The sequence below is a fragment of the Python bivittatus genome, unplaced genomic scaffold, assembly GCF_059951505.1.
Source record: "Python bivittatus isolate LINGU-HERP-01145 unplaced genomic scaffold, Pbiv_v1 ctg000850_np1212, whole genome shotgun sequence".
Classification (NCBI taxonomy): Eukaryota; Metazoa; Chordata; class Lepidosauria; order Squamata; family Pythonidae; genus Python; species Python bivittatus.
In genome coordinates, this window is record NW_028277112.1 from 14,355,888 (window position 1) to 14,500,066 (window position 144,179).

Here is a 144,179-nt window from a genome sequence, read left to right on the forward strand (position 1 = left end):
TGATCTGGACCATAACACTGAGGAAATATATGGGACTCAACTTACAGGAGAAACATTTGCTTTCAGAGCTTGAAGCAAAGCCAAGAAGCCTTTTAAAGAAGGGATTAAAGGGGGAGAGAGGGAACACATTTGCAGGGATTAAAGAGGAAACTGTAAATAAAAGGTGAAATTACAGAAAGAGATCAAGAAGAGTCACGTATTTGTGGACAGCTATATAAATTGAAATGATAGAAAGAGGAACTCACCCAGGGAGATTAGCAGTAAAGTGATTGCCCAAATGACAATAAAAGAAACAAGTATGCTTTTTTGATCCATTCTGGTCATCTGTGCTTTATTATCAGTCATACTAAAAAGGTGTCAAAGGGGATTAAAGCTGTGTCTTAGAAGCCAGAGAGTAACCAAAACTATTTTTTATTGCCTTTCAGAAATACACAATAGGTGGAGACAAGAGGAGGCAGGCAACTAATCGAATCCAAAATCCTGTGGGTGCAGCTTAAGGGTAGTTCCAGTCTATAGTTATCGTTGCTCTGAAAGTTAAAGAAAATAAGTTAAAGATTTTCCACGTAAAGGAAAATGAGCAAATAAAATAAATTTGAGCTGGATTTTAAAAGAAAGCTTTGTTTTAAGAATTACTGATACACACTCAACTGTTATTATACTGTTTTTTGCTCTTGCATTAAAGATTGCCAAAGCAGTTTAGAGCTTAATGAAGACAAGGTAATCCTTGCCTTCTAGTTTACAGTCTGAAAAGTCACAACATCAAAGGAAAAAAGGATGGAGAGGAGAAAGGAGAAAAGGCAAGTGCTTAATATCTCAGTATACTTATTATAAACAGCTGAGATATGAGTGACTCATAGATCAAAGTTTTTCCTTAATTTCTAATATTTTGTAAATCTGTCAGGTTTTGTTAACTGAACTTGATAATGTTGTATGCACGGTGCCAATTTCACCAAATATGTCTTTTTGTCTGCAATTTTGCCTAATGTCCCTAATTTTGCTGACATTTTCCCTTATAATAGATTTTTAACCCAATAATACAAGATTATCAACAAAAATGCCTATATTTAGTTGACAAACTACATTGTGAAATGTGGAAAATGGCAATTACTCAGTTTCAGTATTGATTTGAAAATGCAAAATTAGGCATTTTCCACATTCTGCATTCAAATGTGAACAATAATTTCTCAACCCTAATTCAGAGGTTCTTGTTTGGTTTCAAGAAACAATCTGGCAATATGATTGTTCTTCCTGCTCTAACTCTCCTCTTGGCTGTACTTGATCTTTGTCTGCTTCCTGTAACTCTCACCAGGAATTATAAGTCTCAGGGGAGGGAATAAGTCAAAGCTGGAGCAAAGGTCCACCAACATTTATCTCAGGGCCACACCTTCTCTTTGATAATACTAGAAAGTTGCCACTAATTCAAGCACATTTAATCTTTTAAAGGCTTGGGACATTCACTACACATCTTAAAATCTCTGAACCTCACTATGAGTTAGGCCAATGCTTCCAATTGCTGTAGTGATTTAGGAGACAAAATAGGTACCTCAGCTTCTGCAAGAGTTAAAGCTCCCATGTTGCCACCTTAATCCAAGCCTCTCCCAAATGGGGGGGGGGGGGAGAGAGAGCTGAAAATGTCAACCTTGCCCAGTTCAGTGATGTTATGGCATTACTGACCATGGCTTCTACAGGATGTAAGGAGGAACAGTGGCCTCTTGGCTGAAAAAGGTTGCACAGCCCTGCTCTACAGAAAGCCAAGGAACTACATACTTCTGGGGAGTACTCAAAGTTAGTATTGTTAGCCAACTGCCATCTTAATGTTCTCCATAAGTCCTATCAGCTGGGGTAATGGGAGTAATAGGCTAACATATCTGGAGGGTATTGCACTGAAACCAATTGAAGAAGGAACCAAGAAAGGGCAAAAGTAGATAAGCAGCCCACTATAGATAGTATTAAAAAAGTATCTATGCTAGTCAGGGACTAGTCATGTTTTTATAGCGAGGTATGTGCTAATAAAGGCAATTCAGACTACATGCAATTGCTTGGGTGGAGTTCTGTCCACTAAGCTATCTGCAAGACAGCAACTAACACGGTGCTTATTTGTATATGGGGACTTTCCAAGTTCTTATATGTAAAAAACCTCTCTTAGACATTAATTTTCTTGAAGGGAATCTTGATTTCCCCTATCCCACTATACTAATTGGAAGCACACCTAGATGCTTACCTTCAAAGTGCCCCAATTGTCTTGAACATGAAGAAAAGTTCTCCACTTCTGTTTAGAGCATCTAGATCTGTAAAACCACCAATACACGTTTCTCCAATAAAAATTCGAGGAACCTAGAAATCAAACATAACTTATTACTCAGCAGAGAAAATCTCTTTAGACCTGCTGTTTCCTCATGAAACAAGAACTTTAAGTATTGCTGCTAGAGCAACAAATAAGGTAAGGAAAAGGAACAGGCTATAGCTACGACATTAGCTATGAGTAGAAGTCATATCAGTAAGATAAAGCCTGAAGACTTTATTATTTATTTAAATGTGTTATGGCCACCCACTCCAGTAGATTCTGGGCAGCTTACAAAATCTAAAAAAAAACAACAGTAAAAACATTAAGAACATAAAACAACAAACAGCCCAGGCTAAAACAGCCATAATAATAAGTAAATTGCTCATCACTTGGAGTGTGAATGTCCCAGTCTCCAATCCATTCCCTGGCCAATTATTTTCACTCTTCCTATAGTTGTGAAGAACATTCAGGCCATTCTTTCTTTCTTGTGTTCCTTTAGACAGAGTTGCACTTCAAGCACTCAAGCTGGAAGATCTGCTAGCATAGCTCTGGCTGGAGGTGACAAAAGTTTTACAAGGCTCTGAGCGCCAGATGGACTGAATAGATTAGGTCTGCTGGTTTCCCATCTCTAATATATGCCAGAAAACGTTCAATGTAATGATGGAATGGGAAGAGGATATGGAGAACCCAAGGCAACGTAATTCTGTTTGCCAAGAACTCTTAGAATTATGTTTAGATATGCCTGTATCAACTTCATGTTTTTCAATCTAGTAATTCTCTAGAAATGTCAGACAATTCCTGTAATCCCCAGGCAACATTACATTGTTGGGATTATAGGGACTGTAGAACAACATATTTAGAAGGGCTTCCGTTAAAGAGAGGTCTATATATTTTGTTTCAGTAGTATGTTTTAAGTTGGGTTGAAAAACTCTAAAATAAACTTTAGTTTTACAATGGAGGTAAAAGGCAGGCACAAGTTCAGCCACTACCACTACAGTTCTTGTAGCATAAGTCTCAAGATTCAAAATTCAAAATTTGTGCCAAAGAAAAAATTCCCACCCACTGTGAAACATTTGTGTTGCCCTACTAGAATAACTACCCAAGATATCAAGACATTGTGAAATCAGTTTACTAGGGAAAGCTATTCAAGCAAAAAGCAAGGACTAGAGTGGGAAGGAAATGATACATGCTTGTGGAAGGTATTGATTTTGGGGCTCAGCAAGTGCTCCAGGACATTTAACCAGCATCCATTCTTTACTGCTCTCCAGCTTAGCTGGAGATTCATGACATTCTATTTTGTAATACAAATTGTTGATGTTAAACAAACTTGTGTTCTTAGAAATATATGGGTCCCCCACAATAAACACAGACCAATATAAAGTTCAGAGCTACCATAGTTTGGCAAAGATACTTCCATTTCTACATAGAAGCTCATTCACTCTGCTTCTATGCCTTTTACATGCATTTATTAGGTAAAACTAGCCTCTTTCACTCTACTTCCTTCTTAGAACCAGCAAAAGGAAGAGATACTACAACCATTAAGAGACAGAGCAAAAAGTGGTATCAAGTTGGCATCACATTCATTGCTTGGGACCATTCTCAGGAGGGCCCCAAATGCCCCAGGTCTATTTCTCATGTATTGTGTTCAGAAGGCTGTGAAATTTGTTTGGTTCCTTGCTTTCTTTGTACAATAAAGAAGCATTTTAGTTACACAGTTAAAAACAGAAGCTTGGTTTTCTGTTTTCTCCACTGCAATATGAATTTATATGAAACATCATCCTGATAGAAATAATACAGAACTTATCTGTAATGCAGCTAGTCCAGAACACCTATGCAGTACTTTCCTTTAAAGTATGTTTATTGTGTGGGAGTATTTCAAATTCTCTATTTTGCTGCATACTGGTCATGATCCAGATTGTAGAACTTCCAAGATGCAGAATGAACACACTATATTTTCCACAAAGAAACAAACCCCTCTTTTATAGAAGACTTCTCAAAACTGTTCTAGAAGTTGTGCACCATGAGTAGGAAAAAGCAATACAATTTATCCCTCCCCAAGTGATACCTGCACTCATTCAATGATTTGTGGGTGTACCTCAATCTTCATCAGTGTAGCATCCACCAGACAACTCCCAGAATGACACTGAGAAAGTTGGAGTATGTCTTGCAAGAGTTCAAAAGCAAAATATGAACATTTCATATCCCCATAACTTCAAAAGGATATAGCACCATTTAGGGGCTAGAATGCAGTTTCCAATGGCAGACCCAGGAATTCAAAGCCTACCCCTCCCAGCCTAAGATACCAGGTAAGGATGTTACAAGGGCAGAAGGGAGCACTGCCCTGAGCAATCTACATTCTGAGCAGGAGCCAAATGTGGAAAACAAGCTATATTGAGGGACAGAGAGCATATAACTCATCTCACTCATTTTTTCTGAGCTTCATAGCACAGGTTAGGCTAAAAGATGATGGACCCAAGTTACTGTTTTATAACTAAGAATTGGAGCTTATTATCACTTCCCTCTGCCATCCCAAATTCTATTTCAGGACTTGGTTCACACCTCACTAAACCCAAGCCATGGTTTACAAACCACAAAAGCTGGGTTGACTCATAACACTGAACTAGCCCCAAACAAACCCCATTTATATGTGGGAGTGGAGCCCAAAGGTCATCATATCCACCAATGTAATGTGACCCAGACGCAAGTCGTACAGCTGGTGACTTTGTTACAGATAATTACTCATCTATTTCCTCACCCACATATCAATTTTCTGGAAAAGCAATACCAGCAACTTTGTTCAACTGTTAAAAGAGCATATTACATTAGTTACATTATTGGAAAACAGCCACATGAAAACACAGATCTGTTCCTTATACACTCAGAAGGGTAACGCATGATCTCATTCTTAGACATAACATTTTCTCTTTCGTTCTGTTTTTAAAGGAAACTCACCGTTCGAGTGCCTGTTAACTGCATAAGATAGTCTTGAATGGCATCCATATCCCTTTGGCTCGTGAGATCAATATATTCCAAATGCCCAGGCTTGAAATTAAAATTTTCCAGAAGATCTAGAGCATGGTGACAGAAAGGGCAGTTGTTCTTTCCAAACACAACCACTTTATTAGATGCAATATGACTAACTACAAATTGCTGAGCCATCTTAAAAAACTTAGTAGCTCCCAGCCACAAGCACCCAATTCTAAGACTGACGGGAGTAAAAACAGAAGAAGGCAAAAACTTCAGTTGCTCTTCAGAAGTCAGGTTTTATGAGTCCCAAGCCTCCTTCTTCCTTTCTAAGACAACTTCCTGTAGGAGGAGTTGTTTCTTCTGTTTCTTGTTGTTAAAGAGATATGTATAGTGATTACTTTGACTTTGAAGTATTGCTTAGTAGAAGTATGTAGGCACTTCTTACTCAGGGTGTGAAATGATTTGCTCGCTGAGTGTTAACAAATTCTGCAGTAAAACTACTGCTGTGTTGTGTTTGGATTTGCCTCCTTTATTATTGTTAAGAGAGACTCTGTTATGGCAACCTGCAGTTGGCTCACCAGGATGAAAGTTTGACAGGGTGATCTAATTGCAGGTAACCACGCATAGATGCACAGGGAAGGGTGGGCTATCAGTTTGTCCAATAAATGCAGCTGAAGACATACAATGAAATCAGTAAGTCCTGCCTCTTTCCCCTAATGCATTTGCACTCTGTTTATTTTACCAACTGCAGTATTTCTGGGCTTATCTAATTTTAGGATATTTGCTGCTGAAGCAAGCATAGTATTTCCAAGCTTGTCAGTGGAATGAAATAGCCTCTGGATTAGAACCAATAGTTAGGATTGTTTCCTAACTAAGAAATTGTATTCAAAGGCATAAGCTTTTGTGAGTTGCAGGCCTTCTAATAACATTCATTGGTCAGAAAAGGAGCCACCAGACTTCTTCTGATTTTTGGCTACCACAAACTAACATGGCTCTCCTATAATGCACACTGTGGTAACTCAATGGGTTACACTGTAAAGTAGGGGTGAGCAATTTTGATGGCCAGGCTTTACCCTTAATATTTGGGGAAGTGAGTAATGATCACAGTGGGCAGGGCACTGATGATAAATGAGTGGGCCAATTAGGATGATGTATTTTGATTTTTGAGGGTAGAATTTTTGTTTTTAATCTGTGAGATTTATATTGCAGTTTTCATGGTGGGAAGTTTTTAGCAATTACACCACAGACATTGAGTGGTGTGGCCAGAGGAGTTCCAGAGGTTTAGGGGGGGGAAAAGGCCTTGAGACTTTTACCAACCCCTATCCTAAGCACATCCTCTGAGCAATAAGCCATATTGAATATTCTGTAATGGGTCTTCTGAATAAACATGGGCTAGATTTTAAAGGATTCATTTTGTGAGATGCTGAAGTTCAAGTCCTGGAAAGAGATACAGGTAGTCCTCGGGTTATAAACACACGGTTTAAGTACAAGCCATAGTTAAGAACAGAGCCTATTGTAGCAACATTCAAGTTAAATACACAAAGATTCGTGTTAAATATACAATGGTACGAGTTAATTACACAATACTACTTATAAAGTATTATAGAATAATACTGTTCCGGCTTACATTCAAATTCGACTTAAGGACAGAACTTGGGAACAGAACTTGTTCTTAAATTGGGGACTACCTGTATAATCTATCTTTGCCCATAGTGACATGGATTTATGACATTTACCTGTGGTTCTATCCTCCTCTAGAAAGCTCAAGGCGGAATTGCTTACATGGGAGAATACAATAGGTTGGTTGGCTACAGTCCCACAGTAGTTGCTGTATTGGCACAACATGCTGAACCATAAATAACCAGTTCCATTTTAGCCTAGAATGTTGTGTAAACCCAGGCATTATAGAATTGTGTTTAGTTATGACTGAATATATTGTATGAACTGAAACCATTGGGGTAATTGAGAAAAACATGATTAATTTAATGTTATGCAAACACGATCATAGAAAATTTTCAGACGGTAACCTCAATTTTATTATAATTTATTAAGGAGAATTTCTTTGTTGTTTTTCAGAGATGAAGAGTTGGCAATTTTGTTTTTCTCCTAGTGTCCTTAGATGTTATTTTGTGTGGTCTTCATCTGGTTGAACATGATGAATACAACCTGATATATTGCAGATTGTGAAAGTACCTCTATGTTGGGTCTCTTTGACTGATCAAACAAATTACAACAGGCAGCCCAAAGTAATTGAGGAATAATATATGATCACAGGATTGCTTATAACAGGAAGAACCAACAGGAAGAACACTACAATCTTCATTCAAAACATGTTATATATTATTATTATTTCCAGTATTTGTATACTGCAAAATTCTAGAAGTTCTAGGCAGTTCACAGCAAAACAAACATAATAAAAATCCGTTAATAATCACAATAAAAAGAAGATAAAATGCAAGTTAAAATACAGCACCCCATAATGTTAAAGTGAAATGGGAAATGCTAGCTTAGCCTGCAAATAGTGACAGATCAAGATGGGTGTACATCATACATAAAATACATTCCCCAACAATAAGCCATCACTAGATCCCACCATAATGGACAACTTTCGTCTAGTATCTAACCTCCTGTTTTTGGGTAAGGTGATCGAGAAGGTGATTGCACAACAGCTTCAGAGGACCTTGGATGAATTGGATTGTCTGGATTCTTTTCAATCAGGATTCAGACCCAGGTATGGGACAGAAACAGCATTGGATGCACTTTTAGATGATCTCTGGCATGGGCGAGATGGAGGCTGTGCATCCATCCTTGACCTCTTGGTGGCTTTCGATACCATTGACCATGGTATCCTTCTGGATCGGCTCAGGGGACTGGGGGTGGGCGGCATAGTGCTGTGCTAGTTTGCTTCCTTTCCCCAGCATTGATTCCAGATGTTTGGGGAGGTGAGGTCCTGCCATTGGCCCCTATTATGTGGGGTGCCACAGGGTTCAGTGCTCTCCCCTCTCCTATTTAATATCTACACGAGGGCGCTGGGTGAGTTCATCCATCACCACAGGGTGAGGTATCATCAGTATGCTGATGATACTCAACTATACATCTGTGCTCCTGGTGAATTAAGTGATGCTGTGGGTGCCTTGTCCCAGTGTCTGGAGGCTGTGAGCGTCTGGATGGGGAACAACAAGCTTTAACTGAACCCTGGCAAGACTGAGTGGATTTGGGTTTGGGGCCCTGTCAGTTCTGGGACTATGCCATCTTTGGTGCTGGATGGGGTGGCACTGCCCTGGACAGACCCAGTGCACAATTTGGGGGTTCTCCTAGACTCACGACTCCTGCTCTTCAAGCAGGTGACTCCTGCTTGAAGAGCAGGAGGTGGCAGTCATGGCTAGGAGGGCCTTTGCACAGCTTTGTGTTGTGTACCAATTGTGCCCCTTCCTGGATCAGGAGGCTCTGCTCATAGTCACTCATGCCCTAGTCATCTTCAGATTGGACTACTGTAATGCATTATACATGGGGCTGCCCTTGAAGAGTATGTGGAAACTTTAACTGGTGCAGAATGCGGTGGCGCAGACAGTTATGTGTGCTCCTAGAAGAGTACATATTACACCTCTGCTTCACGAGCTGCATTGACTGACAGTTTGCTTGTGGGTCCAATTCAAGGTGCTGGTTTTGACCTTTAAAGCCCTTCATGGCATGGGTCAGGTTATCTGAGGGACTCTCTCCCTGGTCACATCAGCCCGTCCCATTAGATCTGGCAGGAAGGGAATGCTATGTGTTCCAACAGCCAGGGACTTGCATTTGGTGGGTCCCAGGAAGTGGGCCTTTTCTGCTGTGGCACCCTCCTTGTGGAACATTTTCCCCACCGAAGTTAGGCTTGCCCCTTCCCTGCTGTCATTTAGGAAGTCCCTCAAGACATGGTTATGTCATCAGGTCTGGGGGTCTTTGGGAACTGGAGACATTCTTAGATGGCTCCACTGTAATTGATATTCTGCTCTCTTCGTGGGGTTTGTATATTTTAAAATTTAAAATTTTTAACCTTTTTGATTGTGTTGCATTTTAATAATCAATTTTTTATCTTTTATAAAGTTTGTTTTTATTTATTTGTTATTTTATTCAATTGTTGTACGCTGCCCAGAGTTGCCTTGTGTGAGATGGGCAGCTATGTAAATGTGATAAATACATAAATAAATAAAACAGTTGGAAGTGGAGGAAAAAATAGATGGAGCTTAATAAAGGAAATCTTCTTTCATCATACCAGAATTGGTAGTAGAATTAAGTTGCAATACATTTTTTTTAAAAAAAGAAGATAATTTTTTTCATGTTGAATATAGCTGATGTGAAACTCTTCGCGAGCAGAAGTAGTAGCCTGATTTAGAAAATATACACTTCTATGAATAAATCCATGACTAATTAGATTATAAATTAGGGAGGTTGCTCATCCACCAAAATTACAATTGCAATTTATTACCTTTCCAGGCAGCCACCTACAGTACTGTTTAAAGTTATCTGGTTCCTGTTGGGAAAATCCAGGTCACAAGAGAGGCCTTTGGACTGTTACAAAGACTTTGCTCAGCATCTGGAGAATCAAATCTCTTGCATTCACTCAGAAGGAAAGACTAGCTGGTTAAGATGACAGAGGCCTCATCTTGGGTATTTATTGGGGTTCTATCTGAGTCTTTGGATCCTGAGAAAATGGACAGGGTTCTCTATGCTGTCAGTTCTGCTACCTGTGGATTAGATCCTTGTACTACCTGGCCAGTGAAAACTGCCAGGGAGTTAATGGGAGGCTGGGCGCTGTTAATGGTGAATGTGGCCTTGAGTAAGAGGTTATTGCCTTCCACCTTGAAAAAGGCAATGGTACATCTCTTCCTCAAGAAGCCATCATTTGACCCACCTATCTTGTATAATTTTGACTGGTTTCCAATCTTCCAATTTTAGGGAAGGTTGTTGAGCAGGTGGGGGGGGATCTTGTTACAAAGAACTCTGGATGAAACAGATTATCCAGACCCTTTTCACTTCAGATTTAGTTCTTGTTTTGGATGGAAGGTGTTATAGACCCCTCAGAGGCTGAAGGGTCTGATCTGATGATCTGGCAGCCTTGGGAGCCAGCAGGGCAATCACCCAAAGAGACAGTGAGCAGGGACAGATGAGAACAGACCCAGATGATGAGGGTCCAGATCCTGGCAGAACAGCTAGCCCAAGACATGCTGGTAACTTCAAAGAACAGAACAAAGATGGTCTGTTCTTCTACTTGGGAAGCAAGATTAACAGTGCCCCTAGCTGAACCATGCCTGAAACTGGGGCTACTTAGGAGCAGTGGCCAGGACTGTGCTCTCTATTAGAAACTACTGCCCAACATCAGACCTGCCTTCCTATATCTTTGCTTTGCTGTTGGACTTTACAACTCAGACTGGCTTGTGGAACTCTCTGATGTTTGAATCCTGAAGTGATTCAGACCATTCTTGTTTCTCTGTCCCTGCCTTGCCCTGCTTTCCCAAACATGTGTGCCATTGGCTGGGTGCTTTCTAGCCCATCTCTTGTTTCTGAATCTTAAGAAAATTAGCAGCACATGTAGACAGGGCAAAAGGCAATGGCACTATTTTAAATTCTGGAATTAGGATAAATATAAGTACCTCTTTCTTTACCTTGTTATACCCTCACCACTTTATGGCATTTTGATTCTTTAAATACATTCTTATATGTAGGTAGGTTTTAAAGTTGCCTTCCTTGTATTTCTCATGGAACCTGTGTATTACTGTTCATCTGGGCATTGTACATGCTATTGTAGTTGTTTGAAGTACAAGCTTATCATTAAACCATTTGCAACTTGTGACGGTGTGATTGCTCAATTTAGAACAGGACAATGGTATTGGTCACTCTTGTTGATGATCTTTGATAGGATTGGGATAAGGGAATATTCCAACTTTCCTCACCCTGCTTGATCTTTTGGTTATCTTCAGTACCATCAACCATGGTATCCTCCTGGGCTGGCCGTAAGGGCTGAGTGGGGACACTGTTCTGCAGTGGTTGACTGCAGTTCTGTTTTATATTTTTCATCTTATACTATGTTAGCTTGCTGTAAAACTGCTCAGTGCTTTTGGGAATTTGGTGTATAGAGAAGGAAGGAAGTCTACCACTTAGAGAGTTTGCTTTTTCCATACCTCAACATGCAAGGGCACCAGCATCAAAGCCTCTGAAGATTCTTGTTTAGCCTCCTTGGGCCTGTCAGCATTCCTCAGTATCTTGCAGGATTGTTTGTTTGTTCATTATTGCATTTATATCTAAATTCAAGTTGCTTAACATAGGGATCTCCCCTTATTTTTTCCACATATCAATCAACATTTGAGGTAGGTTAGACTGTGAGGGAATGACTAGCCCAAAGTCACTCAATTTGCCCCATGGTCAAGTAGGGGCATGAAGTAATCTCAGTCTAACACTTTAACCACTATAGTACAGTGAGTACTTTGTTTAATGCTGAACATTCCCCAGTCAACAGGGCAATTACTAAGAATTTTAGAATCTGAATTTCACACATCTGGAGGGTATTAGGGTATCTACGGCAAATAGTACTTTCAATATGTCCTCATACAGTGTTCAAGTTATTCCAAGATAAAATGCCTTTTAATCTGAATAAAGGATAATACTTTAGTTGACACTGAAATTGAATAATCCTGTAACTTTTGTCTGACATAAAATACTGTACCATAACAACAGTTGTAATATTACATTTATTTTTCAGCATTTAAATGCTTTCATAATATAATCTTGACAGTTCTTTGATGTGACATTTCACCATGACTTGCATAAACTTATAATAAAAGTTTAATCTACTGTGACCAATAGTAAGGAATTATGAGGTCAAGGAGACCTATTTCAAATTTCTGCTGAGCTCTGAAGCTTTCTGATTCACATGGGGTTAATTCTCATTCTCTCAGTGGTAATCTACCTCAGAGGGTTCTTGTTATGGAAGGCACTGAGGAAGGACCTCACATCTATCAGCATTTCACATCTGGGAGAGGCAGACAGCTGGGGGCTACAGAGAGCCTTCTTTGTTGCCATATCCTATCTTTGGATTTCCCCTTTGTCAAAAGCTAGGGTAGTCTTTATCTGATTTCAGTACTGTGCAAATACCTAGTCTTATTTCTGCATTTGGGCCTACAACTCATCCTCATGTCCTGCTAACAAAGAAAGAAAGATTCCTTATTATTTAGGACTTTGCCTATGTTTGTTAGTATATTTCTTTTCTCCTGACACATCTTGTTGTAAGAATGATCTACAAAGCTTCACTGACAATGTAACTGATGATGCAGTGAGAAGTAGAATCTACCTAGCTTCCATTAATTACTTTAAGCTAGTATGGACATGCTTCCTCCCATCTAGTCACTGGGCATTGCCCTCCATTGCCATTTTGATTTGGACTGCTTGGAGAGGCTGACACCTGGTTTCTGCAGAGAATTGCTTGCTCGGTGCCTGACCTTTGCTTGTTGAAGCATCTGTCAGGTGGTATGTAGACTTCTTGTAAACACAGGCTTACCTCTATTTTGAAACAGTGGAAACAGTTAAAAAAAAGAAAAAACAGGAATACCGTAGAGCTTTCTTAAGCCTAAGTCCTTAAAAGTGTATATGCTCATGTGAGTACTATTGGTCCTTTCCCTAACTCCATCTGTATGCTGGCTGAATAGGGTTATGGAAATTCTGGTTTTCATAAATCCAAAATGGTGGCTGCTCTAGATTCAGTTGGTATGGACAGCCAAAACATTGGTTTAAGAGTTGCAGGTGTCAGGAGAGGGAAACTTTAAAAGGCAATGTGCACCAACATCTTGCCAACCTCTTTTTAATCTGTCAGGAGAATATAGTCTCAATATTAAATATAGCTTTATATTTACATGCTTGTAAATGTAACACTGAATCTATATACCTTAATGCGCTTATGCTTTAGGTATAACTGTTTTTGTTTTTTAGATTTTTTTTATCCTGCCTTTATTATTTTTATAAATAACTCAAGGTGGTGAACATACCCAATATTCTTTCCTCCTCCTCTTTTCCTCACAACAGCAACCCTGTGAGGTGAGTTGGGCTGAGAAAGAGGGACTGGCCCAAAGTCACCCAGCCGGCTCTCATGTCTAAGGCAGGACTAGAACTCAGTCTCCTGCTTTCCAGCCTGGTGCTTTAATCGCTTAGTACCATTTTATAGTTTACATATTTATAATTATTCTTTCCTTTTGTTTTGAAGGCTACCATGGAAGTTTTTTATAACGAGAAAGCTAGACCATCACTAGCTTTAATGAATGAATAACTAGCTAGCTGTTACTGGAAGTTTCTTCTCAGATTGATTCAAGGGTGGGAGGAAATGGAACACTGTCCCTTGGTAGCCTAAGCGTTGTTTGCATACTTGGCTGCTGGTGAGAAATTATTTAAGGCAAATGTCATGGTCTCAGTTTTCAATGCTAGACATACGCATTTTCCTTTTTCAGACTTCAGTTGTTCCTCTATCACAGGATTAGAATCAAATGAGGCAGAAAACAACAGAGAGTCCGTTGGTCCAATCTCCTTCTCTTGGCAGCTGCAAAGCTTTGCTAGTGATAGAAGGATATCTTCTGCAGTGGAAAATGTGATTTATTCATGAGGTTTCTCCACTTAATTTAGATCTGAAAAATCATGTTTCAGCTGCAACTGAAATGCGAGCTTAGCAGAGTTGGACAATCAAGGTACAGGATAGCAAATCGTTTTCAAAAGCTTGGTGCAAATTCCAGAGAGTTCCAAAAGTTGTTGTAATTGTAATATGTGATTTGTAAATTGTATTTTGTAATAAGACAGATGAGGGAAATTATTAAAGACATATAATTGCATTAGCCATATTTAATTTGATTAACTAGAAATAAGAATGGAATCACTGTTAATTTTTCTCTTTGCCCTGCTTTTTGATGGTGGTCTCAGACATCTGGCTCAAGCTAATGTAGAAATCAAGCAAGCAAGCAAGTAAGCACTGCCTTGCCTTTTGAGAAAGAAATATGCAAATTTAAACAGTATGTGTATTATATTTCAGGCCATGTAGCAGTTTTCTAAAATTTTTAATAACTGATAGGATGGGTAGGACCCTTAGATAATATAATATGAATAAACGAAGCTTGCGTTGTAAAAATATACATAAATATTTATTGCTGCAACTGAAAGTTTGTTGTCCCCCAAATCAAAGTTTAAAGAGGTAACAGAATTCTCCCACCACAATATCTGGTCTTGTTCCTTACAAGAATACTAACCTGTGTCAGAAAGTAAAAATATTATGCTCCAAGTATTTTTTAGGGGTAAAGAATAATTAATTTTTAGACTTTACTAGTAATTAGTGCAATTTTGCTTTTTACTATCTTCCCCGTTGATAAGAATAAACTTTGGACTTTTCTAGTAATCTCTGCTATTAGTTTCTTTAGAGATTAATGAGAATTCATGATGGGTAAAACTGGAGATGTTGCAAAACATGTTGGTCTTGTCCAGCGAGAACATGAGTAAACACGAGAACATCAGCATTTGCTTGAACACAAGTAAAATCTTCATGACTGCAGAATTTTGAGGACTAGAATGTCTTGAATTATATGGCTAGAAAATTTAACCTTTGCCTAAGGAGCCTTTCGAGGTAGAGATTTACACATGTCCAGTGTTCAGGTTTTAAACACTATTAGGAGAGCTTGGCTTGTATGTGCCTTTTGAGAAGGACCATTTTCTTAGCCTTTTTGTTTGCCTTGAAATTGACAAGTTTTTTTTCTTTACAATTATATTTAATTAGTAAAGCAAATACCTTGCAGGAGGGGAGAAATGGATCAGGTACCACTTCCTTTTCCCCTCAGAAAGCTTTGTGTAACGTTAAATACGTCTGAGAATTGAAGGAGGCTTGTGAAAATATAAAATCACAGTGTGTTGTTCCACCCAATTATATTTTTCAGCCTGAACTATTAGAAAACATAATGTTTACATCTGAATTTCTTTTTTTTAAATAAGAATTTAAAAATAAAATTTAAAACATGTTTGAATCAGAAGTCAACCCAAATATCTAAAAGGCATACCATCCTGTAGTTGTTGTGTGAGATCAGGAAACACCAGTTGATGGGAGGAGAAAGATTGTGCCTGTGGCCCCTCCCATTTAACATCTATGTGAAACCATTGGGTGAGGTCGTATGTCAGTTCGGGCTTCGGTATCATCACTACACAGATGATACCAACTGTACATCTCAATCCTGAGCTTTGCAGGTGAAGCTGTTAATGTATTGATCCAAGGATTGGAGGCTGTTTGGGTCCGGATGGGGAGGAACAGACTTTGGCTCAATCCTGACAAGACTGCCTGGTTGTGGCTGTTCGGTCCCCCCATGTTCTGGATAGTATAATTGTTGATCTTGGATATGATTGTACTTCCCCACTTGAGATTGGTATGCAACTTGGGGGTCCTGTTGGACTTTTGGGAGGGCCTTTGGATAGGTTCACCTTGTACACCAGTTGTGCCTGTTCTTTGACTGGAAGGCCTTTGAGATGGCCACTCAAGCCCTGGTCACCTCATGACTGGACTATTGCAATGCGTTCTACATGAGGCTGCCCTTGAAGACCATTTGGAATCTACATCTGGTCCAAGCCCCTATTTTGTGTTTGTGTGTGTGAACTGTATGTATGGTTTTGTTTTAATTGTTATGGCTGTTTTTGTCCAGGTTATTATGCTTTAGGGTTAGTTTTTTAATTTTTTCTATATTGGATAGTGTAAGCTGCCCAGAATCTTTTGCAGTAGGGTGGCTATAACAAATCAGATAAATAATAAATAATAATTCAGTTTTACATGTCTAACATGAAAATATTCCATTGACTTCCACGAAACTTCAGGCCTTGCTCTACTGCTGAACAGAAGTGCTAACTATCTTTGAGTTGGCACAAAACTACACTGGCATGAAGTTCCCCATTGTTGATTCCAGCTTGTTTCTTCTTAAGTCTTTCTTCACATAAAATAGATGATAAAGATAAGGACATCTTACACACCTTGTTGGAATAAGGGAAAAACCTCTAAGGATGACCTAAATCTGTCTTAGTCATTGGCTGAAGAAGAGATGAACACAACTTCATAGGGACATGGCAGAAAAAAGATGTTGCCAGGGCACCTTTGTACCAACTTAGGTACAAATGTGGAAAGGCCTGGACACCCAGACAAATGTGCGCTGAATCAAAGGTGGGTGAGAAGCCATTTCATACAACCTTTTCTCCTTGAACTATAGAGTCAGTATTATCACTTATTGAACAGCACACAGTTTCTTTCTATATCTAATACATTCTATTTTTTAAAATGATTTTTTAGCACATCAGAATTAATCTACTAATTCTGATTTCAAAGTGACTAAGTGAAAAATTAATGAACCTGATGTCTTTATTTAAATTGAGATAGTTATATTTGGCTTTATTTTATTATATGATCATGACAAAAACATTACCCTAGATAAATTTTAATGACTGTTAATTTCCCTTGTTTGTAGCCAGGATATCTGAAGGATTACTTACACCCATGTTTATTTCCCTAAACCTAGGGATGTCTTCAGGGGGATTTTAAAAATCAGGGTGGTAGCCTTTTTCTCTCTTCTTCAGTTTTTCACAGTGCATTTGGGTCTTTTGATTTATTTATTCATTTTTTGTAATACAAAAGTATTGATTGATAATAATGCTCAGAATTTGTTTGCTTACACTGCAAACAAAAGAGGATGCTCTTTTGTTAGATATTTTTAGAAAGTATCAGAATATTCCTAATTTATTTTCACAATTCCTATTGGGATTATGTAACATTATATATAAGTTTTACATAACCTTAACCCTTTCGGAAATGAGCTGCTAAATTTAGCTAACTTTTCCAAGTATGTTTCTAAAACTGGGAGTTATTCCCAGTTGATAATACAACCTAGTTAATCTTTAGTATATCTTCATTAACCTAGTTAATCTAGTAATCTCCCATAATACATAGGAGACAACCATTCTTTAGTCTATTCACTAATATTTATTTAATACATTTTAATATTTTCCCTTTTTATTGTCTTGCTGTTTTACCACTCATTTTGCAAGTCTTTTCTCTAAAAAGCTGGGTAGCAATCTTTAAAATAAATAAAATAAAATTCACAGTATTTAGGCCACAATGCTTTTCAAATGAATTTTAAGATAAAAGGCATAATGTGCATCAACTGTTATTAAAGATTAGTTGGACAACAGTGAATATAAAAAAAAATCCGTTTTCCCCAACACATCCAGGCCTGCTGCTGAGCTTCATTTTGGAGGAATAGATATTCTGGAGACAGAATGGGAAGGGTGGAGCATCTCGGTGAATGTGGACAATGGAGCAAGATGCCCATCTATCAATGTAGCAATTTTATTTGCCATAATTCCCATGACTAAAATGCTGCAAGGAATTGCAGCAGCTATAAATAACTTACTGTTGTATGTCAGTGTAGTTATTGTAACCACTTATTGCTGACACAAAACACATAATAAGTACATTGAAACAGTCTAAAGCTCAGTTCTTATTCAGTTCTTTTGGTGTGTGTCTTTCCATTTTGCTTTCTGTGGGCTTGGTTCCCTAAATACAGTACATTTTGTGTTTTTGCAATCCTCAAGGGATCCATGGTAATACCTCCCTCTGGTTTCTCAGTTGCCTTGTTGTGGTTACAGTCCTGTTGGCATTTATCAAGTTACTCTGATGCTACAGTGAGTGATAATGGACAGAACAGAAAATAATTTGTATGTAACACAAACTTTATTTTATGAATTTTTGATGGAATTAGAAAATAGGCAGAAGGCAATGGAGAAACAGAACCCCAAGAGAAAAAGCATGTTTCATATCAATAATCTTTTTCTAAATATATTTTCATTCCTACATGTTTTGATAAAATTAATTTAGATGATATACAGTAATTTATTTTTGTCTCATATAGATCATCAGTTAGAGCAAGGAATAAAAGAGGAAGAAAGCTTTCAGGCAAGCCAGGGTTCCTACAATTTTTTTCTTTTCCTTTTATTTAAGTTTTTATTAAATGCGAATAATGACCTGAAAAATTCCTCTATACCTGAAATTCAAAGTCTACCGAACAGTCACCACACCAATATCAATGTACGGAATGGAAAGCTAGCAATGAAGAAACGTGAACAGGCTCTCCAAACTATGTAGTACGTTACAGTGGTTACCTGGCACAACAAGACAATCCAGACAAATGAAGACATGTGGAATATCCTTGGCATTACCCTCATGATCCATTACTGAGAAAATGCAAGAATTGCCTCTGCAATTCTCTACTACCTAGCAAAAACAAGTCCATAACAAGAACAGCTCTAGAGTTAAATGTGGAAGGTTGCTAGCAAGAAGGATGACTCAAAATATACAGGCTTGGCTGACTGAAAGATGATACATGCCCTGTGAAGCTCAGCTGGGGACATTCCACAGACATACAGAATGGAGATCCCAGTGCAAACAAGCAGTCTCTGAAACCAAGTAAGAGAAAACAGCCCTGTACAACTAGGTTGCTCATGATTTATCTTGATTATCCAGATAGGAAGTCCATGAAACAGTAAAGAGGAGAATAAACAGATGCAAACCATCCAAGCTGATGGCTTGTAGAAGTGCAATCCACAGTTTCTTATGCAAATCCACAGTTTCTTATGCAAAGAACATGGTGCATAATGTATGAAATTTCTAATGGAGTCATCTTCTGTATTACTTAATTATACCTGATATATCCATGACATTGTCCAGCTTTTTCTTGAGCACCACCAAGAATAATTTCCCTTCATACCTTTTGCCACAACTGAACTATTCTTTAAATTCAGGGCTTTGATTCAGAAAAAAAATGCAACCATTTGAGATTACCTCTACATACTCCTTCCTACAGCACTGGGTCATAAGGTGATTAACATGTTGTATGCTCAGAAAAACCAAATAAGATGGTTATATTCTTATTTTAGGAATATCTAATATTCCTAAAGGGATACATTTAACTCCAAACAGCCCTGAATCTGCTTGGGGTTAAATTAACTCTCTCCAGCCAACTATGTCATCTGAACAGTTGATTGGGAATTATAGCTATCTCTTCCTCATCCATTGGAGAAACAACACTCTTAAGAAGCTTGTGAGACCAAGATCTCTCATGGTTCTGTCTCAGTGGCTGCTTGGGTTTTTATTCCTGCACCTGGTAGTCAGAGGGCATGTCAAATGGAAAGAAGCAGATGGGGGTGGGGGTGGGGGGAAACAGGACAGTTCCTTCTTTGCTTGCAATTGACCATCTCCTGATACCACTTCTGGCTGAAGGACAATCTACCTCGCTATGAATCGGTTAGACTCAGATCAGTAGGAGAGGGCCTCTTAAAAATGTATTTGTTAGGCATACATGGGAGGACCTCTTCTATGTTGCTCCCAAGCTATAGAATGTATTCCTTTGGGGGTTGTCCTAAGTTCCCACTTTTTATGGCTTTAGGAAAAGGTTGAAGAAATTCTCCTTTAGCTGCTTCTTTGATCTAGTTTACAGTAACTTGTTTATAGTAATTTGAGTTAGTTTAGAGTGATTTAAAGTTTTATAATATTTTGTGCGCTATATTTGTTGTTAACTTTAGGTGCCTTATGGGTTGAAAGGCATGATGATGATGATGATGATGATGATGATGATGAAGAAGAAGAAGGAGGAGGAGGAGGAGGAGGAGGAAGAGGAGGTGGAGGTGGTTGTGGGAGAGGATGATACAAAAAAGTCTCACTTATGGGTTGATCACAAAGGGTTAAAAAGGTTTGGCTTTCCTTTGAGATCGCAATTCAAACAAAGTAAGGACACTGAAGGTGAAACAAATATTTCTTTAGAATTAAGCAGAATTCAGGAAATGTGTGTATTTTTAAATCAATGTATAAAATGCAGTTGACATATACAAATTCCCTCAGGACTTACTGAAAGTGTAGAGATCTGTGGATGTTATACAACAAAATCAGCAATGTCATATGCTTATAACCCAAATCTTTTTGGAAGTTGTGTCTATATATAGACCAGGAAATGTGAATAATTTCCTCTCTTTATGCATGCTGTCCACGAGGCATGATGAATATACACAATAGATGATTGTTACACATAATTATTAATGAAATTATATGCTGGTTTAGTTCATCCATTTATGCTACGTAATGCCGCCCTGCCCTGTAGATGGCAGCATTGTTCCATTGTGTTACATTTTCTAATTTCATCAAGATAGTGAGAAAAATACTGCAATTGATCAAAGTGCTAATACTCACCAGTCACTAATAAAAGCTATGGCAAAGTTTAATTAAGAGTTTTAGTCTGACAAGTTTTCACTCGGTTTTACCCAGCAGAATATTAGAATAGAAATAAAAGAAAAATAAAAGAAACAAAAGAAACAAATTTTATCAATCAGAAAATAGTGATCCATGTTGCAATCATGTTTCCTATAATATAATGCTTAGGGCCTCTGATCTAACACTGGTAATCCTTGGTACGTTCCATTAATGGCCCTGGACAGACATTCACATACATTAGTATCCATTGATCTCAGGGGAACCTGTGAGCATGGAAGCATCTGCAAGGACAGTCCCATCAAATGTTTGCATAGTTTTCCGTTACCACTACAAAGACAGGGGCTGTTAGATTGTTTTTGGGGAGAAATAATAGAAGAAAAAACATCCAGTAGACTCCAGTCAAATTAAGCAGGGATGAAGAGTTTATGTGGTATATATAAACCATGGGATCTATTTAATTTGGGTGTAGGCAACTGTAACACTTGAGATGTAGTTGGCCACCAGCCCCTGAGAGTCAAAGCCAGTCTGGTCACTGATTAAGGAAAAGATGAGCTGGTGCTGAATAATAGTTGGAGGGTCATAGGGTATCCACTGTTCATTTAACTGGTAGTTGCATAGCTAATTTCTGTATGGTATTTGAGCATTTCCTAAAAGCACTGCAGTAAATGTATTTATTTAAAGGATGTACGTCATGAGTTAGCAAAACAGTGCCTTTCCTGCCCTTCCAAAAAGAATATATCTTCCCCCAAATTAATTGTTTTACTTTTAAGATCAAACTGCAAAGTCTGTGAGTGATGCACCAAGGCTGGATTTTCTACACCCAGGATAGGATTCTCTTTCTGCTCTTGGCAGGAGAAAACTGAAAATTGCTATACCTCCAGGAAGATCCTCACAGAAAACAACATTTCAGCCTGTTAGGTCAGTTAACTTTTTGCACATACATATACATGGAAAGTTAGTCAAATGTAATTGGCTCTTTTTCTTCTTTGCAACCCAACAGAATGTTGGTAAGAAATCATGGAAAGGAAGTCATGACCCCTGTCTGTTCATCCATCAGCATAAAACTGAATAGAATAGGACCAGATTTGATGGCTGTTTGTGTGTTGGGGGGAGCAGTAAAAGAAAGACCAAGTTTTAAAAATGGTCTGGGTCAGATGGGGGGCTGGGGCAATTTTCCCCTCAGATTCTTTCAGTGCATATCTATGGGAGAGGCAGCTGGCAGGAAGCTCAAAATATTGTTACCTACTCCTTTCTAAGCCCCCTTCCACCTGGTCAAATGATCCAGAGAGAAGAATGTGCAGCCTGCCCTGTGCTTCCCAGCGCACACATATGCACAAATGTCTGGTCAATGCTGATAAAGGGCTTGGGAAAAATGTCAGAAGTCATACTCTACGTGCTTTCCCTGCCTTATTTGTATTCTCCCTGTTCTACTTTTTACAATAGTTCTGTGAGATTAAATATGTTGAGAGAGTTTGGCCCCAGGCAACACATAATGAACTTCATGGTCGAATTACTGAGATACTTAAACCTCATTTGCTGCATACAGTTCCTCCTCCTCCTCCTCCTCCTCCTCCTCCTCCCCCATTCCCCTCTCCTGAGATTTCTGTTTCCATTTGTTTCCATATGTTTTAGAAAACAGGAGGTGTCTCACACATACAGGTTGAAATCCTCAGGATACAGAACTTAATATTAACCAGCATCCATCTGTAGTTTCAGTCATTTCTGCATAAATGGAAATGTGTTCCTAACAGACATAAATAGTAATTTACAAATTACATTTGAATAAAACAACAACAGGCTGGCATTCTGAAAAAAGACACTGCCTTAGATTATCAGCCCAGCGTTTTAGCTCACTTTAGCCAGGTACTCCTCAACCATCATGTTTCTGTACTTCCCATTGGACCAGGAGACTACAGTTCTCTTCGACGGTGAAAGCCTATGTAATTCTTTAAAAAGGCAGATTATATTTTCCTCCAGCTCCAGCATTCCCCCTAGCAGATCCCCAAGTGCAGCAGATATTGCCATCAAAAAGCTCATTAAGACCATTAAGCCCAAAGTTTAAAATCATATTGTGAATATTTGTTTTGCGGAATAAATAAATTAGGTAATAAATGCCAGAGTGGGATGTGTTGCTAAAATCCTAACTCTCTTTTTTATGAGTTACTAAACAAAACTTTGCTACCTTCTTAGATTATTGGCTGCTCTTTGAAGTAGTGCCCTCTAATTAGATATGAAGCAAAATTTTATTACCATGGAGGAAATTAAGTGCCCCTAATTGACATTATAGCCCCAGGAACAACACTGCTTTAATTTAGACCATTTTATATGTTCTCTTTAAATACTTATATATTGAAGCTGAGATGATTATATGCTTTAAACTGTCTTCACAGAACTCTGGTTCATACACATGTGATCCTGTTGCCAATGTATCAGCAGCCAGTAAACAGATCTGTACATCAATGGAATAATCAATATAGAAGAAATTATTTCAGTTGTTAATGAACAATGACACAAGCCATCAGTGTAGAAAGGAAAGTACTACTGTTTTCTTCTGTTTATATGCAGTATACTGTGTATTATAAGCAAATAGAATCAGAATGTAGAGACAAACACTGGAAAAAGCCATGACTCATGGATCATTAGTGGAACAACCAGTAAGTTATAAATAAATAATGTTTATTTTTGAGTTATACCAAGGTCAAACATTTTAGGAGCCCTCTTATATCTTACTATTCCATTCCTGGAAAATAAACTTTCAAACAAACTGTCATCCAATAAGCTTGCTTTGATAATTGATTCCTGAAGGTTTGTGCTTTGACTGGACAAGGATTGTCCCCCCCCCCCATATGTTTATGTCTGTTTGTCTATTTTATCATCTATCTCTGTGTCCTATATGAATATGAAATGCTACATTAACAAAGTGTCTTCTGGTCTAAAGAATCCACAAAAAATAAAATAAATAAAATAAAATAAAATACAAAATTCTAGTATTCACATGGCAGACCAATAATAGAAAGAATGTTTATTTTTTTTTATACAACTTCTAGTCTCAATTCCATAACTTCTGCTCTGCTACCATAATTCCTGATCTCCAAATTCTATGTCCTGTCTTCTCTCTTCTTATTCTCTATGGATATTTTAGAAGAACCCTAAAATTTATCATAACTGGCAAGTTATTCAATGTATAATTAAATAAAGGAAATGAAGTGTGGAACTAGTCCCAGGATGATTCATCTTCAAATCACTCAGAGATTAAACTTACTTGGTGATAGCAGGCAACACACTGTATCTAAAGGTAGTTTACTCAGAGAGAGTACTTGGGAGCATAAAAAGAATGGGTAGGAAGACTACCACATATGCCCTTTTGAATTCCTTTAATGAAGAACAGAATGAAAAATAAAACCAAATTAAAAAGTGTATGAGTGTTTGTGTGTGTGTGAGTATGTATATACATACACACACAGAGTTATATAATAAAGTGTTCTTAATGCACATTACTATATAAGAATCTGGGCTTCTTTGGCATAGAAATGAATGCTAGTTTATAATAAATAAAATACAACTCAAATTGGTTTAGTGCATCCTTCAAGAATATATACTTTCCTGAATGACCAGGCATTATTTCCCTCCACGACAGCATATTGTGGACACAACAGCATATTGTGGATATTAAAAAGTCCCTTCACAAAAACAGTTGCTGCTGTAGAAAAAATTCTAATGCTATTCTTTCAGACCAAGACCAGAGTGATTCCCCAGGCCTTATAGCCCTCAAAATTTCTAGTTCTGTGGTATATGTGGAATACAGAGAGGAAGAGAAACAGAAAATATCCATAATACTGTGGATTTCAGTCTCAACCTCTCTTTGTTTCAGTCTCAAACAATTGCAAAATGTCTTTATGTTTAATTTTAGCCACTGAACTTTTGCTTTTCACAGTATGTGCAATATTTGCTTTTGAAAAAGAGCATTTTTTTCAGAGAGTTTATTCATGATGATGCAATAGGATGCCCTTCGAGGGACAGCCAAATAGGGCAAAGCAGCTTGGAAAGGATTGGGGAAAATGTGACATGTATATATAGGGTGTATATTGATGGAGCAATTGTGATTCCAAGTTCTTATTCTTTGTGATAGTGGGGATCATTTTTTTAAATTAACTCTTTTAGAAATAATGAGTTCAGTGCTAGCGAGAAACAGAAGACAGTTACAATATACTTAATACTTTTATTTTTGCTTCATTATGGGAGTCTGAGAAATCTTACTAATTTTACCAATTTTTACTGATTTATTTGCATTGTAAGTCTGTGGATTTAACTATTGCAGTCAACCATGGTCACTGATATTACTGTAACATAACTGTGGGTTTACTCTGGAGGGTGGATGGGTAGGGGATAGTGATTAGTGCTTTTTCAAATATATTTGAAATGTTTTTAAGTTTAAAAGGTCTTTCTTCTCAGGCATCAGTTCCTGATTTTATCTACTGTCGCCTCATGTTGCACTTGAAAGGTTGCCTCCCCCTACTACATGGGAAGGATCGAGCAGAGCGGAGTGGAGCTGTGTGTTTGTCAAAGCTTACAAAGGTTACAATCCATAGGACTGGAAAGGAGAGAGTTACTGTAATTCAAGAGCTTTAAAACAACAACAACAATATTTGCAGTCTAACAATATTTGAGATCAAGCGTCATCTACAATGATAACACTATTAAAAAAAAAAAGAATCATAATTGTGGCAGGCTTGTCCATAGTCCAGGATGATGTAGACGATATGCAATCCAGTAGCTAATTACAAACAGGCTTCGCAATCCTTGGTCCTCCTACTCATTCAGTGAAATTTCCTGATGTACCAAGTCTGAATACCAAGCTGAGGCTGGGCTTTCATAAGGTATGTGCTCAACTGTTAGTCATTAGCTTCCTTGCTTTTATAGTGATGCCCTGTTTTTAATGAGCTGACGCTCACTCCTAATGACTGGTCTCCTCCCTGGGAGATGAACAGCAGCACGGAAAATAAGATATGAAGCTGGGTTTGCTGAGGAAGGGAATTCACTCATATGATCTAGGAATGATGCTCTTCTGGATTTCAAAGACATTTTTGAACCTTCAGAATTTGCTGGACTAGCCAGTTGGACTAGCATCAGGCACTCTGGCCAGTAATGAGGAATGATGAGAATTGTAGTACAGCCACAATTTTTCATCTCCAGTCTGCGTTGTACAATTCATCACAATCACAATCCAGATAGGACATTCAACTTAAAAACACACATATACACAAACATGTATTTTATGGAGAACGATTTTTTTAGAGAAGAGAGACAGTTTGGTGTAGTAGTTAAGGCACTAGACTAGAAACTGGGATAATGTGAGTTCTAGTCCCACTTTAGGCACAAAGCCAGCTGGGTGAACTTGAGCAAGTCATTCTGTCTCACCCTTAGGAAGAACACTTCCGAAAAATCTTTCCAAGAAAACTGCAGGGACTAGTCCAGGCAGTCCAGCAAGAGTCAACACTGGCTCTAAGGGAGAGAGAGGGAGAGAGAGAGAGAGACCCCTTAATTAAGAACTAAGTGTGATGAATGCATGGTTGCCATCAAGCAATATCTAATGTTTAGTATAGGTTTCTTTAAGCTGATGCTCTTCAGTTGTGTTGTGCTGCAACTTTCATTCATAAGATGACCAACGAATGCACTGATTGAGAATGATGAGAATTTAACTATTTGAGAAGGAACCAAATTAGGAAGAATGGCCTAACTGAACAAATTGTATGTAACCTGAAGTCATGGCATTCCACAGGGATGCATAGGGGGGACCAGCAGGGAAAGTGATGTCACATGAATCATGCTACAAATTATATAATTTGCATTAGTTGCATCGGCCTGTGACATCATTGTGACTTCTACTCATTATTTTCATGGCATGTAGGATTCCTATGTCCCCCACAAGAAGCAGTCAATGAAATTGGTGCTGACTAGGCCTCACTGAACACATAACGTGAGTGCACATATTGACTTAAGTCATGGTTTATTGAATAGGCCACTATTGGCTAACTTCACACATTGTACTAACCTATAGATCATGGCTTAGTATGATTTGCAAACTCAGCCATGGGGTATGTCATATTACTTTTTAAAAGGGAAATTAATGTGGGAAGGATATAGACCTGCTTTCTGTAGGTCTTGGCCAATAGGCAAAACAGCACAAGTTTACATCCCAGTCCTCTACCACATGATCCTTTGTCCTACTGCTTGTTTTGGCCATTTAGGGGCCAGCTATGGAAACAGATTCCATGTGGTAACAGCACTTGCCCTCTTGCAGTAACAGGCCTCCAAGGAGCTCGTCAGTGTATCCTGGTTTCTGCATCCATACCCAACCTTGACCAGAAGCCCCTTAGTCATGGACTGCGCCTCTGTTGTGTTTGGCATATCTTCTAGTATATGAGCTTTAAAACAACAGTAAATGCAAGCAGGTTGTAAGGTTGTTGGGAGAGGCAAGGAACTTTTTTTTTTTATTCCTTGTATTACTTTGTGGAGTGCTGCATAACATAATGAGCAGTGAGTGTATAAATCATAATAGATGATCCATGTGGGTGATATATAAAAGAGTTCCCTTGAAGTTATGCTGGTCCTATTCAGTAAGCTTATTTGGACTTCCTATAATTGTCCAACTACTATGTTTAAATGGTCCTAAAATGTGCAGCTGAATCTTCTAACACTTGGTGTCGTAGTTAAAACACTTCCTATTAGCTACATCATGATCAAACTTGCTTGGCACCAAGGCTTTCAATTGACTGCAGGAAATAGTACTGTTCATGAGTCAGCAGCCTTCAGGATTCCCTCCCACTTAGAAGATGAACAAAAAATAAGGCTGGCTTATATGACCCAGGATTTAGAAACTATCTAATTAAAAGGGCTTGTGATGCTGCTGCCTTGATTCATTTCTTATTGGTAAGTTTAACATTCTGCCAACCTGTTTTTCACCCTTATATGTGTGACCCAGGAACACAGGAAAACAGCAAAAGAAAATCAATAAAACATGCAGTTCTTGCCACAACTTGTTGCAGTGCAGAGTGTGCACTATCTGCTCAATCAGTCTTGTTTTATTCCTGGAGACCCCTCCCATTTTGCCCCCCCTCCGGTTTTAATTCCTTTCTAACCAATATTGCTTATCCAGTAAGCATGGGGTCTTCCTTTTGACATGATTCATTCCTTAGGGATTCCCCCCCCACACACACACACACCTTCTTTGAGAAAGGGTGAACAGTCCAGCTGCTGTCCATATCCCATAGGTTGCCCTTGAAGGCCACCCCACTTAAAGGTCCTCAAACTTTTTTTTTTTTAATATTTGATTGTCTATTCTTGTTCTGTGGTGAAGCTCAATTCTTATAGGGTTATTTTGTTACTTTGAAGGATCCACAACTCCTTGGAATTGTTTGGATTCCCACATTTTTCCAAGCCTGTCAATATTTTCCTTTTGTTTGGATGGGACAGTTTCAAGTACATAAGAATGCATGGATGGAAAATGAACTTGATTTTAGTTTGTAGCAGGTTCAAACCCAGCCATGAAATTCACCAAGTAACTTTGAGCCAGTCTCTACCTAGTCTATCTCTCAGAGTTTGTTGTGAAGTTAAGAGGAGAAGTAGAGAACCAAGAAGGATGCCTTTACCTTCTCAAACAAAGGCAGGATCAAACCATAAAACATATATAAAATTGCAAATTGGTGTTGATAAGAAGCCAAAGTGGGGGGGGGGGGAACCTCACAAATCCTGGCCAGCAAGTCAACCTATAGTTCTACTACACTGGTAAGCATTATTGCAGGATTGAAGTCACCATGAGCTGCTGTGCTTAATCCATTAGGGAAAGGAGAAAGGTGATCAGCTTTGGACGGAGATATTGGTTTGGGGAGGAACTACCATGACAGCCAGCACAGCACATGGTTGGCAGCCAGAGCAATGATACAATCACCTAGCCAAGCAGGGATATCGTATCTCACAAAATCCTGGCATTTTCACTCTCCTGGGGCTCCAGAGAAGATCCAGGAAATGGTAGCTACCAATAACATTGTCATAGACCTAAGCACATCCAACAGAACTGAAAGCACAATAGATGTAGATGCCAAAGCACCATATTTTCTCTAGATGCTGTGGTGGCAATAGCAGCTAAGTGCCTTTACCAGCTTCAAACCTTAATTCAACCACAATATTACTGAGCTGGGTGGACTTAGGGTCTTCAGTGCTTTCACATGAGATTATTCTAATCTATTCTAGGACGGGGTTCATGCTTTGCACTAAACCATAAAGTGGTCTATGTGGTTTTGGTTTAATATGTTAATCCAGCCATTGTGATTTTAAAATGATGTTTTAGAGCAGGGATAATCAGGTTTTTCTAAGCCAAGGGCTGCAAAATTATTTCCCCCCCCCTCCTTTTTCTTAATCTGATCAGTCACATCTGACTTTCAGAAGCATTATGCATAAGTTCTCTCCATTCTTTCCAATGTTTTAGAACTTTATTTTCAATTTCTAGCACCTCCAATCATTCCTAGCATATCCTTCTTCACATGGTTCATGCTTCATACATTTAATGTGCCAATCTTTTTTATTTTCTTCCAGTGCAGACAGTTTCTTCCTCATAGGCGTCATCAACATCCCAGCATTCCAACAATGTTTCCCCTTGTGTGCCGTTATTTCTTAGACTATTCGTAGCATGTTGTACATTCTGTCACATAGGAAAAAATATTTTCCCTATGGTGTTGTCCAGTTACATTTAATGGAGAAACACAGAGGTTTCAGATTTCTTGAGCCTAAACTGAAATTTGGGGCTTTAAATTGGCCCCCCCTCAATTTAATCAGGATCCAAATTACTAATAATACACTCTTTGATAAAAATGTATTGGGTTGGAAATTTTTATTATTTGCCTATAAATCATTTGGGAGCATGAATAAACTATTGGCCTAAAATCCAATTGAACACACTATGTTTACCATATAAATATATGCAGTGTGATCTTGGCCACATCTCACTAATGACTAACTTCATATTTATTTTATAAAAAAAGATCTGTTTACAATAAGTTTGAAGTGAAAGCCAGCATTATTTACAAATGAAGAATAATGGAGCAAAAATGCCCTTGGTCCATCAAATATATCATAGTGGAGTTGTGTTGGGTAAAGTCCCTCATGGTTAAAGATGGTTATGTGGATTTTTTAAAGAAAGCCACATAAAAAGAAATAAAAAAGCGAAGAGTTGCTTTTTAAAAATTGCCAGCTTGAACCCTGGCAGACCCAGAGAAAACAGAATTGCATCTTTAGCGAACTGAATTAAACTCTGGAGAACTTGAGAGCCATGTACCTCTCGCATGGTGAGGACTACCTCCACCCCAAAAAATGAAGCATCACTCCCTGCCTATTTTAGAGGGTGTAACAAGTGAGGTGAGAGCAAAGTAGAATGACAGAGACAAGGAGGGAGAGAAAAGAGGGCACTGCCCCACTTGTGGCTCACAGCAATTGAAATTATCTTACTTCCACACACGGCAGCAGGAAAGTAGGGCAGCAGCTTGCTGAACTTGCCAGGCACTACATGTCCTCGGTTAAACTGAGAAGAAACAGCTCTGAGTCCAGGGAGGGATGGCACTTCAGTGCAGGCCAATGGGTGCAGCCGCCCCTCAGCTGCCCAGCACAGAGCCATTTCTGCTCCGCCTGAGGGCTGAGTGCCTGGCAAGATTGGCAAGTGGCTGCCCTACTTCTGGCAGTTGGCTCCAAATGAAGAAACCAGTCTATGTTCGTCTTTGCTGCCAGTTTAATTGGTTTCCTATTTCTTTTGGCTTCAGTTCAGAGTGAGTGCTGGACTTGGCCTCTTGAGCCCCAAATAGCTTAGGACCAATTTTTGAAGGAACAACCTGTAAATAATCTGAGGAATTATGAGTCAATATGCAAGGATGGATATAAAGGAAATGCAGGAACCCCTCATAAAACAATTAGGGTCAAAAAAAGGTGGTCAGGAAAGTTAAAAAGAGAGCTAAGTATATTAAACAACAAAATGACTCTGAACAAGACTGCAAGATTTCTGCTCCCTTTTTTGGCAAAAAGAATGAAGGGATACCAAACTCTGGTTAAAGAGTCCTTCATCTGTCCCATCTGTGTAATTAGCTGAGCTATTTTTCAGGCACATAGTCTTTGTTATACTGTTGGGGGTCTCCATTATGGTCTCCATCCATTTTTCTCTATAGTTTGGGGCTCCCCAGAATCATTGCCCTCTTTGTGGCTTACTTATTCAGTTATTACCCACATGGGGCTGTTATTAGGAAGAACTATGATAGCAAAATTAAGTCTAATTTGTGCTTAGACTGTAGCACTTCAAATTATTAGTGGTTATTTATATAACTAAATACATTTCCTGCATTCCTGGTCACAAGGATTGTAATCATTTTCAGCTGAATGTATATGGAGTCTCCCTTCAGCTCTTCCCACTCAGTGTTGAAAACCTGGGTGGACTTGGGGGAGTGGAGGGAGGGAAGGAGAGGGGAAGGTTTGACACAGGTATCCCAACAGCTTCCTCATACTTAGAGTTAAAATCTTCTGGCCCAGTTAACTTCTCTTTCCCTATCAATTTTTGTGTGTGTGTGTGTGTGTTTAAACCGCAATCCTACAGGTCAACACTATCTTGATTTTAACATATGTATAGCACTTGGTACGATGTTGGTACTTTGCTATAGTGGCTATTATTATTACAGACAATGAAATTATTTGCATCATGAAGGTTAAAGAGAAAATATATAAACCTGAAATTCTCCTTCCTTTGCTTTATTTCTATCAACACATCCATCTCTGATGCTCATTTTGAAAGACAGAAATTTATCAGTGCAACACTATTAAAGCAATTAATGTGACTGTGAAATGCAAATAGGGGAAGTTCAGGAGGATGTCTGAGTTTGTGCCTGGTCTCTAGTCAACCAACCACACTGTCCCCCTCCAAGAGCTTCTGCCCTATTCCATACACTCTTGTAGCTTTGTGAAAAAACATTGGCGTACAGTGTATTGCAGGAAAGCACTGAGTAATGGAATAAAACACTGGTTTTGGAGAAGACTTTCTATGAATACAGTTTCTTGTAGCAAAAGCCCTTCTGATCATAGAGATGACCCTTCTCAAATAGACAAACCTGTTTTTATAAGGTGGGATAAGAGATTACGTATGGCCAGTGTGCTTGTCTGCACGAGACCAGTACTTCATTAATCGGTAAGCAGTATGCACCATGTTCTGAGACCTGATTGTCAGGCTTTATGAAAAGACAATAAGTCTCCTATACTTTTTCCAGTGGCAATCCTAGAGCTAATCAGGCACCAGTAGATCTCTGATTTGCATAGCCTAAAGCAAACTAGACACGAGTATATATGCACGAAGAAAGCTACGGAAAACTTCACCAAACAAAGAGCAGATTGTGAAACAGCACTGCTGCTATGCAGTAGGTAAAATCTCTCTGGAATCTATGCTCCACAAATACTACTGAGTGGAATCTTTTATGACTCTGCTTTACAAATCACTAATATTGTGGATGGACACAATCAATCTAAGATTTACTCTATATAAGACTGAATTGGAAGCAGGCAATATAAGAATCCAGCTATGGGATAGCAATTACAGGGGGAAAATTTGGGTACTTTTATAAAGGAAGCAAACTTTATGTATCACTCTGATTTTATATTAATGAAGAGTGTGGTTTTTTTAATGGTTGTATTTATTAGCAAATTATTTGTACCATGAATGTGTTATTCCTAGTAAACTGACGAGTGTGACAGTCTAAAAATCAAATCAATCAATCAATGCAACAAATAACATGAAATGCATTTGGAGTTTTCAACATATTTCACTTCAATTTGCTGGAAGTTCAGCATCTTCCAGCTTGGACTGGAATTCTCAGTAGCAAAATTTTACACTGTGCCTTTGATTAAAAAATCATAGAATTCTGCAAGTGTATGTGTGTGCTTGGGCGTGCATGTTTTCTGGAGGGAGAAAGGCTGTGTCAGTAATCTGAACACAGAGACTAATGTTCACTTTCAGTGCTGTGCTGTGAGTATTAAAAATGATAAGCCTAAGAATCTGTGTAACCCAATTCATTATAGGCAGCATCACTGCAGCAGCATTTTAAAATTGCCTTGCAATAGATAACTTGCAGGGTCACAATGTTTCACCACTGCCTAATGAGCAGCAATCCTGAGACTCCTAGAACAGCATCCCTGAAGCCATAGGATTCCTTGCATTCCTTTCTCTAATTTTGTAGGAAAATCCTATGGTTGGGAAGGCAAATAAAAGGAAATAGGGCTACAAGGAGGGACTGTGGTGCTAAAGCTCCTCAATTGCCTCACTGGCCCTCTGCCACACCTCAAAATATAGGCCAGTTCTAGACCTGACTTAAATTCATTGGTAGAAATTGTACAGAGAAAAAAAATCACCAGTAAGGCGTGGGAGAGATGAGTCTGTCTACTTTCTCACTTCTCTCCTGGCAATGCTAGACTTGGAGAGTGCTGAATAGAGAGAAAATTCTGAAGTCAGAGTCCTTTGTGTTTGATCTTCAGATTGTTTTATTCAGACTATTTAAATTTACATCACTAAAAAAGAACTAAATCCAGCCTGGAAAAATGTATGGTCATGACGAATCTCAATTATTGTTGGGATTATCAGCAAAGTAGTCTTAGGTAGATCCAGTCAAGACTTTTACTGTGCTGTTAACTGCACCATTGTCCTGGGCCCAGGTGGGTTCTTTTCTGAGAGGGAGATGGAGAACAAGAGCAGAAGCTGGAGAGAAGGCCTGGCACAAAAATCTTGATAGAACCAATTTCCTTGGTCTCTCACTCTACAGCCCTGGCAATGACATACTGTAGCCACCACAACTGAGGAAGCAATGGGGCTGCTGGGTTCAGAGCAAAGGGCAGGTAGGTAGAGAAGTGTCAGGTCACATTGCTTGGAAAAGTACATTGGGAATAGTCCTCTGCTCAGGTAAAATAGTCTCCTCAGGAGAAGACTGTCATTCCTGGATAGCCCTGTTTCTGCAGCCAGCCCTAGTCAACATTAGCTATATGTGGGTAAAAGCCAGGACTTTATACATTTCTGACAGAATTCAAATGCTGGTGCAATTTCTGTGGCATTTTGACCTTAAATGTTTTGTTCCTGAGGCCTAACTAACCTTGCTTTAAGACCCAAAGTTCACTGAATTCTGTTAAATCTTTGATAATGCTTTGTAATAATGTAGAACACTTTATAATTGATTCTAAAAAAGTATTTTGGAGTGTGTGGTGATATAAATATAGCTCTTGCCTGCAATTCTCTAAAACAGTGTTTCTCAGCTTTGACATCTTTAAGATGGGTGGACCTCAACTCCCAGAATTCCCCAGCCAGCCATGTAAGACTCTGGAGATTCAAGGTGTTGCAGAATATAGTGTAAGGCCATGTTAACAGCATCATTTACTGACCTATTTCCTCGATAAGCAAACTGCAATGGATCTAACAGGGGATCCGTGATGGTTCTTAGATGAGCCAGCACTAACCTCTCAAAGGTCTTCATAACTACAGATGTCAGTGCAACAGGTCTGTAGTTGTTCAGCTTGCTGATGGAGGATTTCTTAGGAACTGGAATGACTGTAGAGCTTTTAAAGCAAGAAGGGACATAATACATCTCCAGTGATTTATTAAAAATATGTGTAAAAATGGGGGCCAGTTGTTCCGCACAAGCTTTCAGACAGGAGGTGGTCACACCATCTGGGCCTGGAGCTTTTCCAATCTTTTGTTTTTGAAATAGACCTCGCACTTCTTTTTTTAGGATAACCAGGTAAGGGACCTAGGGAATTGGGAATAGCTGTAGAGAAGTTTGATGCCAATGATGTATCTGAAATACAATTAGTAGCAGCAGATAGCAGTTGTTTCTTCTCAAACCTACAGTAAAACATATTGAGGTCATCTGCCAATTGATGACTCTCTTCAGTCAAGAGAGGAGGGTTGTTGTAGCCAACAGTTCTTCAGGTTTTTCCACACAGTTGCAGGATCATTTGCCGAAAGCTGATTTTTCAGCTTTTCTGAGTAATTTCTCTTTGCTGCCTTAATCTCTCTCGTAAGTACATCTCTGGCCTGATTATACATAATCCTGTCCCCATTCCTGTAGTCCTCCTCCTTGTCATGACACAACTGTTTGAGCTTTGCTGTGAACCACAGCTTATTGTTATATATACGTATGTTTTTGGTGGGCACACCATGCCCTCACAAAAACTAATATATGATGTCACAGCATCGGTATACTCATCCAGATCTGCCAAGGCAGCTTCAAAAACATTCCAGACTGTGCATTCTAAGCAGGCCTGTAGGTTTAACTTAGCATTATCCGACCATATCTTCGCTGGTTTAATCACAGGCTTCGCAGTTTTAAGTCTCTGCCTGTAGGTGGGAATAAGATGGATCATACAATGATCAAACAATCCAGTTGCTGCACTTGGTATAGAGCGGTAGGCTCCTTTTAATGTAGTGTAACAATGATCCAATGTATTCTTGCCTCTAGTAGGACTGACATGTTGTATATATCTGGGCAACTCATAAGTAAGATTAGTACTGTTAAAGTCTCCTAAAATAATAAGAGTCTGTATATTTCTGTTCTATACCAACTATCTGGTCTGCTAAAGTCTGTATTGCGCTATTTGAGGAAGCAGGAGGTATATGAACTGCAACCAGGATGAATGAGAATTCATGTGGAGTATAATATGGCTCACCCACACATGTGATTTGTACCCATCCAGCTTGTGGCTCTCAGTCCCTCAAAAACTCTAAGAATATCTCTTGGCTACAAAAGGTTACTCATCCCTGGGCTTAGGGAGACATAGACATAATTTTGTCCAGACAAAATATTCCTTTCTCTTAGCCACTAATTTCCAGAATATTTTGGCTGGCTGATTTCTCCTCTGAAGTCCAGATAGCTAGCTTGCACCCAGCTAGCCTTGACTGATCACAAAAAGGTAAGCATTCTAGGACCTGGGTGGTATTTCAGTGGGAATCCACCAGGAAATCCCAAGGCTATAGACCACACTGAGAAGCCACAAAAAATCCCACAAGAAGGCAATGGCAAACCACTTCCATATTGTAGCCAAGAAAATTATGTGGACCTGTCTATGTGATCATAAAAGGTCACACTCAACTGGAGGGACACTTTATCATTTTTTTCTTTCCAATCTTTTGGATCCAAAATCCAAGATCCAAAAAACCTTTCTTTTGTCCTTTAATATCAGATGCTGGTTGCCAAATTTCCTTTTCCAAGGTTCTATAGATGCAGCCAATTCCAAACTGAAAATTGGCCCCATTATTTGTTTTACTGTCTATTATATTCATCTGTATGAGAAAAATCCTTAGCAAAGTGCTAGGCTCCTAATACTATAGTTATGTTCTCCCATTAAATTACAGCAGAATATCCATCCAGATGATTCATTAAAAACTGTAGCTTCCTTGCTGTTCCAGTGAGTCCTGATAGGGTATTTGTAGGACATGAGGATGAGATTCTGTCCTAATCTCTGGAGGCTGTGAAGATCTGAATAGCAATGAACAGGCTCAGTCCAAGCGAACTGGAGTAGTTTTGTGTGTGGAAGTCTTCTGATTCCAGAGATGTTCCATCTTTGGCTTTGGATGGGGTTTTGGTTCCCTATGCAGAGATCATTTGTAATCTGGGGTTTCTCCTGCACTCAAGTTCTTGCTTGAGGGGTAGATAGCAGCTGTGGCTAGGAGAGCCTTTGCAGAGATCTATCTTGTGTACCAATTACACCCTTTCTTGGACCTGGAGGCTTTGCTTCTGCCACTCCTGCTTTGCAGTGTGCTCTACCTGGAGCTGCTCTTGAAAAGCACTCAGAAACTGCATCTAGTCTCAAATGCAGCAACTTGATATGTTATAGGCATTATCTGATTTGCCCATTAACACCTCTGTTTCAAGAGCTTCACTGGTTGCCAGTTTGTTTCCAGGTGCAATTCCAGGTGCAGGTGGTCATTTTTAAAGCCCTTAATGGCTTAGGACCTGGAGATTTATTTGACTGCCATCGCCCAGTGTTCCCTGCCTGTCCGTTGAGATCTGTAAGCCTACTACAATAAATAAACAAATGTTTTTATTCTACAGAGAAGGAAATTTCTTTCATCAGCTTGCAGTGACTAACACCATATCAATATGTACAATTCAGAAACTTTGTTTTATTCTTGTCCAACAGGACATGGAGAAGGTGAGAACAATTGTTGCTATTAGCTGTCATAAATAATCAGACCAAGTTCATTTCTCATATTAAAGGAAGCTGCCCGATGCTATCTCAGTGCTGGTTGAAGGGTGTCAAATTTATGGACCTTACATGCTATGGAAATATCCTTTAAGCACAGAATGAACAGAGACTATTCGCTGTATGTGCTACTCCTGGAAGTCCTAAAATAGAATTCAATATTATATATGTGAATGTCTAGACTTAGTTCAGGCTAACACAGATCTGTGGATACACATTTTTGTTTCTAAGCTCAACAGCTCAGATTAAAATGTTTACCAGCTAATAGTTCTGTTACCAAGAGCTGACATATAATTTAGGTCAAAGCAAATTAACAGAAAAAGCATATGAAAATATTAAACAATTGTCCTAAAATTAATGTATCTAAGTGATTAGTGTCTTTACTTTCAGCCAGAGAAGAAATCACACAGGCTTTGCAGTCAAATAAATTGATGATTTCATCATAGGTAACCAATAGTAGCCTTCTTCATACCAGCGTCCTCCAGATAAGCTGGACTATAACTCATTGACAACAGTTGGCTGGCTAAGGATGACAGAAATTTTAATTCAACATATCCAGGTTTCACCAAGTTGAAAGCTGCTCTAAAGCATCATTTTAGATGCTATTCAATCTTGGTATGGTTATGCCATTCTTCCAATCATGGGAACCTAACTCACCTAATTATATAATACAGGGATCGCAGTTATTGTGATAGAAAAAAACCCTATTTATTTTATTTCAATTTAGAAGGCTGAAATGGCCAATAGTGCTAACAGTGTTGTTCTTATGTCAACAAATTGTTGTTGTGAGTTTAGATGTCCCTATGCATACTATGGCAATGTAACCAAGTGTCCACAAGGTTAAAGGTGATCATTTTAGTGCAATCATGGAAGATCGAAAAGTTTGAAATAGGCTGGAATGGCAGAATGAGGCTGGGAAAAGGCTGAAAGCTTACACAAAAGAATGGTCAAGAACCAAGAGATGGGAAAACAATGGTTGAAATGTTTATACCCTATAAGGACTCCTGAGACAAGACCATGTTCCTGAAAAAAATGCCAACCAGCTTGCGGACAAGCAAAAGGAACCGCTCAGAAGCAAGATTATGTCTGCAGCATAATCTCCATATTGCTGATATGAACATATGGAATGTGCAAGATACTGCTAGGTGCGAAACTAAGAACTACCTTTGAATGTTCAATAAAGGGGACAGTAGAAACAAGGGGTGGCAAAGTATTTAAAAGAATTTGTTTGAATTTTCTGAGCCAAAAAGCCCCTATCCTCTCAGATATGAATTAATAAGGACAGAATAGGATTTATTTTCAAGTATAAAAGCATATTAAAAAGGATAGATATCAAACATTTGGGAGCTGACAGACAAGAAGATTGCCTCTAACAGCAGACGCCTACTGGGACATCTTGCCTCCTTTTTTCCCCAAAGCATTTTAGGTGTATGTGGGTGAGTATTTCTCCTGAAAAGATTGTGTAGAGCAAACTCAATCACTCTGTTTGCTTTTGAATAAAATCAGTTAACAATGTCATGTACCTCTTCACTGAGTTCATAATGTGTTTTTCTATTCTGCTGAGTTGTTCTGAAGGGGCATCTAGCTGACAGGGACAGCACAGGTAAGTTGCCTTGTTATGAAATTTCTTTTGCTTTCTGTTGTGAGATACCATTTCCACAATCAAAGCTGATTGTATAAATGAATTAGGATGGTGGTGCTAATTCAACTGGAGTCTTAAAATTCTTTCCCTGCTTAGAGTAGACCACTGAAATGAGTAATTACATTACTGATCTTTTCCATATGGTAAGTACCAAGTATGGTACTTTCATTATGAAGCAGACAGATAATATTATCATGATATTAACATAACAGTATACACAAAACATCACAAGTTGTATGTGCAACATTTAGGATTTGGGGACCTGAGATGGAAATAGCAAGAGGCAAAGGTAACATCTGACAAATAAGACCAAGTGATAGCCATCGCATTCTCCTTCCTGTATAAATATTAGGACTGTGCCATGCTTTAGATTTAAATTGGAAGGTAAGTTTTGAAAGGTGCAGGTGAACAAACACAGCTTGTGTCAGCAAGTCATTAAAGCACCATGCATTTTTTCAGGACAACGCGGCTGTGGTAGGGAGGCTTCAATAGCAATCATGCAATCCTAGAAGCAAATGCAGCAGCCGTAATGCATACCACTGTTAAAAATTAGTGACCCTCTTACCCAATTAATAGTTGTATGGAGTTTTAAACCTCTAGCCAGGCACCACATAGCTGTACTGACATCTGGTCATTTATGCAAATTAAAGCATAAATGAAATAAAATGGTATGCCTCAAGCATATATAATGAATTCCTGCTTGATTGCCATTTTCAATTCTGGCTCCATTGGCTCAGGATACTTTGACTACTGCTCTAGAAAGGTCTAGAGTGGCATTTTAGGACAGTGGATATAAAGCACTGTTCCAGAGGGTGGGGTAGTCCTTTGGATCAGGGCCTTCTTTTGCTAAAGTTTTCTGAGTGAGCTCACTTCCAAGTTTTTGATATATATTGTGTAGCAGTGTCTGCATATTCATTCATTCATTCATTCATTCATTCATTCATTCATTCATTCATTCATACATATACTGCTGAATCAATAAAGATTCATGGCAATTATAGTCATACAGCTAAACAACCATATGTTCATGAAAAAAAAAATGAAAAAAATATAAATAGCCAATAGATAAAATTATAAAACCAAGATTCAAAACATAACATATTTAAAAATAAAAACATGGTAAGATGGTGACACTTCAAGCACTCTGTGGGAAAGTTGAGCCACTTGTGAATATCATCCATTTCCTTCGCTTGGGCTAAAGGGCCTACAAGAACATTGAAGGATCTCCGCCTCAAAATTATCCAGATCCATGAAACCCAAGTGTGTTTTAAAGTGGAATATGCAGGTGGTGTACATTTGCCTGGTTATAGGAAGAGGAGGAGGAGGAGGAGGAGGAGGAGGAGGAGTAATAATAATAATAATAATAATAAAAATAATAATAATTTGCTGTGATTGTACAGTTGTTAGGCTAAGTTTTCCCTTTAATGGCATCAGAATGGGATCACCACAGGTCAAGCCAAGGGTTGGAGTGAGGAAAAAATACCTACCAATGGGGAAACAGATTATTCATAAACAACAACACTGTTGCAAAAGAAAATACAACTTTTTTCAATTCTGGATATTGTGAAGCTGAGCCAGAAATAAATCTGCTATCATCCAAATGTGAGAATGGTATAAGAACATAAGCTAGAACCAATTTGAGAGGGGTGCCAAAATTCCCAAGTGAGTTATAAGTCAAGGTTTTAAACCATTCAGTATGATGTCTACCAACTTAAAGCAAGCAACTGCACCAAGGTTCAAATGGTACTACAAAAACTGACCAGTTACAAAGAAAATTTAACTCAGATAAAACATTAGTTTGAGGTTTCTGACGTGGTTTGTGTTCAACAAAAATTCTGTCAAATGCCATGTAACATAATTTGGTTCTACATTGATACAGGAAGACTTTCAAGTTGATAATCAGAAATAAGAGGTACTATTATTCTACCAACTTCAGTATCCTATACCCATCATAATTCTATAGACTTATGTGTTTCTCAATTGTATCAATTGTAAGTCAGTTCAATCACCCAGATAATTCTAGGTGGCTTACATGTGAAGGTTCTTTTTAAAACCCAACCAAACCCAACCCAACCCAAATATAAAAACAAGCATACCACGCATCAGAGAAGGATACCCAAATCAAACATATTCCCCAAAATCAAACACTGTCAGGGCAACGGTACTGGTAGAACAAGGGGAGATAATATTTTGTATTCTCTACTGTAAATAAGTGATGTGAAAATTGCAGTATCTTAACAAGGTGTTTACTAGGGAGAAATGCAATTCTTGCTTGCAACAATGGGCTACAAGTTTCCCCTCACGTTACTTTCTTGCCAGTGAAACATACCAGAGATTTAATCTTCAATCCTCATCTCACCCGGAAGGGAGGCCTTAGGAAATGGCACAAGTGAAGAGATGCCAGCAGAACAATTCTCCACTGAAAATCTCCTGATATATCTATCTAAATCTCCATTGGTACTAGTGTTCTCTTGGCAGAGCCAGGTGTTTGGATGGCTGTGTGGGTGTGCCACTTCTTGAGTTCTTCTGCTCATCCACACATCCACAAATCCTGAGATTTGGCACAAACCTAGAGCCAGCATAGTACAAAATGTTGCTATCTTCCTCTCAAATTTGAGCCACTATAATGGCTGGAATTGTGCTGCCCCTCCTATAATCTGAACCTTTCTCTAAATTATTTAGGAATAATACACTAACTTAAATTTTATCATAAGTTATGTTCTACTGAGCAATACATGACAACAAAGTTGATGCTGAAGACAAGTTTATTAAAGATACTACCAAAATGTTGGCAAACATTAAAAAAATTAGATTTGTAAACATAATGCTTCCCTTTTCAATTGGCAGCACTTTGAAAGAAATATATTAAGACAAAAAGAAAAGACAAATATAAGTCTATGTTTTGACCAAATAACTTATGTTCCCACATGATAAAGTGATGGTTTAATTAAATTAAACCAATTAACACCATGAAATGAAAGTTTGTGCTGTTTGATGATCACAGTATTTTATAGTTAAATACATCTTTGTTATATTCCTGACCCACAGGAAAAAAATCTTTAAATATAGATTTCATGTAGGCAATAGCTTCATTGCATATTTCTCTTCAAAAAATACTTTTATAGCAGTATATAAATAGGTCACCTACATGTTTAATTTTATAATTTTGCTCCAAACTATAGAATTGTTTTTAAAGTATCAATTTATCTCTGGTAAGAAAGCTGACAAATTTGTCCTGCACTAACACTTGTTAGTTATATCAACCTGAACATTTGGCCTATGTACCATTCCTGCCTCCATATTGTGTACGCATGCAACTCTCTCTCTCTCTCTCTCTCACACACACACACACACACACACACCTATTTCAGCCATAGTAGGCCACAGAATGCTCCCCATTTTTACACAGCGGGAAGCAGTGTATTTATGGAAAAATGGATTAAGTACATTTCAGGTACATAAGAAAACACCGTAAGGCAACCACTGTAGTGGGGGTTGAAATCACAGGAATAAGTGTTTCTTGTTGATAGGTAGGTATATAAAAGTTATATACTACCTTTTAACCCTCCCCAGTGTTTCATTTTTTTTATTTTGTGCAAATTTTAAAACTCTGTACCACTTAAGGCAAATAGTTTTGCATTCAGAAGAAAAAAATTCAGAAAATAGGCTTGTAGTCATTGAAAAGTTTTTTTTAACTACAATTTTTCATTTGAAAAATGTGCACAACCTCAGAACTATAGAGTCTGGATCCCCAATACCCAATGGTAAAATGATTTCCATGGATAAACAAGTAAGAATTAAGGAAAAAGGGACCCGAAAAAAGCAGCTTCAACTATGCAGAGAAGCAACATCCTCACCATCAACAAAACAGCAATTCAGACTGCCAACGCTGAAACTCCTGTCCTAGAGAACTTTCACTTATTTTTAAATCTTAGAATAAGCTGTATGGAATTTTAAATAAATAATCTTTAGTTTATTCACATCTTCTGGTCCAGAGCCCTAATGCCATGACCCTGCTTGCCGTTGGTCAAATTCACCTATAAGTCTTTTGATATGAGCCAACTTGTTGTGAAGATATTCACATCTGTACTTTTCTTCATGGTAGTTGGGACTAGACTGTAACAGCAAATAAAAATAAAGTAAGTTTTTGACAAAACATAATTCTTTTTAGCGAATCCATATAACTTCATTTTTAATAAACACTTCCAAGACAGCTAAAATATCATTATATTTCACACATCAAAAAAGAAATACAGAAATAGGATACATTAATTTCAAAATGGCAGAAGTCCTTCAGTACTACCTTTTCCTGAAATTTACTTTCAAGAAAGGGATAACCAGTGTATCCAAAACTTCTTTGTGCTGAAATCTGGTATGAAGGTCATCAGAAACAACAGGACCTTTCCTTGTGTCTAGCTCAGTTTAGATTATCCATTAGGGAAGCCTTCCCTGGATAGCTTTCTCCAGGTGTTTTAGGATTTCAATTCCCAACTTCCCTAGTCACCATGGCTAAAAGCAAAGGCACCACCCATCAATCTGAAGAGCTGGCACTGGGGAAGGCTGCATGAGGGCAACCAGGCAAGTTTAAATTACAAAGCAGAGCCAGAAAACAAATAGAAGATTACACAATTAAGTTCCATCCAGGAAAGCTTTAATGGTTTCAAATCCATGATTTGTCTGATCTAATGTATCCACAGATGAAGTTGCACCTTTCCAGAAATATTTTTGACTTGGATTTCTAAAAAAATGATTCACTGTGCTTATGCTGACTGGTATAGAAGTAATGGCTAAATCTATGGGTGAAGAAGATCATACAGTACTACTTCCATATTGCTATGTACATTCATGGGGAGAGTCAATAAATATGAATTGATTGAGATATATATATTATGTAAAATTCCAAAAACATGAAGCATGATACAAAGAATGTTAAATACTTCCAAATACCATTGGAGAAAAAAAAAAGGTTTAACAAAATTAAATGCTTAAATTAAATTCTTTAACTTAGCATGTGATTTGAATATGGCTATTTCTGGAGTCTTCCCACGGGAAGCAGCATTTTATTTGGCAATATATCTTAGCAGGCGTTACTTTGTTTAGATTCATATTCCTTGTGTCAAAGATCTACTTGTGGCCACTTGCATAAAAGTGGGGAGGCTTTCCAATTTTTCTCACTCTCTTCTCTGTTTCTATGACATACACATACATGCTCTAACTGAAACATTTCATACTTAGGACAATTGGGTTTATACAACTTCATTGACCTCATTCTCAGTCCACATTTCCTCCAAATGTTTTGGTTTGATTCCTTTCAGACATTAACATATACTTTAGTTAGCTTCACACAATTTTGTTCTTTCAAAATTTCTATGACAACCATATCCTTCCCCAGTCCTGCCCAATACTGTGCCCAGGACTAGGAAAATGATGGCAATATCAAGAGTACCAATGTTAAGTAGAATACTGTTCCTTTAATTTTAAATAGTTTATCAGAGATGGGACATATGGCCATATGGTCAAACATACTATTAAAACAAATAAAAATGCTCAATTTTAAGTTCTTTATTATTAATTTCAGATTAATACCAAATCTAATATTACATGACTAAAAATATAATCTGCTATAGAACTTCTGAAAAGTACTCAGATTGGAACAAACATTCCGAAAATAAACATGCGTATAATGAAGTAAATAAGGAATTAGCCAAGAACAGTTTGCAATGAGCACAGAACTCTATTATAATATACAAGTGTATATGTGTGCATGTATGCAATGGAAAATGATGGCCCTAAATGCTGGTGCAAGAAAGAGAATGAAAAATTCATTCATTCAGTGTACTTTATGTTCTAATGACTCTTTTTCCAGAGAATATACAAAACCTAAAATATACTAGCAATGTGAATGTATCACTAGCTCAACTTTCTCTATGCTTTTTACACCCCCCATCCAAATAATCTCTACTGAAGCTCAGCAACAAGTCACAGAAACAGCACTGCAATGAAGTACCCAGAAGCTGCCATAGGTTTGTATCTGTGTGTCTTCATATTTCCCACAAATATAGGCAACAAAAAAAGTTTACCCAGATTAAGAAACAATATAATATGAAGCCGCCACCTGAAAGGGTAAAATGGCTTCAAGTTACACTGAGCATACTTCTCAGTCTGGATAAACTTTCCTAGCTGCCTATTTTTAATATATTACCAGTTAAATATTTCCCAGTGCTCTTTTATATTTTTCAAAGTAGATTTAAAAACAGATCAAACAAAAATGAAACTTATACAGGTATAAAAATTAGATTATAATGATGCTAACTAGGTTCTTGAAAATCCATATGGTATATCATTTTTAAGTATACAAACCTGTTTAATCTTTCGATATTCTTGTAAGACTTCCTCATGAAGGATCTAGAAATTTAAAACAAGAATAATTCAATGGCTACTAAGATCAGCTACATGTGGAACACTTTGAGTTTGATTCCATAAAAGTACTTTAGTGTACATGGGAGAATAAACTCTGACTCTTTTCCTGGGATTTCACAGCTATCACATGATCCTGGGGAAAGATGCAGTTGCTTAAAGACCTGTAGGCAGATGCTATATTTACACCTTGTGTGCACCAAAGCATTTTTTGGGAATTGAATCAATACTGTTGCAAACTTTTAATTAACAGTTTCTCTGAACTAATTAAACATACACTGTATAAAACATGTGCAGTGAGAAGACCCAAGACTATGTGTGCCAAACATTACCCTTCTTTCTACAAACATTGTCACTTCTCTTCCCAAAGTTAGAGTGTTTTACATCTAGAGTCTGGAAGTCCAAAGGAGAGACCTCTCATCTCTTTCTTTTTCTGTCATGATGTAATAGCAGGGAAAAATCTTACAAGCACAGAAAGATGTATCACTGATAAAAAGTACTGCCTTTCTGTAACAAAGCGCTTTTATCAGAAACTTTGATAAAACAAGTATCTTTCTCTGATACTCATGCTAAACAGAACTAGACAGGGCAGTTTCCTCTTAACTGTATCTCACCACGAACTTTCTCTGCTACTTAGTTCTTTGCTATTAATAAATAAATTATGCCATAATAATAACTGTCCAGTTTAAAGAAAATGGAAGTAAAAAACTGATTTGCACCTATTCCTAAGCACTAAATTATTTCTGTTCTCTGTTTCTACATCAACACTCAGCACTGCAATTCAATTTTTTTTACTATTGTCTAAGAATACTGTCAGAAAAATAACAGATAAATAAGCAATCCAATCTAATTAGCCCATCTGTGCAATAGTCTTAAAGAAAAAAACTTGCAAGATTACAGCCTCACAACAGATAAATCAAATCTATACAGCAGGAATCACTAATAATGGAACATTCTCCAATAATTATTTTTTTTATAAAGGTTTCGTTGTAGGAATCATCCATCCATCCATCCCCTGGATTCTTTTCATTCTAAAAATGATTAGACTATTGGACATTTGTATAATCCAGTATTACCTTACCTACAAGGCAGGCTTCCATGAAAAGAGTTGTAATAATTGAAAAAGCAAGCTTTACCTGATATTCCTTAGTTCCTGGAGAAAGCCGTTTACGCTGTGCATCTAGTTTCATAAATCTCCTAGTTACACTCTCCATCCTTGCATGCAAGTTTCTGTACTCATCATATTCTGCATTGAAGTCATCTTTGTAACTTTGACGTTGCTCATATGAGACAACTGCTATGTATTTGCTGTTGCAAATAAAAACAGAATGTTGTTATAGTATTGCCATGTCCTAAGTATTGCAGTAATTCTTCAAAACCTTATCCAATACATCTATATTCCTTAATCCCTGCCACTGATTACATAATCATTGTTAACTAGTCTAAATTCTCTTTTCTGCACTTTAGTTATTTCTCATTCTGTCCAAAGCTTCATACAGTTCCACCTAATAAAACTAATAGTTAAGATGACTCAAATAAGTCCCAAGAATATTTAAAGAGAATTGTTTAATCTCTCTGTGAATATATGATCAAATTTTATATTTCCTAGAATTAATATAACTAAATCACTTGAACTTCTGAAAAACAGTTCTTATGAATACGCTCGGTCAACAAAGTTAATAAAAAGCCCAACTCATTTAAAGCAAAGGAAATAATTATCCAACTGTATCAGGTCTTCCTTTATCTGGAAACCTCATAATAATTGAGCCAATACTTTTCAGTCCATGTGCTCTACTGTCCTTAAATGCTTGTAGGGTGTTTTTATTGGGCCAGTCCCTCTCTCTCAGCCCAACCCACCTCATCTCACATGATTGTTGCCGTGGGGAAATTAGGAGACAGGAGCATTATGCGTGCTGCCTTGAGTTGTACAAAAACAAAGGCAGGATATAAATCTAATCATCACCCTGTTTATCATCTCCTTGCTTTTGCACCCTAAATTCCTCTGATTTGGCATTATGACTTGATGTTATACCTCTGCATATTCAACTCTATCACCCTCAGCTATGAAAATGTTTCTTACTGAAATAGCTCAACCTTTTTCTGTTTTGTTTCCTTCTTGTATTTTAAATTGATAAACATAACACTATAAAGATGTACCTGTTCCTTAAAAGCCCTCCTCAAAACTGACTTTTTCCATGTAACAATTTTCTAGACCCAATGACTTATTCTAAACCTAAGTATGTGTGAAGTCCTAAGTAATGTTCCTGTTTACTGCTTCCTTTGCTTCTGTCCATTTCATCTATTGTTTTTTCTTGTAGTAAACCTGTTGATATAAGGACCTTCAATCTTTGTGAAGAGCCACACAAGATCAGTACAACCAATGTAGCAAAGGCAACAAGCAAAAAATTGTTCCAGGTCTATTTTCAAAAAATAAATATACTTTCCTTGCATAATGTTACAAGGATGAAAAGCTTTTTGAGAGGGTAGGAAATAAAAAAGCAACTTCTAACAATCTGTCGGATAACAGCATACTTCTAGTGATTTTAAGCTCCTTATTCACCTCTTCTGTTCTTGCTATTAATGTTACTTTTATTAGAATTATCCAAGTTTTAAAAAATGTTATATAAATGCAAGATGAAGTTTTTTCCTGAATTAAAAAAAAAAGAACATGCAGGGGCCAAGCAGTAAAAAAAAAATCCATGGCTCAGTGCAAGCAGCAGCTGATATGTTAGACATGTACAAGCAGGGTCATTATTGGTAAAAGAGTCCTGTAGAGATGGCTCAAGTAGCATTACCACTGCTGTGCTGGACTAGAGCACATTAAAATTACTAGTAAGGTTATGCCAGCCTGCCAACTCAAGCTATATAAAAACACAATTCACTGGGAGCGGGGAGCAGAAAAGGACACCCCAAGTTTGTTGGCAAAGATTTTATTTGGTTTTCCATTTTGAAAGCTCATTCCATAAAAAAAATCCGCAGTCAGAAATTTTAAAGTAGTTACTGATCTGCAATAATATTGAAAAAATTATTAAATTATTAGATTAAAAATACCTACACCTAATTAGATCTGTAGCTGCATCAGACTAGATATTTTACATTAAAATATCAATGTTACTAGCAAAAAATTATTTTTAAAGTTATATCTCATCTAGGGAACTTAATATCTATTAGCAAAACTTCAACGCTTTTGAAGTTACAGGCTACATTTCTTGAAACCACAATAAAGCAGGAAAAAAAAACTGTGGGAACAACTGAATTTTGGAAATTATTAAAACAATGAAAACAAGTCCATAACTAATGGCAGAGAAAAAAGAATTTTTCAACCTAAAATTAAAGATACAAACTTGAAAAAGTTTCGTAGTAGTCTTGTAATTCCTCAGAGTATAAAAAAAGCAACAGTCAAATAACATAAATAAATTAGGCAGAACTTTTGCTGCTAGTCATTTTCACAGCAGGTACAGAAACCATAATGGAGGTATAAGAAAGGGAATGACTGAACCAAAGTCATGGCTGGAAATGATGAGCTGTTTCAACATCAAAAATTAGAGACTGCAAATCAACCATAACTTAGGAGCTCAAGCATAATTATTACCATTAATTATCCAGTAAATTGCAAGAAAAAGCAATTTACTGCAAATATCTGGACACAAATTGGAAGGAAAAATGACAGAATCTCTGTATAATCAGTCAAGGTGGTAGCATCAGAAGCCAACTTTTTTTTGCTAGGCTAGCCATCCAAAGGACTTAGTGAATACTTATTCTGAAAAGGCCAGTGGTAACACAAGCATACACTTCAGTTTGGAGTAGTACGTGAGGTAGGTGGCATATATACTTAGAAGCTTTTCTATATAACATGAATCACATAATTGTGCAACATTTTTATGCGGCTCTAAAAAAACCTCTTGGTAATTCTTATATTTCTAATGCTTCATCACTCTAGGCAATACTGCATAAAAACGTTTTTTGCTGCCCCACTCCTTTCTCCAATATTATTCACTTACACAAAGTAGTCTGGTAGTTCACTTGTTGACAAAGGATCTGTAGTGGCAGTGCATGTCTCTTTAACACCTATAAAAACAGAAGTTTTACACTTTGATAATGCTCCAAGTCAAACTTGATTTTTCTTTGAAGTGCTTATTAAGCTAGTCTTTTCTATGGATTAGATTTAAATGAGAATTAAGAGTAGCTCTCCCTACTAAACTATTTATACAAGTTGTATGACAAATTTTAAATAGCCAAGGGCAGGAATACAAAATGCAGAAACAATTTCAGCCTGTATACAATACAAGTATTCTAGTCTACTAGACAAGCCTCTCATAAATTGCAGCATTTGCCCAGCTATTAAAAAATGTGGCATATGTTGGAATTTTACATGAACATCCAGTAGGACTGCAATAAAAAAGAGTGGAAAGCTTAGAGCTTTGCTTTTCATGGATTCGTCTCCACCATCAAATCACATAAAATTATGATCATGCAAGATTGTCATACAATTTACCAGAGAATAAGTGATATAGAGAGACAAGAGTACATAAAGTAAGGTGAATCCATTACAGTAATCTTCAAAGTGGCAGGGTTAAAATAATAGTTTAGGTTCTAAAGAACCTCTTGCATGAATGACGCATGTAACACTTTCTGTTTTACTGCAATATAGTGACATATTAAATACTGGAAAAACACCAATTCTGTTAAGTTATACAAAGCAGATGTGTTTTTTTTCTTAAAAACTGTATGTTTGTAGTTATCTATGAAAAGGAAAAAAAACCTATATTATCATCTTGTGTTATTAAAGAACAGAATATCAAAGCATCCCTAACCTTATCTAAGACAACCATATTAGGAGCTCCAGTTAATAAAAGACTCATTATATCCATTCAGGGATAAGCCTGTAGCAATTCGTTATAACTTTTCACTTAATACCAAAGACTTTTTAAAAAAGTCTCATAACTAAAGATCTTTAGTCACTGAAAATTGAAAGGTGTTCAATAACTTTTATTTTTGACAAGCAAGTACTACCTCTGTTGTTTTTTTCTTGCCATTGCATCTTTCTGAAAAAGCAGGAGATAACCTTCAGCAAAAACATTATAATGTGACCAGAAAGCTGACATTATAACTATCAGTAGAAGAATGCTGTATTGAAGTTCTATCTTGAGATATCAATTCTAGCTGCTAAGAAATCAACCACATGGAATGCAGGGCTGGTTCCAGGTATTACCTATTATTATTACCTATTTATGAATTTTATTGGTTAAATTTATATCCCACCTTTCCCTTATGAGCTCCGAATGGCATATATAGCATTTCTTCCCCCAATTTTTCCCAACAACAATCCTGTGAGGTAGGTTAGGCTGGAAGAGACTGACTGGCCAAAAGTCATCCCATGACGTCTCATGGCTGCATCTTAAACTTGGATCTCTCCAGACCTAGTCCTGCACCTTAATTATTCCACAATGAGTATAGCTGCATGCACGTGCCTTTCTAGAGTGTGACCCAAACACAGTCACCCATATTATCATCATGTGTATCACTACAAGTGTATCTGACCAAAGGCTTATTAGAAATGATTAGAAGCAATTTTAAACTATTCTTCAAATGTGGTCATAGCCATGCCATAGCAATTCAAGTTAGTGAAAACAAACTTTTGCCTTCAAGATGCATCAGGTCTCCAGTTTGCATTAGAGAAATCAGTTTCCAATTTGGATTTTGCTGAGCTACATAGAAATATCTCAAAAACACAAACCAAGCCATCCCAATGCCTCTTCTCTAATTAGGACCTATAACAGACAAGGAACTTATTTTGTGCTATGATTCCAAAGCTCCTCCCATGTTCTCTTGGGATTCTCTTGAATGCTTATTTTTAGATTAGCACCAAAACTAAACAAAATTTGTAGACCACTGCATAGGGGATGTATTTACGGTAATGACCTCAATATTATTTCTATCCTTTCCTCTGCTGAGAAATAAGAGGATCTTAGAATTAGAAGGGCACCATCTGGGGTTCGGATGGCATGGTTTTCTGTGGTACAATAAAGTTAAGGTTAATGTAGATTTTAAGAATCATTATATTAGAAGGGCCATATTGAGAATATGGAACAGATATAAACCCAGACTATGCCCGAGAATGCCTTTATGGGTCTCAGCATGAGAGGCATTTTATAGGAAAGAAACAGTAGGTAAAGAAAAATGGTTAACTTATCAAGAGTTGTTAGAACACGAACATGGAGAATATAAGATGAAATCAAGAGAGCAACTGATTGCAGAGGGATTTAGTTTTCAATGGTTTCCATATGCACAGTTAAGAGAAAGATTTAAGGTAGATAATAGGATATTTAGAATTGAGCAGCAGAAGACAGAGTATGAAGTTGAACTATGTACAAATAATAAACATGTAACTGCTAAAATGTATAAACTTTTATTGAAATTTGAAATGGAAGAAGAACAAGTGAAAGACTATGATAAAATGGGCTAAGAACGTTGGTTCTTAGTTCCATCAGTTATACAATATACTGATGGAAGAGTGGGAAAATATGTGGTTAAAAGGATTGAAATTTACATTATGTTATAACTTAAAAGAGAATTTTTATAAAATGATGTACCATTGGTTTATGACTCCAGAAAAATTGTCTAGAATGTATAAAGATACTTCAAATTTATGTTGGAAATGTGGACAACATGAAGGGTCATTTTATCATGCTTGGTGCACTTGTAAAAAAGGCAGAAATTTCTGGGTTCAAATATATACAATGATACAAAGAATTTTAAAGATCAATATTCAACTGAAACCAGAACTTTTCTTGCTGGGATTAATGGACAGTCAATTAGAAAAGAGCCATGGAAGATTGTTTTTATTTATGATTACTGCTGTGAAACTATTATATGAGCAAAAATGGAAAGATTCTGAAATACCCACAATGGAGGAATGGTTGGTGAAGATGACAGAACTAGCAGAGATGGCAAAACTAACTTTTTTGATTAGAGAAAGATCAACAACTACATTTATCTGTGATTGGAAACCCCTTATCGACTTTTTGCTGAAAAAAAAGAAAACTGAACTTGTGATTTATGGGTTTGAAGATTAGAAAGGGTAGCTTATGGAAAGAAGGAAATTATGATGTAACCTGAGAGAGGGTAAAATATAAATGTATCTGTAACTGCTGTCAAAAAGATTAGAAGCTGCTTCTTTATCATCTTTTCTTTTTTCTTTTTCTTTCTTGTTCTGTTTTCTTTCTTACTTATTCATTACTTTTCCTTATTATCTTTTTAATCTAAAATTTGTATTGCTTTTATTTTGTTAAAATTTTCTTCATTAAAATTATATTAAAAATTATTCCTATCCTTTCCCATGAAATGTCAAATAAACAAACATGAATTATGTTTGTGGAGTGAAAGGATTAAATTCAAAAGATGGTTGTAGTTATTCCCACCATTATTTGCAGCTGTTACTTCACTAGTCAAATAATCTAATGCAACTACTTAAAATAATTAAGATTAAAATGATTTTAAACAGTATTTTATAAAATGTAATTAAGCTGACAAAAAAAGGGTAACTTTTGCTCAAATATGATATTTCCATTCATGTCAATTTGCACAGGAATTTGTTCTGGATAGCTTCTCAAATTCAGGAATCAATAGGTACACAAAATAGATTCCCATAACATTACAGCAGCATGAGAGATACCTTCATGTGTACTGTTACCCCGCTGACAGTAAGAATGGTTGCATTCTGGAGACACATGGGATCAGAGGTATCAACAACCTATCCTTAACCTTTCCTGAATACAGATATATGCAAATAGCTCCCATCTAGCAATGCTAAAGTAATAATCTGGCCTAGCTCCCTTGCAATTCAAAGTGAGATGTAATAACAATACCTTCACTCATTTTCTGACTGGAATTCTTCAATTTGGTAATTTCTTGGCTTTCACAGTCTCTCATTTTCTCATCTGCATTCCCAGTGTTATGGTCTTTCATTTGGTCCTTCTCCTTATGCTTCTTTGATTTCTTTTTGGACTTTTTGTATAATAATGAATGTTTTTCATCTGTAGACTTTGGGCACACTGACAGATTTTCAGAAGGTGCTGGGATTTCCAGTGGAGTCCTGGAAGTATATTTTTGATGCTGGTCCTCATAAATATTGCCATTCTGACTTAAGGTGTCAACAGGCAGGTCTTGGGTACCCCGACCTTCGGGAGTGCTTGGGGAATTAGAGTTAGAATTTACAGTCTGGGGAGGATTTGAAACAGGGAGACAAGTTGAAACAAATGGTGGAGCAGTTGGTGCTGCAGCAACTGCAGGAGGTGGTGGTGGTTGAGAAGTTTCAGCACTTTTTTCACCAGAAGTAGGCAAATGGCTACTTAGTGTTGGTTGAACTCTACTGGTAAGATGAGATATCCTTGGTTTTTTATTCATTAACGGATCAATAAAGTCAGAATCCAAAAGCCGTTTCTGCAATAAAATATGGTATGTGTGATTGTTAGTTTTCTCTTTATTAAAAATTAAACATAGCTTGTAGAACCTGCAATTATTGTTTCATCCTGGTGATGAATAAACAAAATGCAGAAGTACAAAAATCAAGTGTAAGTGGAAAGGATATTAGTTAAAGAGGGGACATTCATAGTTGATTGATAGGGAGTGATATAGTTGATTATAGTTGATTGATAGGGCGGGTCATAGATAAGTACAAGTCCTCTGGCTGGCTATTTCACTATTATACATAGTCCTTGGCAGTTCAGCAATATATACTATATTAGTAATATAAATTTGTTTGTTGCACTGAAATATGTATGCTATTTCAGGCTTAAGAAAAAAAAAGGTTTTACATTTATAATGCTATGAGAAATTTCCACTAGATAAAGAACTCGTCTTAAAGGAAACCAGAATAATTAATAGTCCATGTAATTCAGGGATAGGTAACAGGTTTTACTACCAAATTTCTAGGCTAAAAGAACATATATAATTTTCTGTCACTTTTAGCACTAATGTGTTCAGCCCCACAAAGTTTAACACACTTAGTTTTTACTTAATCCGTGTCCCTCTTAAAACAATTTTTTTAGAGTCAAACAGCTGATTTTCCAGCCTCTGATTAGGTTAACACATCACTGTGGCCCTCAGAGGCTGGGGAAAAAAAAACATGCAACCCTTAACTTGGAAATCACTAGTGGCCCCTGATATAATGGAATGAATAAATAATGTTTCTATTAACATTATTTTTGCTAATGTGCTAAACTTTTGGAATTACAGTACACGTTCTTGCCTTAATTTATCATATTCATATAACAATGCTGGCCCTTGGTATCTTCTTGATACACAGCCCAAATCTCAGTCCTTCTTCATACCATGCATAAAGTCATCTCACCTGACTGCGGAGCTGATCACATTTTAAAAACAAAGATTGACTCTGTGCCCAAGAAGATAAGTATACACACTCAGGCTGTGTGCTATTTATTAACTCAGTAGCTACTTGATGCTACTTCAAAGCTTATGGTACTTGGTGAGGGATTGCTAACCTAGAAAAACAACTAATGGCAAGTGCATGGCAATGCTGTAGCCCCCGCCCTTTGGAATATCTTGCCCCTGGAGGTGAGATTGGTCCCCTCACTCCTGGCCTTTCGGACGGATCTGAAGACCTGGCTCTGCCATCTGGCCTGGGGCAAGGAGGGGGATCATCAAGTGTGGGGTTGGCTTGTCCCTTAGTGGCCTGGTGTGTCGCTGCCTTGAACCATCAGCCTCCTGGATTTTTTTCCCTTTTATTTTTGTGAATGTGAATTGTTGTAGGTTTTAATTGTATATTTATTGTTTTAACATGTTGTGAGCTGCCCAGAGTCCCCCATTGGGGGGAGATGGGCGGGGAACAAATTTAATAAACAAACAAATAAATAAATAAATAAACTTAAGTAAACTGGTTGGCCTTAGATCTGACTCATATCAGCAAGCACAAGGATTATTTCAGGATAATGCAGAAGCTTCTTCCAGATTTATACTTCAGAATTAAGTCCTATTTTTCAAGGAAGGCTCAGAAGCTACTGAAGCCAGCAGACCAAAGAGACAAAAAAACAATTCTCTCAAAGTATAAAACTGTTTCTGATATATACCAGTATGCTCCTTCAGAAACAGCTGATATAGATGCTTCCTGAAGCTTTATGAAAATCACATTTAAATTTTCAGCATACATTTCACACATATCCAAATGTTCTCATAAACTCATGTGGGAATGCAAAAGCGTTAAATTTCTATAAAACTTTATTGAGTATTCCTCGCTAATTGTAAGAAAAATTTCAAATAAAAAGAGAGAGAATGCTATGCTTTTAAAATTAAAATTCTTATTTTTTACATCAAGGATCATTATAATATAATAACATTTAGGAAATTATTATCTGAAAGTAAGAAATTTAATATTTGTGGACAAATCAGAAGCAGAAATGCATGTACAGTTCATTTTGTGGCTTGTGTGTTGACACAAAAAATGGAATGCTGTGAGAGCTAACTATCATTTTATGCAATATTGATGTGGCAATAGCTATGTTGCAAAACATGTTCCTGATGCTGTAGAGGATGGGACGGTTCCTGATGCTCCATATACAGGATGCAAAGAGCTTTGGACTGCATCTCTAAATAATTCAGTTTTAAAGAAAAAAAGTGAAATATATAATATAAAAACCATATCAAATAAAATATTACAAAAATCAAATAAACAAAAATGTATTTGGAAAGCACAGTAATAGAAATTGGGGACTTAGTTAACTTAATTAATCTCATTTGTAACTCTAATTATACAATTTCCATTCCAACTGAAACAGTACTGTCTGTAAAACAGTTTTTACCACAAATATGTAAGGGTGAACATGAGATTTAGCCAAATTATGTACTAACTGGACTGGAAGACTGAAAGGTAGTTCTTCCAAAACAGAATCTGAAGCTTCCCAAGGTTTCATTAGTGATTGGAAGAAACACAGAGACTCTGACTGCAAAAATGAATTTCTCCCCAAGTTCCTCAGAAAAAAATATCAAGTATAATTTGTGACTGACATTTCTAGTTCCTAATCAGTTTTTTTTTTTAAATGAAAAGATCTGCAATCATAGTGTTTTGGGAAAGTATATTGAATTAACATGTAATATAACTGTTCCAGTGCTCTTTGCTAATTTTCTCTCTCTAGGAGCAAGAATTTTAGGAGAGATTTGGTGGAATCTGTAGGACCTGGGGAGTGTGTTCTTGTGTGGAAATAACTGGATGTTCAAGCCCCTTTTTCTTTCCATTGCCAACTTCATATCCATTATCCACTCTCAGTCTTATGTACCTTCTGTGGCTTAGTTGTCATATGAGCATAAAAAAAGTTTTAAACTCTTTTTTCATTTATCTAAATTCCCAAGTCCTGGAACCTATCCTTCCAAAATTTGCTATGTTTCTTGCTTAGGGGTAATTACTGTTGCACTGATTTGGATGAGCTTTGATAGGTTTCCTTCATCATATGCTGCTACAAAACCAATAATTTTCATCATTATATCAAAAAGAGAGTTAGCTGTGGATATCCAGTGAAACTGATTTACTGCCGTAACATCTTAATACTTTGAAAACATAACACACAGTCTTCTGTGCAGTTAAACTATTTGTGCTTCTTCTGCAGTACTGTCTATATTAGCTAGCAGCATTTTTTTCAGCCCAACCTGTACGTGCTACAGGACTATATACAAAAGATCCTAGGTTCAGAGCAAGTGTCCCATCACTCTCACATAGATCTTCTCCAATTGATGCTTCCTCCACACCTCAACTTTTGTCATATGTTATCTTATTACATGATACGGAATTCAAAGTGACAAGGAAAATACCTGAGAAGGGGAAGCAGATGCAGCATCTTTGACAGTACTCAGAGGAGACCCCAAGTGACTGGTGCTGGTGGCATTCTGAGATGAATGTATTTTTCTGTAAAGATTATCCACATTCAGTATTACAAAGAAAATCAAACTAAAAATGCCCTAAACTAAATCAAGATAGTAAAGTTATTTTATTTTTTTGGATGTCTACACAGGGTGCGAAAGGGCTTGAACCTACCGAGAAAGTATTAATTCCAGCGACTGTCTATCTATTTCATTATATCCAGGCCAATCTTTTTGAACTTCCTTATAAACATATTCTTTCAAAGTATAAGAGTTGTCCTTTGGATTCAGATTGGCTACCTACAGATTAGAGATGAAAAATGCAAACACTGAAAATTAACTGCAAGATGAAGTATCTGAAAGTATCATACTTAGTATTTTGATGTTTAATAAATTAATTCTTATGGGTATTATGGTCCGTAATTAAATATTTAATTATGGTTAATTATTAAACCCATGTTCATCAGAAACAGCCAGATTTCTAAAACAAAAACAAAAATAGAAGAAACGTACAATCCACCACCACAGTTTTAATATACTTCTCACTAGAAAACCAATACTGATAAAATAATAGAAATAAGCCACTCAATTAATTGTGGATCTACTGCAGGATTAACGACACATTTCTAGAACAATACCTAACCTGTGAGGGTTATTGAAATCTTTCCTAAGAATGCTGGATTTTGATCTGAGCGAGTAAGGCACTTCTTAAGATTTTAAACAAAAGGCACACTCAACATGAAGTCTGCCATAAGAGTTAAGTGAGCCCAAACATGTACTCTTGTTTTGAAAATGTGATGTAAAGTATAGAAGCACAGAACTTCAAAAGAATTATAGACTATGTAAGACCAATGGTAGGTGACATAAAAACCATAGAAGATTTATCTCAAGAGCTGCTGATAAAAGAATGTGCATGCCATGTTAATATCACTGAATGCATGCATATACAATAAATAAACAAATGAATAAATATCATCATTTTAATAATGGAAAATGGCTGTTCAGTGAAATGCTAATTATATATAGTATATATACAATCTCTCTCTCTCTCTCTCTCTCTCTCTCCATGAATATATTCCCTGTATGTTTTATATTTCTTTTTTTAAATTTTCTTTATAATTTTGTGTATTGTTTATTTTCGTTTTTCATATTCTACAAATAAAAATATTTGCTTAAAAAGATTTTAATGTAAATCTCTTACATACCAGATGGATGATTACTGAATAAAAAAATGATCTTAAATATATTGTTCTTTTAATTTTTAAAAATCTTTACATAGCATTTTCTCCAGTAAAGCCTTAGTTATAGCATTGTATCTTACCTGATGTGTACTCAATTTATCTCTTAATGCAATGTATTCACTCTCCTTTGAATCAGTGTAGTATAAAAAGTAAGTGAGTAAAAAAGGAAGAATAGCGGATATATTGAGGGTTGATCAAAATAGCAAAAACAAATGCTTCTTCTAGCATCAAGATATTTCAAGATTTAGGCATAATTTGCGTGCAATGTCAGATCTTAATTCAGTGCTACATGGATGAATCTCAATATGCCCAATTCAAAAAGCTGCATGTACGAGCTCATTTTGATCTCAGCAAAATATAGTTCTCTGAACCAGTCCACCATAACTGGAATAGGATATAATAAAAGAAGTGTAAATAAAAATTTACCTGCTGAAGAATAGCAGCAAGAGAATTCCTATCTTTTTGACTAACACCATCTTTTAATAAGCGGGCAAGAAGTTCTGGTTTCTTGTAGGTCTTCAGTGCTAATAAGTGAATTATTCTATCTTTATAAGGCCGCTGTGAAATACTGTTGTTCGTATGGGTCTTCCGTATTGTACTTGCAGGATTGATGGGGGTGGACCTTTTCCTTTCAGGAACTGCATCTGGAATACTTTGTGGTGCTTTTCGAATTTGTACTCTCTTACCTACAAGCAAGACAAACAAAATTATTTTTACTTTGGTCCACCTCAGACAAACCCAAAATTTATTTTCCAACAAAAACTGAAAAAGAAATATAACTCAAATGCAAGTCATCTCAGGAATTATTTAAAAAAAATTAAATCAGGAATATAGAGTTATTACTATATTTAGAAATTATGAATGTTATTGCTTAATGTATATAAATATTCATAAATTCACTTCATGACTCTTATTATCCAAGACTAAACACAAATAATCATTTCTGATCATTACAAACACTATAATGCTTAACAATAAACAAACAGAACTATGAAACTATATTCTTCAGTGACAACAACATGTAATTGAATGCAATGATCAAAAGCTATTTTTAGTGGCCAAAACCTATAGCCCCCTAATAGTTCAGTAGTGCTTCAGGAAATGGTAATTTAAGAATGCATGAGCTAATAGATGGCTAGCAACAATGGGACAGCATTTCTATTCCCTAATCTCTCAAAAGTTCTTTAAGACAATCCACAATTGTCTTCTACCATTCTCAAAACACTGAGAGCCAGAACAAAGAATGCCATTCAACCCCCTACCCTGACAGTGTTACTGCAAGTCTTGGAATAATAATAGTAAAAAAAAGAAAAGAAAAGAAAAGAAAAGAAAAATATAATTCCCATTCCACCCAAAAGAGCGAGAGACAAAAAAACTGTGTCCCCTTCTCTAATCCATGTCCTTACTTCATATTTGGTGTATTTGTCTGCTTATATGCCAAAAGAAAGAGAGAGAGTAATAGAGAGCATTCATAGTTCCTCTTATGGGAGCTGAAAACTTGTCAAACCACCTTTCTCTTATTACAGAAGAACAGTAAGGCAAAGTTATGTGATGGGAAAGATGAATCACCAAAAACTCAGTTTTTCAGAGAAAATATTAGATTACTGTGGCTTCAAACAGTGATTTAGAGGACGCTTTGAATTGGTACAGAATCCTTGTTGGAACTGTCCTCAGTTGGATTCAGAATCTTTCCCTGCCCAAATGGAAAATACTTTTCCTCCTTACAACTGGAGGAAACCGATCAGCTTAAGTGGGATCCCCACTGGAAGGATGGAATGGAGTGCTGATTTTCTCTTCTTCTTGTTACTCCTAGCACCATTTTGTGCACTGTTCTAAATGATCCTCAAATCTCAAGAGCAGATACTGAGCTCTTGAGTATCTTAAAAGTTTTTAAGAGGGAGGAAAAAAATGGGCAAAAATCACCTCCCACATTTCTATTTAACTTTCAGTGTGTTTAGTTCTGCTCTATGCTCTTGTTTCTAGTACTGAGTTATACTAGAAAGCCCACTGCTATGGAAAGGAATGGAAGGCACTGATTAGCCAAATAAGTTTCCTTGACTCTAGTAACTGTCTCATTTCCAAAAACCACAATACACATTGTTCTGTAGGCTCTTCCTGCTGTAAATTCTTCTTCTTCTAAAATATTTGTTATAACTCCTGTTCCAATATTATGCCAGCAGAACCTTTGGTTTTCTGTTAAACTGGAGTCAATTTGAAGTCATTATAGCTCTATTTCTAGTTAGGACCAAACAGCAGAATGGTACTGTAAAAAACAAATAGTGGAAGTGTCAAATTCCCAAGGCAGATACAACAAATATATAATCTATTTTAATGACAGCTAAAATTGTCCACATAAACAATGTACAAAGTACAAAATAGTATCAGAAATTATGACAAAGACAGAGATGAGAAAGCACTACAGTAAATAATAAAACAAAGTAGCACAAATAAATAGTTGTATGGTGATGTCATAAATTTCAATTTCGTGCACTTCATGATGCATCTGATCTTATATACTAGTAAATCTTGTTGATTACAATAATTACCATGCAAATTAAAATATTTGTACTGATACTTCAAATATTATGCATATAATAAAAAAAACCTTAAAAAAATAAATGTCTTCTTCAAAAATTAGTAGAAAGGGAAACTGAAATTTCAATTTTGTGCACTTCATGATGCATCTGATCTTATATACTAGTAAATCTTGTTAATTACAATAATTACCATGCAAATTAAAATATTTGTACTGATACTTCAAATATTATGCATATAATAAAAAAAACCTTAAAAAAATAAATTTCTTCTTCAAAAATTAGTAGAAAGGGAGATTGAAGAAAAGGTGGGATTACATAAAGTGATAGACAAAAAACTGACAACAAATTTCATGCACAGCCCTAGGATTAGGTATTGTTAGAAAACAGCTTTTGGATTTTCTGAGAAAAGGCCAACTTTATAGAAGCCGCAATATTTTATGTATTAAATGATGCAATAGTTAGAATTTAAGCAATTACAGAAAGGGAAAAAAACATAGTCATACCTACATATGGTCCACCAGGTTTTATGACTTTTGTACTTCGATTACGAGACTCTTCTTCTGCCTGGGTCATACGTTCTCTAGTCATTTGGTAAGAATCATTTGTTGCACATACAGTAATTTTATCCTGTATAAATCCCAGGCAACTAAGCTGTGATGATCCAGTACTAAGCAATAAAGGAAGAAAACAAATTTATTTGCAACGAATATGCAAAATGAATTGTCCCAATGATTTTCAATGTCTTTCTAGAGTCTAGACATTTAATGGTATGTAGTTATCAACTGTAAGATACTGTTCAGCTTTTTGCCAGTATTATAGGAAAATCTGTAAAATTCAGCAAAGTTTAAAAATGTTTATATAGCTATAAGTAGAAAGTAGTTAACTATTAAATCAAATGCAATATAAAACTGCTAGAGCAAATCAATATTAGTGGTCAACCAGATTTCACTTGAATAAGGCTTTAAAAAAAGGCATTCTTGTTGTTGCCATCAGGCAACTGGTATTCCTTTCTGAATCTGGAGGAACCATACAATGATCATGAATAATTGCCATAACAGATCCTCTTTAATTTAGTTATCTAATACTAAGTAATCATCACAATATCTTATGGAAAAAAATCAAGACTATGCTCTGGAAAGTATTTTATTTTGTTTGTCCTTAAAAATAATGTAGACTAAATTGAACTCAACTACTGGTGACTACTTGGGCTTATCTATGCTGTTTTCTTCCTACTGCCGCCTTCTGGGATTTTTTTTGGTAACTTCCTAGTCTACTTGCAACTGTTTTTTCATCTCAAGCATTTGGAAAGGAGATATACAATAAGAATGGTTAAATAAATAAACAAGCCTTTTTCACAAATGCTGTTAACAGACATTTATTTTGACTGACCTTTCCACCATGAGCAGAGCTCAGGTAAAATTTCAGAATTATTTTGGCTTTGGGTTAAAGAATAGTAAGATTTCATATTCCTAAATTCTTATACCTAATTCTACATTTCAGTCTCAGAAATACTTGCTCCCCTGAAAGATGCTTAGGAAGTACTGATTTACATCCTCCATACTCTACCAGATAATAACATTTATACTGCTTCACGGTCAAGCAATTATCATACAAAATAACAGTTAAAAGAGAGATACAGGTAGTCCTCAACTTATGATTATTTGTTTAGCGACTGTTCAAAGTTACAATGGCATTGAAAAAAGTGACTTACAATGGTCCTTGCACTTTCAACAGTTGCAGTGGCCCCATGATCATGTGATCAAAATTCAGGTGCTTAGCAACTGGCATGTATTTATGATTGCAGTGTCCTGGGGTCACATGATTGCCATTTGTGATCTTCCCAGCTGGCTTCTGACAAGCAAAATCAATGGGGAACTGTGAGAGTCACTTAATGACTGCGGTGATTTGCTTAACAACTGCTGCAAAATTGTTGCAAAATTGGGTGCAGTCACATGATGCCTCACTTAATGACTTAACAACGAATTTTCCCATCCCTATTGTGGTCCTAAGTTGAAGACTACCTGTACACAGGGCTGAAGCTTAGAAAGTGATTTAGTTCAAAGGAGATTAAGAAAATTAGCTTTTTGAATATAACAAAATCTTCAAATTACAGTGGTACCTCGGGTCACGAATGCTTCTGTTCACGACCAATTCGGGTCACGAACAGCACCTTTCACAAAATTTTGCTTCCATCCGCGAACTCCGCATCGGGTGACAAACAGGATCCGCGGCCATTCCTTGCTGTGACACGTGGTCATGGCTTCCTGTAGGGAGGGGGACTCTCCCTCCAAGCAATAACCGCCTCCCCACCTGCCTTCCTGTCCTCCACGCCAGAAGTCGCCTCGAGCAAGGTTAGCATTCTCTCTCTTCGTACTGCACTGTACTGTATTTTGTTTCATATTTTTGTGGTTTTAAAAAAAATACATATGGTTCAGAACGGATTAACCGTAATTACATTGAACTTTATGGGAAAATTTGATTCGGGACGCGACCAGAATCACGGAACGAATTAAGTTCGTGACCCGAGGTACCACTGTACAGTGAGGCATTAAATGAAATCAAAAGCCTAAGAATTGCTTTGGAAAGACTGGAAAGTGATTTGAAGATTCGATAGACTTTCTTGTGCTTTCTACTTTTGCAGCCTCAAACGCTATTGCAGCTTTCCTTATCAATGTGGAAGAGGAAGTTTCAGTGATACAAGAGGCTCTCTTGTGGGCTGTTTCATTTTTCCAAAACTCCTCCTATCAATGAGCTTAGAGGAGAGCTGCTCTGCTGTTTATATCTCACATTTCTGCTTGAGTGCCTTATAGATGGCAGCAGCTTGCTGATCATGAAAAACTAAGGAAGGTGAGACTTGTTTAGTCCTCGGATGCAAGACCACCAAGAAATACCAGTGTGGATTGGAAGCTGAAAAAAAAACCCCTGGTAATGGCAAACCATTTCTATACTGTTGCCAATAAAACTACATGGGTATGTGCATGAGGTCACCAAGAGTTGAATTTGATTCAGAAAAGACCATCTTGCCTTCTGCTAGGATTAATTTAGGCAAGTGAGGGAGAGAGGAAAGAAGTAGGGAAAAAAATGACTCAACTTTATTCTTCTGCTCTTTTCTGGATTGGATTTGTGCTTTCCTGTGCGATTCTCTACCTTCCCTAAATCTATATCTTTTATCCTTATCTTTCATTAACTCTCAAATCTATTATTTGACCTACACTAGGCCCTGTGACTACTCTGCAGTTCTTCGGCTCTTTCATTTCCAACTGTCATTCCTTCATAGACTATTTCTTTATGCATACATTGAATTATATATACAGTAGTGATAGCACAAACAATTCTCATTAGTTTTTTTCAGACTTAATTTCATCATTATCCCATAATGCATTATTCCTGCCAATGAGCTTTGGCCAGAAGGTACCAACTTAGAATAGTAAGTGGTCAGAAGACGGCAGGCATTTCAATCTTTAATAAGAGTTTATTTTTAAGCAGTATTTGGGAAAGAAAAGAGTAGGTCATTTTCTGATTTGTTTCAACATTTCTCTATGGACAATTTGGAAGCGATTAGGATGTCCTTTCCTCATCCTGCTATTTTTAAGTTAAAAGAGATGCAGAAGAAATATTTCAAAAATTATTACTGTGAAATTCTTGAAGTGATCTGGCAGGATATAAAGATCTACCATTCTCTACTCTCATCCCATTCTGCCCCTACCCCCCAAATTTTTTACTGATTCCAGTCTCAAGTTGGTTTAGATTTAATCATGTTGCCTTCAAATCTCCTATTCAAATTGAATCTCACAGTCTGGAATCTTAGATTTTGCACCTTGTGTACATGTAATAACTATCTTTTCACTTTCCTTCCTGCATCAAATTAAGTAGTCTGGTACCATCAAAATTAAGAGCCACAGCATTTTCCTTGAATTTCCAGTGTTTTAAAATACACATTTAATGTATGTAATACAAACACATACCACATATGCACACATCTTCCATTAGTTTGATCATATAACTAATAAAAGAGTGCTCTATTGTATCCTGGATACATCCTCCATTTCTAGAGAGCTGAGAAATAAAATAGTTCTTTCTCATTGTGAATTTTGTGGAGTATCTCGCAGCCATATATGTACTGTTACAAAATGAATGGAATTCTATGATATAAAGTAGACAACATAATTTGTCATATGTACAGGACAAAGGGGGAGCAGAAATAGAACTGGCATCTTCTGCAGACAAACATAATGAGATCTAAACAAGATGATTTCTCTAACTGCATTCTGCAGGAGACCATGACAATTTTAGAAGTAGGGTTTAAAGCTGGTATTTGCTGAGCTGAATTATTTTACAACTGTTCATTGCAACAATGCTGCAGATACCAGCAACAATTTAAAAAAAGCAATTTCAGTTTTATTTCCATCAGTAAATACTTTACCTTGAAACAGTTTGCTGGACACAGTCAAAGCTTCCCTGAGGATTATCTTTGCCAACATTTGACAGATAGAAATCAAAGGTATGGACTTCATTTGGGACATCAGTTTTGGGAATCTTGACAAGCTGAAACACCAAGATAAACAAATACAAATATTTATCTGTAATGATATAATTATAGAACTAAGCAGATACTTTTTCGTATCTACAGCTAATTTATAGTGTAGGACTCTGATTTTTCATGCAACAAATGGCACTTCAGTTTGCCACTGCCACTGACTGAGCGCAGGAAAGAACTGGAATTTAATCCAAATGTTTAATATTTAAATTCAACAAATTGTCTTTTGGGACATAAAACTTCTAACAGTATGGTTTTTACATTTAGAGATGCTGCAAAAATGCTGCCTCTTCCACTGGGAAGACTTAGAACAAACAGGAAATAATTTAAGCAGTTTTGTTGACCCTCATCCCTGATTCTGGAGATACCAAACAATGCAGTAGTCCTATATCCTGCTTTTCATAAGGATGTGTTTGCAGCATATTTCCTTCTCTTCTGTTGTTGGACTAAAGGAAGCAGCTAGCATTCTGAGATTATTGGCTGTGAAGCATAGCAGTAGAGATGCTAGGCAGATGGCACTGTGCATTTGGGCCTAAGTGTCCATTCTGTCAAGCTTGAAAATAAAATTGGTATGGACTTGCTTCTGAAAACCTGCACCATTTTATTTTCAAGGTTTGCTCTGATGCACAATTCTGATAAGTATCTGATAATTAAATAGTGAGGACTTTTAATGTACTGGAATCTTTTCCTTTTGTACCATAGCTGTTTCTGTACTATCAGAGATAAAAAGTTAGAGCAAAAAACTATTTCAGATTATAAGTACTAGCATTTATTATAGTTTCCAAATTCAATTTTTCCAGAATTTGAAACAAGTGTTTTATTTATATGGTCAACCTAAACATAATGGAGCCACATAATGTGTTATGCCATTCTATTACTTGCTACTAATACTGTATTCTACTACTGTATCTGCTGTCTGTATACATAGCTAATGTATACAGAAGGCAGGCATGGTGTGGGTTGGAAACTCTGTCACATGTCCACTGTAAAAGACATCCTCACTTAGTGACTGCCTTATTTAGTGACTGTTTGCAGCTATGACAGTGATGAAAAAGTAACTTTGCAACCAATCCTTGCATTTAAGACTTTTGCAGGTCTGTAAAGCAAAGGAAAGCTGATGTAAGATCATAACCATAGTTGTGGTTTCACTTTGTGACCATTTTGCTTAATGACCAAGTTGCCAGTCCCAACTGTGGTCACTAAACGAGGGCTACCTGTACTGTAGTACAGATAGTCCTCGCTTACCAAAGACCTGTTCAGTGATCATTCGAAGTTATGATGGCGCTGAAAAAAGAGACTTATTTTTATTTATATTTCAAATTTGTCACTGCCCATCTCACTGCAGAGCGACTTATGACCAGTCCTCGAAGTTGTGGCTGTTGCATTGTCCCCACAGTCATGTGATTGCGATTCGGGTGCCTGGCAACTGGCATGCACTTATGACAGTTGCAGCATTCTGTGATTGCCACTTGCAACCTTCACAGCTGGCTTTGGACAAGCAAAGTCAATGGGGAAGACACAGTCATTGATGTTGTGCTTAACAACCTGCAGTGATTCACTAAATTACTGCAGCTGGAACTAATGTTGTAAGTCAGCGTGGTCATGTGACATTTTACTTAAAAACTGCATCACTTAGTGATGGAGTTGCCAGTTCCAACTGCGGTTGGTAAGTGAGGACTACCTATATAGTGCAGGTATTTTAGGACTGTCAAGTAATACTCAAAAAAAGTGTAAATAAACACTGAAAATTTCTTCCATGTGTGAGAATACCATGCCACAGGAAGAAACAAGCTGCTAAGACAAAAGATAACAATATCTCAAATCAGTCTACCTAATAATAGCTTTGTGGGAAATCTGTGCAAAATCCTGGCTTCTAGCAGTAAAATAAGGCAAGACCTGAGAAAAGGAAGCCTAGAGTCCCTATAGGTGCTGTTTTGTGTAACAGGGAAAACTATTTTATTCAGACCCACCTCAGTTATATTTTTGCCTCAAATATCACATGTACACCTGAAATATGGGTTCTAAAGGGCTATATGTATAATATGCCAACATCAAAAGCTGTTTCTAACATTTAGAGCATCTTTGCAACAGCTTATGAAATTACTGAAACCAAAGGAGAAAGGAAGTTATATATAAAAATAACATTACAAATGATAGAATTTAGTGTTACACTAACTCAATAGCAGAGAGAGTAATAAAATAAATAAAAAAATAATTTCACTAGTGTTCAAAACTCCAAAGTGAATGATTCAAAGGCATGGGAAAATAAAAAGATTTGGCAAAATAACAGAAATCACCAAGCAAGTTTGGGAAAGGCATTTTGCAACCAGGTGCTACCAGTAAGAAGGCCCTCTTCATGGTACCAACTTGCAAAAACTTATCAGTATGATTTTGGAAGTAGGTACGTGATCTTTGATGTAACCTAGTCTTACCCAACTGTTAAGATTTTAATGATATTAAAAAAAAAACATTTTGAATTGGATCTGGACATCTACTGACATTCAGTGAAGTTGATAAAGCACTTGTTTGATGTGACCAATCTGTATGTATGCATGTGTGTGTGTGTGTGTGTGTGTGTGTATATTCATTCATTCATTCATTCATTCTATCTTACTTGCATTAAAAGGAATGCAATGGTCTTTATAATGACATGATTATTATTTGTGTGAACCATCCATCAACAGAATCTTTCTTCTAGGCTGAGATTCAATTTATTTATTTAGAAATAATCATAGCATTTACACTTAAAAAACAAACAATTATCAGACAATACTGGCAACTATAACATAATTAATAAGGAATACATTAATAACCATAAAATTGGTATTACAGTAAAAACTATGATCAAGAAAAATATTATTAGGCCTCCCAAAGAAGAACTTAATTCCCCAAATCCTTTCCAAATAGCTCCATTTTTACAGCTTCCCTAACGCTAAGAATCAAAGGTGCCATCTGGATCTCTAGTGAAAGGCTATTCCAAAGGGCTGGTGCCACAGCTGAAAAGCAGAGGTGTCTCCCCCATAAGGGAGGAACCCTGAACATTCCTACTTAGGATGTTGTACTGAATGGAAAGAAACATTTTGAAAGAGACCATTCTATTGGTACAAATATGTCAAACCATATACAGCTTTATAGGTTAAAACCAGCATTGTGATTTATATCCAGAAGCCTACTGGCAACCAGTGCAGAGCCCAAAGCATCAGTGTTATTTTTGAGCAGCATTTCTCACCTGCCAAAAAGAGGACTACTGCATTTTGTATTAACTGCAACTTCTGAGTACTATAGTCTTCAAAGGCAGCCCATTTGCAATTTATTGGTGAAATCCGAGAGAGGATGAGAATGTGAGGCACTGTTGCCAGGGCCTCTTATTACTTCTCATCCAGACATTATTATGCTTAAGTACTGGCACTCATACCCACAGAAGAAATTAAGTTGGTTGATAACCTAATATGGTATCTTATATCAGATCTCTAGATAAATTCAAGTCACACAGAGAATCCAAGCCAAAGCTGTTACTCCTACACCACCCTCCATAACCCATCCTTTCAAATATGTGGATAAGTACCACTAAGCAATGCCCCCAATACCCAGCTCGAAAAGTCCATCCAGAAGGATATCATGATTTTTTAAAAAAAATATCAAATGTGTTGCTCCTCTGTTCAGTATAAATTATTCCACAAGGAGGCCAACACATTTTTCTAATCTAAAACCACTCCTATAGTCAAAGTAAGAGTCAACCAAGAGTAATTGGCAGCCATCACCCAAGTATATTGCTGAGAGACAAGAACATGCCCTGTATGTTACTTCATAGTTTATTTAACAAGAATTGAATGGGTGTAAGATAGCATTGTTCATGAAACCCATATGAAATAGTTGTCTCAGAGAAGGCAAATGATAAGGAGTAGGCTGAGGTAAGCAATTTCACAAGCCTGATCTGCACCCTTAAGCTAGCCTACCACATTCAGTGTACTGAACGTTTTGTCCAACTGCCAGAGTTCAAGTAAGAAATGACTGCCAGTCTATGTAGTTGGCTTCTATACATAGAACTGGGAGGGGGAGATAATCTATTTATATGGGGACAGGCTTTTCCTCAGTAATATAGAACATGCTTTATATACATAAAAGAAAAACTCCCATCTTTAGTATTTCCAGGTAACATCGAGAAAAGCCTACCTGAGAAACTGTTACTGCTGCTCCTAAGATAAGCAGCTATCATGAGTGGTGTGTGTGTGTGTGTGTGTGTGTGTGTGAATGTTTGCACACACAAAGAAGGAAATAGCCTGGTATAAATATATTCTCCAAAAGTTTCCGTACAGAAATGTTCTCAGGACAGCATTATGTGCAGTTATAGATATCACCCTTTATTATTCTATTAGACACAAGAAAAAGAATAGCTACAGTTGAAATAGCAGTAAAAACTAAATATATTCCCATATGATTATCACTGACAGCACAGTATGGTTCCAGATTTGATACATGGATATCAACAGACCAATCCAGCACTAACAAACCATTTAGCAAGAACAGAGTAGCTGCAGTTTGAACTTATTTATAAAAATAAGGCACTGAAATTTAACATGTGAATAGATAAAATTCTAAAAGTCCTTAGACTAACAAGATGCTAAAGATTAAATAACTGTTACTTTACAACCTAATCTTTGCAAACAAATTATTGGTGAATCTATTGGTAATAGGGAAGACAGGACTAATATGATCTGCTCACTTAATGACTGATCAATGTACAACTGTGGTTAAACAATAACTTGGATTCACAAATAGGAATGAAAGTACAGCGCTTCATTTTTAGGCTCAATAAATAAATAGGAGCAAAAAAAGATTCCCCCTCCCACAATGCTCTAAAAAGTGGCTAACAAAAAAGCCAAGTTTTAACAAATTATCAATATGGATTACAATTCTATATTGCCTTTCTCAGTATCCATTATATACCGTATTTTTCCGACAATAAGACGCCCCCATGTACAAGACGACCCCCACTTTTCCAACCCAAAATTAAGAAATCAATATTTTAAAGATAGTGCAGAACACATTTTTATTTAGTAATTAGTTAACATTTACCTGATACACTCGGTGGGAGGAGGTCCAAACCGTCTATCTGCAGCTCTATTTCCAGGCTCTTTTGCATAACTGATTACATTCAAGCACGAGTGAAACTGCCGATAGCTTGTCTCTGCAAACAGCCTTCTTCTAATTGGTTTGTTCAGCATCAGCTGACGTCAGTTACATCAGGCTCGTGATTGGAGGAAGTCTGTTTGGGAGACAAGCTATTTCACTCGTGATTGGAGGCTAGCAATAGGAGGAAGCCTCTCTGCAGAAACAAAGTATGGGCAGTTTTGCAACCGCGCGATTCTCGGCTGACTTCCTTGAATAAGATGCCCTTCAATTTTTAGGGTAAGGATTTTAGAAAAAAGTATCATCTTATAGTCGGAAAAATACGATAAATAACATCTGAACATCCTATAGCAGACCTTAAATTATGAACCATATGATTCCAACTGTAGTAGCAGCTTTGGAAATCAGAGAAAACCACTTAGCTATTGAAAACTCATTAACCGAAAAGATGCTTTGCAGATTAGAACTTACATTACAATGTCTTGAATTTTAATAAGCATGCCCATTAAATATTTCTCACATCTTATCCTGGTATTTGATTTCATTTTGCTCTTTCCCATCACTTAACAGTGGTACTAGTTTGGAATAAGAATTATGATCATGCTCTTTTTTTGGGTGAATCCCAAACCATGGAAACTTGTGATCATGTATACTGAGAGCCAGTTTGGTGTAGTGATTAGGGCACCAGGCTAGAAACCAGGAGACTGTGAGTTCTAGTCCCACCTTAGACATGAAAGCCAGCTGGGTGACTTTGGGCCAGTCACTCTCTCTCAACCTACAGTGGGGCAAAAAAGTATTTAGTCAGCCACCAATTGTGCAAGTTCTCCCACTTAAAAAGATGAGAAAGGCCTGTAATTTTCATCATAGGTATACCTCAACTATGAGAGACAAAATGGGGGGGAATCCAGAAAATCACATTGTCTGATTTTTAAAGAATTTATTTGCAAATCAAGGTGGAAAATAAGTATTTGGTCAATATCAAAAGTTCATCTCAATACTTTGTTATATATCCTTTGTTGGCAATGCCAGAGGTCAAATGTTTTCTGTAAGTCTTCACAAGGTTTTCACACACTGTTGCTGGTATTTTGGCCCATTCCTCCATGCAGATCTCCTCTAGAGCAGTGATGTTTTGGGGCTGTTGCTGGGCAACATGGACTTTCAACTCCCTCCAAAGGTTTTCCATGGGGTTGAGATCTGGAGACTGGCTAGGCCACTCCAGGACCTTGAAATGCTTCTTACGAAGCCACTCCTTCGTTGCCCGGGCGATGTGTTTGGGATCATTGTCATGCTGAAAGACCCAGCCAATGTTTCATCTTCAATGCCCTTGCTGATGGAAGGAGGTGTTCACTCAAAATCTCACGATACATGGCCCCATTCATTCTTTCCTTTACACGGATCAGTCGTCCTGGTCCCTTTGCAGTAAACAGCCCCGAAGCATGATGTTTCCACCCCCATGCTTCACAGTAGGTATGGTGTTCTTTGGATGCAACTCAGCATTCTCTCTCCTCCAAACACAACGAGTTTAGACCAAAACGTTCTACTTTGGTTTCATCTGACCATATGACATTCTCCCAATCCTCTTCTGGATCATCCAAATGCTCTCTAGCAAACTTCAGACGGGCCCGGACGCGTACTGGCTTAAGCAGGGGGACACGTCTGGCACTGCAGGATTTGAGTCCCTGGCGGCATAGTGTGTTACTGATGGTAGCCTTTGTTACTTTGGTCCCAGCTCTCTGCAGGTCATTCACTAGGTCCCCCCGTGTGGTTCTGGGATTTTTGCTCACTGTTTTTGTGATCATTTTGACCCCACAGGGTGAGATCTTGCGTGGAGCCCCAGATCGAGGGAGATTATCAGTGGTCTTATATGTCTTCCATTTTCTAATTATTGCTCCCACAGTTGATTTCTTCACACCAACCTGCTTGCCTATTGCAGATTCAGTCTTCCCAGCCTGGTGCAGGTCTACAATTTTGTTTCTGGTGTCCTTCGACAGCTCTTTGGTCTTGGCCATAGTGGAGTTTGGAGTGTGACTGTTTGAGGTTGGGGACAGGTATCTTTTATACTGATAACAAGGTCAAACAGGTGCCATTACTACAGGTAACGAGTGGAGGACAGAGGAGCCTCTTAAAGAAGTAGTTACAGGTCTGTGAGAGCCAGACATCTTGCTTGTTTGTAGGTGACCAAATACTTATTTTCCACCATGATTTGCAAATAAATTCTTTAAAAATCAGACAATGTGATTTTCTGGATTCCCCCCCCCCCCCATTTTGTCTCTCATAGTTGAGGTATACCTATGATGAAAATTACAGGCCTCTCTCATCTTTTTAAGTGGGAGAACTTGCACAATTGGTGGCTGACTAAATACTTTTTTGCCCCACTGTAACTCACTACACAGGGTTGTTGTGGGGAAAAGGGGAGGAGGAAGGAGTACTAGGAATGTTCACCTCTTTGAGTTATTTATAAAAATAATAAAGGCAAGATAAAAAATCTAAACAAAAACAAAAAAACAGACAAACTTTTGACAAATTTGGGGCAGAAAGATCCAGCAACCTACTTTGTTCTAATTCAAAGGACTTTCCAGAGCTTGGAATATATTGATTCCCCAATATATTGATTTGGGTGACACTGAAAAGATTTTTTTTAATTAAAACAATGAAACTTGATTGTGAAAGGACTTGATAGGATGGGGGAAATAATGGATTCATAGCTCATACTGAAAACTCTGATCAATCCACCACTGATTACATCTATTGCAGCCTTTTGGACAAGTGATGAGGAGAAGGGGGGGAGGGATTTTCCACTTTATTCTCACACTCTAGCCCCACTGAAATAATGAATTATTTTAACTAGTTTTTCTATATGAAAGACATCTTTTTACATGCCTATTTTCGTCATATCATTTATTTTCGTAAGGGGAAGCCCCATTCAATTTTGGTTCTACTGAATGGTATATAGTTTAGTATACTAGTGCAGGGTTACCTCTTTCCCTTTTGGCCCACTTATTTATATTCTGCTGCATCATGTTATATGTTTGACTTTTGTCATGCACAAGACTTGATCTATTCTGCTCTAAAATTAAGCAGCTAATATTTGGTACTGGTAAGAGCCACCTTGGTTGCAATTTTTTGGGCCAGGCAGATCAAGGATGGGCAGGGTAGGGCTGAAAATCAAATTATGGGTGCAAAGGATTAGAGGGATATGAATATTGAAGAAGTGGTCTGAACAAGAGTTTCTATGGTCAAAAGGGTGTGTAACTCAACCCTTCCTCACATTGATTTCTATGAAACATGGCAAACTTCATCTCCTCATAAACATCTAGTTATCTTGAGAATTTCATCACATACAAAACACTTTAACAATTTAATCAATTGTATTTTAAATACATATATCATACACACAATAAAACAGTCTATGCTGATTTCCATGAATTTTGGCACTGTCTATCCCCACATAATAGTTTTGGGATTTTTTTTTCCTAGTTCACTGAAAAAGTCAAAAAGAGATAGATACTTTATCACTTTCTCATGTTAGACGATGGGAGAATGTTTCCCCAAATCACACTCTGGAACCAGGAACTACTAGAATGAGCTATCACCAGACCAATCTGGGGCATGAAAAGCTATTTCTGCAATATTAAATCTAGTCCTTGAAACAGATTAATCGGTCTCTAACAGATCTAATAAGAATACTAACTATGAGGGTATTTAGACAATACGCTTATTAATTATACAGTCCAGGTCAACAGAGCTGTGTAGCTACTTAGAAATAATTTGGAGATGTTTCAGAAGAAATAGAAGAATAATCATAAGAGTTGTCTATAATTCTTTAAAACATCTGCATCCTTTCCCAGAACCATAAAAGTGCCCTCTTTAATTACCACATGATATTGGGAAACAACACAGCTACTTTAAAGTGTTGCAGACAGGTGTTACGCTCACACCCCTCTGCCTTTTAAATCATCTTTTTGAAATCTAATATAAAGCACTGTACAGCTCTAAAAGCCAGTACATGAAAACTCCCAAAATGCTTTGATAGTATAATTCCATGCAGGCATTAAATAACTCGGATCTGTTTTGGGAATAAAATACATGTGAAATTTAGTTATTGGTATTAAAAGCAAATTCATGAATAAAGGATATTTTGCATATGTGTGTGCTGTATGTATTTTGCTTTTGACTTTATTTATTTTTCTCCTTCAAAATGTCTTGCCCTGATAGAAAAAAGCTATTCATCTTCTATTCCATATTTCCAAAAAGATTTAAGAAAATTCAGGTAGTTAAGAGGTAGATAGATAGCAAATGGATAACCAGGTAGGCATTATATGTATACACCTGATATTTATAGACACCTATACATAACATGAATATCCTTACATGTTGTATTTTATGATATTTTACTCATGAGTACTAGTTTTTAAAAAAGTGACAAAAAGAAAAGAATGAGAAGGACCTCTTAAAATCCCCATACATTATACAATATGCAAGTACAACTGTCCTCACATAATTTTGGTCACAGTCTATATTCTATTTTGAGTATTACTTCAGTTCATATTTGGGAGGGAGGCAGGGAGGGAGTCAGGGAGAAGTGTACAGGAAGAAAACTTCCAATGATCCCACAAGATAAGATTTCCCAGCAATACAACAGAAACAAACAAGTACTGGGGGAGATGGGTGGCATACAAATTTAATAAATAAATAAAGAATAAATACAAAAAGAATTTGGTCACATATATATCTAGAGTACATGCTGCTGGAAAATTTATGTCAAATATTGAGGAAAACTAATTTAATGACTGGCTTCTTTCTCCTAAATATCTAAATATTTGCCAAAAAATAAGTAATCTGACTGATAAAAATGTTCATACACGTAATAGCACGAGAAACATGACATGTATTTTTTTTTAACACAGTCCAACTGACTAATATTTCAAGTGACACCCTACTATAACTACTCTTTAAAAGAAGTAGCATAAGCAGGTGTAAACAGTAAATGTTAAAAGTCAGTATTAAATGATATATCCAGCAATTATCAGAAATAATTACATAGTGAAACTTCCAGAAAATTTTGCTGAATTTATTTTAAAATTTTCAATGTCACTCTGCCTCCAGATTATTAAAATAACTTACGAACTATTTTCATTCAAAATCAATTAAAAATTGCCAAGATAACAAGAACAAGAAATTGCCAAGGTAACAAAATATTCACTTGAAACTAGATGGTAATAAATAAAGTGAGCATCTCTAACAGAATAAAAAGCCATTTTATTTCTCCAGTGTTAGAAAAGGTGCTGGATTAGAAACCAGGTGTCTGTGAGTTTTAGTTTAACTTTGGGCCAGTCACACTGTCTTAACCCAACCCACCTCACAGGGTTCTTGGGGGAAAAAGAGGAGAAGGGAGCATTATGTACACTGCCTTGAGTTGGATAAAATTCAGATGTAAATCAAATAAATAAATAAATAAATAAATAAATAAATAAAAAATGATGTACTTATCAATTGATCACAATAAGATTATACAACAGGAAATATATTCAAATGTACAATGTGTATGCATAGCTTATTCAATGCATAAAATAATTTAAAACAGATATAGCTCCTCATTACTTAGTATAATCTGCTCTAATTATAGCTAGGTAACTTTTTAAAAAAAAGATACATACCCCTTGGAGCCCCTGAAATTGTATTGAAGGTCGAGAAGGAATTAAATTCTAAAGGAAAAAAAAAAGATAATTACAAAACTTAATGTAAAAAGTATTTTAACAAAACGTTGTAAAGGATTGTATAACTATATACATCTAGAAGTATGCTGTTAAAGAGGCTGCATAAGAAATTATACTAAAATAATTTGTAATATTACTAGAATTTAGCAGATACTGAACTAATCTCTGAAATACCATTACCTGTATTTCTAGTTAAAATAGAAATACAGTACTGTACTGATGCAAAACAAATAAAATTTAATTCATTCGGTTTGAATGTAAAAGGTTTAGACCTCATTAAAAGACAAGAAGAACCTTACCTGATTTGCTATTAATATTAACTAATTCAGAATCTATTTGAATAGCTGCTAGACACACAATATATCATTAATTTTGTAATACACAATGAATAGCATTTAAAATAGTAAAGATAGTAAGATAGTAAATGGTTTGTTAAACTGTTCTAGATACCTGTCTCTCTTTCTAATTACCTACCTAGATATACAGTATCCGTTACCTAAATTGTTGTAAAAGGAAACCGATAACTGTGAACTGAACCCCTAGAAATTATATGAATATAATAAAATTTAATGAATGGCTTTATTATGAAAATGCTAAAAGTCATGCTCTGCACGCAATGCAGAAAACGACAAAACAGTGATGTCTAATTGTTAAATAATTTATTTGTCCCTCCTAAACCATAATTTTTGTTAACAGAAAGCTTAGCCAAAAGAGCAAATAATTTCCACATACTATACCTCTGTTCAAAATTGTTTTTTTCTGCTGCCTTTTATATTAATGAAATATATTAAAGACAAAGAAACATACTTATTTTAACTGGGTTTTGACAACAATTATGGCAATGCAAATCTTTCAAAAGATGCTTAGAAACACTTGGGAGGGTGTACGAAGCACCTCTTCTCAAAATGTTAAGGCAGCTGTATCTTTTTCCAGGTTCCCGCAGCAGTTTTAAAAGCTACTCCTGGCTGTCTCCACGTGCATAGTTGCTTTGCTAGGCAAAATGTTAGCTGTGTGAATCTGGAAAAAAAATACAGCTTAACAGTTTAAAAAAATGCTTTGCATGTACTGCTATGCATTCTGAACACCTCTTCTGAAGGATTTATATAGCCCTAATAACTAAAACCGATTTACCAATTTAGCTATTCCTTTTAAAAAAGTACTCCACAGCACCTCAATAAATAATAATTCAACAGCTGTAAAAAATGAAGTATTTTATGTTCTGGTTTGATAAACTAATTTATTAGAAAGGTCAATTATAAGAAGTTTACTTTAAAAAGATAGTATCAGTGTTCATATTTGTACCTCCTCTCCTCAACTGCAAACTTACAAGCTATCTGCTGCTCTTCAACCCCTCCTCCACACAAAAAGGACAATTTCTAGAATTTAACTCAAGCAACTTAAATCTCTGACACAGATAAGCAATGGATATTAAGGGCTTCATTACTTAAATGTTGACTTTATACTGTATATAATGCTAAATCATAGTTCAGTGCTGAATATATGAGCCAAAACTTACTTTCATCTGGCTTGGCTTCAAGGGCAACACTAGAAAATGTTGGTTTGATTTTCAATTACAGCAAACTATTAAAACTCTAACCTTTAACTAGTTTATTATAGAAAACTAACTTCATAAAATGTATTTGAATCCTTCCAACTTCTTTCTGTAACTGTGTCAGTAGAGAGTTGAATTGGGATAACAAAACAGGGGTGGGCAACCTGTGACTGCACACAGCCCTCAGCCTCATTTCTGCAGCTCCAAAATTCCCAGGATTGTGTGGCTGAAATTTGATGACAAAATCAAATCATTGATATAATGTGTGTATATATGTTTGTGAACATTTGTTAAGCTTAACACCGCAATTACAGTATGCATTTAAACCTTCTCTACCTTACTGGGCAGAAAATGTCAGTTCTACTGCTAATGGCATCACAGCCATACCTTCTGCATTTTAAAAGGGTGCTCCTGGCCATAAAAATGTTCCCAGTACCCACACTAAAGACTCGGTTCTCTTGCTATATCAGAAAAAGGCTAATTCCACATATATTTAGCAATAACCCGAAACAATGCAGACTCACTTTCATAAATAGCTAAAATATCAAGATGTGTGAACTCATATGAAAGAGATACTGTATTACCTATATCTTAATCTTATTCTACACAACTTTAATTTCAATGTAAAAAAGAAATACTGCTTATACAACAAATTTTAATAAATTAACAATTCAATTTCATACATATTTAAGAACATAACAGGCCTACTAGATCAGGCAAAGGCCCATAAAACTTAGCATTTTTTTTACTCAGAGCAGCCAACCAGATGAGAAATATCTATCTCCTGTTATTGTTCTCCCTGAACTGGTATTTAGAGCATACTGCCCCCAATCTCAAGACAAATAGCCTTTTTACAGTAAGTACTAGGTTTGTACAGTTACCAACAAAAGTGTTGTCTGTATGTGGACACCCATGTGTAGACAATCACAGTCAGTCTTTGAAGTAACCATATCAAAGCAGTTTTTTTAACCCTCTGAGGAAGGATATTTCAATCAGACTAATACACTATGCAAAGGAGCGTTTTCAAACACACTTTCCTCAGCTCTATTTAGTACTACATTTTAAACTGTTTGATTGTGCTATTTTAAACCACTCTGAAAATACTGAAAGGAAATATGAAAATGAACAAAAAGAAGTCCAGGCTGATGGGAATATCTAGCTGATCTCGACTAGTCTTGATGAAATAAGTACTATACAGTCAGGCCTATTTCATACTTGGACAGGAGGCCACCAGGAAATACCAAGAATGCAGGCTAGATTGGGAAGTTGAAAAAATACCCAGAAAGAAACCATCAGCAAATGATTTCTGTATTTTGGCCAACTAAGCTACATGGACGTGTCCACCAAGTCACCAGGAGTTCAGCCCCATCCATTAAGACAGAGAAAAGAGAACTTGCAGTCTTGCTTAACTGTATGTCTGTGTACAGACAGAGGCAGACAGACACCCCCCCCTTTGAGTCCCTGATAAACTGCACTGTTACTTCAATCAATTTCAATTCTGCCTAACTACATTTCACTAAAATGCACACAGACACGTATACACACAAACAGTAGGAAACTGTTTAACAGCATTGCAGTAGATTGCAGTGCTGTCATACATTATTCTTCTCTCCAAGAATGGCATAATAATATTGAATTATGTGCAGAACTGCCATAACTCAGTTTTTCAGGCACCATCCAGCTTTTGGCAATGTCTATAAAATAATGCTAACTTATTTGCATGCATTTGTAGTATACTTTTATTAAATCCTTAGAAGCCCAGAAAAAGCATCATTTTAAAAAAGATATGAGTTAGAAATATTTGCCTTTTTTCCTAGATTTTGTTTTTGGATAGAAAATCTAATGCTCAATCACAAGTCTATATAATTCTATTTAATAAATAAAACAAAAATCCAGATTTCTAAATTGTTTTTCATAGGCAGCAAACCATTCCCGCAAGGGAAGTTTAAAAAAAAAAGTTAACTGTGAACTTCCTTCTCCAGCCAGTGTATGTCAATCATTAATAGAACAGGCTTTTCTGTTGGAAAATGATTGAATGGTGATTATGCATTTTGCCTTGTAAACTGACTTCCAGAAGAGCTAGAGATTAATTTTAAAAAAAAAACCCTGGGAATATGGATACTGTGATTCATCTGGGGGGATAGTTCCTCCCCCCCCCTTTGTGGACATCTAAGCTTCCCTTCAATCTCCCTTAATCTCTAGGCCTCAGCCAACTTGACTAGGGGCAACTGAACACCTATCCTGTTCCTTGCAAGCTTCTGAGTTCTGACTAGCTCTGGGATAATGATCATGGCCATATGTGGAAATTGAGCAGAGTTGCCTTAGCCAGCGATAAGAGCAGCCACTTGCATACGTACTTGAAATCAAAAGTAAACACAATCTTGCCCCTGCCACAGCCAGCAACATTAATAGAAGGCTGCAGAGGAAAGAACGGATACACAGTAAGTGAATAGCTTGCCCTACACTGGAAAAACAGAAATAATGTTGGAAGGCATACCTGTTGCCTTTAATGACAATTTCATCCTTATTTTAAAAAGTAGGATGTTGATGCCATGCATATTCAGTGGGAAAGTGATTCCCTTCCCCTAATAAGCCAATCAAATTTACACATAGGACATTTAAAGCAATCCTGAATACCTGGGTAAAGACCTACATGAAGTGGTTTTTCAGATAACTTGGTCTCTGACTGCTTAGGGATCCTAGATCAAAAACAAAATTCTGAAATTGGCTCCAGAAATCTGTGTGGAATCCAGATCAGTGCCAATATAAAAGATAGAAAATCAGACTCTTAGTAGAATTATAAATGCTATGTATTTTGTTCTGACCACAATAATTCTACCAGATAATTATGAGAAGATAAAAAGTTAGCCTTGACATTCATCAAATTCTGGCAGTATTCATTTTGAGGCTTATCTTCAAGAGAATGATCACATTTAGAATAATGCTAATGTCTGCTTGGATGCTAATATAGCAAGACTGATCCCAGATTAGCAGCAGGAAAAGGTTTGATCACAGAGGTACTCCCCTCACCATTATTCTCAAATGAAATTAAAAACTTTTTTTTTAATTGAGAAAAGATACAGAGTCAAATATAAGACAGATTGCCATGGATATAAAATAAACTTTATAAAATAAAGTAGTAAAACAATATTAATTTGTTTTACTACTCATTGCAAACATCACATTTCAACATAGTTTAAAAGTTTGACAGCTTCTATAAATGATACATGCATTTCACAGCTAATGCTTTCCACTTGTAAGACAATAATAATGTGAAAGTTGCAATTTCTATACTGTTTATGATATAACTATAAAGCATACTAAAGGTGACTGGATTTATTTTGAATGTTACCCTTTCAGTTAACATCTCAAACCTCTTCAATATATAATATGCCATATTAATAACAGGCACTAAGGCCTATTAAACTAAGGAACACATTAAGCTTTAACATTCTTTTAAATAATCATTAAATTTATTTATTAGGGTATGGCTATATATGTATGTCTGGTTACAATAGTATTAAGAGTCTTTTGGAGTGGGCGGTCATAATAAATGTAATAAAATAAATAAATAAAATTAGTTTATATTTATTCCTACTATATAGAGCATTTAACCATAGGAATGATTTTTTCCCATTCTTTCTGTTATTCAGTTAGAAATATTTTGCTGCTGAATTAGTTCAATCAATGGAAAAATGTAGAATACCTTTTCAACACAAGCAAGACTAAATCTGACAATTGCTCACAAATTGGTCTTTTTAATAGCTAGTTGATAGTTCTATAAGTAGCTGTCCAAACAGAGTGCAAGTTCCCTTCCATCACAAGTTCTCTGAATATTACATCTTGCAAAACTCACTTTTTAATGCCATCTTATGAAACAAGGTAGCAGAAACTAGATTGGTCATTTTATGTTTCTCAACTAGTTAAGGCTCCTGATTATTACAATTAGAAATAAACATTTTATTGTGTAGCATAGGCTTATATATGTAATCTCAGAAATATGTTTTAGAACTGAAATATGATTAAGTTTGTTCCCCAATATAGAAAAGACTGTACACCTAGTATAATTTATAATACTTTAGATTCCATATAATCCATATCAGTTTGTTTTTAAGTTAATTATTTGACTTTTACTAGGCAACTGCACTTATCTTTCCGTATGATGCAAAAAGCTGAGATTAGCACACATTTTATATCGTCATGTTACAATGTGCACCAATGTCACTGCTTCAGATAAAATAAATTATTTTCCTGCTTTAGGATATATTTTTGATAATTAAAACAGGGTTAATTTTTAAAAAATAGATAAACAATGTAGTTCAGAACATACATAGTTGTATATGGGACTCCAAAATATTGTTTAAAATTTAATTTTTACTTTTACATAGATTTAGTATTTCACATGAAAAGTTTTTGTCAACATTATTTTCTATAAAATAAACTGTTTCAAAAAAAGCTTCTTGTGTATGACAGTGCAGAATATCTTAGATTATAGAAATGTTAAAAGGCATTTTGAGGGGGCAATCATTTTTAATCCCAGATGAAGTGATAGTCATTTTAAAGCTAACCAAATGCTCAATACTGTAATAGTAAGATTAGATTTTTCCTGATACAAATATTAACTGCTTTGTTCCAAGTCAGAGGAAGAAAGGTCTTTTATGTTCTACATTTCATTTAGCTGAAATAGAAAAAACTAAAAACATCTGTAATGGTGTAAACTTTAGGGGTTAATTTTCCTCTTTAAACATTTGGTTCAAAAATCTAACTAAGCTGCCTTAGTTCCAAAAAATAAAAAATAAAGGGAGGGGAATGTGGTGGTTACATTAACAACAAGCAGCACTTTCTGAAACTGTATTGTTCTTGAATACAAGCTTCATGGTAAAATAAGACAGAATAACTTGCAGTTTCAATTCTTCAACAAACATGCTATGGTTAAAGCTGCAATCTGAAGTTGATTTGTAAGGACTGTTTGGCAGAAGAAATCATTTCCACTCAGACTTAACAAGGGAAAGAGCTGATGTACTAAGTAATTATGCCATGCATACCCCAGCGTGCCTATAGTTTGCTGAATGGGGATAGAAAGAAAGTTGAGCCAGTCACGCAACTACAGAAGAGTCAGAGTCATTGAAGGAGGCTTATTTTGTTCACTATTTTAGATTTATCCTGCTTATTATGAAAAACAACCATTAGTCATACGAAAAGGCACAATTTAGAGGTCAATTCTCAGAAAACCATGTCTGAGTCATCTTTCTGCAAGAAGAAGGGCTCAGAGAAAACAGGGCGGAGAATGGGAGAATAGTCTGCCATCTGTCAAGAACCTGTTATTTAAATTCTGTCTGGTTTGGGTATGTTCTCAGCTTATCTATTGGTCTTAGAAGGGTTTAAAGGGAAAGCCCTTTGGAGAAAAGCCTGCTGGCACTACAAAATGACTAGAGTATTTAAGAATAAAAAGAAGAATAAAGTTCGATCAGCACCTTCTCTTCTTCCTGGAATCTCTGCAATTCAACAATCCCCCAAGATTTCTCTGAACACTCAGAGAAAGCCAGTAACAAAAGGAGCTTAGGCAAAAAGAAAAGGAAGCAAATTTAATTTGAAATTCCATGTTAAAATACCAGATAAGAGCTTAATCCTCCTTGCTGGGGCAGAGGGTAACACACAGCAACTTTAATGTGCCTTGAACAAATACAAATGAGGGCTCAAGTTTCCACTGGAAAGCTGCAGCAAGATAAGAAAAAAGATCAGCAACTTTCCTGTCTTCTACTTTTGCAAAAGAAGATTAACACAGATCTTACAGGTCACTTTTTGCTGATCTCATCTCTAATTTTTTTTAAAATGTGGAGAGCTCCACAGATACTCGTATAAGAAGCTATTGCATCTGTATACATAATCTATTTTTCAAATTAACACTGAAAACTGAATAGCTGCTAATGCCACTTCAAATGAACTACACAGTTTGGCCCCATTATGATTTCTCACAGCTGCTAATGGGGACAGGGAGAGAGGGCAAGAAAAAAGCCTATGGGGGGGAGGGAGTTTGGGATGGCAGGAAGATTTAATATTTCTGACAGCATTATAATTATGTGCAATAAATCTGTCACAGTTACTATTGTAATTTAAAAACTCAGCCACCTCACACGCTTCAGAAAAACAAAAAGAAAATTTAGTCCCAAAATGTATCCACAATCTATTTTCTCTTTCACACATTTAATGGCAGCGACAGGCAAGAGGGAGAAGAGCAAAGCCCATAAATAAATGACAGCTCAGCAGAATCGGTTTCATCTGGGAACGGCCGGCACTGGTCACGGCCAGCTCCAGAGGTACAAGCTGGCACCGACACCCAGAAAGGCGACTTTCTTGGGTAAATGCCATTTTTAAAAGATTGGCATCAACCACAGGCAGCGCCACCCTCATATCCTTCTGCCTGAAAGCAGCTGCGGCTCGGGAAATTCTGTATCCCGCAAAACTTTTCTTTTTAAAAGAGATCGAAGGAAAAATAGAAGCACAGAGGAAACAGACTGGGTGCCATCTGCTTTAGGAAAAGTGAGGTTCTGGAGGTATCGGGCACCCGAAAAAGAAAAGCGGAGGGAATCATTCCCTTCAACAGAATCGAAAGTGGCTCCCTGAGTTGCTTCCCCCCAACCATTTCTTCCCTCCAGCCCCATCAGGTGAGGCAAGACAGACGTCGCCTCTGGAGGAATATTATCGCCGCTTTACATTAGCTAGTTCTCGATTTTAAAAAAGGCCCTCAATCTCCGCGCTGCTCTAGGAGACATTCAGGGAGACCCCCGAGGGTCACCGACCCCCGTCCAGCCGGAGCGTCGCCCCCTCCGGTGGCTGAAGGCCAGGGCGGCCGGGGCGCTCCTCACCTTGCTCCCCTGGTAGTTCTCCAGTGCTCGAAAGGCGGTCTCGGTCAGCTTGACATGCAGCACCGTGATATTGTCCTGGGTGACTCTGCCGCAGGACACGCCATACCTGCCCCCTTCCCGCAGCGCCGCCATCTTACGCCACCTCCCGCCCCACAGCCACCGCTGGGGCCGCGAAGCCGCCACCGGAGGCTGCTGCTGCTGCTGCTGCTGCTGCTGCTACAGCCACTTCGGCAGCAACAGCCATCCTGCCGCTGACGTACCAGGCAACGCGCAGCCGCCGCCGCCGCCGCCGCCACCGCGGCACCCCGCCCACTCAGCCCAGCAGCAGCCTCGCCAGCCCCTTCCCCGACACCCCAGTAGCCCCGCCCCCTTTCCCCACGCGCTCGGCCCGCAGCCAGGCCGCGGCACGCACGACCCGCCCCACGCGCAGGCGCCAGACCCACCGCTCTTTCCGATTCCGCGCGAAGGGGCTTACTCGAGGTCAGCGGGGGGAGGTGGGGCTACCTGGTGACGTCAGTTCATACGGTATTTAATCACGTTTATATCATTATTGACGCTTGGGATTGAGTCACCTGTAGACTCATTATGTACGCTTGGTCTGAGTAGCCCTGCGTTATGTGGGCTCCCTCCTGCTTGCGACTCCTCTGCCGGGATCAATTGTTCTAAGTCTTTTGCAGCCTTCCCCATCCTGGACTGCAACTTTTGCAGCAATACAGGTTATGCGATTAGGAATACTGTATATAAAATTGAATCCCTGAAGAATGACTTCTGTGTGGTGTTTTTTCCTTTCTGGAGTTCAGGGCCACGATCCCGTCTGCGGTAGCTGCACACACATGCGTAGAACTCGATGTCGGTTGAGCTCCTGACTAGGCAAGCTAAGTGCGTCCAGCCTTCCCTTGCCTAATGAAAAAATCTTGTGACACCTTAAAATCTAACAATTGTATCATTGCATAAACTTTTGTGAATTGATAATAAAAGTGTTCTTAAAGTTTCACAAAACTGTCTTTGCTGCAAAAAGATAAGAGCTCTCCCTCGTGCACATGCTTCGCATGGGTGAAAGTAGGTAGGGGGCAAGGCAAAAGTGCCATGACTAAACTAGGAGTGCACTTTCACTCTGGCTTTTTCAGTAGGTACAACCCTTTCCCTCGGTGCATGCATGTATCATATTTATATGCATGTTGGGTGGGGGGGCGGTTAAGTGTTAAGACATTACAGTTGTGTGGCAATCTCCCCTCTGCTCTTAACTGGATTACTTTGGCACTACTAAACTTGTTTATTCTGAAGTAACCTCAGTCTTCCTGGTGGACTTGTGATAGTGCCCAGTGTCTGTCTTTGTACCTGATTAAAAGAACCTTCGGCAAACTTGTCATATAAGTGCTTATTCCATCATCTTTACACTGTTTATTCCTTTTTGTCATTTCTGTTGTTTTATTTGTTGTTTTGTTATAGTTAACTTCCTGGAGATACCTATTTTGGATAAAAAGTAGGGAAGCAAGTATTTAATAAATAAATGATAGGTCTGAGTTCTGTGGGGTAGTACAGAAAGTATGTTTAGAATTACAGCCTAAATGAACACCAGTAGTACCTCTTTCCAGTTTCTATTGCTAAAGTCCCTAAATTACATCATTTCAATGTCACTTTTTAAAACGCCTATGCATTTTTACTTTCTGCCTTGATATCTTGTGTCTTGCTAATTCATGTAGAAACTCATACTTAACTTACAAATAATAGATTTCTTGCTATCTTCCTCAAAACAAAAGCAAAAAGTGTACCTTTCTCTGCTTAGTTTAAAGCCAGAATGGATTATGGTTCTAATATATTGCATGATTTTCTTCCACTTGCCACACACTGAAACAGCATCTCAAATAAACTCTGTGTTTCTTGTGACAATGATTGAACACAGCCAGTGAATGAAAACAACACCACCATTTAAAGATCCTTAACAGTTGAATGCCCACAGAGATGTGCTTATTCTGCCTTAAAAACTCTTATTTGGAATAAGGTTCAAATGGTGTAAAAAAGTTACTATTATGCCCTTTAAAAATATTTTTGGAAGCTTAGTTTCCAAAGTTATGTATTCATACCTATAAAATGGCACATATTTCTACACAATTTTTAGTTTCAAAACTGAAAATCTACTGGCTAAAGAATGTAATCTGATATGAAAGTCCTTACTGCTGTTCGGAGATTGGCTACTATATTGGGCACAAATTTAGAACATGGCAGCCTTTGATACATATACTGAGAAAGGGAGGTGGTGGTGATCTGCTTGGTGGTTGATTGCAACAGATTGATTGCATAATCCTGTTTTCCAGGATTAAGTACTGCTTCTCTATGCATTGGGGTTTTAATACTGGATAAGTTGTTTTCCAGAAGTTGGATAAGAAATACATTATAACTGCAGTTCCCCAGATTCCCAGGCAGCATGGCTATTGTTAAAAAATATCTGGAGGACTTAGGTTTGGGGAAGACTGGTGTAGGATAATTAAAAATAAACACACTTGCATGTAATTTTACTGTTTGCGTAGTATTATTGTGCATCCACCAATTTTGAGGAGAGTCAAGAAATGATTGCAGAGGATTAAAGGCTAGCTTTCTGGCTTCCAAGGGGCAAATTTAACAAGAAATAAAAGCTGTTTGGGTGCCCAATTAGGATAAAGCACATGGGTAAGATTTTAAATTCCCTTGTTTCTGCCTAAACTCTTTCACAAGCTTTTGCTTGACACAGAATAGTAGCTCCCCTTCCATTGAAAGTACATAATAAAGATGAGAGACATTTTCACTTACACCATGAAAACATAATGAAAAGAATTATGAATACAGTATTTACATATGCCATGGTCTAGACCAGTGATAGCAAACCTTTTGGGCTTGGTGTATCAAAAAATCAGAAAATGCCTAACTTGACTCTGCTGGCATGCCACCCCTCCTCTGAACAAAAGAGAAACTATTCTTTACATATTTATTTAAAAAAAAATACAGTCCAATAATGTGTGGTGCTATGTATTATATAAAGAAATGTCAAATGATTACAAAAATGAAATACAAGTAAAACAAACTCAAGTTTTTTTGGTAACTCAAACAGGAAGAATAGTTGTTGGGTATTGGTAAACACTGGTGTGTCACCCAAAATGTTGCGGCATCTCACCTTTGACATGCATGTCATAGGTTCGCCATCAGTGGTCTAGACTATGATCAAGCCCATCAAATGTACAGTTTAAAAAAGATATTTGCAACATATTTCAATATCATTTGACATTGGTCCTGTGATTTTAGCCCCTGATGCCTCCGCATTTTTGAAACCATTTTTCTAAGTTCAACCACTAGAAAATTAACATTATTTAATGAATATGAGGAGGGAGATACATTCTGACTACATCAAGTATTGAGAATCCAGTCCACCTTGGTAGTTGTCTGAACCCATTTGTGAAGCATCCTGTGTGGTACTGGGCCATTCAGTCTCAAAATCCCTGGCAGGACTTTTGCAAGGATAAAACTGGAGAAAAACATACTGCCACAAGCTCCTTGTAGGAAGGGCCATGGGAAGCAGAGGTAGTAAGTAATGGCTTTAGAAAATAACATCTCTTGTTTTTTTAGTGTCCTTACAGAATGGCAGCAGAAGTGTCTTCCTAGTGGCCTCATAAAAGCTAGAAGTGTGCTGTGAGTCAGTAACACACCCCATACCTCTTGAGAAGGTTCAGGTAGCTTTACTGCAATTAGATTCAGCCATTTGAAATAATAATTACCTGGTCATTATTCATTACCTTCATTTTTAATAGTATCTGTGTTCCAGAGCTTCAGCTTGGGGGGAAAAAACAGCCTCTAATTGAATTTACAACAAAATCAGAACAGGAACTGAAAGGAAGGAAGAGAAAGAGTGAAATTGCTGCTAATTTTGCCATTTTTAAAATATGTAAGTGCTGAATATTCACTAGGGTGGTTGAACAGTATTCTCAACTCAGACACAAAAGAGAATTAAAAATAAAACTTGTTTTGAATGGCATGGTGAGAGAAGAATTGTTATCTATACAGTAGTTGTATATTTGGTTGATTATAAATATTTATTAAATGATATTTATCTATATAGATATTTTTCAGCTCTCAGTAGAGGGCAAGTTATTCGTGCCATGTTTCTCTAAAAAGATGACTCTGTATTTAAGGCCACACACCTCACAAAAGGAAAAGGAGGCAGAATGAATGAATGAACAAATGAATTAAAGAACAAATAGACAAAAATCCTGTGGAATACCCCAGCTTTCCCATCTTGTCAACCTAGGGTTGCCAATTCAGCTGAACAAATTCCACAGGGTCAGGATAAAAATAGTAATTGAATTAATAAATATTGATTAAAATTAATTGCCTGTAAAATAAGATCCTTTATGTATAACGTTAATTATTCTTCCTCTGCATATACCAAACATTTCTCTCACACATAACCTCACAAATATATGTGTTTGTATGGGTGTATGTATATTTCTATTTGCTTATATGTACAAATACCTGCCAACATTTACACATACGCACACACACACACAAACACGTTTTTCCTTCCCTCTGGGAGAAACTGAAGGATGAAAGCAGTCTCCTGCTCAATAAAGCATGTTTAAAATCCATTGAAATCAATATAATAAATTAAATCTATGAGGCACAGCATGCAAAGCTGCATGCTAGATTACTTTGTGATTTATTTCTCTTTCTGTATCTTCTTAATTCCTATCACTACTGTATGGCAGGGAGTGCAGTTTTCTGAAATTAGAACTGCCTGTGAGTTTGAGAGAATAAAAGTTTAGTGAACAAGCAGTGATGGCCATTGCAATACACTTCTGCGACATTTATTTGTTCTTTGGGATGTTGCTGGGTTGCTGGCTTTAGGTCACTGAAACGGGCTGTATTTGCCTCACCCCCCCCATCCCCCTCCTCCACTGCAGTTCAGGAATACTTTGTTCAGGACAGGACAAAAGGCTTAGAATCCTGCTTTAGAAAGTGTTTTGTCTATGGAAAGAGATTTCCTAAAGTACTTTAGCTTCTGATTTAGAGAATTCCCATCTGGAGGGGAGTATTGTTAAAGTCATACTGGTGCCAGGAGAGAACAGTGATAAGGGCTACAAAAGAGATCAGGGAAAACCTTCAAAAAGTCAGACAAAGAACACAAAGAACTTTTACAATGGAAACCCATTTGATGGAAGCTTTCTCTCCCAAGGTCAGTGACACAGTGTGCACATACATCATTGGCAGCAGACATAACTCTGAGGCTTAGATTTGCTAGATTAAGTATGTTTTATGTAAGCTTTTCACCTGCTAAGCAAAGTGCAGTACTGTGGTTCAGTGATTTTTTTTTGTTTGTGTTGAATCTTTGGGTGCCAGATTCACACAAAGTAAGATAAGGGTAAAGAAGCTTTCCATTAAGTAACTTCCACATGTTGATAATAAGATGATAAACTGCTGCTGGACTACATCCAGCAATTTACTCTTATGGTAAGGTAAGCTGCCACAGTCTTGGGTGCTGTTAAGGGCAGGAGAAATATCGATGTGCAGTCAGGTCGAACAGGAGTGTCAAAACACTCTGTCACTCTTTGGTCTGATTCCAAATTAAAGCAAGTTTAATTAGCAAACTAGATTGAGAGTACAAAGAGAATGAGATGAAATCAGCAGACAGTGCAAAGAGAATGAAATGAAATAGGCAGACAGTATGAGAACAGTTTATATCTGCAGTTTATTTGATGTACAATTATCTTTATTATATTGAATGTTAAGTCTCTATATGGAATTCGTTCTTAGGTTGTAACAACACAATTGTGCACAGGTCAGTTAAGTTGAAACACCATAATTGTACACATGTCTGCTCAGAAATCAGTCCCACTATATTGAAGAAGCCTTTCTCCCAGATAAGTATGCAAAGGAATGCAGTCTTACACAAAATGTGTATTCTTCTACATCATAAATGCGTATTTCCTCCTTTTAGTACAAGATGTGCCTTATAACCCTACATTTCAACAGAAAATAATTGACCCAATGGAGGGAAAGCAATTAAAAAACCCACCAAACTGCAATTGCTTTATTTTGGGCAGCCTGTAGCACATAGGTAATTTAGAATGAAACAAGACATTTGGTTTTCTATTCTATTTAAAAATACATATTTGTGCCAAATGTTGCGATATAGTTCCTTAAATGGGACCTGCTGTCCTGTTTTTGTATTTAAAAGTCTCTTCCTCTCCTAGAAAAAAAAAATTGCAGTCACCACTTATATCTACATTAGTTCTGTCAAAACACTCTGACTGCTATCATATTTTCTAAGAGGTCTAAACTTCATCTTTGCCCGTATTTATGCAACTGAAGCTTGTAAAAGAGGTTCTTGCGTGGCTTTCATAAATACTGTACTAAAGAACCAACAAAATGGAGTTGTTGAAAATAAAGTGTAGATCTTCTTTTGCGTGGATCTTTTATTACAATTATACAGTATGAAGTTGAGACTGAAGTCTTAGGAAACATAATTTGGGAGTAAGACCATCTCAGTGAGCACAAACCCACTCACTCTTGATCTATTTTCTATGCTTTGTGGCAGAACTTTTTTATGACTTTGGGGCCTGGGACAGTATGCTTATTTAAGCATTCTTCCCCCCTTTCTTCTCCCTATATAGTACTTCAGTACATTGGGGTTTTCTGCCATTGAAGTCATAGCCTAGTAATCCAGACATATTGAAATAATTCTTACATTTTAACATATTAGATTTTCTTTCCTGAATGCAAAAAAACAAACATCCAACCACCACCAAAACAAAATCAACCCCTGCAAAATAAAAAAAGCATTTTATAATTCCAAATAAATTGAATTATACTTCACATGGGCCCCCTTCATGCTTGAAAGAGATGGCATTTGTTATTCCTCTCTTTTGAAAAGACCCTGCTTCACAGTATCAAGTGTGCTGGAAATCAGTTGCTCTACATCTTGAATACTGCACAGCTTGTTTGATTTTTATTGAAACCCATTTTTGGGGTGCCCTAGGGCCCAAATTTAAGTCAAACTGAGTATTAAATATTGATAAATCTATTATTTCATTCTAGCTAAGATTTCTAAACTTTTCAGCCACTGGAAATCTTAAGAATGACTAAACACATTTACTCACTGTATTGCAGGTGATAGCAGACAAATAGACAACTAGCAGAACTGTGAACAGCTTTAATGGGTGAGGATGTTTAGAATGGAGTCTTGGAATTAGGTTATGAGGCCTCAACACTAACTGAACACATCATTTTAATTTCTCACAGAGATGCTTCTTTTCTTTGGTTTCTGGGATTTAATGTATTTATTTTTATATATTGAATATGTGAAATTAAATAATATACATATAAAATGAACCTCCCCTACCCCTTCCCCATTACCCAGTTTGAAGAATTGCATACAATGTCCAAATGCCTCTGACATAGTTAAAGACTGTCAGATAAATTACAAATGTGTAGTTCTAGTGAAGTTGTATGTTTGGAAATAGCCAATGGGTAAATTGGAGAAATTGTGCAAATAATAGGCGCATGGAGTCTAGATCACAGGAAATAATTGTTCTACTCTACTCTGCCTTGGTCAGACCTCAATTGGAATACTCTGTCCAATGTTTTGGAATTGAGGGCCATAACAAATTCATGATGTTTCTAGATTATTAATGCTAGCTGCATCCGGTCCATTGGAATGAGGTGGGTGATACTGCACTTGAAAGTAATGGAGGTACTGTGGCTCTTAGCACTGTAGTACTATAAGTGTCACAGTAGTCTATAAGGGATAATGACGTTGTTGGCATCATGCTGCTTGTGGTTCCACCATTTCCTCTCTAGTAACTATGTCTGGGTTTTGGTTCTGGTTTGTCCCCTCAAGTCAGTGTTGACTCCTGGCGGCTGCCTGGACAAGTCCCTGCAGTTTTCTTGGCAAGATTTCAGAAGTTGTTTGTCCTTGTCTGGTTCCTAGGACTGAGAGAGAGTGACTGGCCCAAGGTCACCCAATTGGCTTTGTGCCTAAGGCAGAACTAGAACTCATGGTCTCACAGTTTCTAGCCTGATGCCTTAACTACTACACCAAACTGGCTCTATGTCTGTTACATTCTCCTCAAACTGTGAAGCTAATTTTTATATCAGGCTTTTTCAACCTGATGACCTCCAGATGTATTGGATTTCAGTTCCCATAATTCCCTAGCCAATTAGCCATACTAGATGGGGGATTATAGGTGTTCTTATAAAACACATTTAGAGAGCGCTAGGTTGGAAAGAATCTTTACATCATGATCCTTTGCTTCTCTGTGGCTGAATCACGTTAAGCCAACATTAAATAAATAATTTTTGTAAGATAAGTTATGCAAACTCAGCCACTGTGGTGGTAACTCATGGTTTGTAGCAGTATGATATATGAACCCAACCAGTTGTGGCTTATTCAGCAAACAATGTTAAAGAAACCATCTCTTAGTATGATGTGAGAACCAGGGTATATAGAAATAAATGCCACTGAGTTCCAAGAAATTATTCCCAGTAAATATGGACAGATTACAGTATTAGATACACATCATATTAAGGCAGGGCTTTGTTAACCATGTTTTTTTAATAAGCTGCATTTAGCTGGGTTTACATATCACACTAAGGCTTAAGCCATGATTGTGAAAACACAATGTATTTACACATTGCACTAAACTATAAATAAGCAGATCATATTGTACCTTAGCGTAATGTCTGAATCTAGCTTTAGACTTTCATAGATCCTTCAGTGCTAGTACTGAATAATTATAGGAAAAAGGGATTTATGAACCGGATCCGTGGCCATTTTCCCTGCTGCCACGCGGTCGCGGCTTCCTGTGGGCGAGATCGCGGTAGCAAGGAGACGTTCGGTGAGGCTTGTGGTGTGTTTTGTGGCGTTTGGAAGGTTTTTGAGGTTTAAAAATAAAATGCATATGTTTCAGAACTGTTTAGCCGTATTTACATTGAACCTTATGGGGGAAATTTACCTCGGGGTGCGACCAAATTCGGAGGGCGGATTAGCCGTATTTACACTGAACCTTATGGGGAAATTTGCCTCGTGGTGTGACCAAATTCGGAGGGCGTAACGGATTAACTGTATTTACATTGAACCTTATGGGAAAATTTACCTCGAGTTGCAACCAACTCGAGTTGTAACCAGAGTCATGGAACGGATTAAGTTCGTAACTAGAGGTACCACTGTATTATTTTTTTTGGTGGGGGTGGGGTTGCACACCTCTACTTGCAGCCTCTCAGGTACACCAGAACTGCAACAGTTTTGTGTAGGGTATTTTTGTAATGAATTGCAGAGCTTCCCTTGGAAAATGCAAACCAGAAGTGGTTTATGAGGTTCTTCCTAAGTTTGTAAGCAGATCCTAAAGTAACTTTATACAGGATTTTAATAACTCAGAGATAACATTAATTAATGTTAATTAGGAGGGACTGTTAGACCTGCTTCAACCAGGAAGTTTACTAAATTACCTTGTTTATTCAAATACAGTTGATATTCCAATAACCCAACAAGCTGACTATGTACATTTCCACTTTCTTGATTTTGCCTGGTATTTTAGCACTCTTTATAGTATATTGTAGCTTTAAAAGATAAAGCTACAGGTTTGGGGATCAAGTATTTTACTGGCTATTGTAATCTTGCTGAATTCCGTAGCTCTTAAGATTTTGGGGCAACAACCTGTTTAATATAAAACATGTATAAAGTTTTCAGTATCTTTCTTGATTTGCTCTCTCCCATTATTGTTAAAAGCTCTATTATACTCTGTTCTTACAATTTTTGTTTTGCATTCCTAAATCTTTTGGGGCAACACTGACCATTGGTGTTACTCAAGAGAGCAGTCTCAATGTTTTATATTCATGGCATTCCTGAAGGATCACTTTTTCAATGCCACTTTTACTCTAATTTTTAATTTCTCTTTTCCACTTTACAAAGGAAAATGAGAGATTTGGTATCAGCAATTCTTTAACAAAGGGAGGGGAGATGCTAATCAGCAAAAGCTTGCATATATTGAATGATTTCTTTACATTAATCTTGTTCATGTACTAGTTAAAGCATGAGTCTGGAAAAAAAAGATCAAAAGTGAAATAGGACTTATTCCTAGAGAAGTGACATAGAATTGATGTGTACATGTAGATATCTCTTTAGATAAAGATAACAAAGTGATTTTTTTAAAAAGGTGCATCTCACCTCTTATTTTTTAAAAATGTAAATATAGTTTGTGACATACTTAATGTTATCATATAAACTGCCATTACAAGGCTTCAAACTTAATTCTTATGAATGGGGAAAATACATATATTCTACACCATTGTTTTATTTGAACCAGAACCAGATCAAAATGACAGCATTAATTCACTTTACATCATGTTACCAGGACCACAATTAAGTCAACAGAAGGCCCTAATACTGTACAATTCTGAGAGGTTTTTAATATATATTTTTTTAGAAGGGAAATCACTATGGTTTGATTTGTACAATAGATTAATCCAAGGCTAAATGATCCATAGTTCACTAATTAAACCAACTGCTAGTCTTTGCACAACCCACTGAGGTATGAAATAAATATACTTGCTAAATTCACACAACAGGTTAAACAGCAAATCAATCAATCACATTTTAACTTACAGCAAGGCATCAGGATGCTGTTTACAATATATACACGTGAATAGTCATGGAGTAGAGATTCTGATTCTTGGAGGCTTGATTAGATAGCTCATTATTTTTCTCACAATTACTTTGCTGTTTCCTCAGAACCAAAGTCCTGGAATACGTAGTACAGAAAGATGTACTACCAGAAGTTCTATGGTGCTGAGGTTTACAGTGAGCAACTTTTGTATGTCATATGGAATTCTGATGAAATAGATCTCTCTTTGCAAGAAAGCTGCAAAAGATATGGGTTAAATAACAGAACTTTTCATGAGGCAGCATAACTTCAGCTGACAATATTTTCAGGCTTCTAATACCAAGAAAAAAATACAACACTGAAGATTACCTCCAGTTCCATTATATCATTTGCCTGTCCAAATAGGATGTCTGTTAAACAAAGATTTACTGTAGGAACTGAGAAAGCTTTACTTTGAATCTTGCTATTTCCCACTTACCAGATGGGTGTCCAAAGTGCCATTACTATTTGTATCCTACATTCATGTGCTGATAGAGCTTGAAGTGCCCAGGTACCTGATATATTTTGCTTGGTAGCAAACCTGGAAATGAAAAATATTTATGATGCTGGATGGGATTTGAAGTTTCATTTGGGTAATTGATAAGCTATGAACCTGAGGTCCTTCAAGACCAGGCTAATGTGGTCTCTCCTTGAAGTGCTTTTGGGGTTCTGTTTGTATGAGTTGTACCTGCAGCAAATTCCAAGATATCTCCCGTCTCCAGTATTGGCTCATCTTAAAGAAACATTTTTTTTACTGCTTAGAGAAGTTGGCAGCATTATGCTGGGACACATGTGTGTCTGTTACCTCAAGGACAAACCTCATTATAAATTTATATTGCGCAGATGTTGCAATGTCTAACTGGTTAGGAAGCTGAGGCCGCATAATTATTCCCTTCCTAGGTTTCAGGCCTCTGATTTTTCCTGACTTGAAAGAAACATGACTTTTGTGATGTTACACAAAGGAGTTTTGCTCAAGTTGTTTCTATATTATTTTACCATCAAAGCCTTTGTATTCCAGCCTTTCAATCTAGCAAGCACAATAATTGGCAATGCTGCCTAGGAATTCTTGGAGCTGCAGTCCAACACATCTAGAATGTTCTATGTTGGGTAAGGCTGGGGCCACAGGCTATAGATAAGTCAATTTTTCCATGGCTTACGGCACTACATTTTTAAAAATGCAGATATTATTTTTCTTTTGCATGTCAGGAGTGACATATCCCATCCAGAACAAAACAGCTTTAGCATCTTGGCTACGTTCTCCAAGTCACTGCTTGTTACGTTGCTGCATCGCCATCTTAGTCATCACAATCTTTGAAGTTGTGTTGTTCCCAGGCAGGTTTGTGGGGAAAGTTTATTTACACATATATAAGCCAGTGAGATAGATTAAAAAAATAATAAGCAGACTGCAGCTTTGGTGGTGGAGACAGGTCCATTCATGTTCAGTATTGTTTCAAGTTGGCCTTGGGTCAATCCCTCTGAGGTGACTGCATGCTTGTGGTTAGCTTTTGCTCATCAACATGATTCAGCACGGTTTTATACTAAGGCATTTTTCAAAGGAAGTCAGTGCCTGTAGGGAAAAACATTTATACAATTTCTACAGATAGCATTTCACGCACACATGCACCATGCACACATATTATGCTATTCTTTACATGTTGCCACAAATGCCTCATCTGACAGAATTTGGTCACCTCCTTTTATATCATGTCTTTCAATATCTGATTAAATTATTACCAAGAGTTGTGATTCGGACAAAGTTGCTCCTGTGAAGTTTTTCTCTTCTTCAGTGCTATTTTGGAGAAGGTAGTCTTTCCAATAACCATGCTATCTCCTCTCTGTCAGGAGGCACACTATGAAGTTGTTGCTGAATTGCAATTTAATAGAGCAGTTATTGACAACCAATAGCAAGGTGGATAGACTAGCTACAGAGGCAATGAGTACTCCATTGGAAAACCTGAAAGACCTGGTTAGGTACAGATTGTCATGAAGAAAATCTACTGTATCTATGTAGTCGCTAAGAACTGACAACAATTTGATGGCACATAATCAATTAAAAAGAAAGAGCAGTTAAGCAGTTAAAACAAAACAAAAAACTTTCTTCTGAAATATAGGCATCAAGCAGGCATTAAAAAAACAAAAAGTGAAATAGTGAAGAGACCATCTCATGTTAACTTCTGTGCTCTAATTCTGCACTGATATTAATACACCTTGACAATAACTTTTTTGGCCAAGTTTCAATGATTTTGCCTTTATTTCATTCCTAGTACATGAATGTGATAGGCTTAAATTAGTCATAGCTGCACTGGTATTAAAGTCTCCCCTTCCAACAGCTATAAAGTGTGTAACACCTGTTATATTTTGCCAATCGGTGTGCCTTTCACACACTGCACATGCATAATCAGCACAGCACCATTTGGCAGTGACTCAGAATAGTTCTATAAAAACAGGAAAGGAACTGAAAATGGGGAACAGGCAAAGTCATGCCAGTATACTTTTCTATCACCCAGCTTAAGGATAGGTGAATAGCACTTTCTCAGCATTGGAGGAAGGTACTCAGGCAATCAATTAATTGTCTACCTTTGCCGATTTGTTACCAGCCCATGGACAATTGAATCTTTGAAAGGCATCTAATGAGGTGAGCCATAATTCATGAAAGCTTATGTCTTTTAATAAAATTTGTTAATTGGGAAAATGCTCCCAGACTTCTGATTTTTGGCTACCATAGACTAACACGGCTCTCTTCCTACAGTAAAATGGGCTAGGTTATTGCTGAAGACCTATGAGAACAAGAACAGATATTACAAATACTACAGATATAAAGCCACTGATCTTTGTTAACAGTTATCAGGATTTGGAAAGCAGATATATTGACAGGCATTTTCCCCCAAATAGATTGGACCACAATCCTCATCACCCCGAGTTGCCATGCTAGTGACTGGCTAGGATGATGGAAATTGTAATTCAGACATATCAAGAGGGCAGCAATTTGATGGGAAGGAATGTGAGATAATCCTGAGACATCTTGCTGTTAATATAACTATCATCAGATACTGCAAGAAATAGAAGGCAAGCCACTTGTCTCAAGAATGTAGCATTCTATAAATAAGAAGAAAGGTAAATTAGGAACTTCTTGCAAACATCTTTCCAGATGACAATATGCCATTCATTGCACAATGTTCTTTTTCATGGTATGCATGTTAGTTATCATTTAATGGATGTTCCTGTTTTTTCATGAGGCTTCACTGAATCACTGTTTACCCCTTGATGACTAACTCTGCTGCAGTTTGGTCCATGGACTGTGTGGATCCTCTTGCCTCTGGCAGGGAAGTGACCTGAACATTCTCAGCTCAGCGCTGATTGCTGTGGGCTTTGTACCATTTCCCCTGTGGGATTAACAGATCTAGATGAACAGAGGTTAAATTGTTTTAGTTTAAAATAGGTTAAAAGGAAGACGTGCTTGCCTGACACTCTGACAAGTCAAATGAAATTACAGCTCTGAGCATTGGGAAAGAATGGAAGAGCAATCTTGATTTTCCTGTTTAATCTTCCCTGTGTACAAACATTGTTATCAAGCTTTTGCCTCTGTGAAATGTCAGCAGCAGCACATTCATTTTTCTGTGCACTGCTCTGCTCCATCTGCTAGGTAAGAATATGTGGATTAGGGCAGTCCTGAATCGAATACCCCTGAAAAAATACATTCGTATTCCTTTTTTAGAAACAGTTATGCTCTCAGGTAATAAACTGGGAAGTTTTCACTTCTTTTCTCTCAGAAAACATGACGTAGGACTCAGTGGCCAAAGGAAAGTCATCTCTGTGTGCATGTTGGCGTATATGTGGGAAAAAGAACTACTGTAGAGAGAGAGGCTGTTGCCTAAGTCTTTTACACACTGTTGGGAGATACAGAATCCTGCTTTAAATTCTTCAGTTTCTAAAGCTAAAACTTGTACTTCTGTTCAATTTGCCTTGTTGGTATCACCAGAAAACATCATGGGAAATGACAGCAAATGTTGATCTTCACTTTGCATTGTAAAAGCTAAATAGAGAACAGTACAATCTTAGGAAGGACATCTTAGAAGGAAAACTATCTTCTTTCTATTTCTGCAACAGAAATGAGTTCCTTAGATGCTCTTGCCTTCTAAGGTAACTTACGGATTGTATTCAAGAGAAACAAATAGCTAATCAGTGATGCTTCTGGAATTAATTAAAAAAAAACAGAAAGAAATCACAGGAACATTTGATGGTTCCCCCTCTTTTGTCCTGCCATCTGATACAATTTTAAAAATACCTACCTTTTGCCCAGTCTATGCATGCTCTGTCTGACATTCAGAGACTTCTTGAAACCAGTCCCTGTAAGATGGTGTGTTTATTTATTTCACATTATTTTGTCACGTGCCTCTAACTCTTAGACTCTGGACAGCATAGAACTGAGTAAAAATACAAAATAAAAACAAAAAGGAAGATATACATAGAAATCCCCTAAATGAACCATTCAGTGGTTCAGTGCTGGTTAGAAGTAGTCTTTTAATGGAGTCTTTAAATGTTTTTCTGGGACTTCCTCTCTTTTTAAATAACAATTGGCAAATCATTAAAATGGTTTTATTTTACTGTGTTTGTTACCCTGAGTACCACCCAGCAGGAAAAGCTTTATTATTCTACTATACAATTATATTATCAATCATGCAAGCATTGGCTTGTCTGTGGCACTGAAATCTATCTGGATCCTAACATCAGTTTGGTTAGTTAATTTAAATTGATTGTTATTTGTTAAAGTTTATTTCTAAAGTTTCTATCCTACAATTTCTCCAGGAGTTCCAGAGGTCAGACATAGCTTCCTCCATTTTCTTCCCACAGTTACTGTGCAATGTGGAGTTAAGAGATGGTGTTTGCCCAAAGTCAGTCAATGAACTTCCATGGCTATATTATTGTCAGTTTTGATATTAATGCAGGCAATGAGATTTAGGTTTAATTGTTGGATTGTCAGAGATTCTGGCAAATCAAATTGAAATGTATTACTTTGTTAAAGTTGTATTCTACGTTTTGTAGAAGAGCTAAAGACAGTGAACATAATGCTCTCTCTCTGCCCATGTTTCTCTCCAACAATAATTATTGATTGAACCTGGGTCTCCCCAATGTCTGTCCAACAGTTTAATCACTACAATATACCACACTGGCTGTCATAATGACTGTTCAAAACATCTGGAAAGACTGAGAGAGCACTTGTGATTTTCTTGTTTAGTCATCTTTGTACACAAATACGTTTATCTGGATATTATCTAGCTTTTGTCTTTTTTCAATGGCCACTATAACATTGAACCAATTAAACCTTTATTTATTAATCTTTGGGGATTAATTTTAATCATTATGGTATAATTGGGCTAAGAAAGGTTGACTTCTGGGGGAATTTTATTGCAGCTGTTTTGGTTCTTTGAGTTTAACTGTAACAAGGAATGGAAAAAGAGATTACTAAAGATGGCCTTTCTGGCAAAACACACCTCTTTTTAGTCCTATTGATTTCAGTGGAAGATAGTTAAACATCTGTTTAATTTTCTCACTGAAGTCAGTGAACTCCCAAAATACTTAACTTTGGCTAGACTGAGCCTGACTAGAGATACCTTTTATTTAATTATAAATTATTTAGCACTCCCTTGTAAAGAAGTTGGTAAATAAGATCTAAATGGATTAAATTGTAGGAGGAGAGCTGTGTTAATCTATGATAGCAAAAAATCAGGAGGACTCTGATTAAAAGACATAAGCTTCCATGGGCTGCAGCTCATTTCACCAGATATATAAGAGTGGCTTGATTGGTATAGGATTTAAATTGGGATGAGGAGTGGGTGGGGAGGGGACAGGTTGGTTATGCAGATACAGGTTACATATGAGACAGATTAGAAGTATCTTATCAATTAACAATTGTAGTGTGTTAAAACCCCATTGTGTTTGTTGAGACATTTTGAGATAAAGTTCAGTTTCTTGCTCAATGGTGCTGTTAAAATCTCTTTTTTCCAAAATAATCACTTTGAAATCTGCAAAAGAGTGGTCTGGAGATTGAAATGCTCTGGTATTACTTTGTCCTTGTTCTGAATCCTGATGTCAAATGTGTGCCCATTAATTCTTTTGTACAAAGTTTGTCCTGTTTGTCCTATGTAGAATCCAGAGGGGCACTGCTGGAAGATTCCTTTAAATTTATTAAATGTAATACTTGTTTACATTTATATTTTTCCTTTCCTCCAAGAATATAAGCCAATATTCATGATTCTTCCCTCTCTCCCATGTATTTCACAACAGCCTTGTGAATAGGGTTTGCTGGCCCTGCCCAAAATCAAGCTATGTGCTTCATAGCTGAGTTGGGATTGAACCTTATTCTTCTTAGTCCTAGTTCAAAACCCTAAATGAATGTGGATCTATGAATGTGGATCAGAGTAATTGCTTATTGAATTAGATGACTTTATTTAAAAATTCTTAAATAGTTTACAGTCCTAAATAATACAACTCATTTTATAACCAAATCATTATCTCTTATTATTTTCATTCATATATAGAGAGAGAATAATTTACAACTCTAGAGGTAAACTACCTAGTGATCCCCAGAGGGTTAAACTCTCACAAGCCCCAGCCAGTAGACCATGATATGAAGTTATAGGAATGGTGGTTCATATGGATTATTACGCTCATATATATGAGTGTACTTCACAGCATGAAAGAATTGGAGCTTGCAATTCAAGTATTAGAGCTCATTCAGGTCTCTTGAACAAATAGTGCAGCTGCAACAGATGCCAAAACAGTGAATAAGCATAGGTGAGGGAGGAGAAGAATGATTAGGAAAGCATTTTTAATTCTTGGGCCTTGTATCTTCCATCTGTTCTGCTTAAAGCAAAGGCTGTCATTCACTAACCTAACAAATCAGCACTGTATCTCCTAAGAAGATGAGCTGATCATCTTCTTAGGAGATCTACTAGAATTTATCCTGTTTTGTCAACATCTGGCTGATTTGCAAAGCACATGATGTATTTGTTGTCATGCTGTATTCACACTATATCAGTCTCACACTGTTTTTCAGACCACTTTTATGGTGAAAAAAATTATTTTTTGTGAGTATTAATGTAGGTTTGTTGTAACCGTGCCCTTTTGTATTGGCTGAACTTGCTTCAAAGGGATAGCATCAGTTTTCCATTTTCTGTGTTCTTACCATGCTTACTTGTGTGGAAGTAAATAATCTGAAGGCAGGAAACATCCTGTTATACCCCTTATTTTCTGACTATGATAGTGGTGGTGAGTGGTCAGTTCTCTATCTCTTTCTCTCTCTGCTCACTCATAGCACAGTTGTGAATAAATGGACCATCCTTTATGGTAAATGGCCCATATGACTTCACACTTCTCCCCAAATTGCAGCAATATAGATAAGGGTGCATACCCCCCATAAATCTAAATGATAAAGCGCATACATCATATGTATAATATTTCAACTATCTCCTAATTCTTCCTCTATTATTACACTCTATGTTGGTGTATGGCATTGGTCATTTTATGAACTCAAGGGATCTCTTTCTGCAATTACTAATTTGTGATCACAGAGCTGAAACTGCCTGTTGGAGGAGAAAAAAAACATCCTGTCATAGTAATGCTTCAGAGACCAAAGATTCTGCCCTGGATTGCACTAATGCTTTCACCATTATCTTTGAAGCCAGGTTTGGTTAAGCTATCTTTCAGGGTATCTGTGTCCATGGTTTCTGTTTTGACTCTGTTTTGATTTGGTGGTTTCTGTCTTGATTGTCTGAGAATTATAATCTGAAGTTACTCTTTCTAAAATTCTGCTCTAATTTTACAGTGAGCTTGTTCCCTGTTACAGGCATTCCTATGAAGATGTCCAGAAAGAGCATTTTTTTTCCCTTGCATCAGGCCTTTCCATGATATACATAAGAGACAGTGCTTGAGATAGTACAGTAACTGATACTGATGGTTAATATTGAATTATTAACATAATATATTAAGGAAATCTGAAATGATACGTCATCTAAAGTTTTTGGATGTTTAAGAAAATATTACATAGAATTAGGCTACATGCAGAATTCTATCAGTATTACTGGAAATATTTCGCTTTATTCACTGAGATTTAATTTTAAGTATATATAGGATTATAACACTAAATTCCCATCCTATGTCACACATCACGCTAAGCTGTGATGACCTTCATGTGATTTTTTTCTTAACGTGTAAATCCTGCAAGTAGGTTAGTGATTAGGAAGGTATTTCCTGACTGATGACAATGATAATATTTGCTAGGTCTTTGCATACTTCAAAAATGATTCAGAAATGTTTTGGATTTTGCATGAGTATAGCATTTCTGTTCTCTTTATTGAAGTAGACGATCTGCAAGCCTGAAAAAAGATGTAGCTGCTTTAAGGAGTAGACTCATGAAAGTTAATACAACTACTAAAGGAGCTGTCTTTTTTTTTTTTTTTTTAATGGATTGTGCTTTGGCCATTTAATGTAGCACCAGTGGATACGTTTGGGAAGTTAAGAGTAATCTTGGGTGAGATTCTTTCTTTGCTACAAAGGCAATTTTTGGCACTGCTTCATTTGATTTTATCAAGTTGCTACATGATGGTCCAACTGCAGCTTCAAGTTTTCCTCTGGATTTGGGCACAATTGATTAATTCTCATACATGCCCTGAACCTAAACATTATGTAAGCACCAAAACACTATAAATAATCAAAATGCAAAACACAGGAATATGAGTGTCCTCAGTCTCCTGCTGTTTTTGTTGAAATGATGAAAGCAGCACTACATCTTTGTGCTGCAAGCTATGCCCCTTTTGGATATGCGTGTGGCATAATGATGCATGCACACAAATTCTTTGGCTTGTGTTGCAATGGTGCAATGTCGCTTTCATCAGACTGACCTGTTTAATCCTATGGAGATGTCACTGGCCAGGAAAATAAAGTTTAATGAACACATTGCTCTTCCAGAATTAGGCATTGGCCCAGTCTTTTAGTGTAGTTCTTTCTTTGAGGATCATGCAGTGTACAGATACCTAGCCAGATTCTAAAAAAAACATTTGTTGAAAATGTCCTTGTGACACTGATTTTTCACTTGAAACTTTTTAGCTGACTGTGCTTGTATTATTTCTGACAACCGTCCACGTAACTGAGAAGTTTCAAACTCTTTTTGGCAGAGATATTAGTCAGCTAAACTGAAAGCTGACTACACACAAAAGCTATTTAAATTACCTTGTCATTCAGAGATGGCTTCCTCTGTTTGCGTCTCACTTGTACAACACTTTGAAAATTTTGTCATGAAAGGCTGTGGGCTGTCATACTTGCTGTCTTTAGTCACTGGAAATATCTACTACTACTACCCAGCTTTGGGACTTTGGCTTTCAGCCATATTGATTCCCTGAGGAGCAGGTGCCAAGGTTTTTCTCTGGCTATCTTTGGATGAGTACATCAGCTTCTCATCAGACAGAGGAATGCCAGTGAATACAGCAATATGATTGTGAAATATCCAACATGTACTGTATAATCCTTACCAACAGTGATGCCATATCCTCTCACCATGGTGACATTGTCTTTTAAAATGCTTTGCATTTCCTGGAATAGCCACAGGAGATCAGAAACACATTTATCACTCTGTTTTTTTCAGTAATTGTATGCAGTGGCTTCTGCAGGGAAAGACAGGAAAAAAAGTTGTGTAATTGAGAGAAAATGATAATGCCACTTATTTATACACTTATCTTCTGCCTACTTAGAGGACTTTCCAAAATGCTTTGTTAATTCTGGTGTAGTGTTATTGTGCATATGTGTGTGTGTGTGTTTGTAAAATTGTAAAATTTTATTTACATAAACTTTTATATGTAAATACCAGCTATAAATCTATGGATGTGAGGGAAGAGGCTTCTTGGAAATGGAGGCTTTCTTTGCAATCTAAATAGGTGCTTCAAAAAGATTTTGGTCAAATGAAGGGGTAGGGAGAGAGAAATAAACTTCCTCTCTCTAGTTGCCCCAAGATTTCTCAGACTCCTCCATCATATGCCAGTCTCATTTGTCCCTAAGAATTTGGCACAACCTCTTGTGCCCATGGGGTCCAGATGAACCCTCTTCCCTTTCCTTGGTATTGGTGGTCAGATGGGGGAGCCCTGTGGTTTACCAGCCACTAGTCCTGAACTACAGGCTTCCTATAAAAGCATATTAAGAACAAAGACAATTAGAATAGGGAGGACTCCTGCATTTGGATTAAAAACAAAACAAAACCAAAAACACTTTTGGATCCATCTTACTCAAAAAGCTTGTAACCTGCAATCCTACTAAGTAATTGCTATCTTTAAACTGTGCCCAAATAGATACCACATGAGAAAATTATATTAAGAAAGTGCAATTCTGCAGTTGGGATTAAATACCATGAAGTGCCTCCTTCCATCCCTCTTATATTCATTTATCTATTTACAGTATTTATCTTCTAACCATTCAGCAAGGAAGTGAGATGAACATTAGATTATCTTACAAACATTCTTGGGAAGTGGTAGCCTGAGAGATAGTGGCTTGAAGAATGTCTTTCATTGTGTGCTTTGGTTGAAATTCCCAGGTCTGTCTGGAGTATTTCTACCCCAACACTCCACAGATGAAGGATATGTGTTAGGGTGCCAATATTCAAATAGTATTTGCAGCTCCCTGTTTTGATTTATTATTGGGTTTGCTCCCTGTAGTCCCATAAACATTCTGTAGAGTTCTCTTAAAGGGTTATTATGTGATCCACATTGGGAGACTTATTTACCAGAAAATGTTTAATAATTAATTCAAGAGTCCCATAAACCAAGCTGCTAAAGAAGCTTTTACAGACAGATTTGTGTGAAACTATGTTGTATGACATAACTAAAATTGAATCTTAGTGAACAAATAGTTTAAATTCTCCTGGAAGAAAGAACTATTTTTCCAGTAATGGATAAAGAAAAAGTGCCGAATATCAGAAAAACAGATGCAAAAAATTAATCTGGAAACCTAGAGGTATATTGCCCCAGGATTGTAAGTAACCCAGAACTGCTCTATTATTTTGAAATCTGATGACATGATCTTCTGACATTTTGAGATGGAACCCTCAAAAACGTTAGCCTAAGCCTAAAACTAGGTTTACCATAACAATACTATTTTTAAAAAAACAAGAAAAAGACAGCCTTAGTCCTGCTGATGTATCATCAAGCTATCCACTCACTACTTCCAAAATATTAAGAGCAGTGCCTTCCCATCAAAATATTGTCCATCCCTGCTTTGCATGTGCACTCTAATATGGCAATCTCTTGCTGGAGTTTTAATCTAGACATTGCATTTTCTTACCTGCCGTGATTTCACCATTCAGTGTCTCAGGTGAGGCAACTATTATGCAAACTATTTCCCCCATGGAAGTGAAGAGTAAGCCTTCAAACGCTTCTGTTTTACTCTAAGGAATGCAATTAGGTTTCCGTTCAACATGAAATTTCTCCTCCTCTAGTACTCTACACATACAATTCTGGAAGGATTAAAAACAGATTTCTTCAGTCTGCTGCTCTCTACTCAAAATGGTCAGCCACAATTCTGGAAGTTTAGTCCCTGTACAACTAGATGATGCCAAATTGGAGAAGGCTGCATTAAGAAACAGTGGGAAAATCTGAAGAAGACGTGAGAACAACAGAGCCATTCCAAGACCTTGGTATATATATTGCATTATTTTAGATGGTTTTTCTGAAGTGTAAGTTATTCCTTCTCTCAGTGTTATATTATAAGGTCACTGAAGGTTATGGGAATATAATATTAGGTGGAACATTCTTGTGTTTCAGCAACATAACCAAGGAAACATTTATCAGTTCAGCAGTTCAAAATAAAGCCTAGGTGGATCTGTTGAATGGATCCACCCAAATGTGTTCATTCTTATGAACTAGAGGAGTTTTTCTGGTATAACGTGCATCCAAAGCATAAAAAGGGTTTAATCATTACTATTAGCGCTGCTTCTGCTGACCTGTCAAACTTATAAAACGCCTTGCAATTTCAGTTGATGAATGTGCCTCACCTTCAAAAGTTTGTTTTCAAGGCATGTAAACTTTTGTGAACACATGGTAACCTTTGCCAGTTGTTTTTTTCCTCCCTCCTTGACTAGGACTACCCTTACTGTATAGTTGTTTGTTAATGACTAAGAAATTCCCTGTAATTAGCCTAGAGAAGTAAAGACTGACCAAGGGTGGGCACGAGAGTACTCTTCAAATATTTGAAGGGCGGTCACAGAGCAGAAGACAAAGACTTGTTATCTGGGGGGCAGGAGTAGGTGTAGGATTTAAGATACAGGTTGACAGGTTGCTACTGAACTTTAGAAGAAACAGACTAATAGTAAGAATACTTTGGCAATAGAACCAATAGTGAAATATTGTGGCAAACCCTCCCTCACTGGAGATCTTCTAGCACAGGCTGGACAGTCATGCTGGAATGTTCTAAATATGATTTTCTACATCCAGCTGTGGATTAGATTAGATGGTCTAAACAATTATTCTGGTGATATGATTCTAAGAATTAAAGATTAAGTCATGCTATAGAAACTTTTTTTAAAAAATCTGCTTTCAGTTGCATTGTCACTTAAGATACTTTATAACTGAGCCTGTGAACAAGGAGAAGTTATTCTTGGCTAACATAATTAGCCCATTAATGAGGCAATGATAATGTACTGGTATTCTGTTTTGCAGTTCCTACCATCGCTGAAATCTAAATTAAAAGCATTTATTTATAGACCAGTGTGAAGGAATGTTTTGCTTTGATTGAGCCTTTGAAAAAGTGTCCTGCTTTTAAGTACTACAGCAAGGCTGGCCCCACACATGTGCAGAAAGCAGAATGGCCAAACAAGGTATAGCAGCCCACCTCAGCCATTTAGCTGAAGCCAGTGAAGTGGAGTACCTCACTTTTCCATTCTGTGGTGTCTCTTTATTCCAGGAAGTGGATAATTGGAATTTGGGTGGCATTCCTCCACACTCATTCATTTGTACATCATTAAATGAAAGTCTTTGAGGGAAGATAAATGTCCATGTCCCTCTAATGGGGGTTTTATGGATTGCCAGGTACCTTCATTTTTGTTTGATAGAATCTTTCCAGGTTACTGGTAATTTTCTGCAATTCATTGAGTTTCAGTGAGACTTCCTCTGTGTTAACTTTTTTATAATCATGAAGTCAAATGTGCCCATTGACCTGAAAAGTTTGGAGAGCCTAGTAATTGATTTTGTGCCATCGAATCATTGTTAGCTGTTAGTGACCACATAAATAGAATTTATCCAGGATGATCTATCCCAACCTGGGCCTTCAGGTTTCCCAACAGTGTACCTGAAGGGCCAAGTTGGGGACAGATTCTCTTGGAGAAGGTCTATCTGTGTGGTCAATAAGAATCAACACTGACTTGATGGCACATAATCAAATCAATAATTTTTACTGTGAAATGTGCCCTGCCATTTGAAATAAACAAAACATAGTTATCCCGTAGAGCTGTGTACATTTTTTAACAAATCACAGACAGATTTACTGTAGTCTGTTTAAGGATATTGACATGTCTGAGAACAGTTTGTCAGAAGAGAGAGAGAGATTCTCTATCTAGGCTGGATGTCGCTTTGGAAGAAAAAAGTCAGACTGTGAATCTGTAGCAGACTCTGGGCCAGACTAGACATGATATTCTCAATAGATCAGAGTATTTGGGTGACGTGAAACAGGATGATGTTTTTAAACAGAAATCATGTATAGAAAGTTGTGTGAAACATTATATGGGCCTTTACTTGGTGGTCTTGTGTTCTTCAGCCGTTTTTGAAACTAATACTGAGAGATAAAGATAACACAGAGGAGGAACATTAGATCACTCAGTGAGCAAAATATGTATTTATTAATTTTCAAATTTAAATATACTGTACAACATTTTGATAAACAGCAAATTTCTTCCTTCTTCCTTTTTATACCTTTTTACAAAACAAGTGTAGTTTGAGAATGAAAAACAACAACTCCTCGCTACCTGGAGACATAGAGGAAGAGCTGTCTGGCCCATAGCCAACATTGCAACTGCAGTTAAATAAATCATGACTTAATGTAGGAGTGGACAAGCATTTGCGGCCAATGGCCACACTTAACATTTTATTGGTCGGATAAGGTCCCCAGTAGCGGGGCACTGATGTAAAGTGGACAGAACCAGTTTTTTTTCTGTTTTGAAGGAAGTAGTTTGGGGAAGTTTTGTTTTTGCTTTCAAACAGTTTTAAGCAGATTTGAGGGTTCACACTTTAGTTTTCATATATTTCCCATCTCAGAATGAATGGAAACCATACCAGATTTTTGGCAATTGTTGGAACCTGGGGCCTGTGAATTCCTGGTGCCCAGAGTGCCCCCCTCCCAGCAGTGCGTGACTCCAGTCTGTGACTTGTAAAGTATTGTTTTTGGCAGGTGGACAACTTTTCCTGGCCTGGCCTGCCTTGCATGCATGCATTGTATGTAGGATTGGGGATTGGCCGCCAAAACGTAGTGGGCAAAGCCAGGGCAAAATATTATTTGTTATCATTCTAATTAAATTTCTGTGTCCATTAACTGGCTTCTTCCAATATGTTGTGACTGCAACTGTCAGAATTCCAATCTGCAGGGTTGCTGGGAATTCTGGGAGGGTAGTCCCATCATCTGTGTAGGGCATCAGGTTGGTGAAGGCTCTTCTCATGCATCTGGGCTTTCTTTTCAGGGTCAGTTTGCATATGTACTAAAATGGAAATAGGTGCAAATGACTGACCATGACTCTAATTTCAGTCTGTGTTAAGAAGACTATTTGAAAGAGCGCAGACCACTTCAGGTTCTGAGTCATACTCTTAAAATAAGAAAAATACAAAATTCAGGGTTGGGGAAGGTGTGCATTCTGCATTGTTCTCATCTTTGGAGTGATCAAACACTTTAAACAAGCAAGGATGAAATACAATAAACTTTTCTCACATCAGTATGTTGCGTTTTTAAAGGGAATGAATTGCCACCTTTGTGAAGAATCGTATACCTTCTTTTGTTCTTGCTTCAGCTTGTTTGCTAGGAAGAAAGAGAGAGGGGCAAACATTTTTATCCATAATCATTGGTTTGCTGGAAAACATTTCCCAGTTTTTTAAAAAGACTCTGCTGTTGGCACTCAGTATCTCTCTTTCTTTCTCTCTGCTATATCATTTCATCTACTGAATTAGCATATGACTGTTTTTTATGGCTCCATAGAAATAACCTTTATAATTAACACCATTGTCATGTTCTCTTTTCAGAGAGATTACAGCTATCCTGTGCTACACTTGCATGTTTCATAAATTGGTCTATTACTATTCAGATACAGCCTGTTATTTTCCCTAAGTAGAAAGAGAAGAAACTGGTGACCCTGCAGATACTGCTGTAATAAACACTCAGAAACCCCAGGTGGTATGAATAATAATAAGGACGATGAACATGATAGTTCAAGCAACATTTGGAGGGCCACCGATTCCCTGTCTCTGCTTTAAATGGAAGATTTATTGATTTTATCTCTTATGTAATTTCTCCACCATCTCAGTCCTCATGGACTCTAGGCAGTTTACAGATATTAAAATATCAGCGACCTTAAAGTGCATTATTAAAACTTCAGTAATAAGAATCGAGAGCCAGTTTGGTGTAGTGGTTAAGGTATCAGGCCAGAAACCGTGAGTTCTAGTCCCACCTAGGCACAAAGCCTGCTGGGTGTTCTTGGGCCAATCACTTTCTTTCAGCCCTAGGAAGGAGGCAATAGCAAACCACTTCTGAAACCACTTGCCAAGAAAACTGCAGGGGCTTGTCCAGGTAGTCTCCAAGAAACTAATATATGATAACAAATTTCTGTCTGTCATCTCTTCTCCCTCTCCCTCTCTGTCTCTCTCCAAAATAGACATTAGTGGCTCTATTGTCAGTCCTGAAAGGCTTTCAGGAAAGCCAAATTTTCACCAGCCTTTGGAAGGCAATGAAGGTGAGGGCCAATCTCACCTTGGAGGACAGGCTGTTCCACAGGAGGGGACCTGCCACTAAGAATGTCTGCACGGGACCCACTCCTGCTGAACCTCTTGGTAGGAGGGAACCCTTAATAGTGCTCTCTGGTCATCTGGGTAGGATGGGACAATCAATATAGGAAAGGCAGTCTCTTAGATATCCAGGTCCTGAGTTGTATGAAGCTTTAAAGGTGCCTTGAATTGCCCTCAGAAACATACTGGCAGCCACTGCAGGTTTTGCATAAAGCAGTGGAGCATAGCAGTACTGGGACTAGACAGGAAGGAAAGTGGCCTGCTGCATTCTGAATCAGCTGAAGTGTCTGGGAGGTCTTCAAGGTCGGCCCACGTAGAGTGAAATTCAATTGGAAACAATAAGGGGATGAATGGTAACCTCAAAGCTTGGGAAGATGTATGAAAAGCAACTTTGCAAGGTTCATTGAAAGGACAAGAGGAGCTTCTTGGGAATAAACTGAAGTAATGCTCCTGGATTATCTTCTTATATCGACTGAATGTTCTCATATCTCTAGGAAATACTTATATGGTAGCAAAGTTCTCTACCATATTTGTTCCTAGCCATTAGCACATGAGGTGATGAATAATCTTTTTATTTTTCTTTGAGTATGTTATTATATTTTAAGTCTTTGTGTTGAGAAGATTGAATTTCTTCTTAAGTGATAAAAACTAGCAGCATTTCTGAAGAAAATAAGGTGAAAATCCAAAGATGGATCAATCCAAGTTGTCAGAGAATAGAAAGCAAAGACTGAAAGCAATGCCTGCCCTTTCAGATCTATGCTTCCTTCAAATCTTGCTATGATCTCAGATGAAAATCCAGTGGCATTTTGTTAAGGTATTTAACTATCAGCCACCTATTTCATCTATCTTTGTTGGCATCAGAGATCTCAGCCTTAAATAAATAAAACAATAACAAAAACCTTAACTGCTGTGTTGCTTTGTACAGTGTTTTACCTGATTTGCCTGAAGCATCATCTCAGGAAATAGTATTTGAAGCCTCCACACCCAGAATATTAAATCCACAGTACAACTACCTACTCACATAAGTCCTCATTAAATTGTCACAAAATATCTCTTACCTAGGGACCAAGCTGTGATACAGCTAAAGAGTCATATTCTCTATCATACTTTCGCCTTCCTCAACCTGGCACCTCTAAGATATGTTGGATTACACTTCCTATCATTGCTAGCCAGCACTGCAAGTGCCACTTGAGAATGATAGGAGGTGCAGTCTTGGAAGCAGCAGATTGGAGCAGGCTGCTAGCTGGTTTTTTAATGTACTTACAGAACTAGCATATCTGTCTGCCCTTTTTCATTATTCTGCCTACTCTTGGAAAGAAAAAAAATCCATTAGATACCAAAGACAGAGCTCTTCTTTTTCGCTATGACTATTCAGAAGGAAAACCCGTGTCTCCTTTCCAGGGATTTGAACTACAGTTCCTATTATCCCTCAATACTATTTTGACTCAGCCTATCTGGAGCTATAGTTTAACAGCAACTGGAGAACTACAAGTTCGCCACTGGGAATTATATCCAGGGTGCTGTGGTATACAAGTTTTTGTGGGTGAAGGCTAACATTGGCCTTTGAGTGGCATACCAGAGGCAAGTAGTGGGTTAGGTTGGATGAAAGCTGGAGCAGATTCTGTTTCTTTTTCTAAATGTATCTGTTTTGGATTGGGTTTTTTTTGTTTTTGTTTTTGTTTGTGTTTCTTTTGAATGATATCATGCCTGCTTTAAAACTTAGAGTACACGTGGTGGGAAACCATGTTGTTAATTTGGGGTAATCCAGTCATTGTGAAAAGGGGACTTTTGGCCATGGGTTGTCCATTCCTGAGGCAGATAGTCATCATATGGAGCACCTCTCATTAATCTGATGTTAAGACTGTTCAGTCATCACTGAGTTTTAATTAGTAGTGATATACCGGATTGCTAACCTTGTTATGTATCTACAGTCAACAAATAGCATTTGTTATTATCCTGCTGTGTGGAGGTAAATTAAGATTCCTGAAGGCAGAACACAGTATAACAGCTGAGAAGCACCACCTTTCTCAACAACATTTTCCATTTCCTTTAAAAGAAGAACTGCCCTCACCCCGCCAACAAGAGAAAGAAGGAAAAGACCAATCAGTGTAACAGATAATGAAAACCATTTACTTATAATCTAATTGTCCTGCCTCAGGGAGACTCATGAGTCAAAGCCAAATAGAGAAAATAATAAATGATTATGTCATTGGTTTCTACTGATTTATAACAAAAGGATCCCAGAGCAAGTTATTCTCCACTGCCTTTTTCTCTCACAAGATGTACAATTTGTATTTGTCAGCAGAAAAAGCATGTATAGCTTCAGCCACGCTCAGGGAAGGAAGAAGCTTGTTTAACCTGCTTTCAACACTGTCCTTGTGTAAATCAGAATCATGGTCAATAAGCACATTTTATGTTGTGCTTGTAGGATGTTATTTTGCCTACTATGTTCTAACACACTGCCTAGGTCTCTCGGCAGTGACCTAGAGAGAGTTTGTGCTTGGGGTTTTTGTTCAACTTTGTCCCTGATTTGGTTTTGCAAGCCGGGCACTGCACTGCAGGAAAGAAGGGCTTCAGAACTGTAGGGATAAGATCCAAAATTCTTAAGGACAGAGCACAGGAGTGTGAATCTTCATGAAATGCTCCAGGACTTTATCGGGTGAAAAAGGATCAAAAGGGAAAAAATGAGGGAAGGCAGAAGAAGCAAAAAGTTCAAAAATTGTTACTCTGAAAAATGGTTCTGTTATCCAAACAGAATGCATAGGTGGTTATTCCTTTTCACTAAATTGTGTTTTCTATTGCTTTATTCCAAGGGTGGGCAACACACAGTTTGTGAGCCACAAGTGGTCCTCAGATCCTCCTCCTGCTTCCCACAAAGCCCTCCAAGGTTATAGTGTTGATCTTTGATAGTAAAAATGGGAAAAATAGGTTAATGAAGTGTGTTAATGCATCTGTACTAATAGAACCTGATACTCCAAAGAAAAACCCGGGAGTAAAACAGCACTTTCCATACTGGTAACTTAACTTTGACATAATCTTCCCTCCTATTGCTCTTGGTCATTGAAGATAATAATAAATGCTTCCATTTGTCAGCTTGAAATCAGTACTATGGGACATGTTGACAACAAAAAATAAAATGTCACTTTTCAAAAGCACATGTAGATGTCCTCTTATTATTAGGAATAATATAAAATGGGAAGGGAAGGGAAGGGAAGACATATTCCATTATGGAAGGGGCAGGTTGCTTGAACATCAAGGGAGTGACCATCAGCATCAATTTGCTTTACATGTGTTAATAGACTGCTTTGAGCTGGGGTGGGCAGCCCACATAGCACTTTTATTTTTTTGTAGCTTCTGTGCTGCTTCATACTGCCAAAATTTGGTCACAAAATTTCCAGCATGATTTCTCTCTTTTTTTCGCTAGGAAATGCCAAGTAAAATAGGTGCATGAAGTCATCACTTAGATATGTACAGTATCTTTCATACGCATTCCTTGGTTGCTCCTGAATAGGGTCTAGAGACAATCAGGGAATGTGTATAAGAGAGAAGGTTATAGATGGTTCTCTAGTCTGAGATGGGAATAGTCCCAGTGCTATTCAACTCTGGCATTTGACATTAGATCCAAGTTAACTTAAAGAAAACAAAGATGGTTACTGCATGTTTGGCTTCCTGTAGGTTTACTTTCTTCATGTTTCTGTTAGTTCACCTATTCATGTCTGGATGCATTTTGTGTGGAATCAGACCTTATAAAGCACACATAGAAGAGTCTGCTTGACATCTAATGAGACTGATTTACATAGATCTTGATCATTGCATAATGGAAAATGCATGTGAGTGGGGCTTTGAAATTGGAAAGTTTGAGCAATTCCATTGTAGGCCCTTTACAAAGTGGGCTCTGGGATGTCTTTTTCTTTGTTTCTTTTTCTTTAGGAGAACATTAATTCACTTTGAAAAGTACTAGAAGTTATTAACATTCTTATGTAGCTAAGGTTTTTCCTCTTACAAGAGAAGGGAATTTACTTCAAGGAAATGCAAATGACAACTTGAGTACCTTAAATACTGAGTGCTTATGCAGAGTGGCTGTTTAATCTGAAAGGCAGACTTTCTGTGAACACCTTGACATGAATGGGAAAATCTGTTTATTCCAGATTGTTTATTAAGGCTGCCGCAAAAAATGCAACTTGCCCACTGGGAATGTGTAGCACAGGAACTCTTTCAGTGTTTGGGAACAATAGTAAAGTTTGATAATTGTTACATTGCTCCCCAATGTTCCCCTCCAGGCTGCATTTCTTCTCCAGATGCACATGTTGCCCACAGTTGAGTTTTGTACCTCATGTTTAATTCTCTTTGGATACTGTCCAGTAATTCCCAATAGAAATAACCACACCTGTGGTAGCATTTTTGCTAAAAAAAAACAACATTGGCCAAGTTACAACAAATCTTTGGGTAATTCTCAATTAATTCTCAATTGAGAACTTCCCAAAAATGCAGCGGGAGAACCTCTGTAAACACAGCCACATTTTTACTGGTGTGTGTGTGTGTGGGAAATAAATAAATAAAGTATCAAGCAAAAGTGAAATGTTTCTGAATACCAAAAGTCATTTGATGTTAATTTAAAAAAGGCATAATATAAAAGGATGACTTTTCCAAACTTAGAGGGGGGTAGGTTACTACTGTTATGATTTTTTTCTATTAAATATTTTTATCACATAACTAGTTAGGAAAAACAGTGCTACATAAATCTGACATTAGTAAATATCAGTAGATGGCACATAATAATATATACTGAGCAATCGCACAGCATTTTCTTCTTTATACTGAAAGTACTTCATTTGTCATAACTCTGTAATCTGTATGATAACCCTATCAATCTTGGGCAGTGTAATTAACCCCACGTTATGCATCAAGGCTGAACCTGAGAGAAAAGCTTGGCTTAATATCCTACACCCATATTCATAGCTGAGCTGAGATTTAATCCAGGCTTTTCCAGATCATGTGTCTGCTAAACAATTATTTATTTGGGCTAATAACCTCTATTGACTGATGAGATTTGGATGACCTTGAAAAACAGAGAGTAGGTCTGATTCTTAACTGAAAAAAATGAGAATTTGGTGTCATCTACTTTTTAAAGATGTATGTCTCCTGCCTTTAAGGTATTTTCAAGCTTACTGACAGCTTGTAGTTTACTGCAATTGCTCATTAAAACACAGCTCATTTAATTCAATTCTGGTAGATATCAGCGCGTCTGTGAAACAAATTTAAGAAGATACTAACATTACTGATTTATAGTGTCACCACACATCACTGTGGAAATAAATTCTTAATGTACATAGAATATCAGTGCTTCTGTGAAACAAATTTAAGAAGATACCACATTACTAACTTATAGTGTCACCACACATCATGTGGAAACAGATTCTTAATGTACACAGGTTATATATCACCACACTGATGGCGTGGTGATGCTATAAATAGTTGTTGCTGATAACAGGAACATTTGAGATTCTGAATACAATGGCACTTTTAGGAATTTCATTACTCGACCAGGAGGAAAAATATATATTTCTGACATGAATAGGCTCTGGTTGAGGAAACAAGGATTGGTTTGATGTTCTTACCTTACCCTAAATTTGGCAGATGTGAGCAACATTAATGTTCTGCTCCAGTATTTTTAAGGTTTATTGAGACGTCAGTTGAATGGTAAAGCAAAAAGTCCTGATTCAGATTTCACTCTGCTTAAAAATATCCAGATTTTTGGAATGCTTTTTGAATAAAACTATTTTTAAATTTCCTGCTTTAACCATTATCTGATTGTAAAATATTTTTAAAATATTTGATTTAAAATAAAAACTCTACACATAACATTTAATCAGTTTTTTCAATCTTATTTTATCATACTGAAATCAAATCAGCATTAAAGTTTACTTAGCTATTCATAGGTCTGAGATTCAAAATAAGTCCCAAAATGGGGTATGCTAACAGTATTTATCTAGAATATATTGGGCAAACTCTTGCTTTTACTGCATCCAAATTTGTTAGTCTTCTTTTCTCTCCCCTTAGACTTTGTCAAACCAACAAGCCCTTCAGCTAAGTCCTCTCTATCCTGACTGGAAATATTTCCCCAGGATCTCAGGATCATTATCATCTGGAGTTAACAGAGACTGAATTCAGATTTTTGAAATATGTGTAGGATTTATATTTACTTATTTTTTTAAAGCAGACAAACATATGAGCAAACATTCTGTGGCTGTTACTCAGGTTCTTTAATGATAGATTTCAAATGGCTGTATGAAATGGAACAATATTTAATAATAAAAACATAATTGGACAAATGCAATTTGTATTTGTCTTTTCAGAAGTAAAGAACATTGAGTTCAGTGAAAATCCCTCTTAGGTAAGAGTATGTTTGGAAATCAGCCTATGTAATTAGAATTCTAGTTGATTAGAAGAATTAAAATTATATACCCAAATATGATCTCTGCATATATCTGTGAGGACAGAAGGGGGGAACATCCTGCATATTTCTCCAAACTCCTGAAAAATGCAAGGATGGAAATATGTAGGGGTTTTGTGGCATCTTGTTAAAATACTGTGAGTAAAATATATATTCTACCAGTAAAGACTGGACCATTTGTAACTGATCATCAAGGATTTTTCATTTCCTGTGGTTTAACAATAGATAAACATATTTGCTCTCCTCTTCAAAGTTAGAATTCCCAAACTCTAGGAATTAAGATGTAGAACAGAACCTCTGTGTTTGTCAGAATATAATATATACAATATTACATAGGCTGTAACTGGCTCCATCCTCTGAGTCACTATTTTTCCACTTGCTCCAGATTGGAGGACTTTAGAATTTTAGTAAAAAAAACCCAAAACAAACAAGCGAAAATGCCGAATAGGTCTGTCCGTGTCTACTCTAGGGAATGAATTCTGCAAATGCTAATCACAATTGTTTAACTTAACTAAGCATGCAGGTGAATATTGCACATAGCCTGTCCTTGAAGAATTCGGAATTGATGTTGTATTTACATTCTAATTTCAAAGCTGAAAGCACTCTTATTTCAGTAGAGTTATATAAATCTGTGAAATTTAGTTGCTATTATCACAAAAGAAAAAAAAGAAAACAATTGTTATCACACGCACAAGAAAATTAATTGTTCCACTCACAGCTATTCTTATTTTTTCTGCTTGTCTGTTATATATCTAAGATTAGGAAAAGGAATGAAGTTATGTATTTAGAAGAGGATGAAAGTGGCGTGACTGGGACAATGGAGGCTCTGCACTGATAGTAATTATTTAGATGAAAATATGTTATTGGATTCCCACCCCTTAAAAATAATTTTCAGATTGCCAAAGTGGATGCTGATATTTAATTTTTAAAATCATAACTGGAAGAAGAGCACCCTGTGTCTTCCACGTTAGGAAAAACATTTCTTCTGCAGAAAAGCAAGTTAAGCAAATATTTTTTCAGGCCTGAATTATGCAGCATTTTCATTTTGACATCAGTTAAGTAAGACTGCCTCAGCAGTGGGTTTTGTCTTAGAAGCAGCTATGCAGTTTATGTGAGGCACACATTTCTCTTTCACTTTTATTCCTGGTCCGTATTTCTTTTCATCTTGCTTTTTGACAATATTTTTTTCTTTATCTATTTTTCTTTTGCTCTTCTCATCTTTGCCTCTATCCCACTTCCTTTTTTCTTCTTGGGCTATTGTTGTCTCCCTATTTTACTTTTTTCCTTGCCCCTTTTTATTTTCAAATAACAACTAGGAGCAAATTCCTATGGGAAGATTATCCTCAACTTCAGATATCCTGGCACAAGCCATTTGGATTTCTTTTTTCTTTCTTTTTATAAGAATTTTATTAAGTTATAAAAAAACATACAGGAAAAAGCAAACAGGAACTAATAATCAGAAAGAAAGGTAGAGAACAAAAGAGTTAAAGATAAAGAAGGAATACAGAAGTGATGAAAATTAAAGAAAAAGGAAAAAAAGAAAAATTACAAAAAGAATGACTTCTGACATATCTTATACAGCAGATATAAACGAATCATATAGTGACCTCTTACTCTTAAATTGCATCTTAACATACATATTTTGTATAACCTCTTATTTTAACTAATCATCAAATCCATAAACCATGATTTCATTTTTTTCTGTCTCCTGCAAAAAGTCCAAAAGGGGCTTCCTCCATTTGGATTCCATAGGTAACATGATGAAGCCTAGATGCAAATCCACTGCAGATGGAAGAGGATTAGTTTAATATGATTCAAACAGTGAGTACCAGAAAACATTTTGGATTTTGCCCTGTAAACTAGGCAGCATGTTCCAGATTCTCTTCAAGGGGAGCCCAATAGAATGAGCATGAAGAGTAATTTATTCTAAATATGAGTGAAGCTGGTGTAACTATGGCCAGAACTACTTTTTCCAGTGCTTCTTATAACTCTGCCCTTAACATCAACTCTACAAAGATATAGAAATTCGAAAATAAATGAAAATGGTGATCCTGATGCTCTCATGAACTGCTTTATATTCAGTATTTGACAGATTTTGAATTGGGACATCCAACCCACGGCACAAGTGTGACCCAGGGAAAGACACAACAGCTTTCTCCAGGGATGCTTCTCTTTTAGTACAGCAATAAAATGCTGAAACTGAATTACAGGAATCAGATATGAATGTGGATGTGGATGTGAAAGCAACTTCTAACTAATATAAATCTCAGCTTTTCTCATCACTGAATTTTATTTTTACTGGGCTTTAGAAAGAAAATTACAGTCTTCCACTTTCTTTTTTCATACATAAGCTAATTATTATGCAGTCCAATAATTTTCCCCAAAGGAAAATAACATAGCAAAGGAACTGGGGGGGGGGGGTGAGAAGGTTGGAACAACAGATGTCTTTCATCTACAGCTGACAATTAACTGAAGGAAGCACAGCAATTTTATAGCTCAAAGACTTTTTAGATTGTACTGCTACAGGGCAATGCTAGCACAGTCATATAGAGTAATATCCCTTTACATACTTTTTCTAAGATTAATGCAAGTGTAGAATAGTTTCAGATATGAAATCAATGTGGCAAAGGGATCCAAAAACAGCAAGTGCTAGAAGTTAAAATAAGTGAAAAGTAGTAACTGAGTTTCCATGGGTGAAGATAGGATGAAATTCTGCTGACAAAATATTTTGTTAGTGTTCCTCAATTTGAGATTATTCAGATGTAAACTCTGATTCAGCATATTGGTTGAGGTTTTTGGAAATTGAAGACTCCATGTATCTGGGAAAAGCTGATCTTGTTATCTGGTATATAAACAGCTATTTAAATATGCCATTATGAAAATAGTTGCGTTTCAGGGTTGGGAATGGATCACTAAACTCAACATGCTGTAAACTAGAGCACTGAGATTGTTCAGCATGAGCACAAGCCTGAATGCAGGCATAACTTTCAGCCCTCTAGGAAGGTTTGGGGCACAATTCAGGATTAAGTTATCTGCTTAGTGCAGTCAGTTCAGACTGCACACAATGCGCAAGGTGCAACTTATACTTTAATATCAGCCAAATGAAAAACTATGGCTTTGTGGAATGATAGCAAACTGAATATTTCAAAATATTTCAAAAATATTTTTAAAATATTTATTTTATATATACAGGTAGTTCTCAACTTACAGCCACAATGTGGACTGGAAAATTTGTCATTGAGCAGTGCAGTCATTGCAAGGCATCATGTGACCGCATCCGATTTTATGACATTTTTTGTGACAGTCATTAAGCGAATCACTGTGCTTGTTAAGCGAATCACATGATCATTAAGCATCATGCAATTTCCCATTGACTTTGCTTGTCGGAAGCCAGCTGGGAAAGTCACAAATGGTGATCACAAGATCCTGGGACACTGCCATCATCATAAATACATGCCGGCTGCCAAGCACCCAAATTTTGATCATGTGACCATGGGGATGCTGCAACAGTTGTAAGTGCAAGGATCAGTCGTAAGTCATTTTTTTCAGTGCCATCGTAACTTCGAACAGTTGCTAAACAAATGGTCATAAGTTGAGTACCTTATAGTTATTTAAACTGGCACATGCTTCCCTTTTAGAATTGTATATAGCATCTGCTTTTTTATTAGGCATATATCAGCCTTCCTCAGCCTGATTCTCTCTAGGTATGTTGGGCTTCAACTCCCCCAGTCACTAATCAAAATGGCCAAGCTATTCATTGATATCTTTACTGAAGCCTTCAGTGAATCATTTTAATAGGACACAAGCCTATTTCCTTTTTATTTAATTTAGTTTATATTTAGTCAGAAGGCTAAATAGTAGGAGCGGATTTAAGGTGGCCAATTAATAGATAACATTGAGCTAGAATAGAACTTATAGGAACAAGGTCATAAATCTCTTCAGGCAAATTTACCTCTATGGCAAGGCATAGACTCTCATCAAACCAATATCTGAACTTGGTCAGCATCATTTGAAGACATTAAATTCAGGAAAAACAGAGAGGGAGGATGGGAGGAAGACTGGACAACGTTCTTATACCCCATGTGTATGGAATGGGACTAGAATAAGGCTGATAGAAACTTAGATTGATTGATTATGTTCCATCAAGTTGGTGTCTACTTTTAGCAACCACATAAATAGATTTTCTCCATGACAATCTGTCCCTGATCTGATCTTTCAGGTTTTCCAATGGTATGTTCATCCCCAGTGTAACTGAGCCTATCCATTTTGCTGCTGGTTGTCCTCTTTCTTTCTACCTTTCCAAGCGTAGACCTTCTCCAGAGAGCTAGGTCTTTGCACAATGTGCCCCAAAATAGGATAATTTGAGCCTGGTCATTTGTGCCTTGAGAACTCTGGGTTGGTTTGCTTGGTAATCCTTTTGTTTGAAATATTGGCTATCCAAAGTATTCTCAAGAGTCTTCTCCAGCACCAAATTTCAAAAGCATCAATACTCTTTCTATCCTGCTTCTTCAATCAGATAGAAACTGACTAGTTTGCATGCTAATGCCAAGGGCAGCATCCAGAAACCCTGGATACCAATACAGGAGGAAATGAAGATGAAGAAGTTTATTACTGTAGGCCAGAACACTTCATCCTAAACAATGGGTCCTGATGTACTCACAAGTAGTCTATTAGTCAAGTGATTTCCCATCCCAGAATTTTAAAACTGATTTTTTTTTCCTTTAACAGGTTAAAAGCTGCACAATAATCATATATCCCCTTAAGAGAAAGACATACATTTTTTTTACAAACACTTCTTACTCAATTTGATGAAAGTGAATTTGTTTTAGAATTTTTCTCAAAGAAGCAGCAAGTTTTGGAGAAAAGCTAATAGGTGCAGTATGTTGTAGCTCATCTAGTTGTCAGGTAGCCAAGAATCTTGCATTTTCCATTTTAGACACCTCTCATGAGAGTCTTCTGGGGAGGGCAGGAAGCAGAAAGATGACCAAGCAAACATTGTGAGATGCAAACTCCTCCCCTTTTGTATGTGCCTTGTGATGTGGCAAGCATGTATGTGGTGGTGGTGGGGGACTTGTGCACTATATTGTTGTACAGATAATGGGATGAACTTCTTTCCCATGAGAAAAATCCTGACACTTTCAAATAAAAAATAAAATAAAATATATACATGTTCAGTGCTCACCCACGCTGTGCCGTTGTCATATCTTCTGTTGTGATACTTTATGAATAGATCCCAAAAGCTGAGTTAGATTAGTAGATTGTCCCACTTTAAAATATTTGGGAACCATGGCTATAAGTGAAAGAAGGGACCTGTTTATTTTCTTCCAAAGTGCTAATCAACATGAAATAATTTTTCTATTCAACAAAATGGCCGAATGGATCAATATGGAATTATCTGATGCAATCATCACAGAGAGCTTGAACTCAGCAATCCATATATCCCAGTAAAGGGGGTGGTCTTTCCTTTGTCTACAATTGCTTTATTTCTTGCCTCTTTTATAGCAAGACTGAGCATGGGAAGAAATTCTACCCAGGTCAGCTAAACAAAGCTCAGCAAGGAAGGAGAAGTTCTGCACACATTTGCAGTGCTGCTCTGAAATTGAGCACATCCAGATGTCTGAATCCTGGGATTGATGTAAATGCATTTTAATTTCTGGCTGCTGAATTCTTTGGGTATTGGACATGGAAAAATGCTCAGAAGTCTGTGGTTTTAAGTGGCAGATGTTCTAGATATAGTGATTTTAGGCTTTTAAAAGTAGAAACCAAGGAGAGTGTGATTGAAGTGAAATTTATTGTTGGTGTTCAATTGGTTAAAAAGCACATTTTTACCTGACAGCTCTAATTGGCATGCATTTTAGTTCTTATCAGGCTAGACATTGGATCACTCCTTTTCAATTAAGTATATGAAATGCTTTGAAGATTAAAAGCACTGTGTTAGTATTATTGTAATTATATGAAGAGATGAAGCCATTATATCAGTCATTACTGTCTGCAAAGCATTCAAGCTTCAGAAGCATCCAAGAGGATGTATATGTAATAATTCTAATCATCTGGCTATATGAATCTACCACTTTACATATTAATTATGTAACTTGCTATGCCACTCAACATAATCAACAAGACTCTTTCAGAAAGAAAGGAAAAAGGCTCTATTTTTATGCACCTTCATTTGGAATTCTACAGTTTCTGGCATAGTTGTTTGACTCACATGTATTTCATACAAATAAAAATTTATTCCATTTTCTCATTCCAATGTTTTGGTCAAGTTAAAAATGTTATACAAGAGGACCCTGCTTATATGCTCTGTGATTTATTAAATATATTGAGTTGCTTTGTGTGAGATGGGTGGCTATATAAATGTGATATATAAATATGACGTATATTGAAGCCTGGCATTTAATTTTAAACTGGTAAGTCATTTTCCATTTAGTATGTCTGAGAATTCTTCTATAGTGTAAAGTCAGGACTGTAAAAAGAAGGGAGTGTCTGAGAAAAAAAGAAGGCTTTTTTTTTAGATGATGATGATATTTAGCTCTGTGTTTTTCTTCTGCTGGTTAATCAGCGCAGCACAGCAGTTAAATTAATGTTTGCAAGCCACTATTTTTGCCTCAGTCCTAAGAACGTGTATAGTTTATTGCATGGTTCTTTAAACCAAGGAATAAAAATAAATTGTGAAAATAATATAAAGAACAACAGCGGAATTTGAGTAAAATTAATATAACAAAACTATTCTTTATCACTCTCTGAGCCAGAATAACCACAGCCATCTAAAACAGACAATTAGTACATTTCCAAATAACACTCAGTTCCTTAGCTGACAAGTCTCCTAAAAGTCTGAACTCTACAATTCTGGGATTCAATTTTTGCATTCAGTTTGTGTTGCAAAATATTGAGCTGGAAAAAAGTTCAGTGTATCTTTTTTTTTTTTTGTGATGTTCCATCTTGATGTTTTCTTGGACCCATACTCCTTCTTTTTCGTTACCTATGTCCTCTTTATCAGGAATCTTGTAATGAGATGTCCCAAAATTGGCAGCCAATCAGATTTGTCTACATAACATTGTCAGTGAGGGCAAATGAAATACACTGACCACATTTCAGAGAGACAGACACGTAATTGAGGCAACTGGGGAGTGCTCTCTGATTTCCCACTTTACACTGTATCAGTATAAATGCCAGTACATAAATATGGCATGGCTCAGCATATTGGTTGATGGTAGCCTCAACAGTGCAGGACACATTTTCTGTCTCAGTTGAGCTATAGAGTGGATAATTAAGCCAGGGAGCACAGATTGGGAGATCTGTTTGCCTTGGCAATATGGAGCATGCATGCAACATTGTGGGACATGTAGAAAGGGGGCAAGCCTGCACTGTGCTGTTGCAATGCTGCTGCTCCTTGCCATTTTTGTGGATTCTGCTGCAATTTTGGCTCATCTTTCAGGACAAATTGGAGAATAATTCTCTATGGACCTGTTCACTTCGTCTTAGTAGTTTTTGCTTTCTTGGGACTGTTGATAGGATCGTTGCTGAAGTGCCAACTCAAATTTTGTGCTGTTGGAAATTGAGGCCAAATTCTCCAATTCCTAAGTTCAATTATTTAAAAAGTTATTGTATCATTCAGAAAACTTATTCCTCTTTTTATCTATCCACTCATATCATGGATATCCAATGGATATAATCTGCAGCAAATTAGTTCCCCTTGTTGCTTGGCTGGGCCAATTCAGTCTGACTACATGGGCCAATGTTCATATGAAGAAAGTCAGAAAGGAAAACTATTAATTTGATTTTTTAAGATTGCTTTAGCTAACAGACATACAGCCATTGTCATGGAAATGCATTCACTGACTTCTTTGGTGCACCCTAATAATTCCTTATGCATAGCCTGTAAATAGAAATAGCTACTTGCATGTGGGTATAAAGTGTTTTTGTGTTATATCTGGAATGAATGGCAAGATGAACAAGGATGATGGGTCAAAGAGAATTTAAGATATCTTAGCTGTATAGCTATGCAATTATGATTTTATAAATAAGGTTTAACTTACTACTAAAATGTTCATTCAATACGTTCAGGCTTATTTGAAAAAATACTTTTTCTAGTAAAGTCTATGTTCCATCAGGGGTTATCTGTTGAGTGGCCACGTTTGGATAAAGCTGAAATAAACAGTGGGTGGGGCCTGAGTCCGAATAGGATGGGAACAGGAGTGTGGGAATCAAAATAATCAAGATGGTGTTTGTGACCATGCAATCAAAGCCCCACCCCTTTTTTTACATGGATTGCACATGTAGTAGATGTAAAAAAGGGTGAGGCTTTGACCATGTGATTGTGGCCACCATCTTGATTTTTAGGACCCTTCTCCCGCCACAAATGCCTCTGGATGGAGATAAATTCTTTCTTTGACGTTCTTTTTTTCTTTTCGGTGGACAATCTTTTTCTCTCCCCAAAGGTAGGGCTGCAGAGAAGGAAGAGATAAATGTCAGTAGAAGTCTAAAATGCAGGGGGCTTTTGAAATTAAGCTGAGGACTCTTGAACCATAGATTGCCCCTCTGTGTTAGAGCCATTGAGAGTTGGGCAGCATACAAATTTCATAAATAAATAAAAATATAAATAAACAAATAATTTTTAGCACACTTGAAAAGAACAAATTTTGGAAATCTGGATTTTGCAACTTCACCCTGGCAATGGAACAGTTTTAATTTACCTTTTGTTATCTATCAAGAATCGCAACTAGGGGTATCCAGGCCTATCATGAAGATGGAGCAGAAGCAAGTGACGAGATGGAGCCAGAGTCAAAAGTTCTTTGTGCTCCTGTTTCCCTTTCCTGACATTCCCTGTTTTGCTCTTGCAGTTCCCTTTCTGACACTCTTTTCTTACTCTTCAAACAGACTGTCAAGAAATGGAGAAATAGTTTTGTCCAGAAGTTTAAATTGACCACATGGTGGCTTTCTGAAATTAAGCTGAGGGCTACATATGGCTTGAGGTGCAGGTTGCCCAGATCTGAGTGACACTCTATTGCAAACATTGTGGGCATGAAAAATAGTAGTGAGAAGCAACCACTTATTACTGCCTGGAATATCAGGCTCCAAAAGGGAGGCCTAAGCATTGTGGGTACTGCAACAGAATTGGGACTTTGGCTGTAGCATTCTGGGTGTGTCAATTGAAAAGACACAACTATGGCAATAACCCAAGAGGCTAGATATAGTTTAGCTAGACTCAGCCCTTATTAAATTTACACTTTGCAAATACAAGACTTTTTGTATATATAATTAAGCATAAAAATACTATGTATTCATTCTATCACTATGTCCCTTAATGTCCCCCATTTATGTCAGAAATAGCAACAGTTGTCCACAAAATGTGTATTCATGATAACTCAGAAATTACTTCTGTTTTAAAAGATATAGAAAGCTCACTTTCCTATTTGCCATTGTAATCATATCCATACAGGACAAGCTTTAAATGGCAAACAAACAAACTTTGAACAATTTGATAAAGGAAAGTTCTTAGAACATATTTGCTCTCTTTTGGTATGTGAACTTGACTTTTATGTTGATTGCTGCTGATAGAAGGGGGAATACAGTCCCATTTCTACAGAAGATATTGCAGATACGTCCTCAACTCTATTAGAGGTATTGCTGTTGGCCCATAAAGAAAATAAACAATGCCCATCAGTTGGAAAATGAGAAATTATTTTTCAATATTTCTGCTGCTGGATTATGAAAAAAGCTTCCTGGATTATAAGAACAGTTCTAGTAAGACCTAAGTTTATTTAGAGGAAATAACACTTGACAATTGCTTTCTCACCTTTATTGAACTGGAGATGATGGAGACACAACTACCATTGGAAAGACTAGTGAATTTAAGAACAAAGGAAGAATCTTGCTGGACAATGTTAGGATGACTGCTTTTGTCTTTTAATTTTTCCTAATAATTTTTTCCTAATAATTTTGGTTGCCCTTTTTATAATAAAGCAATAATCTTTTGCAGACTAAAATTTCACATTTTTCAGATTAAAAAGGATCCAGACAATTGAGGAAAGGATGCAGAGAAGTGAAAGTGAAGAAGCACATTGATGCTCAGTATAGATATGGAGTAAAGAAAGTCCAGTTATTTCTATTCCATGTATGAGGCTGAGGCTGAACAATGTTGGTTTGTTTAAAATATAACTAACAAACTCCTGGATGAAGAAGAATTGGAAATAGATTGTTTTAGTTCACAGCTTGTGCAGTCTTGTTTTCAACTTGGCAAGTGGATTAGTTAACCATGGTATTCCTCTGCGTATCAAGATCATCCATCTTGAAAGAAAAGCTATTCTGCTGTCAGATAGCAGCTTCACTTTAACAAGGGTGACTTTGAGGGTCAGAACACAGAATAGATATAGAGATCCCACAAGAGTAAGGAGGGCGTCTGGAGGAATATTTTGGATGTTTTGAATAGGCAAAATTCAGAACAAGAAGCAGAGACCCTTCATATTAGTCTCACTAACAAAAAGCTTTATGAGACTTCTAGATTAGCCAAAAGTGATATAAATAATATATTGCTGGCCTTTGGGCTTCATTTGATCTTCTGGATTAATATTCATAGGTTTCTTACATGAGACTCTAAGGCCCTGCTCATTCTTTCTTACTTTCACTTGCAGCCTCCATTTGCTTCTCTAGCTTTAGCCTGACTCCTACATCTTTCACCTTGGATGTTTCCCTGTCCTTGCTTCTTGGATGCTCCAACTGGATAAGGCTTACTGCCAAGCCCAAGCCATAGAAGAGGCCACCCATAAGCCTGGACCAGTCCTGACTGTTGGCCAGGTTCCTGGGCATTTTATACACCATAAATCAGTAAGCATAAGTGGTTACAGGGGAATTCTCTTGAACTTGCTGTTGGAAAAAGGGGTAAGCAGGAATGGAATTTGTACAAAGTCAAAAGTAATAATGATTCACAAGGAACTACTTTTTCTTTTCTTGATGATGGGCAGGACTTGTACTAAACAATTGCAGTTCCATAAACAAACATGCTTTTGCAAGAGCATTTGTTCAGTATCAAATTTTAGAAATAGAAAAGTTGCATTGTGTTGGCTGATGAAACTGGCTGAATCACAAATGAAAATAAAGTGAACTCTAACCCTTGGCCAAGCATATCCACTTTTCCTCCTCATTGCAAAAGATATTTCCATATACAGATACTCCTTAGAGGATGCTCACCAGAGTTTCTGAGATGAAACCAGGAGCTGTAGCTTGAAGGCAAAGTCTCCGTTCTGCATGTCAAGGGTGCCAAATTTAATTGCTGGTCTCTCTAGTTAGTGCCGGGGAAGATTCCAACCTGAAATGCTAGAGAGCAGCTGCTGGTCAATTGAGACAATGCTAAGCTTCGTGGACAAGTGTCTCATGCAGCATGCCATATCTTCCCATTTTAGAACAAGGGAGGCTTTCCTTCCAAAACCATGTGAAATTGTCATGTTTGTTGAAATGTGTTGCCCAAATATGTCCAGGAAAAATACAGTATTGTGTTTCTGTCATGGAACATGACACTGAGCAACCAAGCGCAATTACAAGATAAATGGGCTGGCAACTGCAGCGGTGAGTGCCATGCATGCAAATTACAATCACATGGCTCCATAACTGGCATGGGTTCCTAGTGATGGTGCCACTATTGTCATGCTGTCAAATTTCACACCAGGACTTGGCATTACATCTCAGCCCTCCAGATACTTAACCTCTTAGTTTCACGTTTATTCAGCAGAAGACTTCAGACATGATGGGTAGATAAGATTTTATGCTAGAGGCAAGAAAGAAGACATACACATATTGGTGATTTGTCCTCTACAGTGTAAAGCAGTCAGGGTCTTTATATAGGCCTGTGCTCCAGAGTTAAGCTCTAGGTTCTTTCCTCCTCTATTTCCAAATTAATGGATAGCTGGTGGCTTGCTTGGCTCCTGTTCTTGCAGTAGTGCTCTCTAGCCTAGGAACTGCTGGTTTGTTTGTTTATTTATTTAGTAAATTTATATGGCCGCCCATCTCATATACATGACTCTGGGTGGCTAACAATTAAAAATAAAATAAAAACAGGATAAAATAAAAAAAAGCAACGACGTCAATAACATAAAACAGCTGCCAAGAATACTCATGACTCGCATTCAAATCAGCCATGAAATGGACTCACCTATACTGCCAGGGCCCCAAGCTAGATAGCAAAGTCAGGTTTTTAATGCCTTGCAAAAGGCCAGCAGGGTTGGAGGAAGTCTAAGAATGTATGATATTCCAGAGGGCAGACACCAGGGCAGAAAAGGCTCTCTTCCTGGATCCTGCCGGATGGAACCCTCTAGACCTGCAGCATGCTTCTCCTGCTGGATCTAACAGGACGGGTAGACACCACTGGAGAGAGATGGTTCCATAAGTAACCTGGCACCAAGCCATGAAGGTTTTTAAAGATAACTCCCAGCACCTTGAATTGTACCTGGAAGCATACTGGTAGACAATCCAGCTCAGGAAGCAAAGGTGTTACATGTACTGAACAACCGGCACCCACACATTTTGCACCAGCTGAATCTATCATGCTTTGGTAGCCCCTCTCCCCTCCAATAAACTATTAAGCTTTATGTTAAAGCAATTTCATTTTTCAGTGGCCATAGTTAGTTAAATTATTCTGGCATATATGGCAAAGGTTGGACTAATAAGGGTGAAGAGAGATACAGTACTGTTAAACTAGAAGATAAACCCTGGAAAGGCATTATTTGGAATGTGCTGTTCAGTTTTGATTACCACATTTTAAGAAAGAGATAAAAAATAAAGTGGGATTCTAGAATAAGATAACAGTTAAGCCCTGGCAAATTCAATCATGCATCACCCCCTGCCCCCCAATAAAGAAAAACAAAGGAAAAAAACACATACATCGTGGTCTACAATTTTAGATATTGGGCTTACAACTTAGCTTCTATGATCCCACACTTTTTTCTCTTTGGAACATCATAACTTTAAGAATACGAAATGGATCAAAACAGATAAGGTAGCTTAGTCTGAGCGATTGAAGATAATATTTGAAAAAGTATAATAAGTAATAAAATAAATCATATAATAAAAACTTCTCTAGTGTTGGAGTGGCTATAGAGTGTAGCCTAAAGTAGGCATTCCTGAAAAGTGTGTTGTGAAAAATGGAGTACTGCTGCCAGAAGAAGTCTTGTTGATTGCCACTCCCCTAACTTTTGAAAATAGAGACATCTGGAAATGAACCTTCAGTGTAATCTTAATGAAAGGTATCAAAGCTATTGAGATGCTCAGGGGAATTGTTTGGGTCACACCTTCTCTTGGCATAGAAGTCCAAGACTGTTTCAGTGCCCAAACCAGTCTTCATAGTAGACTGAAATAGATTCAGAAGTGATCAAAACAATAAAGACAGGCGGGAGTTGTCTAGCTCAATTCACTCAGCCAGAATTGTCAGGAAAACCTCTCATCTTTTTCTAACCTCAGAACATTTCTCTAATTCTAATACAATATATATTAGATTGGAAACTGGTAAATCTATGTTCCAAGGTCTTTTTTTTTCTGTGTGCATTTATGGGGTTGACAATATGCTGCTGGGTAGTTTGATCAGATGTGATCTTGATCACCTACAATAAACAGACAATTAAAAAAAAACCACTTCCTTTTCCTAACATGCAAGCAAAGGCAAGTATATTTTATCAGATGTTCAGATATCAGAACAGTAATTTAAAGTAATCTTAAGAAACATACTTAAAAAACAGAGTCAACACCGCTTTGAACATCTAGCCATTATCCTAATCTTTTCCTGACTTTTATCATCATAACATAATTCAACTCTGTATTCCTAAAGTCCCAGAGCTATACTGTATGTTCTTATTACTTCATTGTTTATAATCTTTCAGCCACCAAGTTGACTGACCACTTCTATCATGGCAAGTAAATACCTGGGCTTGACTAAATACAAAACACAAAGAGGCAAATTATGAGGGTTAGGGAACAATACAACTGAATCCATTTCTTTCTCAAAACTAGCTCCAACCAGCTAAATGAAATACCTAAAGCAGAACAGACTGTTCTGACAATAATACAGTTCAAGGCCTAGTTAAAAGGTTAAGTTAAAGCATCTTATTCTGACATGTTGTCCATGAAGAAAATATTTGAGAGTACTCAATAATTACAATCACAGAATTCAGAGAACATCAAGCTGGGGAAAGTACTTTTGTGATGGAATTCTCTGGCTCTGGTCATGAAAATTGATATTTCAAAAATAGCGCAGAACAAGAAGAGGTGGACATTTTTGTAGTATTAAATAAGCAATCACCACATTCCCCATTAAGCCAAGACTCTTCAAGAAAACAGATCAAAGGCAACAGGGAGGCCCTGCCTTCATATACTCACTGATAAATGAGAACCAAGTGACACATAGCCAGTTTCTACATTTCTGTAACCTATCTTCTTGCTCAGTACAATAAATCTGCCTATACCGAATCTGAGAATCTTGCTTTCTAGATTGTAAACTGCTGTAAGGGGGCTGACACTATTATAAGCTAAGAAGAGCAAGTAACGTTAACATTTTTGAAGCACTTTCTAATGTTTCACTCTGAGCTGGAATAAGGTTTGATTATTATGATTTTAGCTGAGTAGATGGATTTTTACTACATTTGAATTACACTCTGCACTGTGGGTTGGTTTCATTTTTTGAATGTTCTGTTTCTAGCTTCAGTCTTTGGGGAGGAGGTAAGGAATCAGAGAAATAATGTATGGAAGAAGGATTTGGAACTGAGGTTTAGGGAAAATGAAATGAACATGGATTGCAACTGAAGTAAGTCCCCTGGTATGCCAATCCTTGGCTCTCAGCATCTGGAGTTTTGTTCCTGGTTTTAAAGTGGCCTGGTGTTTCTGTCACTAGCAGAGGAGGAATGGGGTAATGCACTCTCTACATGACTCAGTGCACCCATCTCTCCCTTGTGTTTTCAGTCTGCAGTTTGCAGGAGGGGATGGGCATTCTGGCTGACATTTATGGGTTGGCAAGGGAACTACATTTGTAACCTAGCTGTATTAATTTGTGCGTGAATTCTTAACTCTCCAGCCGCATTATTGATGTTATAAAATTGTTGGTTATATGAAATTTAATGAATGTGCTTGCATCCCATTCACTAAATCATCCATGTGCATAACCAAGCTAAGCTTCTTTACTCAGAAATAAATCTCTTAAGTAACAATTCTTGCAGCTGAAACAAAGAAAGAGAACTAATTTTAGCCTATTTTTCTGGACAGACTTTGAATTTGAAAATGATCCATTCTATAAAGCTTACATTATCAGAAGAAGTAGCTAGGATTGTGCAACATTCCCAATTAAGTAATGTTTAGATGATGATATTAAATATTAATATTCTGAATGCATACTACTGTCTGTTTGAAAGTAGGAGAGGTAATCTTGGTTAACATATAATTCAGCTACTGAAATTGTAACATCCATATGTATGATCTATATTACAGTTTTGTAAACCTAAATAATACAGTTGCCAAAACTGTCTAAGAATTCCCAGATGGCATCTATTCATACAAAGTTTTATTTGAGGCATTGTGGGCAGCTCTCCAAGTGAGCCACAGTTTGACTGTAAAGCTTTGGCTAGCCGGAGGATTGATTATATCATTGCTAACGTTTACTCTATAATTACTGTGTCTTATAGAGGGCAAAACCTTCTGCCTTAGAGATATCTGTGGTATGGCATTCCAATTACATTTAGCCTTTCCTCTAGCATGTCTGCTTTTCCAATGCCATATGTAAGTCAAACTCTGTGTCTGCAAGACTGATTTAGCCATATCCAATCATATATTAGTTTTCAAACTAATTCTAACTATGGCACATTAATGTAGCATTCTAACACCTGAAGGGGTTTCCACAAATGAAAGATTTCCTTGAAGCACTGTATTCTTAATAGGCATTTTACAATAGGAAAAACAGGTAAAATGGCACAGAGAAATGAAAATAGCATATTAATCATTCCATACCACTGTGCTTCTTTGAAGACTACATAACGTGTGTCCCAGAGAAGTATCTTCTAGTGTTCATGCACTTTCATGCTTATTTCACTGGAGGCAAAAGGAATCTTTCATAGACACTAAAACTGTACTGAGAACTTATATTGCACCTCTACAGAAACAAGAACAAGTGTTTGGGTCTTATGTGGGTTTAACTGATGAAAAGGGAAAGTTGGAACAAGAATTGATCATATATAAAGTAGAAACAGTAAACAATAGAAACAGTAAACAATAGAAACAGTAAGGTAGAAACTCTAAACAAATTGGCTAGGTGTAACAAGTTTAATTGGTATAATTCCTTTGGTCCCCCTAAAGCTATTTAATTGGGATTGGAATGAGAAGTTTGAAACTGCCAAAATATTGAGACTAATCACCTATCTAATTCAGTTGTAGCTATTCCAACAGTAGAAGCTCCCTAAAATCTTGGGCAAAACTCTTTCCCAACCCTGGTAACTAAATTGTCTGTAGGGGAAAATTGATAGAGTAGAAACCCCTTGACTTGTGGATTTACCTTGATGACTTTGTGCTTTATGCTACCTCCTTTTGGCTTGTAAAAACGAATCAGTTGTAACCAATCACTGAGTTGGGATCAATGTGCTGGAATTGATGCAAGCTTCTCCTGGAGGCTACTGATGATAATTGGGGGACAAGAAGACAATGGTGCAGCATGAAATATGAAATAAGGATAACGGCAGTGAAAATGTATTTTTTAACTTTCTTGCACTTCAACTAAATATTGTGAGTGTAGTGTACATCACAGATGAATAACCAAAATTAATCATTTATTTTTAAAAGTCTATATTTTGAAGTTTGGGATTGCATTGTAAAAAAAAATAACTTATCACTGAAATATCATAATTTCCACTGTAGAAAAAACATTCTCAGGCATTTGACAGATACTTGCAAAGGATCATGCTGGATAAAAAGCCATTTGGACAATCAGAAACTACCTGGGTAGGATTCCAGACCATTTAGGTGTCTACTACAGAAGTGGGAAACCTGCTGCTCTCCATAATACTTATACTTGCACAAGAGACATGGTGATTAGGGCTAAAGGAATGTAGTCCAACAATACCTGGGCAGATATTCAGAATTATATATGCAAATGTGCAGGTCACAGGGCTTCCCCCAAAGGTCATGTGTGTACCCATGCCTCACAGAATTATACTGCATACAAATAGCTTAATTTATGCCCTTATTGAGTATTGAATTTGTTCAGTTTTGGAATTGGGGAGATTGGAAACAAATGGAAGAAAAAGAATAAAAGACTTCTGATTTGAGCTTAAATCACTGTTTCCCAGTTCTGCATGTCAAAAAGTCTGTGAGTCATTCATTCCTTGCCTTTCCAATAAATTTGCTTTCAAATAATCAGGAGCATGTTCGTGAAGGAGCGGGGTGCTTCTCTTAAGCCTACATTTAGCTTGAAAATCTTACCGATAGAATGCTTCAGCATAAAGATTTCTTGGAATGGCTAGACTTTTAGTAATAAAATTTGTGTGCGGTTCTCTTGATATGAAATAAAAGCATAAATGCAGCAAAGATCCATCATGCTTTAGAAGCCAACTTTTTGTCCTCTTCAAACTGTGCCTTGAAACCCTTCCAGAATACAGAAACTTCCTTACTCTGAGCCTTGGAAGACATAATTACAGCAATGTTGAGTGCTAGGTTATAGAAGGCTTGCTTTTTAATTTATGACATCTCTGCTTTCCAAGATAATTTTCGTTTGTTAAAATTTAGTTCAGGGAGATAAAAAGGACTAAATACATAGGATGAGCCTTAAAGCGCTATTTAAAAATACTGTACTCTGAATCCACCCCCAACCCTTCAGCATATGAAATGGAGGTACATGCCTCCAAATAGGCTGCATGGATCAAATTCACATTGCTCAAAAAAACAGATTTTGGCAGCGTTATACAAAGAGGAAATGCAAACCATGTTTACGTATGTTTTGGCTTTGAATGCTTCCAGTGTTTCTGATGTTTGCATTGGCTCTTAATTATGTTAAGCCATGTCATTTTATTAGGGTTCTAAAATGTGACAATAACCTTGCATGAACTCTGGGAGAATCAATGCATTATTTGTAATGGAAGTTAGCATTTCAAAGGGGGCCAAGTTAGTTCCATTTCATTAGCTGGACTGCATTAGGGAGTGAGTCAGAAGAGAAGATAAAAGACTCAGAATGCAATATCTTAAAACACAGGGATCTGCTCTTGCTAGTAATCCAGTAGAATTCTGGTTCTTTGCTTGGAAGTGTACCTAGCTGCCTAGTCAAATGGGAAATTAAGCTGTGTGGTGGTAGAGAAGATCCTGTGGGCTTGGAAAGTGATCTGGTATCCTTATATTTTCCTTTTTATTAACTAAGTATATTGTGGCTGGCTATGCCTACCTTAGCACCCATTTTGTGAATAAGCAGTCCCCCTCTATGGCAGCCATTTTGAATGTGTGCTTATGACAAGCTCTCAAAAATTAAAATGTGCTTGTTGGCCCCAAAGATTGCAGATTCCTGTATTTGATTTAGATTTGACCTAGATATGTCAGCTTGCACTGGAAAACAGCTGAGAAGAACTGCTTGCAGAACTAGTAGCAAATCTGAACAGCTTTGAAGGCCAATCACATGCAAGAAGGATCACTTAACCCAGAATAAACAATAGGTAGTTTGGTGTGAATGTCACAGAAAAATGCCAAGAGAACCTTTGTTGCAAACAAACCAATCTCTTAAACAATAACTTTTCCAAAAAACAGATTCCTTCCAAATAACCTGAAGGTAGGCAAGAATTACAAAATTGAAAGTGCAGAGGGGGCACACATACTACTCCCGCCTATTATCCTGCAACTTCATCATGACTATTTATTACAATCATTTGTATACTGCCCCATTGCAATACTTTAGAGAATTCATAGTTAATACATCATAAAAACAACCTCATTAAACCTTTGAATCACAAAAATCCCAATCACATTTCAACCCCCACCCCCAGATATTGAAAATCAGATTATTAAACCAAACAAAAACCATAGCCCATGATCCTCAACTCATATCCCAAAGGCCTGGCAAAATAAAACTGTTTTCTACACCTTTCCAAAGCTCAACAGTGGGTGGACAGTCCAGACCTGCAGAAGCAACTGTTCCCCAATGATGGGGCAGCCACCAAGGTTTGTCTCCAGACTTCCCACCCCCTCACTTCATGAATGAAGGTATCTGAAGCATCCCTTTCTTTAAACAGAGCACATATTCTGTTTAAAGACAGTCTCAAATGTATTGAGGAACCAAGCCATGTATGACTTTATATGTTAACACTAGGTGTTTAAATCAGAGACATAATGAGAACCAGCATAGCATCTCCAAAGAGATGTTACGCTGCAGTAGTCCTCCTTGGTGATCAGAAATTCTGATTGTGAAGGAGTCCTGATCTTGTGAATCTTTGTAACTCCGTTAAGCAGAACAGGGTTTCTCTTCAGAACTTCTCTGTCAGTATGTGCATACCAGGGATTGATGGATAGGGCTGATGTGAGCATCCCCAAGTCCTCTTTACACTTTTAATTTATAATGCCTGTATAAAACAAAGAGGATCATTGCTCCTCAAGGGACAGCTGTTGAGTGAGTATAACTGTATTTCTTCAAATTCAAATGGAACCTGAATTTGAGACTTAGAAAGAATTTCTTGACTGGAACAAGAAGAAAGCTTGCCTTGGCAATGGCACATGATTTATAGGAAAAATATCTTTTTGGGGTTGGCACTGAATGGTCTGGAAAAAACATTAGTTTTGAAGGAGGAGTAGATAATGATTTACATGAGTCCACAGAAAATGATTTACCTTATTACAGGAACTGAACTATATATTTTTATTATTGTTTTTAGTTCTTTGTAACTTCCCTGCAGTGGGCTTCGGAGCAGGGGTTTGACAGGTATTGAAATGTCTAGGGCAGTGTTTCTCAACCATAGCAACTTTAAGCTGTGTGGGCTTCAACTCCCAGAATTCCCCAGCCAACATGCTGGGTGGGGAATTCTGGGAGTTAAAGTCCAAACAGCTTAAAATTGCTAAGGTTGAGAAACACTGGTCTAGGGAACAATCCCTTACATGTTTTACCTACAGGACAGCTTTCTCCAGCTGAAAGTGGCCAAGAGAAATTCATGGTGATTCTCCCCGTTTCTGCGAGGTACTTAGCATGGAAGGCTGTAGTCATTGCTTTCCTGTGGCAGCCCCTATACCCTAGAAGAGTCTCCTATTAGGTGGTCCTTACAGGTCTAATCTTTTGAAATAGTGAAAATGGAACTCTTCCGGAGGGCATGTGGTGATGCCACCTAGCTTGAGTGATTGGTAGGTTTGGTTCTAGGATTTATCTAACTGTTTTTTAATCTTACTGTGGGTATTTTACCTTTATGTGTTTGTTTGCTCATCAGTTGGTCTGGTGATTTGCTATAAACAATTAGCAAACAATTTTAGTTGCCAAGAGTTTATATGTGTCTTTGTGGAGTAGCATTAAATCAATTTATTTCGGAATATACTCTGAGGAGTGTAATGATATAGAAGAAAAAACAAACTTGTTTTTTATGGTACAAAACCCATATGAAGATGCCAATTAATTTGGAGTTTTCCTTTTCGCAATGCAGTTCTGATGGCTTAGATTAAAAGCGTTTTTATCCTTGCCCTTCTTCTTTAACACTGAAATTAACTCAAGCTAAGAAACTGTCCATGCATTGGGTCAAGGTGGGACTATTAGGGCAAAAAATTCTGACTTGTTTGTGAACATCTAGAAAGTACACTGGGAAACGAAATAGATATCTATCTTTGTGAATATAGTCATGTGCTAAGATTGGGACAATGGAATGTACCTAAGATTGGGACAACGTGTAAAGGGCAAAGGGTTGGTCTTTTGTTTTGTTAATGATGATGATGAGAATGGGGACAATTTTATCTGAACAGAGGGAGGGGAGAAGCCATTTTCAGGGCCAGCAGAAGGGGTGTGGCTGCCTGAGGCAAAGGACAAAATCCCCCGCACCCCCCACCTCGTGTCCTAAAAGCCAAGTTGACTGAGCAGCACTGGCCATAAGGCATTGTTTTCCAGTGACCTGAAGACAGCAGATCAGACCATATGATATCCACAACTTTGCCCCGAAATGTCTCTGTTTCTAAAGCTAAAAGCAATAGCCTCACTTTGCCATATGGCCAGGACAGCCCTGGATCATGGGAATACTTATTCTAAAAAAAGAAGTACAGTAACCTGTAAAACACACACACACACACAGACAAAACACATGGGGTTCACATTTTGGTAAATATGTTGCGTGAATTCAACCTTTGAGGTTGTAAGAAATGGCTTGCAGCTTGGGGATATTGTGAACCAAACAAGCCATCATTAAAACAAAGTGCAGTTTGTTGCAGTAGTTATCCCAGAATATATTGTCTCTTAATTAATTTTGTATTAAATGGTGTTTATCTCTCTCTCTCTCCCCCCCCCTCTCCCTCTCTCTCTTTTTTTTAGGAGAAATGATGGCCTTTCTAGAAGGCAAGTCAATGATCCCAAACATATAAGCAAGTCTATAGAGAATGGATGAAAAAGGACAAATCAAGTGTTTTGGAATGGCCAAGTCAAATTCCACAGCTAAATCCCATTTAACTATCTCTAAAGTGTTATGGTAGGACCTGAAATAGCAACTTGTGCTAGAAACCTCTCAAATATATTTTGAGCTGTTGTATTCAAGCAGCTTCCCCTGGAGAAACAGACTGAAATTCCTGCAGAGTGATGTGAGATACTGATCACCAATTCCAGGAAACTACAGGCATGCAGCTAAAGGTGGTACAACCAGTTCTTGAATCGAAGGAGGCAATTACTTTTTCACACTGCCACATCCTTTGTTTATGAAATCAATGTAACAAGTTCCAAACTTTAGTGTCATTTGTTCACTCAGACTCCCTTTATCTATTACTAGGACCCTCAAGAAGATCTGATAACATTCAATGACACAGATATGCACAAATTCGGAAAGGGGGCAAATATTTTTTTCTTGAACTGTATTATCATAACAGAATGATCCAAACTATGACTTGGTCCCCACTTCTCTCTAAGTCAGGGGCAGGCAATGTTTTGATGACCAGGGGCCACATCATTTCCAGGGTTGGGGATGCTGAGGGCTACAGTGGGTAAGACACAGCTGCAAAATGGGCAGAGCTGTGTTATTTCATTCAGTGACTGTTCAAAGTTACACTGGTGCTGAATGAATGGTATGTACAATGATTTGTTCAGTGACTGTTCAAAGTTACACTGGTGCTGAATGAATGGTATGTACGATGGGTCCTTGTAGTTCCAGCCATCACAGTGGATCCCTGGTCACATGATCACAATCTGGGCACTTGGCACTGGGCTCACAGTTACAATGTCACAGCGAGCTGTGGTCATGTGATCCTGATTTCTAACATTCCCTGCTGGCTTCCCACAAGCAAAGTCAATGGGGAAGCCGGCAGGAAGTGGGAAATTGCAATCACATGAGGTCCTTGCTTAATGATCTGTGCAGTCCTTGTTTACGATAACTGGGACTGCCAAGATCGCTGTCGCTAAGCAATGTGGTCATGTGACATCGCATTTTATGACCACATCACTTAGCGATAGAAATTCTGGACCCAATTGCCATCATAGCCTGAAGACTACCTGTATGGAACAGAAAGTGGGCATTTGTTTTTTGGGGGGAACAAGCAGGGATTTTTATTTTTAAAATGGTGTTAAACCTAGTTTATGGCTAACACTAGAGTTCCTGTATTCCTTTTCCCCACATTTTGAGAAACAGTACCACTGACTGAGCAATTGCAGCCAGTTAGGGCTCTCTTGCAGTTAGGATGCAAGAAAGGGCAGTAAGGGCACATGGTCTGAGGCCTCAGGCTGCCTACTGTCAATTGAAGCCATAATGCAATTTGTTTGCTTTCGGCTTAGTGTGTTGTGGGAACTATTCAATAAGCCACAGTTAAACAAACCACAGGTTAGTATTGATTGTGAATCCAGGCTGCATCTGCTTGCCATTTTCACTATGAGACAACAATCAAATGGCACACTAAGAGATTTAATAGAACAATATTATGTGTTTTGCTCCGAACATTTAAATGTTTTTGAGGTTTCCTCAGCAATTAACCAAACCCTGGAAACCCAATGCCTCTTATTGCTTAATATCCTCTTTTACTGTGGTGCCTAAACACAATGTCCCAGGCCAGCAGAATCACACAGCTTTCTGCAAGGGATATTAGGCAGAAATGATTATTTCCTGTGTTTTTCAGTGAACATTGTGCCCTGGAAGCATCCATTTGCAGGTGAAATACCACATGATGATGAGTCATAACAACACGACTTCACACAGGCTGGAGTCCATTTACACAACCAAATTGTGCAGATACAGTAGTAGTTCCTAACCGTCTCTCTAAAGCAAGATAATCTTAATGCTATTGCTTTATTGACTTTTCCTATTCAACAAACTGCAGGCATTCATGAATGAAGTATTGACTTTCAAGATTTTATTGCAGATGGTCAAAACAAGAGGACTGCTGTTGTATGTTAAAAGGCTTAGGACACTTTCAGGTCCAAGCTTTCAGCAGTGACAAATGTAGAATTAGATAATGGGGAAAGTAAATGCTTCTACTAAACTTCAGCCTAAGCCCTGCACATTAGATTTAACATGCAGGAATGGGGCTTTCTCGTCAAAGAGAAACCCTAAATTTTGGGCAGCTTTCCCTCTTTTTCCACTTCAAGCAAAAATGTAGTATATTAATTAAATTCTATTTTTGTGTCTGGTGGTAATCAAGATCTTTCTGGCATGGCTTAAACCAGCCTTCCTCTTGCCCAATGGATCACAAGCCTCATAATTCCTGGCCAGCAATAAGAGGAAAGAACAATGTCCGGGAAGACTAGTTAAGAAGCGTTTTAAAATTGCAGTTGTATGTAGCTGTCTGTTATCGAATTGTGTTCCCCAACTTTTTGCAGGTTCCCAACATGTCATCTTCTTTTTTTGGATGCATTGTTAGAATAGTCTGGATGGATCCACACGTCATGTTTAATTATTTGTTTTAACCACGATTTCTTAAATAAGCTATAAATGACCACAATCACATTATGCATAGCCATGGTCAGTGTGATAACTGAACCTATCCACAGTGTTAATTTTTAGATTATGTTTTAACAAAGGCAGAGCTTGGAATGCTTGTGCAATGATTTTTGCTTACTGTATGCTTATTTCACTTCAGCAATTGTTCAGTTTTCATGTCTCCAGTTTATAGAAGCTTATGCCACACTAAATGCATTAACCTGTAAAGCTGCACAAGTTTCTTCAGTATTTTTCTCAAATCTGGATTCTTTTCTGTATACTAGGGTTGCAGTCTCATGGCTACTCACCTAGGAATAAGGTTGACTTACAAAAATCTAAATGAGTGCTAGATGACTACAGACAGAAACAGAAAACACTATTTGCTACCATCTAGTGGTTGCCTGGATATTTGCAGCCCACATCTGGTAGCCCTACCCAGGAATACATTTCCATGAACTTTGGGTGGCTTACTTCTGAAATGCATATTTTCTTTCTAAAGTTGCAGGTTTAGGCACACGTTATTGGGAATGACTTTCATTCAACACAATCGGTCTTCACATTTTAACACAGTAGCTTGGAAGCATAATATATTTTGGCGTTTACTGCCTTGTAACCCCAAAGGTCTGTGCTGATCATGAAATAAATCCAGACAGGGTAAGAGCTGGTTTGTTTGTGGACAGGAAGCTACCCAGAAATCACAGGGCTGTAGACGAGGCCAGGAAGTTGAAACAACATGTTGGAAAAAGGCAATGGCAAACTGCTCCTGTGTTCTTGCCAGAACACCTAAATGGTTGTGTAGGTAATTCCTAAGAGCTTGATTCAGAGGAGTTTTTACCTTTAACCACGTGTCTCTACTTCTATCAATAAACTGTTTTTGAGATTAGGGTAAGAACAGAGAAGTTGTTTTCAGAAAACTTATTTTTTTATAGATAGTATATTTTCATAATCAAAATCATATTGCAATTTGTGAGGCGTTTGGTTCCAATCTGGAGATTGTGGGAAAGTTTTTATGGAAAGGAACAATTATTTGCCACATTTGTTGTACTTGAATCTCCTTTCTCCCATTCCCTTCATCCCAAATGCCCTACAGATGTAATGGTTCTCTCCAGAACAATTAAGGGACACTTAGCTATATTTGCAAATAATTTTTAAAGCAATTATTTAGAAAAGCGATTGCAAGTCCTCTTTGTCAGAATCAGTTTGACAAATGTAGAAAACAAGAGATCAAAGTTTTGAGTTATGTATTATTTGTACAGCCAACTTCTTCTGTAGTTTACATATATATCTTGAACAATATCCAGGAAATGATCATATTCAAATAATTCTATCATAATGAACAGCTTGCCTTGCAAATTGCTTCTGTAATTCATGTGAATTATTTTTGCCAAGTTATAGAGCAGGCTGGCTTGTTTTATTCTCAGCTATGACATGTATTACAAACACTTGAATATTAACCCTAAAGTGCATGTGTCACATTCATAATATTTCTTTTTTTCAAATACAGTTTTTATTTTTTATTACAATAGTAAAAACTAATACAAACTAAATGTAGAGAAAGAGAAAAAAAGAATAAAAAGTGCAGGAAAAAAGAAAAAGAAAGAAAAAAAGAAAGAATATAATAAAGGAAAAGAAAAGAAATACATAAAGAAGTGACTTTCAACTTTCATCACAAGTATAAGCAAATTTAATAACTATAAGGTTACAAACAGATGTCTCTTCATCCCATATCTCATCCCTTATCTATAAGCAAATCCATAAAACATCAACTTTTCAATCCTGGCGTCAGCCAAAATCCATAAAGGGTTGCTGAAGAAGAAGAAGAAGAGGTCTTATTTTAACTTTGATCAAATAAACCAACTTCATATTCTTTTCTTTTACTTCTAACAGTCTTAATCTTTAATTCAATCAAATATTGCCATAGGATTTGATTTCTCTTCAATTCTTCTTTATCCCATCACACAGATTTCTTCAAAGCTTTAACAAGCCTCTTTTGTACATCCAATAAAAAAAATTTTTCCAGGTCATTCTCTTGGTTTATCATTTATATCTGTCTTTTAATGTTTAAAACGTCAGCCAGTTTCTTTTGTATATCCAGTAAAGTGTCCTTTTCCAAATCATTCTCTTGGCCTGTCATTTGTAGTTCCACTTTTGGTAATTTCTCTGTCTAGTCTGATAAAATCTGTTCCACATCTGTCATTCCTTCATTAACATGTTTTGGACACAGACTATCCATAGAAGCAGACATCATTACTGACAGTGTTGATATTGTAGTTACTAATTACTGGCTCCATTCTTCAAAGATCTCCTTTAATATTTCTGATGTTATGTTTTGTGTCATTTTGTGGGTCCCCATATTAACTGACATTGAGAACAAGCTTGTATTATTTTTTTTCTTCTGCTTAGAATTTTTAGTCCCCTCTAGTGTCCAGTTTCTAAAATCATAAAGTGACTTCTCTTTGTTATGACTTACAATAGCCAGGATAGCCAAAATAAGTCTGTTTCCCATGAGAAGCTATTTATTTTTTATAGTTAATTCCAAAATCTTATAGTAAAAATCAATATTCCAAGTTTATCTGGACCCTTAATCCATATATAACTTACTTAGAGCAAAAACGTATTTAGCTTTTTGCTGTTTATTTCAAATTCTTTAAG

General features: G+C 37.2%; 2 protein-coding genes across 2 annotated transcripts; both read right to left on the reverse strand.

Annotated features, from left to right (window-relative positions):
• Positions 1 to 395: 395 nt before the first annotated feature.
• Positions 396 to 5,589, reverse strand: GLRX (glutaredoxin). Its single transcript, XM_007430926.4, has 3 exons — positions 5,237 to 5,589; positions 2,222 to 2,334; positions 396 to 527 (listed from the first exon to the last, which is right to left on the reverse strand). The coding sequence occupies exons 1-2, from the start codon at positions 5,441 to 5,443 to the stop codon at positions 2,224 to 2,226; spliced, it is 318 nt and encodes a 105-aa protein (XP_007430988.1). The 5' UTR covers positions 5,444 to 5,589; the 3' UTR covers positions 396 to 527; positions 2,222 to 2,223.
• A 35,606-nt stretch (positions 5,590 to 41,195) lies between these two features.
• ELL2 (elongation factor for RNA polymerase II 2) lies at positions 41,196 to 84,592 on the reverse strand. Its single transcript, XM_007430927.2, has 12 exons — positions 84,314 to 84,592; positions 75,836 to 75,883; positions 64,935 to 65,056; positions 61,015 to 61,178; positions 58,401 to 58,660; positions 56,909 to 57,033; positions 56,686 to 56,779; positions 52,734 to 53,307; positions 48,867 to 48,933; positions 46,002 to 46,173; positions 44,809 to 44,853; positions 41,196 to 42,564 (listed from the first exon to the last, which is right to left on the reverse strand). The coding sequence occupies exons 1-12, from the start codon at positions 84,443 to 84,445 to the stop codon at positions 42,448 to 42,450; spliced, it is 1,920 nt and encodes a 639-aa protein (XP_007430989.1). The 5' UTR covers positions 84,446 to 84,592; the 3' UTR covers positions 41,196 to 42,447.
• Positions 84,593 to 144,179: the final 59,587 nt, after the last annotated feature.

Excerpts from the sequence above, each read along its gene's own strand:
- GLRX (XM_007430926.4), bottom strand. The coding sequence starts at position 5,443 with ATGGCTCAGCAATTTGTAGTTAGTCATATTGCATCTAATAAAGTGGTT. Across the intron at positions 2,335-5,236 it reads AGTTAACAGGCACTCGAACG|GTTCCTCGAATTTTTATTGG; the intron begins GTGAGTTTCCTT and ends TTTGATTTCTAG.
- ELL2 (XM_007430927.2), bottom strand. The coding sequence starts at position 84,445 with ATGGCGGCGCTGCGGGAAGGGGGCAGGTATGGCGTGTCCTGCGGCAGA. Across the intron at positions 61,179-64,934 it reads GTCCAGCAAACTGTTTCAAG|TACTGGATCATCACAGCTTA; the intron begins GTAAAGTATTTA and ends TTTATTGCTTAG. Across the intron at positions 42,565-44,808 it reads AATATCGAAAGATTAAACAG|TCTAGTCCCAACTACCATGA; the intron begins GTTTGTATACTT and ends TTGCTGTTACAG.